The sequence below is a fragment of the Erinaceus europaeus genome, chromosome 12, assembly GCF_950295315.1.
Source record: "Erinaceus europaeus chromosome 12, mEriEur2.1, whole genome shotgun sequence".
Classification (NCBI taxonomy): domain Eukaryota; kingdom Metazoa; phylum Chordata; class Mammalia; order Eulipotyphla; family Erinaceidae; genus Erinaceus; species Erinaceus europaeus.
The window spans coordinates 10828744-10950639 of NC_080173.1; the positions used below are offsets into that span (position 1 = coordinate 10828744).

General features: G+C 48.4%; 2 protein-coding genes and 2 non-coding genes across 4 annotated transcripts; all 4 read left to right on the plus strand.

Moving 5' to 3' along the window:
• The first annotated feature begins 15285 nt into the window (after positions 1-15285).
• On the plus strand, positions 15286-15358 carry TRNAK-CUU (transfer RNA lysine (anticodon CUU)). Its single transcript has one exon. It is a non-coding gene; the product is annotated as a tRNA-Lys (tRNA).
• Positions 15359-35985: 20627 nt separating this feature from the next.
• Positions 35986-36201, plus strand: LOC132542192 (small nucleolar RNA U3). Its single transcript, XR_009553305.1, has one exon. It is a non-coding gene; the product is annotated as a small nucleolar RNA U3 (small nucleolar RNA).
• Positions 36202-53119: 16918 nt separating this feature from the next.
• On the plus strand, positions 53120-56216 carry RPL38 (ribosomal protein L38). The gene is made up of 5 exons (XM_016188788.2): positions 53120-53222; positions 53400-53427; positions 53510-53570; positions 55160-55282; positions 56146-56216. The coding sequence occupies exons 2-5, from the start codon at positions 53425-53427 to the stop codon at positions 56169-56171; spliced, it is 213 nt and encodes a 70-aa protein (XP_016044274.1). The 5' UTR covers positions 53120-53222; positions 53400-53424; the 3' UTR covers positions 56172-56216.
• Positions 56217-66499: 10283 nt separating this feature from the next.
• TTYH2 (tweety family member 2) lies at positions 66500-119861 on the plus strand. The gene is made up of 14 exons (XM_007524564.3): positions 66500-66695; positions 77786-77958; positions 87864-87975; positions 96839-97059; positions 99298-99393; positions 99906-99978; positions 105510-105579; positions 105819-105874; positions 106584-106676; positions 106976-107068; positions 107975-108117; positions 109602-109787; positions 110898-110976; positions 118806-119861. Exons 1-14 carry the CDS (start codon positions 66567-66569, stop codon positions 118887-118889), a joined length of 1608 nt encoding a protein of 535 aa, XP_007524626.1. The 5' UTR covers positions 66500-66566; the 3' UTR covers positions 118890-119861.
• The last annotated feature ends 2035 nt before the right edge of the window (positions 119862-121896 follow it).

Sequence of the window (121896 nt, forward strand, 5' to 3'; positions counted from 1 at the left end):
AGAGGAAGTGGAGAACATGAACAGGCCCATCACAGCTAATGAAATTGAAACAGTTATCAAAAATCTCCCCAAAAATAAAAGTCCTGGACCAGATGGTTTTACAAATGAATTCTACAAAACCTTCCAAGAAGAACTAATACCTCTCCTTTGAAAAGTCTTCCAGAAGATTGAAGACACTGGAATACTCCCTGCCAGCTTCTATGAAGCCAACATCACCCTGATACCTAAAGCAGACAGGGACACAACCAAAAAATAAAACTACAGACCAATATCTCTGATGAACATAGATGTGAAAATATTGAACAAAATTCAACCGGATACAGCAGTATATCAAAAAGATTGTTCATCATGACCAAGTGGGGTTTATCCCAGGCATGCAAGGTTGGTTTAATATACATAAATCAATCAATGTGATCCACCACATCAACAAAAGCAAGACCAAAAACCACAGGGTCATATCAATAGATGCAGAGAAAGCCTTTGAAAAAATACAACATCCCTTTATGATCAAAACTCTACAAAAAATGGGAATAGATGGAAAATTCCTCAAGATAGTGGAGTCTATATATAGCAAACTTACAGCCAACATCATACTCAATGGTGAAAAACTGGAAGCATTTCCACTCAGATCAGGTACTAGACAGGGCTGCCCTCTGTCACCATTACTATTCCACATAGTGTTGGAAGTTCTTACCATAGCAATCAGGCAGGAGCAAGGAATTAAAGGCATACAGATTGGAAGAGAATAAGTCAAACCCTCCTTATTTGCAGATGACATGATAGTATACATGGAAAAACCTAAGGAATCCGGCAAGAAGCTTTTGGAAATCATCAGGCAATACAGTAAGGTGTCAGGCTATAAAATTAACATTCAAAAGTCAGTAGCATTCCTCTATGCAAACACGAAGTTAGAAGAAATTGAAATCCAGAAATCAATTCCTTTTACTATAGCAACAAAAACAATAAAATATCTAGGAGTAAACCTAGCCAAAGAAGTGAAAGACTTGTATACTGAAAATTATGAGTCACTACTCAAAGAAATTGAAAAAGACACAAAGAAGTGGAAAGATATTCCATGTTCATGGGTGGGAAGAATTAACATCATCAAAATGAATATATTACCCAGAGCCATCTACAAATTTAATGCTATCCCCATCAAGATCCCAAGCACATTTTTTAGAAGAATAGAACAAATGCTACAAATGTTTATCTGGAACCAGAAAAGACCTAAAATTGCCAAAACAATCTTGAGAAAAAAGAACAGAACCGGAGGCACCACACTCCCAGATCTCAAACTGTATTATAGGGCCATTGTCATCAAAACTGCTTGGTACTGGAACATGAACAGACACACTGACCAGTGGAATAGAATTGAGAGCCCAGAAATGAGGCCCCACACCTATGGACATCTAATCTTTGACAAAGGGGCCCACACTATTACATGGGGAAAGCAGAGTCTCTTCAACAAATGGTGTTGGAAACAATGGGTTGAAACATGCAGAAGAATGAAACTGAATCACTGTATTTCACCAAATGCAAAAGTAAATTCCAAGTGGATCAAGGACTTGGATGTTAGACCACAAACTATGAGATACTTAGAGGGAAATATTGGCAGAACTCTTTTCCGCATAAATTTTAAAGACATTTTCAATGAAACGAATCCAATTACAAAGAAGACTAAGGCAAGTATAAACCTATGGGACTACATCAAATTAAAAAGCTTCTTCATAGCAAAAGAAACCACTACCCAAACCAAGAGACCCCTCACAGAATGAGAGAAGATCTTTACATGCCATACATCAGATTAGAGTTTAATAACTAAGATATATAAAGAGCTTGCCAGACTCAACAACAAGACAACAAATAACCCCATCCAAAAATGGGGGGAGGACATGGACAGAATATTCACCACAGAAGAGATCCAAAAGGCCTAGAAACACATGAAAAAATGCTCCAAGTCTCTGATTGTCAGAGAAATGCAAATCAAGACAACAATGAGATATCACTTCACTCCTGTGAGAATGTCATACATCAGAAAAGGTAACAGCAGCTAATGCTGGAGAGGGTGTGGGGTCAAAGGAACCCTCCTACACTGCTGGTGGGAATGTCAATTGGTCCAGCCTCTGTGGAGAACAGTCTGGAGAACTCTCTGAAGGCTAGAAATGGACCTACCCTATGACCCTGCAATTCCTCTCCTGGGGATATATCCTAAGGAACCCAACACACCCATCCAAAAAGATCTGTGTATACATATGTTCTTGGCAGCACAATTTGTAATAGCCAAAACCTGGAAGCAACCCAGGTGTCCAACAACAGATGAGTGGCTGAGCAAGTTGTGGTATATATACACAATGGAATACTACTCAGCTGTAAAAAATGGTGACTTCACCGTTTTCAGCCGATCTTGGATGGACCTTGAAAAAAATCATGTTGAGTGAAATAAGTCAGAAACAGAAGGATGAATATGGGATGATCTCACTCTCAGGCAGAAGTTGAAAAACAAGATCAGAAAAGAAAACACAAGTAGAACCTGAAATGGAATTGGCGTATTGAACCAAAGTAAAAGACTCTGGGGTGGGTGGGTGGGGAGAATACAGGTCCATGAAGGATGATAAATGACATAGTGGGGGTTGTATTGTTAAATGGGAAACTGAGGAATGTTATGCATGTACAAACTATTGTATTTACTGTTAAATGTAAAACATTAATTCCCCAATAAAGAAATAAATTTAAAAAAAAATACTCACTTAGCCATGATTGAGGACCTGGGTTCAAGCTCCTGGCTGCCACATGGGAGCACTGCACAAGGAGGAGGCTTCCTAAGTGGTACCTTCTCTCTCTGGCTCTAGCTCCCTTTCTGCCTCTCTGGTTCAATCTAAAAAAAAATAATTAAAAATAGAAAAAAAGGTCAGTCAGGAGCAATGGTATCACGCAGGTGCAGAGCCTATAACCCTGATGGCAAAGAAAAGTGCCGTGGGGAGGTCTGACACAGAGTCACAGGAGGGAAAACCCATGAAAACAAAGACAGAGCCTGGAGGGATGTGGCCACAAGTCAAGGGGGTGCTGGAAGCATTCAAGTGACACCTGGACTTCACTCTGACCTCCCGAGCTGTGGCAGAATCTGTCCCTGTAGTTTTAAGTCACCTGGTGTGTGGTATCACTCATTCTACCAGCAGCCAACTACAGAAATGGCCCCCCACTGATGGCGCTGGGGTAGGGGGCAGTTATGACTGCAGTCAGAACCACACACCAGGAAACACCTTCCTCTAACACATGCCCAGGGGGTGTGCACAGTGTGACACAGCAGAGAGCAAAGGGTGCTAAGGGTTGGCCATTTCAGAACTCTCAACACCACCCCACATCTGAGTAAATTAAGGCCCAGGGAAGTTAAACAACCCGCCCACATTCAGATAGCTTAAGAGTTCTGAATTGGGAGCCGGGCGGTAGTGCACCGGGTTAAGCGCAGGTGGCGCCAAGCACAAGGGCCGGCATAAGGATCCCGGTTCAAGCCCCCAGTTCCCCACCTGCAGGGGAGTCACTTCACAGGTGGTGAAGCAGGTCTGCAGGTGTCTGTCTTTGTCTCCCCCTCCTCTCTCCATTTCTCTCTGTCCTATCCAACAACGATGACATCAATAACCACAACAACTACAACAATAAAAAACAACAAGGGCAACAAAAAGGGAAAATAAATAAATATAAAAAATATTTTTAAAAGAAAAAGAGTCCTGAATAAAGAGAAGGGTCCTTCAGAAAAATGGATAAATGGTCTATTTCTTCCCTTTTCTTAATCTGATTAACTAGGGGAAACTGGAGCACGTGGTCATCACTGCTGAGAACAGTGAAACTGTCAGGAAACTAAGTGCTTCTGGGTAAGGGCTGACACTCTGGGCCACAGCTGCCATTCATCCCCAGGCTGGGGCGGTGACAGCTTCAGGAGAAGGCGCAACCCTGCTCTGTCTCCTCCTTTTTAATTGAAGCCTGTGGAGGTGAGAAAGCTTCGCTGGGGCTGCACCTTTGGACAGTTCTGCTCCAGTTTGAAATATCCATTCCCCCAAGTCTTCCTTTTCTTGCTAAGGTTTCAGACACACACACGCTGCCAGTAAGTAATCTCAACTCACTGTTGTGGTCTCCCTCCCTCCAGTTTGCTGGAAGGTTCTGTCTCTGTGGGACAACTTAAATAAGGGAAGACAACGCCCCAGGGCATAAAGAAGGGGGTTAAGCTGAGGTCAGATCCCTCCTCCCCCTTCCACACCCTCAGGAACAGAGAGGGACACTGAACTCTGCTTATCATGCAGACAGTAGCCCTCCCCCCTGCTGGCCCCAAGGTCCCCTTCTGAATGGGAATCCCCCACTTCTCCCCGCAGGACTGCTCCGAGGCCTGATTTTGGATGGTTCCCTGGACTTTGATGTGCTAACTCCAGCCTCCCTGCCAGGGAGCTGAGAGAAAGGGAAGCCCGTGGAACTGTCCTCTCTTCCCCCAGCTCACTTCTTAGCAGGGTGCAAGCTGCTTTTCAGGCAAGTTGGGGAAACACTTTGAAGCCTCTTCAAAGCCTGTGGCATTGTGTACCGTCTCTGAGTGGCTGGCAGGAAGAGCAGCCCCCCGGGGCAACCTCCTGTCACCCAGCCAGGCGAGGGAAAGGCCAGAACGCCTCTACCCAGCAAGTACAAAGCTAGGCTGCCATGAGGTCCTCTGGGCCAAAGAGAGGGCTCTGGACTCCAGAGGAGACAACATAATGGTTAAGCAAAAGATGTTCATGCCTAAGGCTCTGAGGACCCAAATTCAACCACCATAAACCAGAGTTGAGCAGTGCTCTAGTTTCAGTATCTATTTTTCTGTATTGTTCTCATTAAATAAATAGAAATAAAAAATAGTTTTAAAGAAAGGGGGCATGACTAGGGAAAGATAAAAATAGGCTGAGGGTATGAGTCAATCTGCCAATGCCCACATCTAGCAGAGAAGCAATTACAGAAGTCAGAACTCCTACCTTCTGCACACCAAAAACAACCTTGATTCATACTCCTGGTGGGGGAGAAATGACAGGAGGCAGAGGATAAGAGGGCTCTGAACTCCAGCTCCATCAGCACCCAGAGAGAAGAGGAAAAGGAGAGGGACATATGGAGGTAGTAATGTTGTCATGAGTGGCTTGGAGGGGAAGAGAGGATTGTTCAGGGAGAAGCGGGGGCAATTATGTATAAATAAGCACAAACAGTTGTAGCGATGATGGTTGACCCATGTCTACAACCTTAGGGGAACTGCAGTGGCTTGCAGTGGGGAAACTGAAGATTCAGAACTCTGGTACTGGGAATGGAGGTGAATTATACCCCTGTTGACATGTAATTTTGTAAATCAATATTAAATCACTAATAAAATTAAAAGGGGGGCAGGTGGTAGTGCACCTGGTTAAGGGCTCACATTATAACGCACAAGGATCCAAGCTCAAGCCCCTGGTCCCCACCTGCAGGGGGAAAGTTTCACAAGTAGTGAAACAGGGCTGCAGGAGTCTCTGTGTCTCTCTCCCTCTCTGTCTCCTCCTCCCCTCTCAATTTCTCTCTGACCCTATCCAATAATACATAAATAAAAATATTTAAAAAGAGAGAGAGGGGGTTCTGGGGTCACCATTTCATGGACCCTTCATCTCAAGCAACAAGTCCTACACACACACACACACACAGACATGCATACACCACCTCCAGTCACCACACCTCCAGTCACCACACCTCCAGAGCTAAGGACTCCTTCCAGATGCAAGATGGCAACTGTGACAGAATGGTCTTGTCTAACACTGCACATGCAATTCTGAACAGAATCAGAGGAGACACAGTGCTGAGGGGAAAAAAAAAAAAAAAAAACAGGCACACCTCCCCAGGAGGTCTGCGTTCTGGGCAGCCCTATGGAGGGGCCGGCCCATTGATCTCAGCCTAAGTGAGGCTCTTCAGCCCCCTCAACCCCAGATCCTTAGTTAAGAAGATGCAAATGCGTCCTCTGCATTCACAGGGTAATTTCAGCCCGCCTGCAGGGTGAGCGCCTCTGCACACACACACACCCCCTCCCCCAACAGAGTCTACCTCCCCCCACACTCCACCTCCCCACCCCCCACAGGGAAATCCAGGTGTGAGGTCGCTGGACCTGGGTGGAGAAACCCCGAGGCAACAGGAGACCCCCAGTGTCATCCGCAAGCCCACCTGCCCCTTAAGAACCCAACCCACCCCCCTACCCCCGCAACCCCCTATCCCTGGGCCTGTGGTTTCAGATCATGGGGCTGAATCTCATCAACAAGAAATCTGAAGCCATTAAAATACAATAAAAGAGAAATTAAATGTAATCGCTCTGTAAATTATAACTAATTGAAACATCAATTGTAATTTTTATGATGTGCGTTTGGAGTGAGTGAAGCTATGGAATCACAAAATAAAAGTTCAGTGACAAAGGCAGTGGAGTGCCACTCCTCCCCTGCAGACTATTTCTGGACTCGAAAGCACTATCTTCCAGAAGTTTCCCCCACAGACATGCTCCCAGTCTTGGAGGCCTTGGTCAGCTCTTGTTTGGGTGAGGAGGCCCTCAATTGAGTCTCCCAAAAGCCCCAAGAAGTGTTTCCTGTTTCAGCAAGTATCCTAGACCAGGGCAGACAGCACCCTAGGGCATAAGAAAGGGGCCCCAAGACTCCAAACCCACCCAGCACAGACCCTGTTAGCGAGCATAAATCAAACCACCATCCACTGTAAGGAAGCAAAGATGTTTATTGACGAATTGCAATCCGGGCCGAGATGGTGACTGGTGTTAGTCTACCAAGCTCGGCCCCGAACAGGGCTCAAACAATACAATTTATAGGAATTCAGACTACACTCAGGGAGGGGGAGCACATCACCTTATCAATCTACATCCAATAACAGGCTATAGCAAACACAAGATCCAATCATTTCAAACTTTAGCAAAAGCATAATCCATTCAAAGCAAAGCGCGGGCTATTTTCAAATATAGTAAGATCACACAACCAATAGAATTCAACCAGGCAGGGTCGCCACATCCCCCTGCCATCTGCTATGACCACCCATCCGGTGGGCTGCATACCACAAAGTCAGTTCAAAGGTCCTGATAAGGCTTATCCCCAGGCAGGGTCCTTCGAACAATGGGTGGCCTTACTGATTAGGTCCTGTTTATTCAAGGGGGAAGGGGCAAGGAATTTTCCACCTCATACTACAAGCAACTCATACTAAAAGCACTTAACAAACAACTGCATAAAAAGGGAATTTCAAGGCTACTGCCTTTTACATTCCCCACTTGTCTTAGCCGAGAATCAAATCTTTGATTCATCTTCATCTTTTTTTTCTTTTGGGTCAGTGGGATCAGCAACTGTCCTCTTCAAATGAATGTGATGAATCTAGTGGCACTTTCTGGCAACCTTTGCAGCAGTTGGTGTACTCAGGATCACAATATAAGGTCTTTCTCACTGGGTGTGCCTTGTGGAGCAGGCAGCAGGTGACAGGGTCCTTCCCAAAGGCTTGTAGCACAGCATTCTAATTGTCCTGCAATATAGGCTGGATATCTGTAAGAACTTGGTAACAGTTGTGGGATAGATCAGAGACAAGAGCATCACAGATCATGACAGCAGCAGTCTGCCAAAAACCATTTCAAAGGGAGACAGTTTGTTTACAATGGGAAACAGTGTACTCTCAGAAGGGCCTGAGCCAGGAGCGATACCCATCCCCTGCCAGTTTCAAGGGTTAATTAAGTCTCCTTTAAGGTCTAATTTATCTCTCTACCTGCCCAGGGATATGGGACTCGTTAGCATAATGAAATTTCCAATTTGTTCCCATTTCTCTGGCCACTAACCGAGACATATCAGCAAGTACTTATACCCAAAAGTCTCTGATTTTACTTCTGTAAAATCTATTTAGTCTCTAGTCCTAATCTCTTGCCCATCTTATTTCTCCTTACTGTATCCAGGGTCCTTTGGAAGCAGGGAGCCTAGTAGAATCAATGTCAAGGCTGGCTCTGCTTGTTGTGTAGCTGCACAAGTGGCTTCATCTGCCCTCTAGTTTCTTTTCTGATGTCCGGAACAATGGGTCACGGCTGCTTCTTGCAGGGTCCATGCGGCCTCCAGTAGGTTCTTTGTGCTGGATCATCTTCCCGGTGGGGGTAAGGAATCTTCTCTCCCCACATGCTCCATGCACACACCATGTAGCAAAGGCATACCTCTTGGCAGTCATGCATTTGTAGGGAGCCTCAGGATCCGTCTCCAACATCAGGGTGGCAGGGTTCAGGCCGGTAGCAGCACTGAATTTCACTCATGGCTGGTCTAGGAACAGAACTTGGTAGCAGGTTAGGTGGGCATTGGACTTGCCCCAGTGATGGCTTGTCTGCTTTCCTTACCAGCTGTGCCACAGGTGCTATTGTCTTCAGGCATTTTGTCCATCCAGCAGCTACAGGGTCCAATATTTGACAAATAGGCAACGGGCCTGTGTCATGGCCCAAGTTTTTGGGTCAGCACTCCCCGGCTTATGCCTTTAAGTTCATCCACCAGCAGTCTAAATGGCTTGTTGATAAAACAGCCTTTCTTCCAGTGTCCTTTTTCTTTGCAGCAACATCACTGATCTTTCTCTTCCCTTAGCCCCAATTTTCTGACTTTCCTTTTCCCTCTGGGCACTGCCCCAACTTTCTCTTTCTTTCTTTCTTCCTTCCTTCCTTCCTTTCTTTCTTTCTTTCCAAAGTCTAATGTCAAAACATTTACCAACTTCTTAAAAACCCTCTGAGCAATCTCTCAGCTTTTCTTTAAAATCTTTCTGTCTTCTGTAACTTTTTCTAACACCTGGGGCAGATTTGAGCAACAAAACGCCAAATTTAGTGTCATTCTATTTACCTTAGAGAAATTTGTGGGCCATTTTACTGCCTCTTGGAGACCCCCTAAGAGAACCTGGCAGTATGATTGAAGGGGTATCACTGCTGTACTTGTACATTTGTAACCAGTAAGACATACACAAAAACAGATTAAGAGCTTACCAAAACTGACAATCTAATGACCAGAATTTGCCTATACATCTCTATGTAATTTTAGAAGGTCTTTTTAACAAACAGATATACCAGTATAGTATATAAAGTCAATATCTAATGTGTTGACATAATAAAATGATCACCATTTTTTAGCATTATTTTAAACTGCTTGGGCAATTTAAGCACAATATCAAAACAGTTTTTGTTAAGATCTTTACTCATCACAAAGCTATCATGAATAAGTGTAGATATAAAACTCTTAATAGATTTTACCTCTTAGAACTCTAATATGGCAACTTAAAAGGCTAAAATAAACCTCATAACTTAAATATTCAAAATGATAATTTTGTTAAACCAGGATTTGCCAAAACAAATCTTCTATCAGACCAAAAATACCATTTGTCAAGAATAAATCTCTGACAGTGTCTTAAAACAAACCAGATAATTTTTAAAAGCAGAAAGATATAAAGAGGAAAACCAGAGCAAAAGCCTTAGGCTAGAAAATCATTAGTATAACCACTGTGTTACTTTTCACTCACCTAAGCCAGTTCTACTTCTTTAGTTGAGAAGGTATTTTAAAACATTTACATGTCAATAACCTTCCTGCCATTTTTCACACAAGAGATAGAGACACATCTTCAGCGTGTGATACCTAACTTGAGAGACTCTGTTTGAATTTTAAAGAGCATACATTTAAAAGTTTTTTTTTTAACCTCCTGTAGCAATTTCCATAACCAGGATCTCTAAACCAAATTCAGTTTAACTAAATTTTTCTTTAAACTTTAAACAAACTATAATTACTTAGAGAGTTAACACATACTAGTGACTTCTCAAAGCATTTTCAATGTCAGACAAATGCCAAATTTGCTGTGGACCAATATCTATAAAATAGATCATTTGCATATCAATTTGGAGAAGATGAATTGTCACATTAAATACTTTAGACTTTAAATCTTTAGCTGTCTTAGCAAATGAATTTTTACCCTTATATTACCACATAAGAACTGTATTGAGAACTCTTTTTTTAAAGAACTTTGATAAGAATGCAGCTTTAAAGTTACTTACACTTTTAACCTTAAGATTAACATTTTTAGGCCACTAAAACAAACCTAAAACACACATATAAACATGTAAGACATCTCATAGCCACCTTTTTATCATTTATATATCTGGGCTGATTGCTTAGGGGAAAAGAGCAGCTTTTAACCAGTACAGACACATCTTAGCAACATACCTGGTCAAACACAAATTTAGATCTGCACTCACACAATTTTTCAAGATGAAACATCTCACATTTATATACTAAGAATTTTCTTTTATCCAATAGCTCCTAGGACAACCTTAACTAGTCCTAAAAAAAACAAGGAGGAAGAAACAAATTCTTTCAGCTTCTCTCCACGAGGAGCCCAAGAGGACCAAGGGCAGTTTCAGACAGCTCCAGTCAGCTCTGGGGGGCATGGGTAAAGCCACACACATGCTAGCACTATCACCCATCTGCACCCATGGGCCCGTCCCAGGTCACAGCCACACCGAGGCAGGGCGGGGTGTCGCCCCTGCACTAGAGCTGCTGCCTGGCCCGGCTCCAGGCCCCTGCTGTGACCAGCTAGCCTGACTCCTGTGAGGGCAGGGTGGCACCCTCAGGGTCCTGCCTGGACTAGCCTGAGGACATGATTCTGCTACTCAGGCTTAAAAGAGAGACAAAGACAAGGCAAAATTCAGCTGGCAACTTCAGGCCGGAACCAAATCTGGTCCCGTCGCTCTGAGATGATTTCTTAATGTTGACCAAAAAGACACAGGGACACAAAATAGCACAGAAACACATCTTACATTGAAGGTGAGCCTCTCTGAGGAACAAAAAGTCATGAGTTTATATTTATGCACTCCTACCCCCAAACTATGAGTAACCAGGTCCAGTGGGGTAGATGCCACCTGGCCCATTCCTGCAAAGTGAAAGTAAGTGAACACGAAACACAGACTGACAAACAGACAAGACACACACAGACAGACAAGCGCGCTTAACAAATGTCCAGACAATACCTAACACCCCAGATTTCACGGGTTCTTTTTATACTTTTCTTACAGCCAGCTGGCACACCGTTTTCTCATTCTCACACACTTTTTCCCTATCAACCCAAAGGGTGTCCACTTGGGACCTTCTTCCCTTTTTAGGTTGCAAGTAGTTTTTATTAATGGAGACTCCAGTTTTTCTAAAATTTTTTAACCTTTAACCTCCTGTGGTACCATAACACAAAATAAGGGAAGGAGACAAACAAAAAGACAAACCGCAAATGCTGCGAGACCAACAGGGCAGATTGTAAGTGGGGAAAAAGGAACTGACATCTGACAGATGTCAGGCACACAACAATGCTCGCCTGGCCGGGCCCCTCGCGGGACCTTAAGGGGTCTTAGCTTAGGGGTGACCGTATGATCCCCGGTCTAGGTCTCAACTACATTGAGAACCCCCACTTAGCTGAAACGACTCCACGGACACGCAGGTTAGAGCCCACTCAAGCCCCGTAGCTTTTCAGGCCGTGAGGCACATAACATTCACACACACGCAGCAGACCATGCATTCAGTCAAGATTGGGCAATTACCATTCCGGCCGCCGCTACTAAGGAATATTGCCAGTTAGGCCTTCGGGAATCACCAGAGAGTAGCTCTGGCCAGACCCCCTCAGCTGCACTATCAAGCTCAGCCTTTTCGCGAATTGCCAAAGGGTGAGAGAAAGAAAAAGGACAGACAGAGAGTGGCCACACAAGACAAATCGCGGTCAGGGCGCGAACTATCTCTCAAGTCCTATTACCACCCTGCCTACCCGGGGCTGTCGGATCCTCTTGCAGATCCCTAGGGTGTCGATCCTCTTTCAGATTCGTCACCAGTCTGACCCGCCCCAACGGCCTGGAAGTCGTCACTTCTCAGCACCGCGGTCTGGGATTTTTTCCGCGGCGTCCCGCAATCCACAGACCCTCAGGCCCCGCGGGGACGTGCACCAAAAATCAGGCCTGACCTACCAGTCCTCCGGAGGCACAACACTGAAAACGGTACCGCACAAAATGTAGGCCTAACTTACCGGCGCCGGGCAGGGCTTCCAAGGCCTCCGAGGGTCCGGACCCAGGATGGGGTGTCCTCAGGAATCCCCGTCTGAGGGATCTCGCTGGAGCCTCCAAATGTTAGCGAGCATAAATCAAACCACCATCCACTGTAAGGAAGCAAAGATGTTTATTGACGAATTGCAATCCGGGCCGAGATGGTGACTGGTGTTAGTCTACCAAGCTCGGCCCCGAACAGGGCTCAAACAATACAATTTATAGGAATTCAGACTACACTCAGGGAGGGGGAGCACATCACCTTATCAATCTACATCCAATAACAGGCTATAGCAAACACAAGATCCAATCATTTCAAACTTTAGCAAAAGCATAATCCATTCAAAGCAAAGCGCGGGCTATTTTCAAATATAGTAAGATCACACAACCAATAGAATTCAACCAGGCAGGGTCGCCACATCCCCCTGCCATCTGCTATGACCACCCATCCGGTGGGCTGCATACCACAAAGTCAGTTCAAAGGTCCTGATAAGGCTTATCCCCAGGCAGGGTCCTTCGAACAATGGGTGGCCTTACTGATTAGGTCCTGTTTATTCAAGGGGGAAGGGGCAAGGAATTTTCCACCTCATACTACAAGCAACTCATACTAAAAGCACTTAACAAACAACTGCATAAAAAGGGAATTTCAAGGCTACTGCCTTTTACAGACCCAAACATGAGAGTCAGGGGGGGACACCTGGCAGCCATTGGGTATCCCAGAACATCCTTGGTGTCAGCCACAGCTTGGCAGATCCAGGAGTCTGTGAGGAATGAAGCTCATCTGGTTCCTCCCAGAATTCCCTCCAGGCTGGGCCACCCCCTACCAAGGCAGGCTGTGAGAGGGAAAATGTGGGTGACCCCCAGGGCTGTCCACTCTTTGGTTTGGTTTGGTTTGGTTTGGTTTGGTTTGGTTTGGTTTGGTTTGGTTTGGTTTGGTTTGGTTTGGTTTGGTTTGGTTTGGTTTGGTTTGGTTTGGTTTGGTTTGTTGCCACCAGGGTTATTGCTGGGGCTCAGTGCCTGCACTATGAATCCACTGCTCCTGGAGGCCATCTTTTCCCATGTTGTTGCTCTTGTGAGCAGTGAGGGAGGAGGCCTCAAACTGGGAGCCTTGTGCAGGTCCTTGCGCTTTGTACTTTGTGTGCTTAGCCCGGTGCCTCATACTCAGCCTCTCTCTAAGACCAAGTTCCTCTGTAGCCATTATCCAACCCAGAGGTCTGGAGATACTTGGTGAGAATATTTTGGGTTTGTTCTTTGTTTTTTTTAATATATTTTATTTGTTTTTAATGACAGAGAGAGAGAGGAGCCAGAATACTGGCTTATGATGGTGCTATAAATTCGGGAACCTGAACAAAAGTCACAGCACCTGGGATGCAGGAAAACGGGGTTTAATTTGGCATCAGAATCAGCTCGTGCTAAATATTTTTGGGCCCTGGTATTCAGTAAGATTTCCCTTTTATACAAAAAGAAAGATTGACAAATATTTCACAGTTATACATACAGGAACTAAGAGATGGGCAGAGGTCATAAAAGGTTAAAAAGCTGTCAGCACTTTTACAAACACCAGAAGTTAGAGGGGGTTTAGCCCTAAAGAAGTCATGTACAAGTAGTTGCCATTAATTTCTATACTCGACTTCAGTACAGGGGCTTGAATCTGGGGCTTTGAAGTCTCAGGCGTGAAAGCCTTTTGGATGGTAGCGCAGCAGGTTAAGCGCACATGGTGCAAAGCACAAGGACCCCTGTAAGGATCCCGGTTGGAGACCCCGGCTCCCCACCTGCAGGGGAGTCACTTCACAAGCAGTGAAGCAGGTCTGCAGGTGTCTGTCTTTCTCTCCTCCTCTCTATCATCCCCTCCTCAATCCATTTCTCTCTGTCCTATCCAACAACAACAACAACAATAACTACAACAATAAAACAATGGCAACAAAAGGAAATAAATAAATAATTAAAAAAAAAAAAAGAAAGCCCTTTTGGTTTTGTTTGTTCGTTTTTGGCAGAGCAATGTTCAGCTCTGGTTTATGGTGGTGCAGGGGATTAAACCTAGGACATTGTAGCCTCAGGCATGAGAGTCTTTTTGCATAATCATTAGGCTATCTCCCCAGTCCTAATTACAGCATTTTTAAAAAGATTTTTTTTCATTTTTTAAAAAAGATTTTATTTATTAATGAGGAAGATAGGAGGAAAGAGAAAGAACCAGACATCACTCTGGAACATGTGCTGCTGGAGATCGAACTCAGGACCTCATGCTTGAGAGTCCAAAGCTTTACCACTGCGCCACCTCCCAGACCACTGGGCCTATACTTCTTCTTTTTTTTTTTTGTATTTATTTCTTTATTGGGGAATTAATGTTTTACATTCAACAGTAAATACAATAGTTTGTACGTGCATAACATTCCCCAGTTTCCCATTTAACAATACAACCCCCACTATGTCATTTATTGCCCTTCATGGACCTGTATTCTACCAACCCACCCACCACCCACCCCAGAGTCTTTTACTTTGGTGCAATAAGCCAATTCCATTTCAGGTTCTACTTGTGTTTTCTTTTCTGATCTTGTTTTTCAACTTCTGCCTGAGAGTGAGATCATCCCATATTCATCCTTCTGTTTCTGACTTATTTCACTCAACATGATTTTTTTCAAAGTCACCATTTTTTACAGCTGAGTAGTATTCCATTGTGTATATATACCACAACTTGCTCAGCTACTCATCTGTTGTTGGACACCTGGGTTGCTTCCAGGTTTTGGCTATTACAAATTGTGCTACCAAGAACATATGTGTACACAGTTCTTTTTGGATGGATGTGTTGGGTTCCTTAGGATATATCCCCAGGAGAGGAATTGCAGGGTCATAGGGTAGGTCCATTTCTAGCCTTCAGAGAGTTCTCCAGACTGTTCTCCACAGAAGTTGGACCAATTGACATTCCCACCAGCAGTGTAGGAGGGTTCCTTTGACCCCACACCCTCTCCAGCATTTGCTGCTGTTACCTTTTCTGATGTATGACATTCTCACAGGAGTGAAGTGATATCTCATTGTTGTCTTGATTTGCATTTCTCTGACAATCAGAGACTTGGAGCATTTTTTCATGTGTTTCCAGGCCTTTTGGATCTCTTCTGTGGTGAATATTCTGTCCATGTCCTCCCCCCATTTTTGGATGGGGTTATTTGTTGTCTTGTTGTTGAGTCTGGTAAGCTCTTTATATATGTTGGTTAGCCCGGCTAGCTCAGTCGGTAGAGCATGAGACTCTTAATCTCAGGGTCGTGGGTTCGAGCCCCACGTTGGGCGCCAGAATGCCCCGGCCAGCAGGGCGGTGAGCAGGGGCTATCAACCCAATGAGACCTGAAATGATAGGGACAAGAGACGCGAAGAACGAGAGCAAGTCAAGTTTCTGATCAAGCTCTAAATTTTATTGTGAACACAGGCATTATAAGGCTTTGGGGAAGGAGGGGGAAGTGCTGGAGGAGGAGGAGGGGGAGCAATCTTCAAAGGGGGAATGTTCCTTGCAACATACAATGGATGAAATCATGTTTGCTACCACAACTATGTGTTGTGTCACTGTTTCTGATAAATGGTCCACCTGAGGGGAAAATGGCCTGCCCAGGGGGAAATGAAACTTGTCTCAAGGGCTTCCATTGTTTCAAAGCTAATCATCTATCAAAGCAGAGAAATGGCTCCTGGCATTAAACTCTTATCTGATGTATGGCATGTAAAGATCTTCTCCCATTCTGTGAGGGGTCTCTTGGTTTGGGTAGTGGTTTCTTTTGCTATGAAGAAGCTTTTTAATTTGATGTAGTCCCATAGGTTTATACTTGCCTTAGTCTTCTTTGTAATTGGATTCGTTTCATTGAAAATGTCTTTAAAATTTATGCGGAAAAGAGTTCTGCCAATATTTCCCTCTAAGTATCTCATAGTTTGTGGTCTAACATCCAAGTCCTTGATCCACTTGGAATTTACTTTTGCATTTGGTGAAATACAGTGATTCAGTTTCATTCTTCTGCATGTTTCAACCCATTGTTTCCAACACCATTTGTTGAAGAGACTCTGCTTTCCCCATGTAATAGTGTGGGCCCCTTTGTCAAAGATTAGATGTCCATAGGTGTGGGGCCTCATTTCTGGGCTCTCAATTCTATTCCACTGGTCAGTGTGTCTGTTCATGTTCCAGTACCAAGCAGTTTTGATGACAATGGCCCTATAATACAGTTTGAGATCTGGGAGTGTGATGCCTCCGGTTCTGTTCTCTTTTCTCAAGATTGTTTTGGCAATTTTAGGTCTTTTCTGGTTCCAGATAAACATTTGTAGCATTTGTTCTATTCTCCTAAAAAATGTGCTTGGGATCTTGATGGGGATAGCATTAAATTTGTAGATGGCTCTGGGTAATATAGTCATTTTGATGATGTTAATTCTTCCAACCCATGAACATGGAATATCTTTCCACTTCTTTGTGTCTTTTTCAATTTCTTTGAGTAGTGACTCATAATTTTCAGTATACAAGTCTTTCACTTCGTTGGCTAGGTTTACTCCTAGATATTTTATTGTTTTTGTTGCTATAGTAAAAGGAATTGATTTCTGGATTTCAATTTCTTCTAACTTAGTGTTTGCATAGAGGAATGCCACTGACTTTTGAATGTTAATTTTATAGCCTGACACCTTACTGTATTGCCTGATGATTTCCAAAAGCTTCTTGCCAGATTCCTTAGGTTTTTCCATGTATACTATCATGTCATCTGCAAATAAGGAGGGTTTGACTTCTTCTCTTCCAATCTGTATGCCTTTAATTCCTTGCTCCTGCCTGATTGCTATGGCAAGAACTTCCAACACTATGTTGAATAGTAATGGTGATAGTGGGCAGCCCTGTCTAGTACCTGATCTGAGTGGAAATGCTTCCAGTTTTTCACCATTGAGTATGATGTTGGCTGTAGGTTTGCTATATATAGACTCCACTATCTTGAGGAATTTTCCATCTATTCCCATTTTTTGTAGAGTTTTGATCATAAAGGGATGTTGTATTTTTTCAAAGGCTTTCTCTGCATCTATTGATATGACCCTGTGGTTTTTGGTCTTGCTTTTGTTGATGTGGTGGATCACATTGATTGATTTATGTATATTAAACCAACCTTGCATGCCTGGGATAAACCCCACTTGGTCATGATGAACAATCTTTTTGATATACTGCTGTATCTGGTTGAGTTTTGTTCAATATTTTCACATCTATGTTCATCAGAGATATTGGTCTGTAGTTTTATTTTTTGGTTGTGTCCCTGTCTGCTTTTGGTATCAGAGTGATGTTGGCTTCATAGAAGCAGGGAGTATTCCAGTGTCTTCAATCTTCTGGAAGACTTTTCAAAGTAGAGGTATTAGTTCTTCTTGGAAGGTTTTGTAGAATTCATTTGTAAAACCATCTGGTCCAGGACTTTTATTTTTGGAGAGATTTTTGATAACTGTTTCAGTTTCATTAGCTGTGATGGGCCTGTTCATGTTCTCCACTTCCTCTTGACTTAGTTTTGGAAGTTGGTAGGTATCTAGGAAATCATCCATTTCTTCCAGGTTCTCTAGCTTGGTGGCATATAGTTGTTCATGGAAGATTTTATTTATTAATGAGAAAGATGGGAGAAAGAACCAGATATCACTCTGGTACATGTGCTTCTAGGAATTGAACTCAGTGCCTCATGCTTGAGAGTCCAATGCTTTATCCACTGCACCAGCTCCCGGACCACCCTAGGGACAGCACTTGTGCATCGTGGAGTGGGTACCGCTTAACTCTAATGAGATGGAGCCAGGTAGTGGTGCACCTGGTTGAGCACATGTATTACAATGCACAAGGACACAGGTTCGAGCCCTATGTCCCACCTGCAGGTGGAAATCTTTACAAATAGTGAAGCAGGGCTGCAGGTGTCTCTCTCCCTCTCTATCACCCCCTCCCTTTTAATTTCTCGCTGTCTCTATCCAATAAATAAAGATAATTTAAAATTTAAAACTCTAGTGAGCACCACTGCCCCCTCGGCATTATTCTCTCTGGCTCTATGTTACTTCTGTGAAGACTCTGCTCATCAGGCATGTGGGTGGCTGTGCTGGCCATGCCTTCTAGGGCAGGGAAATAGCCGTGGTTCCTGCTCCTCCTGGATTCCTGAAAGTTCACAGTGGGAGCCTTCCCCAGCACCCAGCTAAAGTGAAAGGAGAGACAGGGTCAGGAAGGACTATTGATTCACTCCTATCCTCTGTCCCAAAATTGTTCCCCGTGGAAGTTTTGTGTTGTAGTGCTTAGGGAAGGCATGAAGTACAGGTTTATAGAGGTATCATTGTTGGGGGGGTGGGGGACAGGGTAGATAGCATAATGGTTATGCAGAGGCTCTCATGCCTGAGGCTCCAAAGTCCCAGGTTCAAACCCCCACACCACCATAAAACAGAACTGAGCCGTGCTTTGGTTAAAAGATAGATATAGATATAGATATATAGATATATAGATATATAGATATATAGATATATAGATATATAGATATATAGATATATAGAGATATATCATTGTTAGGGGAAGATAAGGGCCAGGGAGCCCTGAGCCCTAGTTCCACCAAGACTACATGAGACCATAACTATTTTTTTAATATTTTTAATTTATTTTTATCTTTATTAATTGGATAGAGATAGCCAGAAATCGAGAGGGAAGGGGGAGATAGAGAGGGAGAGAGATAGAGAGACACCTGCAGACCTGCTTTACCACTTGTGAAGCTTTCCCCGTGCAGGTGGGGACCGGGGATTTGAACCTGGGTCCTTGTGCATTGTAATGTGTGCACTCAGCCAGGTGCGACACCATCCCGCCCCTATTTTGTTTTCACTGTCTGTTTCTCCTATGAGAGAAAGATGAATTTTAAGACAACAACAGGAAGTAGTAGGAGGGGCTTTAAGAGAACAACAGGAAGAGGTAATCAAGTATACAAGGGGGTTAGAAAGGTAACCACACCTGGGAAACAAGCCCAGTAGAAAAGACAGATAATCTCAAAGGACTAGTGAAAAATGGACTCCTGGTGGGGTTAAGACTGGGAATAAATGGGGCAGGTGATGGTACACCTGATTGAGTGCAGATGTTAAAATGTGCAAGGACCATGGTTTGAACCCCTGGTCCCCACCTACAGAGGGAAGTGTTTCTCTGTTGTTTTCTCTCTCTCTCTCTCTCTCTCTCTCTCTCTCTGCCTCCCCTTCCCTCTCGATTTCCGGCTGTCTCTATCCAATAAATAAAGATGATGATAATGACGATGATGATAGACTGGGAATAAAATAGTAAAGCGAACTCAGGGAAGGGTGACACTCACTCTCCGTGACTCTCGTTAAATCTATGCACAAGCTCTGCAGACCACTAGTAAAATCCTTCCCCATGCCAAATCTGCCTCACTTCTTTTTAATTGCCACAAAGGTTATCACTGGTGGGTCGGTACTTTCACAACAAATCCACCACTCCTGGTGGCCATTTTTTCCTTTTTTTTTTTTTAATTTGATGGGAAAGAGAAATTGAGGAGGGGGAGGGAGTCAGAGAGACACCTGCAGAGTACTTCACTGTTTATGAAACTTTCCCCTGCAGGTGGGGACTAGGGGCTTGAACCCAGGTCCTTGAGCACGGCAATGTGTGTATTTAACTAAGGGCGACACTGCCCCGACCCCTTTGACCTCACTTCTTTGAAATAAAGTTTGCACACCTGATCCAAGGAGGCTTTTGTGATTTTTCTGAAGTGATGTCCATGAATGGACCAGAAACCCAAGGGAACAGACCCTTTGGCCCCCTCCCAGACCCAGGGCCAGTCTCCCACAACATTTGACACCCGGGTCTGCTGGTGTCTTTCTCCCTTTCTATCTCCTCCTCCCCTCTCAATTTCTCTCTGTCCTATCCAATAAAATGGGGGATGGCGGGGGGGATGGCTGCCAGGAGCAGTAGATTCATAGTGCTAGCACCAAGTCCCAGTGATAATCCTGGAGGAAAATAAAAAAGAAGTGATTAGTGGACTTTATAAATTTTTAACATGATTCCTATGCCAGAGAGTTATTCTTTATTGATTTATATTCTGGGGGGGGGGGAGTGTTTAGTATATTCACAAGATCACTCATCACCACTGTCTAATTGCAGAACAGTTCTAGCTTTAGCCACCAGCCTCACCAATTCCTCACCAATTCCAACCTCCCCAGTCCCTCCTTCCCACACCCTGGCCACCTCCAATCTACTTCCTGTTTCTGCAGATTTGCCTGCTGGGGAGGAGGGGGGTGATTTGGCCCAATCAGAAGCACACACCTCTGGGGACGGACTTCTTTCATTTAGTTCACTTCAGATGGAAGGCCATCCACACGGCAGCTCTTGGCGCTTCTCTGTGTGAGTGGGCTGAATGTTGTTTATCCACCCATCCATCAGCGGGTCGGCTTTTGAATGATTCCTATGCTTTGGAGACTGTGGGTAACGCTGCACTGAATATTCGTGTGCATTCAGTTCTCCTGAGCACCTCTATCCCTCATTGCTGAGGCATAGGATAACGCCATGTTTAACTTTTTTGAACTGCCAAACTATTTCCCAGAGTGGCTATTCCATGAATACTTAAAAAGAATATCAGAATGAATTATTAGGGAAGTAGAAAGTTAAGTAACTTGCAAAAAAAAAAGAAAAGAAAAGAAAGAAAAAGAATAATCATTTTTTTTTAGTACTATTAAATCAGCAGACAGAAAGTACTTCATCAGTTGCTATGGATGTTTCTAACTGAGGTCTCTCAGTTTTCTGCCCTTAACTAGCAGAGGGCAGGTAAGAAAATCCTAAGTTCACAGAAACAGATGCAGGGGCAAATGACAAAGGTGAGGGCTGCCTTTGGGGAAGGCAGTGAAGGGAAACAACATGGTAGGAGGTGTCTCTTTCTTTCTTTTTCCCCACTAGAGTTACCTCTGGGGCTCTATGCCCACATACTCCACTGCTCCTGGCAGCCTGTTTTGTTTTATTTTTTTCCTTCTCCTCCCTCTTCTCCTTCTCCTTCCTCCTCTCCTTCTTCTTCCTCTTCTCCTTCTTCCTCTTCTCCTTCTTCCTCCTCTCCTTCTTCTTCCTCTTCTCCTTCTCCCTCTTCTCCTTCTTACTCTTCTCTTTCTTCCCTCTAGACAGAGAGTGAGAGAAAAGGGTCGGATGGTGGCACACTTGGTTGAGCGCACATGTTACAATGCTCAAGGTCACAGGTTCGAGCCTCCAGTTCCCACCTGCAGAGGGAAAGCTTTGCAAGTGGTGAAGCAGAGCTGCAGGTGTCTCTCTTGTCTTTCTCCTTCTCTGTCACCCCCTTCCCTCTCAATTTCTGACTGTCTCTGTACAATACATAAATGAAGATAATAAAAAAATTGTTTAAGAGAGACAGAAATGGAGAGAAACAGGGAGAAGAAGAGACACTACAGCACCTCTCCACCACTTGCAAAGCTTCTCAGCCCCTGCACTCCCATGTGATGCCCCAGGGCTCGAACCCAGGTCCTAGAGCATGGTAATGTGCATTCTCCCAGGTGAGCCACCTGCTGCCCCCACCGCAAGTCTTCACCTTTGTACCCGCAGCAATAGATAGAGTAAGTCCTCTGTGACATTTGTGGGCCTAGGGCATGAAGTCCCCACTGTGATCACCTAGTCTCCTGGAAGCCAGAGATTATCTGGCATCTGGGGAGAGTCACCTCTACCTGCTAGAAGCTGGAAACAGGGGTGACAGCCGCAACAGCAGTGCCAAGCCGGGCGGCTTCCTAAGCACCCGGTTTATGGAGTGGCAGGGCCTCTCTGGACAGCTTTGTTGCTCCTGATTAAACGTTGGGTCTAATGGACTCACCGGGGAGAGCAGGTTTTTAGGGAGTGGTGAAATGCCTCCCCGATGCCTGTAGCCCTAATTACTTCCATGGGGCAATTCTCTTTAATGTGCTCCTGCCAGCTGGTGTACTGTGGGGGGGAGGGGAGAAGGGGGACACTCTAGCCAGAGGGACAGCTGGCCAGAGGCATATCTCTGAAAAACTGAAGTAAAGAAAGAGAGTAACCCCATCTGGGCCAACCCAGGAGCATTCTAGAATGACAATAGTCTGGAGTTCCAGGGCTGGGACAGCCAGGGCAGAGAGGCCCTGCTAAGTGTGAATTCTTCAAGTTAGATTATTTATTTAGGCAACTAGCCTTCAGGAAGCAGATAATCAAGGGCACCAGGCACTGGACTCAGCAAACACTTTATAGGCATGACTGCAAAAATAGCTGAAAGCCTGGGCAGCAGATCTTATTATCATCCTATTATAAGTCAAGAAACTGCAGCTCAGAAGGTGAGAGAACTCCAGCTGGAAGATAAAGAGGAGGGGGCGGGGGAGGGGCACACCAGGTTAAGTGCACACAGTACAAAGCACAAGGACCCATGCTAGGATCTGCCTCCGAGTCCCTGTTCCGCACCTGCGGGGGGGGGGGGATGCTTTACCAGTAGTAAAGCAGGTCTGCAGGTGTCTCTCTCTTCCTCTCTATCTCCCCCTCCTCTCTCAGTTTCTCTGTCCTACCCAACAAGATGGAAAAATGGCCACGGGAGTGGTGGATTCATAGTGCTGGTACCAGGCCCCAGTGATAACCCGGGGAGGGGGCAGATAAAGAGGACACAGGGAACAAATTGTTTGGCTTCATATGTTAACTCTCTTTTCAATCACCAGGTTCCAGATGCCACCAGGATGCTGGCTAGGCTTCCCTGGATTGAAGACCCCACCAATGTGTCCTGGAGCTCAGCTTCCCCAGAGTCACACCCTACTAGGGAAAGAGAGAGGCAGACTGGGGGTATGGACCAACCAGTCAACGCCCATGTTCAGCGGGGAAGCAATTACAGAAGCCAGACCTTCTACCTTCTGCATCCCTCAACGACCCTGAGTCCATGCTCCCAGAGGGATAGAGAATGGGAAAGCTATCAGGGGAGGGGGTGGGTTATGGGGATTGGGTGTTGGGAATTGTGTGGAGTTGTACCCCTCCTACCTTATGCTTTTGTTCACTAATCCTTTCTTAAATAAAAAATTAAAAAAAAAAAAAAAAAAAAAAAGAGGACACAGGGGGTGAGAAAGACCCGGAATCTAGCTGATGAGGTCATGGTCAATGACAGAGCATGCTAGACCACACAGAAGCCAGATTTTTTTCAGATCTACCTTTAATGAAATTGCAGGATGCACCTAGAAAATGTACAAATCTAAATAGTCAGTTTCAGCACAGCGTATTTTCCCAAAGACTTGGATTGCCCCATAGGACACCTCCCCCCATGTCCTTTCCCATCACTGCCCTCCCCAACAGCAGCCTCACCTTTGTCATCTAGTAGTTTAGTGAGTGACAGTCAAGCTGTCCAGGCAGCTGGATCTACTGTAACGAAGTCCTGGCTTATAGGTTCTGGGGCATGTAGCCTGTAGATGAAGGAAACTGGGAGGTGAGGTCTAACCCAGGTTTTGAGGAACGGGGAGAAGAGAACAGCAGAAGTGGAGAGAGGGGAGTGTACGTGTGGTCGGTCATCTGTTGGTTTCCAGTCTCTCAACACTGGCGTCTGCTCTGTTCTACAAAAAGAAATGAACTCAAGGATTTAGGTTAGCTCAGGGTTTATCAATCACCACACTAGTTTTAAAGTTTTTTGTTTAAAGATTTACTTATGTATTTATTTTATATATAGACAGAAAGGCAAAAAGACAGTGAGAGAGAGAGAGAGAGACTGTCACCTGGTTGAGTGCACACAAGATAGTACACAGGGCCCTGGCTCAAGCTCCCAGTCTCCACCTGCAGAGGACAATCTTCACAAGTGGTGAAGCAGTGCTGCAGGTGTCTCTCCTTTTCTCTCTCTTTCTCTACGTCTCTCTCTCTTCCCCTCCGCCTTCCCTCTCAGCTTCTATCTCTATCCAAAATTAATTAATTAAAGGGGGCAGAGGCCATAGCACAAAAGCTTCCTTCAGTGCAATGGGAGCTGGGCTTGAACCTAGATCACACACAGAGCAAGACAGAACACTATCCAAGTAAGCTATTTCGTTGGCCCTAGATTTCTTTGTTTACAGGAGAGAGAGACAGAGGGACAGAGAACAGCAGAGTGTCACTCTGCCACATGCAGTGCTGGGGATGGAACTCAGGGCTTCATGCCACAAATCCCATGCTGTAGCCACTGTGCTGTCTCCTGGGCCATTTCACACTTTTTTTTTTCTTTTTAACCAGAGCACTGCTCAGCTTTGGCTCATGGTGGTGCTGGGGGATTGAACCTGGGACTTTGGAGCCTCAGGCATGAGAGTCTCTTTGCATAACCATTATGCTATCGACTCCCACCCCACACTATTTTTTTCTTTTACCAGAACACTGATCAGCTCTGGCTCATGGTAGTGCGGGGGGATTGAACCTGGGACTTTGGAGCCTCAAGCATGAGACTGTTTGGATAACCATTATGCTATCTAGCCCCACCACTGTATTTTTTTAAAAGGTGAATTTACTTATTTTTACGAGGGACAGGTAGAAATCCAAGCACCAGTTAACTCTGGCATATGGCGCTGATGAGGATCGAACCTGTGCCTTCAGGCATGGAAGGTCTGTGCTCTAATGCACTGAGCCATCTCCCAGCCCTCAACCTCCACGTGATGTACTGGCATTTGGGTGGGATCATGCTTTGTGGGGGCAGGAGGCTGGCATCCCATGCACTGGGATGCCAGCCTCCTGGTGTCTATTCACCAGATGCCAGCAGAAACCCTCCCCCCAAATTGCAAAGTCCAAAAATGTCCCCAGTCTTTGCCCAGTGTCCTGAGGGAAGGAATAGCCTAGGGTACCCCATTTCCTGGCTGAGAACTTCCAGGAGCAAGGAGGGGGGTGGCAGCACCAGGTAGTGTTTCCCAACAGCCAGTGGCATTCTGGGAAACCATGGGGAGCCCCAAGGCCACGATTTGCTCCCTGCTCCTGGTTGATGAGAGAAGATGCCACTCAGAGGAGGCTTCTTGCTGCTGGGATTGGCTTTCAATTAACATGATTAGCACCTTTGACTTTGACTCCACAACTGCACACAATCCACTGGGCTTTCTTCTGAGTTTAAAGACATCAAGCAGGGGCATGGATGGGGGAGGGGAAGGGGAGAGAGTGAGGGGAGGGGGGACGGCAGGGCCGCCCAAGTCAGAGAAGTGCTCCTGTAATGATGAGACTGAAGAAGAAAGACCCACAGAGGAGACCAATAATAATCTAAGTGCCACTGTTTGGTGAGATTACAGTTGGACTCAATCTTGGGTTTGTTTTTTTTAATATTTATTTATTTATTCCCTTTTGTTGCCCTTTTTGTTTTATGGTTGTCGTTATTATTGTTGTTATTGACGTCGTCATTGTTGGATAGGACAGAGAGAAATGGAGAGAGGAGGGGAAGACAGAGAGGGGGAAGAGAAAGAAAGACACCTGAAGACCTGCTTCACCGCCTGCGAAGCGACTCCCCTGCAGGTGGAGAGACGGGGGTTCCAACCGGGATCCTTATGCTGGTCCTTGAGCTTTGTGCCACGTGTGCTTAACCCACTGCGCTACCGCCCAATTCCCAATTGTTTTAATTGTCCTCTCTTATTGTGACTTTGCCTCAAATAAGGACCCCAGCCCCATCCCCCAGCTAGGAAAGAAAAGCAGGTCCTGAGCTGCAGGGAAGCAGGCTGCACTAAAGCGTGGGGAGGTGTCTGCTCCAGTTCTTACCTGATTACACTTGAGGTGATCCATTGCTATACGGGAGAGAGAGAGACCAGAGCAGTGCCCAGAGTTGGTGGGGATCAAACCTGTAAAAAAAAAAAAAAAAAAAAGATGGCCTCCAGGAGCAAGCAGTTGACTCATAGTGCAGGTACCGAGCCCCTGTGATAACTCTGGAAGCAATAAATAAATTCAGTAAGTAAGTAAGTAAGTGATTTTTAAAAAACAAAGTTAATTTAAAAAAATGAGGTCACAAGTTTAAGCCCCAGGATCACATGTGCCAGAGTGATGTTCTGGTTCTCTCTCCCTCTCTCTGGATCTACGTGTGTGTGTGTGTGGGGGGGGAGCCAGAGATGACCCGAACTGCCCCTGCGGCTCCAGACAGACTATGACCCACATAGTCAACGACTGCCGCCTCTCCAGATTCAAAGGAGGTCTCGAAACTTTACATCAGGCTCAACCTGATGCTGTTGACTGGCTACGGAAGAAGGGCAAACGCTAGAAGAAGAAGAATAAATGAGTACAGGTTGTGGTCCAGGAGGTGGCACAGTGACAGGGCCTTGGACTCTCAAGCATGAGGTCCCCGGCAGCACATGTGCCCCAGTGGTTCTTTTTCTCTCCTCCTATCTTTCTCATAAATAAATAAAATATTTAAAAAATAAATAAATAAATGAGTACAGGCAGGGGTAGATAGCATAATGGTTATGCAAAGCGACTCTCATGCCTCAGGCTCCGAAGTCCCAGGTTCAATCCCTTGCACCACCATAAGCCAGAGCTGAACAGTGCTCTGGTAAAAAAAAATAAAAATAAAATAAATGAGTAGCTGTTTTCTAAAAATAAGTAAAAGAACTTAAGTTGGGGGCCGGGTGGTGGCACACCTGGTTGAGAGCATATATTACAATGTGCAAGGACCAAGGTTCAAGACCCTGGTCCCCACCTGCAGGAGGAAAGCTTTGCAAGTGGTGAAGTAGTGCTACAGGTGTCTCTCTGGCTCTCTCCTTATCACCCTTTTGATTTCTGGCTATCTCTATCCAATAAGTAAAGATAATAATAAAAAAAAGAACTTTGGTTGGGGGCCGGGCAGTAGCACAGTGGGTTAAGCGCGCAGCTGGTTAAGCGCAAGGACAGGCATAAGGATCCTGGTTCAAGCCCCCTGCTCCCCACCTGCAGGGGAGTCGCTTCACAAGCGGTGAAACAGGTCTGCAGATGTCTGTCTTTCTCTCCCCCTCTCTGTCTTCCCCTCCTCTCTCCACTTCTCTCTGTCCTATCCAACAACGACAACATCAATAACAACAACAATAATAACTACTACAACAATAAAAAAGCAATAAGGGCAACAAAAGGGAAAACAAATAAATATAAAAAAGTAAAAAATAGAAAGCAAAAGAACTTAGGTCAGGGGTAATCGATTTCTCTCATTACAGTCTGTATGTTAGTAGCTCAGGAATGGTCTAGAAACTTTGATCTGAACCATCCTCCAAAGATCCACCCTTCCTCTGTCATGTTGCCCCAAGATGACTGACTGGCTTCTCAGTCTAAGAGGACTGCTCCAGCTCCAGCCATCAACTCCCCAGTTCTAGAAAAGAAAAGGAAAGAGCATACCCACTCAGCTTATACCACTTTCCCTTAAGCTCCACTGGCTGTTAAGTTTGTCACATAGCCAAAGAGAATGCAAGAAATGCCACAACAAGGAGTTTTCATTCTGCCTGCATCATGGAAGAATGGAGAACAGAGAGCTGGGGAGACTGCATGATACTTATGCAAAGACTTCCTTGCCTGGTGCTCTGAGGTTCCAGGTTCAGTCCCCAGCATCACCATAAACAGAGCAGTGGCTGGTTAAAAAATAAATTAATAAAATAAAATCAGTTTAATTTTTTTAAATATTTATTTATTTAATATTTATGTATTCCCTTTTGTTGCCCTAGTTGTTTTATTGTTGTAGTTATTATTGTTATCGTCATTGTTAGATAGGACAGAGAGAAATGGAGAGAGGAGGGGAAGACAGAGAGGGGGAGAGAAAGATAGACACCTACAGACCTGCTTCACCGCCTGAGAAGCGATGCCCCTGACTCCCAAAATCATTTTAATTTAAAGAGAAAGAAATGGGGGGACAGGTGGTGGTGCACCTGGTTAAGTGCACACATTACCGTGTGCAAGGGCCCAGGTTCAAGCCCCTGGTCCCCTCCTGTAGGAGGAAAGCTTCAGGAGTGGAAGCAAGGTTTCAGGTGTCTCTCTCTGTCTCTCTCTCTTTTTTCCTCTCCCCTCTCAACTTCTCTCTCTGTGTCCAATAATAAATAAGTAAATAATACTTTTTTTTAAAAAAATTTATATTTATTTATTTTCCCTTTTGTTGCCCTTGTTTTATTGTTGTTGTAGCTATTGTTGTTGCTATTGATGTCATCATTGTTACATAGGACAGAGAGGAATGGAGAGAGGAGGGGAAGACAGAGAGAGGGAGAGAAAGACAGACACCTGCAGACCTGCTTCACCACTTGTGAAGCAATTTCCCTGAAGGTGGGGAGCCGAGGGCTCGAACCCAGATACTTACGCTGGTCCTTGCACTTCACGCCACCTGCGCTTAACCCACTGTGCTACCGTCCAACTCCCTTAAATAGTATTTTTAAAAGTGAGAAATAGGGAGTCGGACGGTAGCACAGCAGGTTAAGCGCAGGTGGTGTGAAGCTCAAGGACTGGAGTAAGGATCCTGATTCAAGTCCCGGCTCCCCACCTGCAGGGGAGTCGCTTCACAGGTGATGAAGCAGGTCTGCAGGTGTCTGTCTGTCTCTCCTCTTCTCTGTCTTCCCCTCCTCTCTCCATTTCTCTCTGTCCTATCCAACAACAACAACAACAATAATAACTACAACAATAAAACAACAAGGGCAACAAAAGGGAAAATAAATAAATATAAAAAAAAATTTAAAACAAAAGTGAGAAATAGGGAGTTGGGCAATAGCGCAGCAGGTTAAATGCACATGGCATGGGTGCAAGGACCAGAGTAAAGATCCCGGTTCGAGCCCCCGGCTCCCTACCTGCAGGGGGCTCTCTTCACAAGAGGTGAAGCAGGTCTGCAGGTGTCTGTCTTTCCTCTTCTCTGTCTTCCCCTCCTCTCGAGATTTCTCTCTGTCCTGTCCAACAATGACGATATCAATAACAACAATGGCAATAACAAGTGCAACAAAATGGAAAAAATGGCCTCGAGGAGCAGTGGATTCATAGAGAAGGCTCCCGAGCCCCCTCAATAACCCTAGAGGCAAAAAAAGATAGATAGAAAGAAAGAAAGAAAGAAAGAAAGAAAGAAAGAAAGAAAGAAAGAAATGAAAATGTGGGCTATGTGAATTGTGGGACTCCAGGTTCTAGGTCTAACTCCCCAGTCTGTCTTGTGGACACAATCTAAGGGGCGGGGCCTTTCTCCTGGGTCCAAATCCTTACACACCCTTTCAATAGTCTAGGTCTTGCTCTGATCACCTCATCAACCACACTACTCATATGCACTCTCCCCTCATATTGCCAGCTACTCATTTATTCACTGGTTCATTAGCTCACTTCTTAAAAAAAAGTTTTATTTCACAAGTCAAAGAGGAAAAAGAAAAAAGAGAGAAAGACTGAGAAAAGCCTAAGCCTTGTTCCAGCATGTGCAATGCCAGGGATCAAGCCAGGGGCCTCACATATGCAAGACCTAGACTCTACCACTGAGCCACTTCTCTGGCCACTCGCTTGCTCATTCATTCATTTCTTTAAGTGATTTGCAAGATTATAAAATGAAAGGAAAGGACCAGGTGGTGTCACACCTGGTTGTGCACACACGTTACCATGCACAGGACCCAGGTTCGAGCCCCAGGTCTCCTCTCTGCAGGGTGAAAGCTTTGCAATTGCTGAAGCAGTGCTGCAGGTGTCTCTTTGTCATTCTCCCCCTTGCCTCTTGATTTCTGACTGTCTCTATCTGATAAACAAATAAATATAATAAACAAATTTTAATGCTTTCTTAAAAAGACAATATGAGGAAATCGGGCGGTAGCTCAGCATAAGCGCAGGTGGCGCAAAGCGCAAGGGCCGGCATAAGGATCCTGGTTCAAGCCCCCGGCTCCCCACCTGCAGGGAAGTCGCTTCACAGGTGGTGAAGCAGGTCTACAGGTGTCTATATTTCTCTCCCCCATCTCTGTCTTCCCCTCCTCTCTCCATTTCTCTCTGTCCTATCCAACAACGACAACATTAATAGCTACAACAATAAAACAAGGGCAACAAAAAGAAATAGATAAATATTAGAAACATCTAAAAAAATTTTAAAAAGACAATATGAGCATAATTCCACACAATTTCCACTGCCAAAGTTCTGTACTCCTAAAACGTGTGGAATATTTTTAATAGGCATTAATTATGATAGAGACAGAGAAAAGTTCAGAGGGAATGGAGAAGATGGAGAGAGAGAGAGAAGGAGAGAGAGAGAGAGACCTGCAGCACTGTTTCACCTATCATGAAGCTTCTCCCATGCAGTGGGGATGGGGGGGTTGAACCTGGGTCCTTGTGCACTGTAATATGTGCGTTCAATCAGCCCAGCCCTTTCATCCATTTCTCAGCAGTTTCTTTCTCTAAGCCTCGCACACGTGGTCAGCACCAGAAAGGATAACACAGATGCTGCCGTTACTTACATGCTATTTGTATAACAGCCAGGAAAACCGCATATTAACACCTTGATCTAGGTGCTAGGAGACCGTGCAGGGGCTGATATACAGATTCCCTGCCCCATCCGGGCCTTTGCACAAGGTTTCCAAGGGGAACCGGCATCATGAGCCTTGAAAAACAAACTTCAGCAGGGAGCAAATGGAACAGAAAAGACATTCCCAGTGAGCGTCCCCGGAACACAGCTGTCCTCAGCACTAACCAACCAGACCCTGAGCCCCTTTGGGTGGTGAAGTCAGGACACACCCTGTCCCCACCTCACTCACTCTGAGAGGACAGGTGGGGTCACAGCAGTGTGGCACTCAGCCACATGCTTCATTTTCATAACGACCTTCTCAGTCTCGTTTGTCGGTGTGTGACCATTAGATTCCTCATTAGCAAATGAGATTCGGATGGGTTCATTAAGATGAGGGATGGCCCAGGAGCACAGCTGGCTGGAGGTGGGTTGAAACTCCCTCTCCCTCTTTATTAGAAAGGAGTGCACCTCTCATTCTGGGCTGCCATCTCCTGGTTCAGACAGAACCCCTTAGCATTTGCAGGGCCAGTGTAAGGGGAGACCAGACCACAGTGCACAGCTGCTGGTCTGTGCTTACACACACACACACACACACACTGGCCCAGTCAGTGCTTCCTGCCTGTCCTCCCCGCCCCACCTTGTGCCTTCTCCTCCTGTCCCCTTCAAAGTCCTCTGCACTTAGCAATGGCACAAGACCAGGTGGTGGCCTGCTGGGACTGGCTCTACCCTGCTCACCAGAGCAGCTTGTCACATGTTGAAAGGTTGATGTCACCGCGGCAGCTCAAAGTCACCTACCGCAGGAGTTTTGATGCCACAGGAGTCGACAAATGCTAGGAATTAATTTTCTTTTTTATCATCCCGTGGGGGAGGTTAATGGTTGACAGGACACTTGTTGGCACGTGGGTTCAGGTTCTCATGTTCCCTTGATGGGACTCTGTAGAATGCTCACCTTCAATTCAAGTTCTTTCCAACATGCACCGGACACCAAAGCCCTCTCCACCCACCCTCCCTCCCCTCCTTCCCCCAGAGTCCTTTGCTTTGGTGAAATACACCAAATAAGAAAAAAAAAAAAAGGGGGGAGCTGGGTGGTGGCGCACCTGGTTGAATGCACATATTACAATGTGCAAGGACCCGGGTTCAAGCCCCCAGTTCCCACCTGCAGGGGGAAAGCTTTGCAAGTGGTGAAGCAGAGCTGCAAGTGTTTCTCTGTCTCCCTCTCCCTCTATCTCCCCCTACCCTCTCAATTTCTGACTGTCTCTATTCAATAAATAAAGATAATTTTAAGAAATAACATAAAAAGATTTTTAGAATTTAATTTTTGTATTATCATCTTCATTTATGTAAAAAAAAAAAAAAAAAAAAGCAAGCAAGAGAGAAAGAAAGGACTTTCACGCCTGAGGCAGCAAAGGTCCCAGGTTCAATCCCCAGGTGTACCATAAGGCAGAGCTGAGCAATGCTTTGTGGAAATAAAAGTCTTTGTTCATCTCCAGATCGCCAACAGCAGCACAGAGTCTTGCTTAGCAAATAGTTGAGAATTCAGTGAGCCACCCCAAGGAATTCTTTTTTCTTTCTTTCTTTCTTTTTTGCCACTAGGGTTATTGCTTGGGGCTCAGTGCTGACACAACAAACCTACTGCTCCCAGGAGCCATTTCTCTCTTCTTTATTTCTTTTTTTTTTTTTCTTTATTGGGGAATTAATGCTTTACATTCAACAGTAAATACAATAGTTTGTACATGCATAACATTTCCCAGTTTCCCATTTAACAATACAACCCCCACTATGTCATTTATCATCCTTCATGGACCTGTATTCTCCCCACCCACCCACCCCAGTCTTTTACTTTGGTGCAATACTCCAATTCCATTTCAGGTTCTACTTGTTCATCTTCTTTATTTCTTTCTCTTTTCTTCTCCTTCTTTCTATTTCATTTGAAAGGGCAGAAAGAAATTAAAAGGGGAGGAGGAGTCAGAGAGACACCTGCAGACCTGTTTCACGGCTTGTGAAGCTTCCCTCCTGCATGTGGAGAGCAGGGGCAGAAACCTGGACCCTTGTGCATGGTGGCATATGCACTCAGCTTGGCGCATCGTTGCCCACACCCCACCTCCAGGATTTGTTTTATTATTATTGGATAGAGACAGAGAGAAAAATTTAGAGGGGAGGGAGAGATAGAGAAGGAAAGAGATGGAGAAACACCTGCTTCACGACTCCTGAAGCTTTCTCCCCGCAGGTGAAGACCAGGGGCTGAACCTGGCCCTTGTGCGCTTTGTGCACTGTAGTGTGTGTGCTTAGCAGGTGAGCCACCACCTGGCCCCTGGGATTTGTTTTTATATTATAGCTCAAGGGAATGAATCCAGAGCCTTGTGTATGCACAGCGCCATGCTGAGTAGGTGAAGCACACACATTGCAGTGCACAAGGACCTGTGTTCAAACCCCTGGTCCCCACCTACAGGAGGGGAAGCTTCACCTGTGTTGAAACAGTGCTGCAGGTCTCTCTCTCTCTCTCTCTCTCTCTCTTTCTCTCTTTCTTAACAAGAGCACTGCTCAGCTCTGGTTTATGGTGGCACAGGGGATTGAACCTGGGACTTTGGAGTCTCAGGCATGAGAGTCTCTTTGCATAACAAGTATGCTATCTAACTCCGCCCCTGTCTCTCCCTTTCTATCTCCCTCTCTCAATTTCTCTCTGTCTCTATCCAATCACTTTTTTTTAATTTTTAAAAAGTGTTTAAGGTATTCAATAAGTACACACCCTGAGCCCAAGTAAAAAGGTCCCTTTTCCTCCGGTTACTGGCTGTGTGACCTCGGCCACATTGCTTTGTGGGGTGGGCATCTGTAAGATGCGAGTGTCATCTCGCCTGGTTTAAGATTGAGGTAAATGTTACCAGATAACCAGAGATGGTCATGGCACAGCAGAGCATATAGAAGGCACCCAGGACAGGTAGCCTTTGTCCTCACTGTCACCCAGAAGCCACAAGCAGGTGTTCGTGGGCAGTCTCCTTGGTGACTTCTGCTTCAGGTCCCATGTGACTCCTGGCAGTTTTCCTTTCTTTCTTTTCTTTTTAATTTATTTATTTTATATGAGAGAAAGACACAGAGAGATAGAGACAGTACTGCTCAGCTCTGGCTTGTGGTGGTGCAGGGGGTTGAAGCAGGGACCTTAGAGGCTCAGGTGTGAAAGTCTGTTTGCATAACCATTATGCTGCCTCCCTAGCCCCTGGCAGCTCTTCTGATCCCACCCAGTCCCTCCTCTCAGAGGGTTCAATCCCAGGCTAGGCTCTGTCCCCTGCAGCTACTCTGCTCTGCTCTGCTCTCCCAGGAGGCCGGGCTGAATGCTGTCTCTGCTGTAATTAACAAACCAGCTGCATCTGTCTTGTTCCATTTATAGCAGATTGGCCCATCAGGCAAGGGCTAAGGGTGGTTCTGTACAGAGTGGGGTAGGAGGAAGGAACTGGGCCAGAACAGGAAAGGGAACTGGGCAGGGCCAGCCTCCCCCTAACACACACACACACACACACACACACACACACACCTCCACCACCTCCTGTCACTTCCTGTCCCCAACCCCTAAGACTGGCTCTTTGCAAGAAGTCACAAGTGACATCTACAGGAAAGGATGGCAGAGCAAAGGTGACAGCAGTCAGGTCACATTCCCAGGGCCTCCAGGGACGCCCAAACTGTGGCCCCTTGAGAGAACCCCCTTCCCCTTGGCTCAGGCAGGAAGGAAGCTGGAGGGGGGCACTGCCTTCATCCCTACTCCCTCAAAGATGCTGTGACTCCCACCTGGTGAAAGCAGCTGGTGTGGACCAGGAGGTGGCACAGTGGATAGAGCATAGGACTCTCATGCATGAGGTCCCGAGTTCAATGCAGCATGTGTAACACAGTGATGTCTGGTTCTTTCTCTCTCTCCTCCTATCATTCTCATGAATAAATAAATAAATTCTTAAAAAGAGGGAGTCGGGCGGTAGCACAGTGGGTTAAGCGCAGGTGGCTCAAAGCTCAAAGACCAGGGTAAGGATCCCGGTTGGAGCCCCTGGCTCTCCACCTGCAGGGGAGTCTCTTCACGGGCGGTGAAGCAGGTCTGCAGGTGTCTATCTTTCTCTCCCCCTGTCTGTCTTCCCCTCCTCTCTCCATTTCTCTCTGTCCTATCCAACAACAATGACATCAATAACAACAATAATAACTACAACAATAAAACAAGGGCAACAAAAGGGAAGGAATAAATATTTAATAATGATGATGATGATGATAATAATAATAAAGACAGAGCTGAACAGTGCTCTGGTTTAAAAAAAAATTGCAGGCTTGTGCCAAGCAGTGGTGCACCTGGCTGAGTGCACACATCACAGTGCGAAAGACCTGGGTTCAAGCCCCTGGTCCCCACCTGCAGGGAGAGGAGCATCATGAGCTGTGAGACAGGTCTACCTGTATCTCTCTGTCTTTCTCCCTCTCTATCTTCCCCGTCCCTCTTGATTTCTCTCTGCTTCTACCAAATAAAAATAAAATATTTTTTAAAAATTCAAATAAAGTCCAGTTTAATATATATATATATGGTATGGATCAACTTTCCAACATCCAAGTTCAGTGGAGAAGCCAGAACTCCCACCTTCTGCATCCCATAAAGAAGTTTGGCCCAAGGACATAGGATAGATAGCCTAATGCTTATGCAAATGGACTTTCATGCCTGAGGCTCCAAAATCCCAGGTTCAATCCCACACATGACCATAGGCCAGAGCTGAGCAGTTCTCTAGTATCAACAACAATTTTTTTTTTTTGGTCCATATACCCAGAAGCGTATATGTTAGAGGAAGATGACCAGAGGGCTCTGGACTCCAATTCCTGGAGACAGAAGGGGGATAAAAGAGAAATAAAAAGAAAAAGAAGAAAAGGAAGGACACTCAGAAATAGTTGGTGTAGGATGGGGGAGACAGCATAATGCTTATGCAAACAGACTTTCATGCCTGAGGCTCCTAAGTCCCAGGTTCAATCCCCCACACCACCATAAGCCAGAGCTGAGCAGTGCTTTGCTGTATCTCCCTCTCTCTTTCTCTCTCTGCATCTCTCTCAAAAATAAAATTAATTTAAAAAAATTTAAAAAAAATAGTTGGTGTAGGTCAGAGGTAGATAGCATAATGGTTATACAAAGAGACTCTCATGCCTGAGGTTCCAAAGTCCCAGGTTCAATCCCCTGTACCACCATAAGCCAGAGCTGAGCAGTGCTCTGGCAACAAAAACAAAAAAAAAGAAGAAGAAGAAGAAGAAAAGGAAGAAGAAAGAAAGGAAGGAAAGAAGGAAGGAAGGAAGGAAGGAAGGAAGAAAAGAAATAGTAGGTGTGACTTAGAAAGGAAGAGAAGGCAGGACCATAGAGAAAAATGGGTGAGTCTATACATAAACATAGATGCAGGGGAGGGGCAGAGCATAATTATGCAAAGAGACTTTCATGCCTGAGGCTCTCAATTCCCAAATTCAATCCCCCATACTGCCATAAGCCAGAGCTGAGCAGTGCTCTGGTTAAAAAAATAAATATAAATAAATAATAAATATAGATAGATAATTATAGAAATAATAAATACTATACTTTCAGGGATCATTTCTATAGTTTCTTACTAGAGAAGTTCCTCTGAATGTGTAGGGCACCCGAACCCACGAGGAGGAGATATAGCATTCTCTTCTGAGCGTGAAGTTGGCTCTAGGTATTGCTTCTCGCAACTGCCTTTTGCTATTGATGATCGTTCTGCTCCCCTTATATGGAGGGCTAGAGGGAGAGAATGCCTTCTGAGTGGAAAAAAAAAAAAAAAAAAGAAATAATAGTCAACCCATATCTGTGACCTTGGGAGAACTACTGCAGGTTCCAATGGATAGAATGGGGACTCAGAACTCTGGTGGTGGGAAAGGTGTGGAATTATACCCCAGGTCCCTTATAATTTTGAAAGTCAACATTAAGTCCCTAACAGAAATCAGGGGCCATGTGGTGGCACACCTGGTTAAGCACACACATTACAGTTCAAGCCCCCAGTACCCACATGCAAGGGGAAAGCTTTACGGGGGGATGAAGCAGGGATGCAGGTGTCTCTCTATCTCTTTCTCTATCTCCTCCACTCTTAATGCCTCTCTGTCTCTATCCTATAATTAATAAATAAAGCATTAAAAATAATATAATGAGGGACTTCCAGAGGCGGAGCTACGAGCAGCAGATCACTTTCTCTCCTCTCCTCTCCTCTCCCAGATCAACTAGGAATACCAAAGGAGACCACCCGGGACCGAAACAAGACAGGACTAGAATGACCACAGGAACCCAGTAAATCACCAGTGAGTACAAACACGTGTGGCTGGTGACAGAGAGGAGAGAGGGGCCTAAGGAGAAATTAAGTGACTGCTAACAGTTCAGCAGTTTATCAGTTGAGACACCACCTCCAGTCTGCTCCACCAACAAGGGAACAGCTTAAGGGAGGAGAGGAATCCCCAGAGACTCACGAAGTGCAACTCTGAGTCTCCATTGCTACTGCCCTCAGAATATGGAGCAGTGGCAGGGAGGGACACCAGGGGACAGAGATCTAACCAGGAAACTCAGGAGAAGACCTATACCTCAGTGGCATAGCTGAGGGGCTGTGAAAGTCTCTTTGCATAACCACTGAATTATCTCTGCCACACCCTGCTTTATCTCTTGGTCAGGAGTCAGTGATTAAGCTAAGAAGCCTATTGATAGTTTAAAAGCCCTCAGGCTCCCATGGCCTACAGGGAAGAAAAAAAAAAGAGGCTTTTAAACCACTGAGCTCCAACTCAGGGATTGAAAAAACTGTTAACTTCCACCACTGTAAACCCTTTGATTAACTTACTTAGACACAAGTCAATACAGGCAATAGTGATCAATAATTTGAAAAGTACTGATACAGGGAACTCATAACATAATATATAAAATGGTTAAAACAACAAGAAAAAATATTGGAGACTCGAACCAGGACAAGAGTCCAGCTAAAAGTCCTCCAAGGGTGAAGCACAAAACAACGAGTTCAACATCCAAACATTAGCTAAGGAAATAATAACAGGAGTGAGTAAAGAATTTGAAAAAAATTGTAATCAGAAATGCAGGAACAACAAATGAGAATATGGAAGAAAATTCTAATTATCTCATGGTTACTAGAGAGCTGAAAACTGAAATTGCTGAGCTAAGAATGCAACTAGCTGAACAAGCTAAAACAGTATCAGAGAAGGGTAACAAAACAGATTAACTCCAGAAAGCAGTAGAGGGCAGAGAGAATAGAATCTATGAGGCTGAAGACAGAATTAACAAGATTGAGGATGAATTAGAGACAACTATAAAAGAAGTAAGAGATCTCAAAAACAGATTAAGAGATGCTGAAAACAACAACAGAGTCCTATGGGATGACTTCAAAAGAAACAATATACGCATTATTGGCTTACCAGAGAAAGAAACAGAAGGAGAGGAAGAAAGCATTCTCCAGGCCATAATAGCTGAAAATTTCTATAGTCTAGACAACATCAAAGACATAAAGATTCAAGAAGCCCAGAGGGTCCCAAACAGACCTAAAGACACCAAGACATGTCATACCTAGAATGGAAAGGAATAAGGATAAAGAAAGGATCCTCAAGGCTGCAAGAGAAAAACAAAGAGTCACCTACAAAGGAAAACCCATAAGATTAGCAGCAGACTTCTCCATACAAACACTACAGGACAGAAGAGAATGGCAAGATATCTATCGAGTGCTCAATGAGAAAGGCTTTCAGCCAAGAATACTATATCCTGCTAGACTGTCATTCAGACTAGATGGAAGCATCAAAACCTTCTCAGAAAAGCAACAGTTGAAGGAAGCAACCATCACCAAGCCTGCCCTGAAAGAAGTTCTGAAAGAAGTCTCCTATAAACAATCAGACCACCACAATTAGGACATATATCAAAACACTCTAAAACTCTACAAGAATGGCGTTAAAATATCTTCAATCTTTGATATCAATAAATCAGTGGCCTGAATTCACCTGTTAAAAGACACAGAGTAGGAAGATGGATCAGAAAACACAACCCAACAATATGCTGTCTACAGGAAACCCACCTAACTCAACAAGACAAACACAGACTTAAAGTGAAAGGATAGAAAACTATCATACAAGCCAATGGCCCACAAAAAAGGGCAGGAACAGCTATTATCATATCTGACATGACAGATTTTAAAATAGATAAGATTAAAAAAGATAGGAATGGACACTACTTAATGCTCAGAGGATCAGTCAATCAAGAGGACTTAACAATTATTAACATCAATGCACCCAATGAGAAGCCATCTAAATACATCAAACTTCTACTGAAAGAGCTACAGCAATATATTAACAGTAACACAATCATAGTAGGGGACTTCAACACCCCACTCTCTCAACTTGACAGATCATCCAAGCAGAAAATCAATAAAGACATAAGGGAGCTAAATGAAGAGATAGATAAACTAGAACTATTGGACATTTTCAGTCATTCATCCCAAGAAACTGGAATACACATTTTACTCAAATCCACATGGGTCATTCTCAAGGACAGACCATATGTTAGGCCACAAAGACAGCATCAGCCAATTCAAGACCACTGAAACCATCCCAAGCATCTTCTCAGACCACAGTGGAATTAAACTAACACTTAACAATCAACAAAAGATTAGTAACAGTGCCAAAATGTGGAAGCTCAACAGTACACTTCTTAACAACTTCTGGGTCAAAGAGGAAATCAAGGAAGAAATCAAAATGTTTCGAGAGTTCAATGAAAATGAAGACACAAGCTATCAAAATATTTGGGACACAGCTAAAGCAGTCCTAAGAGGGAAGTTCATAGCTATACAAGCACACATTAGGAAACAAGAAAAGGCACAAATAAACAGCCTGATTGCACATCTTAAAGACCTAGAAGAAGAACAACAAAGGAATCCTAAAGCAACCAGGACAGAAATCACTAAAGTTAGGGCAGAAATAAATAACATTGAGAATAGGAAAACCATACAAAAGATCAATGAAAGTAAATGTTGGTTCTTCGAAAGAGTAAACAAAATCGACAAGCCTTTAGCCAGACTCACAAAACAAAAAAGAGAGAAAACCCAAATAAATCGGATAGTAAATGAAAGAGGAGATATCACAACAGACACTGCAGAAATTCAACATATCATGCGAGGCCTCTATGAACAACTATATGCCACCAAGCTAGAGAACCTGGAAGAAATGAATGATTTCCTATATACCTACCAACTTCCAAAACTAAGTAAAGAGGAAGTGGATAACATGAACAGGCCCATCACAGCTAATGAAATTGAAACAGTTATCAAAAATCTCCCCAAAAATAAAAGTCCTGGACCAGATGGTTTTACAAATGAATTCTACAAAACTTTCAAAGAAGAACTAATACCTCTACTTTGAAAAGTCTTGCAGAATATTGAAGACACTGGAATACTCCCTGCTTCTATGAAGCCAACATCACCCTGATACCAAAAGCAGACAGGGACACAACCAAAAAAGAAAACTACAGACCAGTATCTCTGATGAACATAGATGCAAAAATATTGAACAAAATTCTAGCCAACCGGATACAGCAGTATATCAAAAAGATTGTTCATCATGACCAAGTGGGGTTTATCCCAGGCATGCAAGGTTGATTTAATATACGTAAATCAATCAATGTGATCCACCACATCAACAAAAGCAAGACCAAAAACCACAGGGTCATATCAATAGATGCAGAGAAAGCCTTTGAAAAAATACAACATCCCTTTATGATCAAAACTCTACAAAAAATGGGAATAGATGGAAAATTCCTCAAGATAGTGGAGTCTATATATAGCAAACCTACAGCCAACATAATACTCAATGGTGAAAAACTGGAAGCATTTCCACTCAGATCAGGTACTAGACAGGGCTGCCCTCTGTCACCATTACTGTTCAACATAGTGTTGGAAGTTCTTGCCATAGCAATCAGGCAGGAGCAAGGAATTAAAGGCATACAGATTGGAAGAGAAGAAGTCAAACTCTCCTTATTTGCAGATGACATGATAGTATACATGGAAAAACCTAAGGAATCCAGCAAGAAGCTTTTGGAAATCATCAGGCAATACAGTAAGGTGTCAGGCTATAAAATTAACATTCAAAAGTCAGTGGCATTCCTCTATGCAAACACGAAGTTAGAAGAAATTGAAATCCAGAAATCAATTCCTTTTACTATAGCAACAAAAACAATAAAATATCTAGGAGTAAACCTAGCCAAAGAAGTGAAAGACTTGTATACTGAAAATTATGAGTCACTACTCAAAGAAATTGAAAAAGACACAAAGAAGTGGAAAGATATTCCATGTTCATGGGTTGGAAGAATTAACATCATCAAAATGAATATATTACCCAGAGCCATCTACAAATTTAATGCTATCCCCATCAAGATCACAAGCACATTTTTTAGAAGAATAGAATAAATGCTACAAATGCTTATCTGGAACCAGAAAAGACCTAGAATTGCCAAAACAATCTTGAGAAAAAAGAACAGAACCGGAGGCATCACACTCCCAGATCTCAAACTGTATTATAGGGCCATTGTCATCAAAACTGCTTGGTACTGGAACATGAACAGACACACTGACCAGTGGAATAGAATTGAGAGCCCAGAAATGAGGCCCCACACCTATGGACATCTAATCTTTGACAAAGGGGCCCACACTATTACATGGGGAAAGCAGAGTCTCTTCAACAAATGGTGTTGGAAACAATGGGTTGAAACATGCAGAAGAATGAAACTGAATCACTGTATTTCACCAAATACAAAAGTCAATTCCAAGTGGATCAAGGACTTGGATGTTAGACCACAAACTATCAAATACTTAGAGGAAAATATTGGTAGAACTCTTTTCCGCATAAATTTTAAAGACATTTTCAATGAAATGAATCCAATTACAAAGAAGACGAAGGCAAGTATAAACCTATGGGACTACATCAAATTAAAAAGCTTCTTCACAGCAAAAGAAACCACTACCCAAACCAAGAGACCCCTCACAGAATGGGTGAAGATCTTTACATGCCATACACCAGATAAGAGTTTAATAACCAACATATATAAAGAGCTTGCCAGACTCAATAACAAGACAACAAATAGGGAGTCGGGCTGTAGCGCAGCGGGTTAAGCGCAGGTGGCGCAAAGCACAAGGACTGGCATAAGGATCCCGGTTCGAACCCCGGTTCCCCACCTGCAGGGTAGTCGCTTCACAGGTCGTAAAGCAGGTCTGCAGGTGTCTATCTTTCTCTCCTCCTCTCTGTCTTCCCCTCCTCTCTCCATTTCTCTCTGTCCTATCCAACAATGACAACTACAACAATAAAACAACAAGGGCAACAAAAGGGAATAAATAAATAAAATAAAATATTAAAAAAAAAAAAAAGACAACAAATAACCCCATCCAAAAATGGGGGGAGGACATGGACAGAATATTCACCACAGAAGAGATCCAAAAGGCTGAGAAATACATGAAAAAATGCTCCAAGTCTCTGATTGTCAGAGAAATGCAAATCAAGACAACAACGAGATACCACTTCACTCCTGTGAGAATGTCATACATCAGAAAAGGTAACAGCAGCAAATGCTGGAGAGGGTGTGGGGTCAAAGGAACCCTCCTACACTGCTGGTGGGAATGTCAGTTGGTCCAACCTCTGTGGAGAACAGTCTGGAGAACTCTCAGAAGGCTAGAAATGGACCTACCCTATGACCCTGCAATTCCTCTCCTGGGGATATATCTTAAGGAACCCAACACATCCATCCAAAAAGATCTGTGTACACATATGTTCTTGGCAGCACAATTTGTAATAGCCAAAACCTGGAAGCAACCCAGGTGTCCAACAACACATGAGTGGCTGAGCAAGTTGTGGTCTAGATACACAATGGAATAGTACTCAGCTGTAAAAAATGATGACTTCACCATTTTCAGCCGATCTTGGATGGACCTTGAAAAAATCATGTTGAGTGAAATAAGTCAGAAACAGAAGGATGAATATGGGATGATCTCACTCTCAGGCAGAAGTTGAAAAACAAGATTAGAAAAGAAAACACAAGTAGAACCTGTAATGGAATTGGCGTATTGCACCAAAGTAAAAGACTCTGGGGTGGGTGGGTTGGTAGAATACAGGTCCATGAAGGGCAATAAATGACATAGTGGGGGTTGTATTGTTAAATGGGAATCTGGGGAATGTTATGCATGTACAAACTGTTGTATTTACTGTTGAATGTAAAACATTAATTCCCCAATAAAGAAATAAATTATAAAAAATAATAATAATAATAATATAATGAAAAAAATTTTAAAGGAGGCATAAAAAGATGCAGCAGGCTCTCCTGTATGTACGATGTGTGTCATCTTGTACATATTAAATGTCCCGATCAGATCTCCGCACCTGCTGACACGTACAGAAATCTGAAGCCGTGGCCTAGACTGGGGACTAGCAGACGGAGCAGACTGAGCCCTGGGGATGTCCGCAGCCCCAGAGCCAGGAAGGAGACAGTGGCAGCCACACTGACTGACTTATGAGGCCGTGTGTGTGTGTGTGTGTGTGTGTGTGTGTGTGTGTGTGTGTGGTGGGGGAATGAACGTTTGGAAGCGTCTAACACAGTCCCTGCAGCAGCCCTAACTCCTCTCTGCTCTGTGTCCCAAGGGTGACCACCAGGGTTCTCTGGGCTCAGCCCCTACAGGGACCTGGAGAGACTGACAGCCTCAGCCCCCCTCAGTCAGGCCGCCCTCCAGATAGCCCAGCTGCCTGGGGTCACTCACTGGGAGGGCACCTGTTTTGTCATGAACACAACCAACCCAAGCTCAAGGCAGGCCCCTGTCCCACTGGAGGAAGCCTTGGTGCTGTGATATCCTCTTTTTAATTTAATGAGAGAGATACAAAGAGAGAGAGAGATAAAATCCAGAGCCCAGCTCAGCTCTAGCTCATGATGATGCTAGTGTCTGAACCTGGGACCTCAGAGCCTCAGGCATGAGAGTCTTCTACAGAAACATTTCGCTGTCTGCCCAGCCCCAGTGCTGTGATATCTCTCCCTCTCTCCTTCTTCTTCTTCTTCTTCTTCTTCTTCTTCTTCTTCTTCTTCTTCTTCTTCTTCTTCTTCTTCTTCTTCTTCTTTTGCCTCCAGGTTGTTGCTGGTGCTCAGTGCCTACACTATGAATCCACTGCTCCTGGAGACTATTTTTCTCATTGTGCTGCCCTTGTTGTGCTTGTTGTAGTTGTTATTGTTGTCCTAGATGTTGTTGTTGTTGGATAGGACAGAGAGAAATCAAGAGAGGAGGGGAAGACAGAGAGGGGGAGAGAAAGACACCTGCAGACCTGCTTCACCGCCTGTGAAGCGACTCCCCTGCAGGTGGGGAGCCGGGGGCTCGAACTGGGATCCTTACGCCGGTCCATGCGCTTTGCACGTGTGTTTAACCCGCTGTGCTACTGCCCAGATTTCTCCCTCTCTCCTTCTATCTCTGTCACTTCCTTCCTGAATATAAAAGTCTACCTGGAGTGGTGAAGCCCCAGTGACAACAAAAAAAAGAGAAAGAGAGAGAAAAGAAGAGAAGGGAAGGGAAGGGAAGGGAAGGGAAGGGAAGGGAAGGGAAGGGAAGGGAAGGGAAGGGAAGGGAAGGGAAGGGAAGGGAAGGGAAGGGAAGGGAATGGAAGAGGTCCAGGAGGTGGCACAGTGGATAAAGCACTGGACTCTCAAGCATGAGGTCCTGAGTTCAGTTTCCAGCAGCACATACACCGGAGTGATGTCTGGTTCTTTCTCGCTCTCTTCCTATCTTTCTCATTAATAAATAAATAAATGAATGGGGTGTCATCCCTCCGGCACATGTGATACAGGGCTTTGAACTGGAGACTTCATGTGTGAAAGTCCAGCACTCTGCCCCCTGCACCGCCTCCCTGGGCATTATCACCTTTAACATAAGAGACCTGCCCACACTCTGCCCTCCTGACCCCCAGAGGGGATCCTCTGAGACCCAAGCCCCCACCGTTGATGACGGAGGCTGCTGTCACTCACACCCAGGACACTCTCAAGCCCTGTGATTTATGGGCTTTCATTTCCCCAGCCCCACGGTCCTGCCCCCCTCCCACTCTGCTCTGTCAGGGTGTTTATCTCCTCCACCAGCCACGGCCCCTCGCCCCCCTCCCCGGTTTTTAATTTGAAGCATCCGTCTGGAGTCGCCTGAGCTGGGGCGTGTGGGTCGGGAATGTATGGCCATCCTGACAGCTTATCGATTTCCTCTCCGGCTGCATAATGCGAGATGCAGAGGAGTCCACAGGCTGGGCCCCTGTCCCTGGCACCAGGGCTGGCGTCCCTTCCTCTCTCGCTCCAGCCTCCCCTGGCCCGGGGCACATGCTGATATATGGGACCCTGCCCGGCCCTTCTTCTGCTCGAGATGGATCCTCTGCACACCCCAGTCCCGTCCCACCCCCCTCAGTTTTATTTTTCCCCACATCGAGGGTGGGGGTGTGTCGCCTCTCTGTCCTTTTCGCTCTCTGTCCTTAGCTGCAGCTCCCCAAGAGAGGAGATGGTGGGGGGAGGCGGGGGTGGGGTTCAGAGGCGTCATCTGTCAACACTGGTTCATCTACTGGAGAACACTGGGGGGAGAGGGGCTGCTCTCCACCACGGTCAGGCTCAGTAGTAGGCCTGGGCTTTGCCTCTCCCTCTTCTCTAGATTCTCCCAGGCAGGTCCGCAGGCTCTGCATCAGTGCCCCCACTGCCTTCACACAGACTGAGCCTCCAAGATGCCAGTTACACTTGTTCAAGATCTCCTGGGGCCAAGACGAGATTTGAACTCAACAACACCCATCTCCAGGGATGGCTTTCTTCCAACATGACTATTAGCTCGTCCAGGAAGTCCTCCTGGATTGGCACCACTGAGTCTGATGGCTCCTTTGTTTCAGCACCCCTGGAGGGAATGGTTGGGCTGTGACCAGCTTGGACGGCTAATTGGGTTCCCTGGCCTGAGCTCTTAGAGGTGCCCCCTGAGCCCACCCGGGCCCTGGATCAGTGCCACAGCCTCAGTAAGAGATGCCTGAGGCCTCGCCGCAGTCCCCGGCAGGTAGAGGAGTCAGGGAGAGGGACACAGGGGACCTGACCTCTGTCTCACGGAGATGCTATGAGTGCTGCTGTGACAGGTTGCTCAGTACATGGCCCACAGAAGGGGTGCTCTCAAAACGAGGTGAGCCCACTACAGCACCCAGGACCTGCGTGCAGGAGAGGGCCTCTGAGGAGGGTGAGGGGGGCCACTGAGGGACCCTTCTTCCTCCCCGCCCCCCAAAGGCATTCCAACCTGCCTGGCAGTGTTCCTCAGGGCTCTGAACATCCCTGCCCCATCCCTCCACCACCAGCCAGCAGAGCCCCAAGCAGAACAGGAGGGAGGGCACTAGACCCACGGACAACCTGGGAAAAAAGGTGCCTGGATCTGTGCCCATGATTAGTGTGAGATTTGATGGCAGTGGTACAGACTCTGAATGAGCCTGGCCACAGGCACAGAGCAGGCTCCAGAGATCCTGTCGGATTTGTCCTGCTAACCCAGCAGCAGTCAACCAGAAGCAATGTGGGCGGGTGAGACAGCATAATGGCTCTGCAGAAAGGCTTTCTTGCCAGAAGCTCTGAGGTCTCAGGTTCAATCCCCAGCACCACCATAAACCAAAGTTGAACAGTGCTCCAGTTAAAATTTTTTTTAATTAAAAAATAGTAAAATAAATAAAGAAAAAGATAAGGAGTAATGAAGTGGGTGAGGGAGAGATAGTTATGCAAAAGACTCCCCTGCCGGAGGCTCCAAGGTCCCAGAGGACATCTGGAGTGTGCCCCTCACCCCAGGGGAAATGCTTGGTGAGGGTTCAGCACCTGGTGGGAGGAGGCCAGGGCCCTGGTCCCTGAGAAAAGAAGCTGCTCCCAAGACCACCAGCTTGGGAAGCTCAGTCCCTGGCTGGCTGCTCAGCTGAGGAGGTGCTAATCCTCCGGTCCCTTTGGGGGCACTGGACCACTGATAGGCTCATTGGGGGCTGGAGGAGGGGACTCCCCATGGGACCAGCCCCCCAACCCCCCCACCCCGCCAGCACCTACCCTGGCCAGCATCCTGCCTCCTTCTGGGTGTGCCCCCAGAGTCGGCGCTGGTTTAAAGACCAGAGGACCAGTTTTGGGGATGCGGGGGTAGATAGCACAATGGTTATACAAAAAGACTCTCATGCCTGAGGCTCCAAAGTCCCAGGTTCAATCCCCCACACCACCATAAACTGGAGTTGAACAGTGCTCTGGTTAAAAAAAAAAAAAAAAAAAAATTCAGCCAACAGCCAAACAGCCAGAGGCACTGGACTCTTCAGGGGACCTCGTGGAAATTAAATGAGACTTAGAGTAGCTCATCAGGGAGGGAATGCTGTACAAATATTAATTGCAATTTGTCTAAGTCCTCTCAGCCTGAGCTCTCAGATTCTGGGGCTGAAAGGAGCTGCAGTCACAGCCCTGGCGCCCCCTTGTGGTCACTGAAGAATATTCCCCTCAAATTCCAGGAGTCCGCAGAGAAATTGAAAGGGCAGAGAAACACCTGCAGACTTGCTTCACTACTTGTGAAGTGTCCCTCCTGCAGGTGGGGAGCAGGGGCTCGAACCTGGGTCCTGGAGCCTTGTAATGTGTGTGCTTAACCGTCCAGTCCCTTGCATGTTTGTTCCCAGAGCACTGTTCAGCTCTCGTGTGGGGGATTGAACCGGGACTTTGGAGCCTCAGGCATGAGGGTCTCTTTGAAAAACCACTACACGATCAACCCCATGCCCCCTTTTGTTTGTTTTTTACCAGAGCGCTGTACAGGGGATTGAACCATTAGGGTCTCTTTGCATAATCATTATGTTTTCCTGTCCGTGTTCCACCCACCCCCTTGTTTGTTTTTTCCCATAGCTCTGCTCAGCTCTGGTTTATGGGAGGAGGGGAAGATTGAACTGGGAAACCTCAAAGTCTCAGTCATGAGAGTCTCTTTGAAAACCTGTTACGCCGTCTACCCCCACCTGAGAAAGAATACTTCTTTGAACTTTCCCCTCCCTCCCAATCATGGTGAAACCCAGGCTGAGCATCTTTCTGGGAGGTGGTGTGTGTGTGTGTGTGTCTGTCTGTCCTTGAGACTCAGCCTCAAGTGAGAGGACTTCAGGAAGGAGCAGGAGCTGCCCTGGCCAAGGGGCTGGGGCAGAGTGTGTAAGAATGGGCGTCAAGCAAAACACACAGGAGAGAATTAACCAACATCTCTTGTCCTGGGAGTCGGGGAGTCTCACAAAATCCTCTCATTGCACAAGAGAGCACTTTACAAGGAGGAGCCTTACGCTACTTCTGTAAGCACAGACACACCTGGGTGTGCACAGAGGGAAAGTTTATTGACTTGACGTGAAGGTCTGCAGGGTGGGGTGTAGTAGGGAACCCCAACTGCCTGAGCCCTGAGGATAGAGGCCAGCTCTAAAGCTCTTCCTTTTTTTTTATTTTTAAATTCTTTTTTATATTTATTTATTTATTTGCTTTTTGTTCCCTTGTTTTTATTATTGTTGCAGTTGTTGTTATTGATGTCATCATTGTTGAATAGGACAGAGAGAAATGGAGAGAGGAGGGGAAGACAGAGAGGGGGAGAGAAAGACAGACACCTGCAGACCTGCTTCACCTCCTGTGAAGTGACTCCCCTGCAGATGGGGAGCCAGGGGCTCGAACTGGAATCCTAACCCCGGTCCTTGCGCTTTGTGCCACGTGCGCTTAACCTCTGCGCTACCACCCGACTCCCTATTTTTAAATTCTTTACTTATTTGATAGAGACAGCTAGAAATTGAGAGGGAAGGGGAGATAGAGTGGGAGAGGGAGGGCCAGGCAGTGGTGCATCTGGTTAAGCGCACACACTACAGTGTGCAAGGACTCGGCTTCAAGCTCCTGGTCCCCACCTGCAGGGGGAAACTTTCATGAGTGGTGAAGTAGGGCTGCAGGTGTCTCTCTGTCTCTCTCCCTCTCTATCTCCTCCACCTCTCTCAATTTCTCTCTGTCTCTATAATAAATAAATAAATAATGTTAAAGAGTGGGGGGTGGGCGGTAGTACAGTGTGTTAAGTGCACATGGTACAAAGCCTAAGGACCCCTGTTCGAGCCCCGGGCTTCCTACCTGAAGGGGGGTCGCTTCCCAAGCAGTGAAGCAGGTCTGCAGGTGTCTGTCTTTCTCTTCCCCTCTCTGTCTTCCCTTCCTTTCTTAAGGAAAGGAAGGGAAGACATCCTATCCAACAACAAGGGCAACAAAATGGGAAAAAAATGGCATCCAGCATCAGTGGATTCATAGTGCAGGCACCAAGCCCCAGCAATAACCCTGGAGGCAATAAATAAATAAATTTTAAAAGAGAGAGTAGTCCAGGAGGTAGTACAGTGGCTAAGGCACTAGACTCTCAGGCATGAGGTCCTGAGTTCAATCCCCAACAGTACATGTACCAGAGTGATGCCTGGTTCTTTCTCTCTCTCATCTTTCTCATTAATAAATAAATAAAATCTTTAAAAAATGAGAGGGGTGGGAGAGGAAGGGGAGAGGGGCAGGGGTAGATAGCATAATAATTATGCAAACAAGACTCTCATGTCTGAGGCTCCAAAGTCCCAGGTTCAATCCCCTACCACCACCACCATAAGCGAGAGCTGAGTAGTGCTCTGGTAAAAAAAAAAAAAAGAAAAGAAAAGAAAAAAAGTATTGTTTCTCTTTCAGGTAGATGCTGTGTGATAATCTGCTGTACATCCTGTAGTGCACTTATTCCATTTGAGGGGAACAACTATAATAAAATTTAGCGGGAGTCGGGCTGTAGCGCAGGTGGCGCAAAGCACAAGGACCGGCATAAGGATCCCGGTTCGAACCCCGGCTCCTCACCTGCAGGGGAGTTGCTTCATAAGTGGTGAAGCAGGTCTGCAAGTGTCTGTCTTTCTCTCCCCTCTCTGTCTTCCCCTCCTCTCTCCATTTCTCTCTGTCCTATCCAACAACGACAACAATGATAATAACTACAAGAATAAAACAACAAGGGCAACAAAAGGGAATAAATAAATATAAAAAAAAATTTTTTTAAATAAAAAATAAAATGTAGCATTGGTAGAAAGGTTAAAGATAAAACTTAAGTGGAGAATCAGAGTGCGATCAATCAACACCAGCTTCCCGGAGCCAGCCTGAAAGGAGTAAACTCAGCTGAGAATATGACAAGTACAGGACCCAAAACAGGAGGGAGCAAAGGGGCCAGGGGCGTGTTGCCTTCCTGGGGCTGTTCTGGGCTGCAGCTTCCTGGAAAAGGTCTAGGGTCCTGGACGGGGTGACCGGCCACAGCTCTGAACCGCAGACGCTGCTTATCCCCACTGGTGAGAGTGGGCTAAGAGTCAGAACTTCTGCCTCAGCTTTGCCTGGTGACCACAGAGGTGGCTGGGTGAAGCCATTAGCGCAGGGACCAAGTAAATGTCAGTAATGAAAATATTAACTTGGGGGCCGGTGGTAGCACAGCAGGTTAAGCACACAGGGCGCAAAGCACAAGGACCAGCGTATAAATCCCAGTTTGAGCCCCCGGCCTCCCCACCTGCAGGGGAGTCACTTCACAGGCGGTGAAGCAGGTCTGCAGGTGTCTATCTTTCTCTCCCCCTCTCTGTCTTCCCCTCCTCTCTCCATTTCTCTCTGTCCTATCCAACACCAATGACAGTAATAACAATAATAATAATAATAACAACAACAAGCCAGGGCAACAAAGGGGAAAAAATAACCACCAGGAGCAGTGGATTTGCACCAGAAATAACCCTGGAGACAAAAAAAAAAAAAAGAAAGAAAGAAAGAAAGAAAAGAAAAAGAAAATATTAACTTGCTTTAATAAAAAAAATTATGAGAGAGGAGGTAGGGCCTAGTGGTGTCGCACCTGATTAAGCACACATGTTACAAGGCACAAGGACACAAGTTCAAGCCCCTGTTCCCTCCTGCAGGGGGAAGCTCCAGGAGTCCTGAAGCAGGGCTGCAGGTGTCTCTCTGTTCCTCTTCCTTTCTATCTCCCTCTTCTATCTTGGTTTCCGCTGTCTCTATCCAATAAATAAAAAAGATAACTGGTCCAGGAAGTGGCACAGTGGATAAAGCATTAGACTCTCAAGCATGAGGTCCCGAGTTCAATCCCCAGCAGCGCATGTACCAGAGTGATGCCTGGTTCTTTCTCTCTCTCCTCCTATTTTCTCATTAATAAAATAAATAAAGTATTTAAAATAAATAAATGTAATAAGATTAAGAGAGAGAAAAGAGGAGGAGAGAGAGAGTCAGAGCATCACTGTAACACATGCAATGCCAGGGATCAAAGTTGGACTCCAGGCTTCAGAGTCTACCACATCCCCCAAACCACATACTAACTTGCTTTTATTCACATCAATCCTTAAAGGAAATAAAAGCAGCAAGTGGGAGAACCCCACTAACTGGAAGGAGGAGAGCAGGAGGGCGCTGCCCACAACAGATCAGACTTTGGTGGGAAAGCAGCCCAGGAGGAAACGGGAGGTGCCGCTGGAGACAGGTTCTTAAACCTACAAGGGGACTAGGCAGTGGTGCGTCTGACTGAGTGCACACTTGCAGGGGGTGGGGGCAGGGGGTCTGCAGGAGTGCTGCAGGTCTCTCTCTCTCTCTCTCTCTCTCCATATATATATATATATATATATATGGAGAGAGAGAGAATTGATTGACCTTACTTTTTTAATTATCTTTATTTATTGGATAGAGACTATCAGAAATTGAGAGGGAAGGAGGAGATAGAGAGGGAGAGAGACAGAGAGACACCTGCAGCCCTGCTTCACCATTTGCAAAGCTTCCCCTCTGTGAGTGGGGACCAGGGTCTTGCCCATTGTTATATGTGTGTTTGACCAGGTGCACCACCATCCACCTAACCCCCCCCGTGTGTGTGTGTGTGTGTGTGTGTGTGTGTGTGTGTGTGTGTGTGTGTGTGTGTGCGCGTGTGTATCTAACCCTTGGTTTAAAAACAAAGTATATATTATGAACCCTTTCTGTTAAATGAGCTAAGTCTGCATAGTCTATTCTAGTGCACAGGTCTAATGAAGGCAATGAGTGTGCAGTCTTTAATATTTTATTTATTTACTGGATAGAGAAAGTGAAAAATTGAGAGTGGAGAGGAAGAGAGACAGAGGGCCAACAGTGGCTAACCTGGGTTAGCACACATAGTACCGTGTGCAAGGACCTGGTTAGAGACCCTCCCCACCCACAGGGAGATGCTTCATGAGTAGCGGAGCAGGTGTCTGTCTTTAGCTCTCCCTCACCAGCTCTCCCTCCTTTCTCAATTTCTCTCTGTCCTACCCAGTAAAATGGGGAAAAAATGGCCTCCAGGAGCAGTGGATTCATAGTGCTGGCACCAAGTCTCAGCAATAACCCTGGAGACAGACAGAGAGAGAGAGAGAGAGAGAGAGAGGAAGGATAGCATAATGGTGATACAAAAAGACTCTCATGTCCAAGGCTCCAAATTCCCAGGTTCAGTCCCCGGCACCTCCATAAACCAGAGCTGACCAATGCTCTGGTTAAAAACAAAAAAACAAATAAGACATATACATACATATATATACATACATACATATATATATATATATATATATATATATATATATATATATATATATGGAGAGTGAGGAGAGAGAGACCTGCAACACTGCTTCAACAGCTTGCAAAGCTTTCCTCCTGGGGGGTGTTTGAACCCGGCTTCTTGAACACTGTAACATATGTGCTTAACAGATGAGCTCAACCGCCTGTCCCCTGTTCAGTTTTTTGTTTTTTTTGTTCTTTTTTTTAACCAGAGAACTGTTCAGCTCTGGCTTACGGTGGTGTGGGGGACTGAACCTGGGATTTTGGAGCCTCAGGCATGAGTCTGTTTGCATAACCATTATGCTATTGTTGTTGCTGTTGTTTTATTTATTTTCCCTTTTGTTGCCCTTGCTGTTTTATTGTTGCAGTTATTGTTGTTGATATTGATGTCGTTGTTGTTGGATAGGACAGAGAGAAATGGAGAGAGGAGGGGAAGACAGAGAGGGGGAGAGAAAGACAGACACCTGCAGACCTGCTTCACCGCCTGTGAAGCGACTCCCCTGCAGGTGGGACCCTTACGAAGGTCCCTGCGCTTTGCGCCACGTGTGCTTATTAACCCGCTGCGCTACCGGTTGCTGTTTTCATCAGCTCTGGCTTATGGTGGTGTGGGGGATTGAACCTGGGACTTGGGAGCCTCGGGCATAAGACTCCGTTTGCATAACCATTATTCTATCTATCCCCGCCCCCCCCCAGTTCAGTCTTTTTTAAATTTTTTTAAAGATTTTATTCATTTATTAATGAGAAACACAGGAGGAGCGAGAAACAACCAGGCATCACCCTGGTACATGTGCTGCCGGGGATTGAACTCAGGACCTCATGCTTGAGAATCCAATGCTTTATCCACTGCGCCACCTCCCGGACCACCTAGTTCAGTCTTTAAACTGGATCTGAACTTAAACCAGCAAAAAAAAACCACCTGGGACCGGCAGGCAGGGAGGAGGGGGCAAGCCTTGTACAGAAAGGGTGGATCAGGACGGTAGGAGTTCCAACACTTTGACGGAGCTGCACTACCAACCGGGGTCACCAGGGGGCAGAGACGCTCCATTGAACACGGCGAGCGCAACACATCCTTTTTGAGCCTTTGCAGGCACCGTCTTCCTCTTCCGCCGCGGAAAGGTTTAACCGCCCAGAACCGGAAGCGCCGTCCTTTTCCGCTTTCCGTGTTGCTCGCGGCTTCCTGAGAGCGTCTCTCTGCCTGTAGGTAAGGAACAGATGGCGGGGTGCAATCCGATGTAATCCACTGTCAGGTGCAACCTGGGGGGTCCCGGCACTGGGTTGAGGGTGCGAGGGACGAGGATGGGGTGCGATGGGCGAGTTATTGGGGCGGGAAGTGGGGTCCCCGCACCCCGCTGACACGCGGATCTGTGTTGTCCCGTAGGTGCCGGCGGCCGCACCTGGTCACCATGGTGAGTCCGGTCCCCGCCTGGGGGTGGCGGGGGGAGGCGGGTTGCCCGGCGGCCGCCGCTCACGGCGCCCCTTGTGTCGCAGCCCCGCAAGATCGAGGAGATCAAGGACTTTCTGCTGACGGCGCGGCGCAAGGACGCCAAGTGTGAGTGGCGGGGCGGCGCGGGGGCTTGAACCTGGGAGCCGGGAGCCGCGCGACCGTGCCGCTGCCTGCCCGCGCCGGGGCCCGTGTAGGATGAGTTTCATCTGCGGCTGGGGACCCGGGGCTTGAACCCGGGGCCTTGCGCGCTCATCCGGGGGCGGCGGCTTTTTTTTAAATTTTTTTTCTTCTTATTTATTTTTTTTTTACCAGAACGCTGTTCAGTTCTGGCTTATGGTGGTGCGGGGGATTGAACCTGGGGCTTTGGGGCTTCAGGCAGGAGCGTCTCTTCAGCTTTTTTCTTTTTTATTCTTTTGTTGCCCTTGTTGTTTTATTGTCGTAGGCGTCGTTGCTATTGATGTTGTGGTTGTTGGAGGGGGAGAGAAAGACAGACCCCTGCAGACCCGCTTCACCGCCTGTGAAGCGACCCCGCCCCCCCCCCCTGCAAATGGGGAGCTGGGGGCTCGAACCCGGGATCCTCACTTTAACAGTGGTTCCCGGCCGGGCTCGAACCCGGGACCCCGGCGCCTCGGGCAGGACGGTGTCCCCGGCCTCCGAGTCTCTCCCGTGGCAGATTCTCTGCCGCCCACCCGGGTTTTCTCCTCTCGGTTTGTTGTCGGAGAGGAGGGAGGGGGGGGCAGCTGCCTTTGGTCCCGGGCCTGGTGTGTGTCTGTCTGTCTGTCTGTCTGTCTGGGCAGGGGCTGCAGGTCTCGTTCTCTCTCCATAAAGGGTGGATCGGCCTTACTATTATCTCTTTGTTTGGGAGAGACCCACCCGCGGCCCTGCGTCAGCACTCGCCAAGCTTTCCCCCTGCAGGTGGGGGCCGGGGTCTCGAACCCGGGTCCTTGCCCGGTGTGCTGTGTGTGCTCGGGCCGGAGAGGCTGTCGGTGTGGCCGGCGAGCGGAGGTGGCGCTGCCGGGGCTGCTGCGGGTGGGCTGGGCAGGGCGCAGCCCCCACACGACATTCTCTGTGAGCTGTGGCCCTCAGCAGCAGTCGGGTCAGAAACCAGCCCAGGGCCCGTGCCGTCTGGAATAGTGGTGTCTTCCTTCCAGCCCTGATCCGCTGAGATGTTACAGGGGAGGTGGACGGCAGAATGGCGAACAAACAGGCTCTTGGAGGCCCCAGGTCCGGTTCCCCCACCCCACTGGTCAGCTCTGAATTGTGGCGGTGCTGAGGGTTGAACCTGGGACCTCAGCCATGAAAAACCTTTGTGTAATCATCATGCTGTCTCCCCACTGCCCGTAATGCTAATATTGAGGTTACAGGACAAAGTTTTTCTTAATATTTATTTCCTTTTGTTGCCCTTGTTTTATTGTTGTTGTTGGATAGGACAGGCAGAAATGGAGAAGGGAGGGGAGACAGAGGGGGAGAGACAGACAGACACCTGCAGACCTGCTTCACCGCCTGTGAAGTGACTCCCCTGCAGGTGGGGAGCCGGGGGCTCGAACCAGGATCTTTGTGCTTTGGGCCACCTGCGCTTAACCCGCTGTGCTACCACCCGACTCCCAGGACAGAAACTTTTATTTCAGCAAAATGACACGAGCAGACGGTTTGTCAGTGAGATCACACGCATGTTTGGCGCTCTGGTTCCACAGCTGTCAAGATCAAGAAGAACAAAGATAATGTGAAGTTCAAGGTGCGGTGCAGCAGATACCTTTACACGCTGGTCATCACGGACAAGGAGAAGGCGGAGAAACTGAAGCAGTCCCTGCCCCCAGGTAAGGGGGCCGGAGTGGGTCTGGATGTGGGTGGGTGTGCCTGACCATCTGGTATCTCCGTGTGTGCCCGGGTTTGGGGGGTGAGTCTTGCCCCTCCGCGCTTTGCTTTCTAGTCTGAACGAGCCATTTCTTGCCACAGCCTTAGAGATGGGTGCTTGTGCCGACCCGGTTCGTTACTTTGGATAGAGACAGAAATTGAGAAGGGAGACCGAGAAGAGCAGAGAGAGACAGCTGCAGCACTGCTAAACCACTTGTGAAGCCCCCCCCCCCCCCCCCCGTGCGGATGGGGCTGGGGGCTTCAGCCTGGGTCCTTGACCATTAGAACCGGTGTGTCTTACCGGGTACGTGGCCGAGTCCCTGTCTCACGGACACGGAAATTGATCAGACACCAGGTTAAGCAAAAGGACAGGAGCCTCTGGGAGTTGAGTCCTGGCGCGCAAGGTGGATCTGAAAGCTGCGGGGCTCCTGAGAGCCCACTGCTCTGAAAACAGCAGCTGGGAGGCGGCTCACAGGCAGGCCTTTATGTGGCTTCAGTGGCTGTGGCTCCCAGTTTGGTCCCGGTGCCTTGTCCCAGAGTGGTGCTCTGGTTTCTTTCTCTGCCTCGTCTGAAATGTCATAAATAAGAAAAGTGGATTTTCAGAGATTTCAAATCAAGCAACTGGGAGATGTTTCTAGCAGATCTGACTCGCATCCCAGTGCAGGTGTGCAGTGACGGTGCTGTGGGCCAGAAGGGGGAGTTGGGTGCTGGACTCTGGCGCCTGAGGCCCCGAGTGTGGACGCTGCCTGTGCCAGGGTGGCTCTCAGAGACCACACAGGGTGTTTCCTGGATGACTCACTTGTGTCTTTTTTTTTTTTTTTTCCAGGTTTGGCAGTAAAAGAGCTGAAATGAAGCAGGAGTGCTGATTTAAACTGTATTAAAATTATTTTAAAATAATTAGACTGTCCTTTGTCTTTGTGGGAAGGGAAAGGGAATTTCACTTGTAGTGACTGGTGTGTGAGAGCAGGGTGGGGTTTCTGATCCAGCCCAAGTAAATGAGTGAGTGGGTCTACTCACAGATTGGAAGTCCACTTCAGTAAACTGACATTCCTGATAATGGAGATACTTTGGTGTTGGTCTGTCTTGTCAAAGACACAGGTTAAAACATCCACAGGACTCCCTATGTGGCGCAGTGATAAAATGGGGGGGGGGTGTCAGTAGTTTGCTGGGTTAAATGCAGGGTCAGGCGCCAGGCCTGGCACCAGGATTCCAGTCAGCCTCTGGCTCTTCACTGGCTGGAGCGGGAGAATCACCGCAGGTGGCACAGAGCTCAAGGACGCGCATAATGATCCTGGTTCGAGTGTCTTACCCTCTCTCCATTTCTCTGTCCTATCTGACAATGACTACAGCATGTTTACCAGTTGGAGCCCTCGGCTCCCCCCCTGCAGGGGAGTCACTTCAGTCAGTGAAGCAGGTGTCTTCCCGTATCCATTTCTGTCCTATCCAACAATGATAGCAGTAACTACAACAGTAAAACAAGGGAATACAAAGTTTTAAATACATATTTAATAAATGAAAGTGGCTTAGTTCTGTTTTAAAAATAAGGTCACCTTTATGTTTTTAATTCATTCACTAAAAAAATACTTGTTTGCTGTGAGAGGATAGAGATAAAAAATGAGGGGAAGTAGGGCGGTAGGGCAGCGGGTTAAGCGCACATGGCACCGAAGTGCAAGGGTCCTGGTTTGAGCCCCAGGCTCCCCACCTGCAGGTGTCCTCTGTCTTTCCCTCCTCTCCATTTCTTTCTGTCCTATCCATCAACAGCTATGACAATTAACAACTACAAGGGCAACAAAATAGCCTCCAGGAGCAGTGGGTTCATAGTGCAGCCACTGAGCCCCAGCAATAACCCTGGAGGCAGAAAAAGTGGCTTGCCAGTCCGTGGAGAAGATGCTGAGGGTCAAGGGTTATTCATGGGCTCCTTAGCTCATCTGGGTGTCTTCAGCCTAAAAGACCCTTAACTAGGGTTGCCAGAGCAATTTGGCAGTGGAAGATGCTCACTTTTCACGTTTATAGGAAGTAGATGTAATTAAGGGTTAAGTTCTAGGTTTAGAAGCTTTCCTAGCATCTGTCAGAATTCACGTGTGGTGTGAAGTCAGAGTGGGCCACAAGATGGCGCCACAAGATTTGCTTAATGGTTTGCTTATAACCACTAAGCAAAGCGTGAAAAAAAGTCATTTCCGTGATAACCTAGCCCTAAGGTTAATTGACATGTTCTGTAAGAAGTACTAGGCTAGGGTGCCGGTAGATAGCATAATGGTTATGCAGACTGCCATGCCTGAGGCTCCGGAGTCCCAGGTTCAAGCCCCTGCCCCACCATACGCCACAGCTGATAAGTGCTCTGGTAAATATGTACGAGGGTAGGGACCGGGCGCATGTTAACCACACAGAGACACCTGGGTTCAAACATCCAATCCCTCGGGACACAGGCAGTGAAGCAGTGCTGTAGGTGTCTTACCTTCCTCCCCTATCAAGCAAGAAAACAAGCCTGGCAATGGCTCACCCAGTTCAGTTCCCATGAGCAGGGACCTGGATTCAAGCTCCCACCACCCACCTGTGGGAAGGGAGCTTCATGAACAGTGAAAAGCAGAGTTGCAGATACCTACCCACTCCCAGTTTTCTGTCCTGTCAATTTTCTTTTTTTGATCTAGGAGTCGGGCAGTAGTGCAGCGGGTTAAGCGCAGGTGACGCAAAGCGCAAGGACCGGCGTAAGGTTCCCAGTTCGAGCCCCTGGCTCCCCACTTGCAGGGGAGTCGCTTCACAAGTGGTGAAGTGGGTCTGCAGGTGTCTTTATCTTTCTCTCCCCATCTGTCTTCCCCTCCTCACTCCGTTTCTCTCTGTCCTATCTAACAATGATGATATCAATAACAATAATTACAACAATTAAAAGGCCAACAAAATGGGAAAAATAAATATAAAAAAATAATCTTAGGGTGGTGGCCAGCGGATAAGGCGTTTGGTTTTCAATCCTGAGTTTTCAAGTTCCATCCTTCGCAATGTGTGTAGCAAGAGTGATGCTCTGGGGGGGCCAGGCGGTGGCACACCTGGTTAAGCACACACGTCACAGTGCACAAGGATCGGGGTTCGAGCTCCTGGTCCCCACCTGCAGGCGAAAGCTGCACGAGTGGTGAAGTTGGCTGCACTTGTCTCTTTACCTTCTCTATCCCCCCCCCTCTAAATTTCTATCTCTATCCAATAATGCAGAAATAAGAATTTTAAATGATTTTTTTAATTGGATAGGACAGAAATTGAGGAGTTGGGAAGGCAGGAAGAGACATTGAAGACCTGCTTCACCACTCATGAAGTGTTGCCGCTTCAGGTGGAGAGCAGGGACTTGAACCCTGGACCTTGCACGGTAGTAACAGCTGCAATTCAATTGGGTGCACCACTGTGCAGCCCCCCCATTTTTAATTTATTCCCTTTTTGTTGCCCTTGTTTTATTGTTGTAGTTATTGTTGTTATTGATGTCGTCATTGTTAGATAGGACAGAGAGAAATAGAGAGAGGAGGAGAAGATGGGGAGAGAAAGACAGACACCTGCAGACCTGCTTCACCGCCTGTGAAGCGACTCCCCTGCAGGTGGGGAGCCGGGGGCTCAAACCGGGATCCTTATACCAGTCCTTGTGCTTTGTGCCACCTGCGCTTAACCTGCTGTGCTACCGCCCGACTCCCCCAGTTTTTTTAAAGCTTTTGGGTATAAGGTAGGCTTTGAATCCGGTTACGCAGCATGTGGGCTTTGTCCTGCAGGAGAGGAGTCCACAGGAACCCACTGATCGTCCCAGATGGGGCACCCTGTGTGGCTCCAGTCACCCCATTCAGCAGTTGGGGTTCCCAGGGAGAGGGAGGGCTGGCCATCTGAGCTAACTTTGTTCCCAGCACATTGCTCAGAGTCCAGCCCCAGCTCCTAGGAGACAAGTCCTCCGGGCGTCTGTCTAGAAAAGGCCTCCTTTCATGCTTTGCTTGTGTATCCTAGTCCTCTGGGGCACTTTTTAAGAATTTGTGGGAGCTACTCTCTGGCCTAATCCGGCTTTCTAGTCCTATTTACAACTCTGACACCATCTTCCCAGAAAATACTTTTAGCCCACCTACGTGCTAGTTATAGGGCTCAGGCAAAAATTACTAAAGTCATGGACTTCCTACCTTCTCCCCACACCAAGACCCTTAATTCCATCTGCTCTATTCTTACCTTTAGGTTCCTGATTATTAAGCAATTTGATCAGCTAGGGTTTTTTTTTTTTGTTTGTTTGTTTGTTTGTTTGTTTTTACCAGAGCCCTGTTCAGCTCTGGTTTATGGTAGTGCAGGGGTTGAACCTGGGACTTTGGAGCATCAGGCATCAAAGACTGTTTGCATAACCATTATGTTATACCTACCCCTACCTGATTATTAAGCAATTTGTCCCGCTTTATATCTTACCTTTCAGCCTTTCAGCCACCAAGTTGCAGATGCTACCATAATGCCATTCTTACTTCCCTGGGCAGATGACCTCCTGGAACCTCACCTCTCCACAGCCTTATCCCACTAGGGAAAGACAGAAACAGTCTGGGGATAGAGGGGCTCTGGGGTCCTGGGGCATGATAGTGGAAGAGAACTTAGACTGGGGGAGAGAGTGTCTTGCAGTCACCTATCCTGGGAAGATAAGAGGTGGTGCCTATATGCCAACAAACTACTGAGAACGATGTTTTTAAAATATTTTTTTCTTTTCTTTTTTCTTTTTTCATTTTTTAATTTATTTTTTTATTATTGGATAGAGACAGAGAGAAATTGAGAGGAGAGGAAAAGGAACAGAGAGACACCTGCAGCCCTGCTTCACTCATGAAGCTTTCCCCCTGCAGGTGGGGACCAGGGGCTTGAACCTGGGTCCTTGTGCACTTTAATGTGTGCGCTTAGCCAGGTGCACCATCTCCTGCCCCCCCCCTTTTTAAAAAATATTTTAATGAGAAAGATACAGAGAAAAAGACCCAAGCACTGCTCAGCTCTGGCTTATGGTGGTGCTGGGGATTGAACCTGGGATCTTGAAGCCTCAGGCATGAGAGTTTTTTTGCATAACCACTATGCTGTCTCCCCAACCCAGGCATCTTGTCCAGAGATCTTCAAACTTTATTTATTTATTTATTATTTATTTCATCAGAGCACTGCTAAGCTCTGGCTTATGGGGTTTATGGTGGTGCAGGGGATTGAACCTCGGACTTTGGAGCCTCAGACATGAGTCTCTTTGCATAACCATTATGCTATCTACCCTCTGCCCATGGTTAACCCCCAATAAAGGAGGGGAGGTTGTGGCCAGTGCTAATTCCAGAGGTTCTGAATAAGTAAATTCAAGACACATATATGCAGCTAATCCTTCCTATGGCCAGGCCGAACCATTGCCTTGTTGAGGTCGACTCAGGTGAACCCATTCGGCTGTCAGGGCCACCGTGACTGGTTTGGAAGGAGCAGAATCATACTCATTTAGCAATTCCCCAGGAGGACTCTGGCTCCTGTCCTTCTCACCCATGAGCAGCCATCTAGGTCAGTGGGCCTCTGGGGAAGCAGCTAGAATGCTCACTGTCCAGCGGGATGCAGACATCCCGAGCAGTTTGGGTGCTCAAGGGTTCCCTACTGCTATGGCAATGGCTCTGAGGGTGAGCGTTCCCCTTCCACCTGCCCTCCACCCCCCTCTGAGTTCAGCCCCAACCTGGTCAAGGTTCTCCTGCACCAGGTTCCAGCTGAATACCAGGGGCCCGGTTCCACCGTACCACCCAGGAGGCAGACCCCTTTACTTGACTTCCTTAGGCACTTAGCATTCTGCAGTGGTAGCTCTTATCTTTTCAGAAGAAGCCGAATCCTCAGAGCTCCAGTCATGGGGCCTGTGCAAACAGCTGGAGCCTGAGCCCTTGATGTGTTGGAGAGGGAGCTAGGTGACCTATTTACATGGCACCAGGCAGTGCCAGGGGGAGGATCTGGGGCTTCTCAGCCTGCAGTGCCCCTGACAGTTGTTTCAGTCATCTTTCTCAGCAACCGGCCACCAGTGCTAAATCAGAACCTTCCAGAGCCTGGAGCTGAGTGTGATTCCACCCTTGCCCAACTCGTGTGTGTCCCAAAGACAGAACACAGTGTTACTGTGTTCCATCTCTAATCCTTCTTTTTCCCCAATATAGATGACTTAATGAGAGAGAAAAAAAAAAATCACTCTGGTCCTGTGAGGAGCAAATTCAGGACTTTCTACTGAAGGATCTAATGTTTTATTATCATTTATTTTTTATTATCTTTATTTATTTATTGGATAGAGACAGCCAGAAATTGAGAGGGAAGGGGATGACAGAGAGGAAGAGAGACAGAGAGACACCTGCAGCACCACCACTTCACCACTCGCAAAGATTCCCCCTGCAGGTGAAGACGCGGCACCTTGAATGTGGGTCCTTGTGCATTGTGACATGCGCGCTCAACCAGGTGCGCCACCACCTGGCTTCTAGCATCTAATGCTTTATCCATTGTGATGCTACCTTCTTTGCTGCTCAGCTTATTTTATGTTATTTTATTTTTAGATATCTAAGGGTTAGGGAGGTAGACACTAGAGTATCTGCCTTGCATGCATGAGGCCATGGGTTCAAACCTCAGTCTCACAAAAGAGCAACAAAGACAAAATGAATAGAATCCCTAGGATGTACACTGCTGGTGGGAATATCAATTGGTCCAACCTCTGTGGAGAACAGTCTGGAGAACTCTCAGAAGGCTAGAAATGGACCTACCCTATGACCCTGCAATTCCCCTCCTGGGGATATATCCTAAGGAACCCAACACACCCATCCAAAAAGATCTGTGTATACATATGTTCTTGGCAGCACAATTTGTAATAGCCAAAACCTGGAAGCAACCCAGGTGTCCAACAACAGATGAGTGGCTGAGCAAGTTGTGGTCTATATACACAATGGAATACTACTCAGCTATAAAAAATGATGACTTCACCGTTTTCAGCCGATCTAGGATGGACCTTGAAAAATTCATGTTGAGTGAAATAAGTCAGAAACAGAAGGATGAATATGGGATGATCTCACTCTCAGACAGAAGTTGAAAAACAAGATAGGAAAAGAAAACACAAGTAGAACCTAAACTGGAATTGGCGTATCGCACCAAGGTAAAAGACTCTGGGGTGGGTGGGTGGGTAGAATACAGGTCCATGAAGGATGATAAATGACATAGTGGGGGTTGTATTGTTATATGGGAAACTGGGGAATGTTATGCATGTACAAACTATTGTATTTACTGTCGAATGTAAAACATTAATTCCCCAATAAAGAAATAATAAAAAAAGAATCCCTAGGATGGTAGAGCAGTGCTGTGTATGCTCACATTTTCATAAACATCAGTGTAAAAATGGGGCCAGGGATGCAGCTGGGGGAAATGGCTCAGCTAGTAGGAGCGCACTGCTTCTGTGCTTAGAGCTCCCGGTTGGTTCAGTTCCTGGCACTGCATGTGACACAGTGGTGCTCTGGCTTCTCTTTCTTTCCTGGTGTGAAGCTCTTTCTTTCCTTTTTTTTAAAAATATATATATATTTATTTTCCCTTTTGTTGCCCTTGTTTAACATTGTTGTGGTTATTGATGTCGTTGTTATGGGATAGGACAGAGAGAAATGGAGAGAGGAGGGGAAGACAGAGGGGGAGAGAAAGACAGACACCTGCAGACCTGCTTCACCACCCATGAATCGACTCCCCTACAGGTGGGGAGCCGGGGGCTCGAGCCGGGATCCTTACGAAGGTCCTTGTGCTTTGCGCCATGTGCACTTAACCCGCTGAGCCACCGCCCGACTCGCTTAAGTATTTTTATTTATTTATTGTTGGCTAGAAACAGAAATTGGGGGGGGGAGAAAAGAGAGAGGGAAAGAGACAGAGAGACACCTGCAGCCCTGCTTCACCATTTGTGAAGTTTCCTCAAAGCAGGTGGGGACCAAGAGCTTGAACCCGGGTCCTTGTGCACTGTAATGTGTGCGCTCAACCAGGTGTGCCACCGCCTGGTCCCTCTTTCTTTCCTTTTTTATGTATTGTTTATATTTGTTTATGTTAAGTCATTTTTATTATGGATAGAGACAGAGAGGAGTTGAGACAGGAGGGAGAGATAGATAGAGAGAGACAAAGAGACACCGGCAGCCCTGCTTCACCATTTGTGAAGCTTCCTCCCCACAGGTGGGGACCGGAAGCTTGAATCTGGGTCCTTGAACCTTTGTAGCATTGTGTGCTTTCCTGTAGGTGTGCCACAGACTAGTCCTCCTGTTTATGTATTTCAGGGAGAGAAATACAGATGGAAGGGCCACTGTCAGACTCCAGGATCTGTATCCCAGACCCAGACCGTGATGACCACAGGGCAGCATTCCCTTTCCTAACCCCTGGGTTCTGCCAGGCCATGGGGTCTGGCCTGAAGTCTGATCCCCACAGGGCACTCGCAATGAGTACCCAGACAGCAGCAGTGCATCTCATCTAGGTCCCTAAATCTGAAGCTAGGCATCCCCTCTCGGGTCTTCTTGCTCAAAAGTTTCTCTGGACCCACCCCTATCAGTGCAGACTGGTCTGAGACTCAAGCCTCATCCTGTCAGGACCCTTCCACAGCCAGTGTCTAATCACATCTCTATGTCACCAGCCTCCTGTCACCTTGTCACTCTTATATCCTGTAGCCAGCCTGGGCTGAATCACTTTATTATCTTGGTTTTTGTTTGTTTTTTAAATCTTAGGTCTTCATCAATCCTAAACCCTGTCAATGATCTACTTTCATCGAATAGATTTCGCTTTGCTTTTTAACTGTTTATAGCTTCTTTTTTTTTTTTTTTTCACCATCTTATGTTTTCTCCCTCGACTACTTCTCACTTCAATTCTACCTTCCAAGCTTCCAAGCATGTTCTGCCCTCACTGCTTGGTTCCTTATCCATTTCCTCACACCCTTTTCTCAGCATTCCTTCCTAACTAACTCTCTATTTGAATTTTTTTTTTTTTTTTGTCTCCAGGGTTATTGATGGAGCTCAGTGCCTGCAATATGAATCTACTGCTCCTGGAGGCCATTTTTTTCTATTTTTATTGGATAGGACAGAGAAAATTTGAAAGGGGAGGGGAAGATAGAGGAGAGAGAAAGAGAGACACCTGCAAACTGGCTTCACCGCTTGTGAAGCGGCCCCCCTGTAGGTGGGAATTTGGGGGCTCAAACCAGGATCCTTGCATTTCGTACTATGTACACTTAACCCAGTGAGCTCTCCTCAGCCCCTAGCTGAATCACTTTGTAGAGCTGTGAGATCTTTTCCTGACGGAGGCTCCTTTGCTTGCTGGAAGCTCTCAAAGGCCCCTTTGGCCTCATCTAAGACTCCCAGTCCTCCAAGTCCCTGACTCTGTTCTGCTTTTACTATACTTTTCCCCCTCCAGAACTCTTTGGCGCAATTACCTCTATAAAATCAATGCCTAGCCATTTCTCTATTTTTTTCTATTCTCTATTTTTTAATATTTGTTTATTTATTTTCCCTTTTGTTGCCCTTGTTGTTTTATTGTAGTTATTATTATTGTTGTTATTGATGTCGTCGTTGTTGGATAGGACAGAGAGAAATGGAGAGAGAAGGAGGAAGACAGAGAGGGGGAGAGAAAGACAGACACCTGCAGACCTGCTTCACCGCCTGTGAAGTGACTCCCCTGCAGGTGGGGAGCCAGGGGCTTGAACCGGGATCCTTGAGCTGGTCCTTGTGCTTTGTGGCACATGCGCTTAGCCCACTGCGCTACCGCCGGACTCCCTGTTCTTTGTTCTTTATTTTTTATTTAATTTTATCTATTAATTGTTGGATAGAGACAGAGAGAATTTGAGAGACAGAGAGACACTTGCAACTCTACCACTTGTGAAGCTTTCCCCCTGCAGGTGTGGGGGGACCAGGGGCTTGAACCCGGGTCCTTGAGTACTGTAGAGTACTCTCTAACAGAACAGTGCATGTAGTAGGTGTTCAAGTCAAATGAGTGATTGACATGCTTACTGCCTTTTCAGCAGTCAGTCCCTTGTGGCCTCCTCTCCCCCCAACCCTGTGAGCCTCTCCCTGGATAACTCAGAGGCCCCTTCCTCCAGAAGGTTCAACTGGGCTGACTGCCAGGAAGAACCACCCAGCTTCTCCGGCTCCATGGTACTTTCCAGGCATCCTCAGTTAGTGGTTGGGGCAGACGGGCTGGGTGCCTGGAGGCCAAGACCACATTGAGAGATTTCTTTTTTGGGCCATGGTGATTTACAGGATAGAAGCTCCTTAAGGATGTGGGGACCCATTTGCTGCCTCCCACTCACCAAGATCTGTCAGTTGCTCCCCCTGGAAGCCGGTGGCCTGCCAGCCTTACCTCTCTACTGTGGAGACTGTGAGCTGCACTCACTGACACGTTATGTTCTTGATTTAATAAGTCATGACTAAGTGCCCCAGAAATGTGTGGTTGCCATTAAGAAGCAGATGGGGATGAGGGGAAGAGATACCATAATGGTTATGCAAAGAGACTCTCCAACCAGAAACTCCAAAGTCATAGGTTCAATAGGCGCCCCACCTCCCCAACATAAACCAGAGCTGAGTTGTGCTCTGGTGTAAAGAAGGAAAAAAAAAAAGAAAAAGAAAAAAAAAGAAAGAAAGAAAGCAGATTCAGGAGCTGTTTTCTTTCTTTTTTTTTTTTTTCAACCAGAGCACTGCTCAACTCTGACTTATTGTGCGGGGAATTATTTGAATCTGGGACTTTGGAGCCTCGGGCATGAGAGTCTCTGCGTAACCATTATGCTATCTGGCCCTGCCCTCCCTTTTTTTTTCTTTACACCTGAGCATTGATCAGCTCTGACCTATGGTATTGCGGGGCACTCTGAACCTGGGACTTCGGAGTCCCAGGCACGAGAGTCTCTTTGCATACCGTTATGCTATCTACCCTCACCTACTATTTTCATTTCTCCTTTTATGTCTTTCACCCGTGAGGCCAGCACAGACCCCAGACCAGAAAAAAGGGTTGCAGGGTTTAGGGCACTGCCCACTGTAGTCCCAAGGAGGATTGGGGTAAGGAGTTGCGAATATTTGAGCAGGGCGGGGCGTGGCCTGGCCCGTGGTGGGCGGGGCCCAAATCTGCCCCTGGGGGTGTGGTCGGTAGAGTGGGCGGGATCTGACCCAGGAAGGCGGGGCCCGGTAGAGTGGGCGGGACCTGTCCCGGGTGGGCGGGGCCCTGGCGGGGCGGGGCGGAGCAGAGAGGGCCGGGTGGCGGCGGCGGCAGCGGTGGGCAGCTGCTCTCCCCGGAGCCATGCCGGCTGCGCGCCTGGAGTACGTCGCGCCCTGGTGGGTGGTGTGGCTGCACAGCGTCCCGCACTTGGACCTGCGCCTGCAGCCCGTGGACAGCACCTTCAGGCCCCGCGATGAGAGTTACCGAGAGGTGAGTCTGCGTCCCTGCCCGCTCCACTCGGGTCCCTCGCCACACACGCAGCCCCTGTGCACCCCGGGACCCTTGGCCCGCGGCCCCTCTGTCTGGGACCCTTAGGACCGAGACTTCTGGGAAGCTGGCGGTGGACGGGCGGCGGGGAAGGGGGGCAGGTCGGGGCTGCCTGCGCGGCGCAGGGGCGGGGCGGGGGGGGGCTTGCGACTGAACCCGGATAATTCCCGGGCGCCTGCAGCGGGGGCGCAAGGGCCGTCCCCCAGTTGTCGCCCTTCCGCGGGGCCAGGACGGGCGCTCTTTCCGGGCTTGGGTGGCCTGGGAGAAGTTTGGGTAGAAACTGGAGTTTGACTTCCTCTCCACTTTAATTTTTCAGTTTTTAATTCACTCCAAACTACCCTTTTAAAAAAAAAAGTTTATTTTAATGAAAGAAACCAGAGCACTATTCAGCTCTGGCTTATGGTGGGGCTGAGGATTGAACCTGAGACCTCAGAGCCTCAGGCGTGAGTCTTTTTGCAGAACCATCATGCTATGTCTTTAGCCCTCCAAACGGCCCTTCCTACCCAGCCGCGACCCCCCTGCCTCTGGGCCCATCTGGGAAGGTTGCAGGACTACTCCCTCCCCCACTATCTCCATCTGACCTAACCAGCAGCCACCCCCCTAACCTTTGTTACACTTTTTTTTTTTTTTTTACCAGATGTGGTGTGGGGGATTGAACCTCTCCTGGACCACAAAAATTTTGTTTTTATTTTATTTTTTAACCAGAGCACTGTTCAGTTCTGGCTTATGGTGGTGTGGGAGGATTGAACCTGGGACTTTGAAACCTCAGGCATGAGAGTCTGTTTGCATAACCATTATGCTATCTCACCTCCTGAACCTGGGACTTCAGAAACTGAGGCTTGAGAGTCTCTTTGCATAACCATTATGGTATCTGCCCCCCCCCCCTCCCCACACTTTAAAAAAAATATATTTATGTATTTATTTATTTTCTCTTTTGTTGCCCTTGTTTTATTGTTGTTAGTGATGTCGTCATTGTTGGATAGGACAGAGAGAAATGGAGAGAGGAGGGGAAGATAGAGAGGGGGAGAGAAACACAGACACCTCCAGACCTGCTTCACTGCCTGTGAAGCGACTCCCCTGCAGGTGGGGAGCCGGGGGCTCGAACCCGGAATCCTTATGCCACCTGTCCTTGCGCTTTGCCCCACCTGCGCTTAACCCGCTGTGCTACCGCCCACACTTCTTTTTTTTAAGCCTTGAATTTCTGGCGTTTTGGCTTCTAGTCCAACCACGCCCCTCCCCCAACTCCAACTTCGTTCTCTGTTGGCCCTCTGCAGATTCTGTACCCCAAAAAAAGGAGGAGAGGGTCCCAAACATTGTTGCAGTCTCCCAGCCTTCTTAGGTCTGGCCAAGCTCACGCCCAGCCCCCTGCAATCTCCGTGAGTCATTTCGTTGTTGGCTTAGAAATCAACCTGCCTGTCCCAGGTCCCAGGATTCTGACCAGCGACCTGTGTCAGGCTCTAAGCTGCGGGGCTGGACGGGGTGAAGTGGGGACTGGCTGTGCTTGCGAGTTTTCGAGTTTTCTGCTTTTCTCGCCAGGTCTTTCTGCCTCAGGCACCAGGGATCCTGATCCTGCAGGGTGTAGGGTACACTGCTGACACGGAGTCTAATAATAACCCCCAATGTCCCTGTCACTCTCAGGCCACATCCACATGGCGCTGCCTTTGCAGAAGGGAGATTCGGGACCCCTTGTTAAACAGACACCCTCAGGGATGGGGAGGTTGTACTCCCAGCCTCCTGGTTTGTCCCAACCCTCCCTCTCTTCCGGTCTGTGAAAGTCCTGTTCCCAGAGCCTGTAACTGCCTGGGGAGAGAAAGAAACAGACATCACTCTGGTCCATGTGCTACTGGGGATTGAACTCGGGACCTCATGCTTTTGAAAGTCCAGTGCTTTATCCACTGTGCCACCTCCCGGACCACCCTCCAGGGAATCTTCTGCTCCCAGTGAATCATGAAAAGAGGCAGCTATGATTTCAGAGGCAGGTGTGTGTATGTGTCCCAATTCCTGTGCCCAGATCAGGCAGCCTGGTTGAGTCTCTCACCAGAGTTTTCTCCACTCTTGTTGGGAGAAGGCTGAAGTCCTGACCGTGTCCAGAAGACCTCCTGGTGCAGGGGTTGTAGGAGTGAAGGCCACACCTCCCTGGGCCCCAGGCTGCATCTTGTCTGACATCAGTTGTGATGGGGGGTGGAGGTGAGGGAGAGTGGGAACAGAGTCCCCTCCCTTCTCAGTGCTGTGGAGAGATGGTGTCTGAGCCAGTGAGACCCACCCACTGCCCCACCCTGCTCCTCCCAGGCTTTGGGTCCTGGCATGTGTTCCAGGCGCCAGATGATCCCAGAGGGCATCCCTCCCTATGGACCACTCCCCTGGGCAGCTGGACACCCAGCCCTGCCCCCACCCTCCCTGCCACCCTGAGGTGGTGGGCCAGGCTGAGGAATCTGCCTCCAGGATTCTGGTTAAAGCCACGTGTGTTACCTCTCCTGTTGTCTGACCAGGGGTCTTGTCTTGCCAAGGTCAGTTAGTGCTGTGGACAGGGTACCTGCTGCCAGGTATCTGGGTATTCAAGCAAACTTGAATAGGGACAGCACTGGGCCAGATGTGGGCTAATGTGAGAACCAAGGTAGCCAGGAACATCTGGGCTCAGCAGCTGAGAAGCTCTGTCTTTGGGCTGTCCGGATCAGAACCCCAGTTTGATCACTTAACTGTGTGACCCTGGCAGGAGTCTTTCTGAGCTTCACCTCCCTCATCTGCAAGTAGTAAAGGGGGTAGGTGCTCTCTGCCAGGTGCTGAGTACACAGAGGAGTACCTGGTAATCTGGACAGGCATTGATCAGGGGAGACTGAATAGAAACGTGAAGCAAGGGCTTCTGCTCACTCGCGGCCCTGATGTACCAAGGAATAGAGCAGGCTCGTGGGGCCGTGGTGTGTGTGTGTGTGTGTGTGTGTGTGTGTGTGTGTGTGTGTGTGTAGTGCACACACACCAAAGACTCTGGGAATGGAAACCAGCAGGTGTAGGCCTCCAGGGCCACCCAGGGGAGGGAACAGCTGTGCAGAAGGGGTCTTGGTGGGTGTGACTGGGATATCCTGATGGAGTTCATTCTCAGCACTTCCCAGAGGGAGCAGGGGGTGTCTTGGAAGGCACTGGGAGGTGGTCCAGGAGGTGCATGTAGATAAGGCATCGGACTCTCAGAGCATGAAGTCTCCAGTTCAGTTCTCAGCATCACATGTGACGCTCTGATTCTCTCACTCATTAGTAAATAATAAATAGACAAATAAGAGAAAACATTGCACCAAAGTAAAGGATCCTGGGGGGTGTGGGGGGGTTGGGGAGAAGTGTTCAGGCCTAGAACATGATGGCGGAGGAGGACCTGGGAGGGGGGTTACAGTGTTATGTAGAAAACTGAGAAATGTGGGGGTCGGGGGGTGGCACGCTGGGTTAAGCACACATAGTATAAAGTGCAAGGATCCCGGAGGCTGGGCGGTAGCGCAGCGGGTTAAGCACAGATGGCACAAAGCACAAGGACCGGCGTAAGGATCCTGGTTGGAGCCCCCAGCTCCCCACCTGCAGGGGAGTCGCTTCACAGGTGGTGAAGCAGGTCTGCAGGTGTCTGTCTATCTTTCTCTCCCCCTTCAGTCTTCCCCTCCTCTCTCCATTTCTCTATGTCCTATCCAACAACAGCGACAGCAATAACAACAGTAATATCAACCACAATGATAAACAACAAAGGCAACAAAAGGGGAAAAAATAGCCTCCAGGAGCAGTGGATTCCTAGTGCAGGCTGGGACCCAGCCCAGCAGTAACCCTGGAGGCAAAACAAACAAACAAACAAACAAAAAACCGAGAAATGTTGCACATGGACAAACTACTGTATTTTACTGTGGACTGTAAACCATTAATCTCCCCAGTAAAAGAAATAAAGAAAAATAAGAGAAAACAGACAGTGGAAACCCTCTTATGGTTGCTTTTTCCAACTAACCCATCCTCACTCCCCAATCCAGAGAAACTTGAACCCGAGTCCTCCTCACTCAGATCTCCCCACAGCATCTCTGCCAGGTTGCTGGGGAAGTGGCTTTGGGGTTGACAGGGGCTGTGGAGGTGAGTCCCAGGGTGAGGAGGGAGCCTGGTCCTGCTGGACACCCAGCAGGCTGTACGCTGTGACTGTGACTATGGTTGGAGTCACTGTGGCTTTGACTGGCTGGTGTGGCTGTGGCTGTGGCTGGGGGCGGGGAAGCAGGAGTGGAGATGAGCTGAGTCTTCCTTCATAGTGACGCCCAAATGGACAGAACACACGACCAGCATCGGGCACTGCAAAAATTAGGGCGGTGGGTAGATAGCATAATGGTTATGCAAAGAGACTCTCATGACTGAGGCTCCAAAGTCCCCAGGTTCAGTCCTCCTGCACTACCATAAGCCAGAGCTGAGTAGTGCTCTGGTAAATAAATAAATAAATAAATAAATAAATAAATAAATAAATAAAATAAATCAAAATGTCACCGTTACTGCTTGGGAAAGAGGGTGCCCAGCTGACCAAAGTTGGGGCCATTCATTGTCCCCCTGGCTTGAATACCCTACACACCGAGGGGCACTAGACACTGAGAAGCTAACATCCCTATGGTGTCTTAGTAAGCCCCCCCCCACCCCCCTCCATGCAGGGTTAGTCCTGTCATATACAAGAGGCAGTATTCATGACTTTCGTATCCAGGTATGCATGTCCACATTAACTTGGGGTGTTTGAGTTTATCCAGTCCCCACCCCCCAGTCCCAGTGTGTATCCTCAGGCTAGGAGAAGGGAGAGTGGGAACTGGACCCAGACTATGGGACTCCCCTATTCTCACACGTCCCATGCCTGACTAGGGGGCAGGGAGCCTACGCTGGGATTTAAGAAGAGCCCGGAGTGCTGATGAGGAAAGTCCATTCAGCCCTCTGGAGATTGAGTCATGGTCATCGGACAATCAGCTGCCCCCCTGCCTGGGGGTGGGGTGGGGTGCAGGGGGGGGGGCTGTTTACCCCTCCTGATCTCTGGGAAGGAGCCTCTCCCAGTGATCTTGACTCCTCCTCCCAGGCTGGCTCAGGGTCTCAATGTCTCCTGGCCTTGTGCTGAAGGCCACTCAGCTTGCCAGAAGCTCCTTGGGGTCCAGCTGCAGCCTTGGCAGTTCTCCAGGAGCGAACAAGTCCTGGAGTGTGGACTGGATTGAAGTCACTTTGATGAGGCGAGAGCCTGGAGCCTGAAGCCCTAGGCCCTGGTGTTGGGGCTGTGGGTGTTGCATTGTGGTGGAGTGAGGCCATTGAGGCTGGACTGAGACTGATTGGTGGTGGTGGCTGCAGGGCTGTGGGGCAAAATGTCCTCTCAGTGTTCCCTCTGTCTGCACTGGTGGCCCATGGCAGGACTCCTGGCTTCCCCTGGACCAGAGCCCCTCACTCCCTTTCCCTCCCCCATTCCCGCCATGCACAGGGACTTAAGTGTTATTTAAGAGCAGGGAAATAATTGTCTGTTAGAGATGATGGGCAGCTCCTAGGTGGGTGGGAGAAGGAATTGCAATCTTTTTTTTTTTTAATTTTTTTTAAAATTTAATTTATTTATTCCCTTTTGTTGCCCTTGTTATTTTATTGTTGTAGTTATTATTGATGTCGTTGTTGTTGGATAGGACAGAGAGAAATGGAGAGAGGAGGGGAAGACAGAGAGGGAGAGAAAGACAGTCACCTGCAGACCTGCTTCACCGCCTGTGAAGGGACCTGCCTGCAGGTGGGGAGCTGGGGGCTTGAACCGGGATCCTGACGCTGGTCCTTGAGCTTAGCGCCACCTGCGCTTAACCCGCTGTGCTACAGCCCGACTCCCCGGAATTGCAATCATTTAAAAAAAAATTTTACTATCCTTATTTATTTATTGGATAGAGACAGTTAGAAATTGAGAGGGAAGGGGAGATAGGGAAAGAGACAGAGAGACACCTGCAGCCCTGCTTCAGCACTTGCAAAGCTTTCTCTCCACAGGTGGGGACTGGGGGCTCGAACCTGGGTCCTTAGGCATTGTAACATGTGTGCTCAAACAGGTGTGTCACCACCTGGCCCACCCAATCATTTTTTTTTTTTTTTAAGTAGAGCACTGCTCAGCTCTGGTTTATGGTAGTGCAGGAGGACTGAACCTGGGGACTTTGGAGCCTCAATCATGGGAGTCTCTTTGCATAACCATTATGCTATCTACCCTCCGCCCCTGCAATCACTGTCCATCTCTTTCAGTCTCTCTTCTTCATCCCCTTCTTCTCCACCCACTTTCCCTTCCTCTTTTAGATTTTATTTATGAGCAAGATAGGTGGAAAGAGAAAGAACCAGACATCACTCTGGCACATGTGCTGCCAGGGATCGAACTTGGAACCACATGCTTGAGAGTCCAAAGCTTTATCACTGTGCCACCTCCCGGACCACTAAAATTTAAAAAAATATGTATTTATTTATTCATTCCCGTTTGTTGCCCTTGTTGTAGTTATTTATTGTTGTTGTTATTGATGTCATTGTTATTGGATAGGACAGACAAATGGAGAGAGGAGGGGAAGACAGAAAGGGAGAGAGAAAGACATCTGCAGACCTGCTTCACCACTTGTGAAGCGACTCCCCTGCAGGTGGGGAGCCGGGGGCTCTAACCGGGATCCTTATGCCGGTCCTTGCGCTTTGCACCACCTGCGATTAAACTGCTGCGCTACTGCCCGACTCCCTTTCCCTTCCTCTTTATTAAAGTATTTCCAGAGACAGAGACCAGAGCCCTGCTCAACTCTGGCTTATGGTGGTGCTATGGATTGAACCTGGGATCCCAGAACCTTAGGCATGAAAATCTTTTGCAAAACCATTATGCTGTTTACCCCAGACCCTCTTTATTATTTTTTTTCCACTCTGTTCCTCGCCTCTTCCCTACCACTTCCTCCTCTCCCCAAATCTCTGCTCCTGTCCCTGTCCTCCCAGTGCCTGGGAGAGTTCTAGAAGAGGAAAACATCTAACCAAGGGCCCCAGGGCTTGGGTTCCCTGGTCCTGGCCTCTGAGGCTGCACCTCACAGTTACTAGCCTATCTAGAGGGGCTGGGCTGCAGACCCCAGGCCCTGCCCACAGGCCCCCTCACAGGTCAGCAGGTGGGGGTGTAAAATGGGGGTCCCAGCTGCAGGGATGAAGGGTGTGGGGGCCACATTTTGCAGTTTGGAGAGATCAAAATGGCACCAGTCACATCTTGACTACTTCACAGGGGTTCAGTGGGCATTTGTTGGGGGTGGGTGTGTGTGGCCAGGAGTCTGGAGATTGCTGTCCGGGGCCTGGGTTTGAACCAGGCTCTAGTCTGTTCAGAAGCGTGTGTGTTTGCTTTTAGATAGAGACAGGCAGAGAGTAGAAGAGACCACAGCACCCAGGCTTCCTTCAGTGGCCCCTGGGTCACGCACAGGGCGGAGCCGTGCTCCATCCAGTTGAGTTCTTTTGCTGGTCCTGTCTGGGTTCTTGTTGACTTTTGTTTTCATTGGAAGTAGCTTACAGAATATTCCAGAACAGCCACCGCAGCCCTCCCGGTTGACACTCTCTCATGGTGGCAATGATTTCTTTTCATTGTTTTGAGTTAGAAGTCAGGGCCTCATTCATGCACATGGCCGCTGAAGCATAATGCCAGCCTGCCTCTTCTTTTTTCTTTTTCTTTTTCTTTCTTTCTTTTTTTTTTTTTTTTAAGACTTTACTTACTTATTAATGAGAAAAATGGGAGGAGAGAGAAACTACCAGACATTACTCATTACTCTGGTACATGCGCTGCCAGCAATTGAACTTGGGAACCTTGTGCTTAATTAAGAGTCTTATGCTGTGGTCAGGGAGGTGGCACAGTGGATAAAGCATTGGATTCTCAAGTAGGAGGTCCTGAGTTCAATCCCCAGCAGCACATGTGCCAAGTGATGTTTGGTTCTTTCTCTCTCTCCTGTCTTTCTCCTAAGTAATTTTTTAAAAAAATATTTAATAAATTAATTACTTAAAAAAATAAAATAAAAAGAGTCTAATGCTTTATCTACTGCATCACCTCCTGGACCACTCAGCCCAATTTTTCTCTTTCTCTTCATTTATTTTTTATTTTATTTACCAAAGCACTGTTCTGCTCTGGTTTATGGTGGTGTGGAGGATTGAACCTGGGACTTTGGAGACTTAGGCATGAGAGTCTGTTTGCATAACCATTATGCTAGCTACCCTCCACCTTTCTCTTTTAAAAAAATGTTTTTCCCCCTTAGGCAGGGTGTGAGATAGTGTAATGGTCGCCTGCAGGTGAGGGTGGGGGTCTTGAACCCAGGTCCTGATGTACTGTAGCATATGCACTCTACTAGGTGCACCACCACTTGGACCCTCTGGCTCGTCTCTTTAGCTCATCAGGAAGGGCATACATTGCTATACCCGCCACCCAGGACTGAACCCCAGAGTCACAGGGAAGGTGCTGTGACGTCTCTTCTTTTCTCTCTAGATAGATAGATGGATAGATAAATCTGAATAAAAAAAAAAAATGGCCCAGTGAAATTGTGCATGTGTGAGGGCATGGCTTCACCAGTCACAAATAACAGCAACAACAAAATACATTTAAAAATAAACACATGGGGGGGGGGTCGGGCGGTAGCACAGCGGGTTAAGCGCACATGGCACAAAGTGTAAGGACCCAGTTCGAGCCCCTGCGGGGGGGGGGGGGTGTCACTTTACAAGCAGTGAAGCAGGTCTGCAGGTGTCTGTCTTCCCTCTCTCTGTCTTCCCCTCCTCTCACGATTTCTCTCTGTCCTATCCCACAACAACAGCAGCAATGACAACAATGATAATAATGACAACAACAAGGGTAATAGCGAGGGTAACAAAGAGAGTGGTGGAGTCGGGGAGAGTGAGTGCACCATTCGTAGCACTGCTCTGGCTGGTCCCATGTGGAGCTGGGAATCAAACCCACAACCTCATGCTTGCAAAGCAGTCGATCTACCACTAAGCTACCTCCTTGGCCCCCTGCTCTTATTCACAATAGAGCTTTGTTTCTTGGACTCTGAGCTTTATGCTCACAATGTTGTGAGCCTGACTTTCTTTTTAATATATTTTATTTTATTTATTATTTTTTTAAAAAATATTTATTTATTCCCTTTTGTTGCCCTTGTTTTATTGTTGTAGTTGGATAATGTTGGATAGGACAGAGAGAAATGGAGAGAGGAGGGAAAGACAGAGAGGGGGAGAGAAAGATAGACACCTGCAGATCTGCTTCAACACTTGTGAAGTGACTCCCCTGCAGGTGGGGAGCCGGGGGCTCAAACCAGGATCCTTACAGGTCCTTGTGCTTTGTGCCACCTGTGCTTAACCCGCTGTGCTACCACCCAAGTCCCTATTTTATTTTATTTTTTACCTGAGCACAGCTCAGCTCTGGCTTATGGTGGTGCAGGGGATTGAACCTGGGACTTTGGAGCCTCAGGCATGAGCGTCTGTTTGCATAACCATTATGCTATCTACCCATGCCCCACTATATTTTATTTTAATGAAAGAGAAATACAGAGAGAAAGATAGATAGACCAGAGCACTGCTCAGCTCTGGTTTATGGTGATATGAGGGATTGATCCTGGAGCCTGGGAGCCTTCAGACATGAGTCTGTTTGCATAACCATTAACTCAGGACCTCATGCTTGAGAGTCTAGGCTTTATTCTCTGTGACGCCTTATTGAAGTCTTGCCTCCAGTCGGACGGACGGGACTGGGCACTTCCCTGGAGGGGATGCATGTAGGAAGCCAGGCAAGGCTGCTCAGAGTTCTGACCCGGAGCCAGGTTCAGGCTGGGCCTGCCGTCCAGCAATTCTATTACCATCTGGTGCCCATCTGGCTGAATCAGGAGATTAGGGGCGTGGCAGAGGGGCCCCTGGTCCATCCAACAGAGAGCTCCCTTTGGGGAACCCTGAGGAGCACCATTTCTTCCATTCAGAATCCCGAGAGAACGCTGGTAGCTGGAAGTCACCTTTTGGGATGCAGGGAAAAGGGGCTTCTCCCTCGCCCCTGCCCAGGGCATGTCCTGACTTCTCCCCCAGCCTCCAGCACAGAGCTGGCTCCTCATTTCCGCACGGACCCCAACACTTAGAGTCCCACTCCTCCCCACTCAGATACCAGGCGACTTCGGCTCTCTGACCTGTGTCCTCGAGTCACCCACAGCCCTCACTGGCGGTTGCTGGTTCTTGTCATGTCTTCTGAGAGGCCCAGAATATGTCACTGAGCTAGTTGTCTTTCATGTCTTCCTGCAGGGGTGCAGACTACCAGTCTGGGGGCTGCCCCTGAGCGGCTCCTTCTCCCTTACCTCCACCTCTGCAGGCCGCAGCTCATTACTTGTTCGCAGGAGTCACAGGAGGAGGGAAGAGACACAGCTGAGTCCTAGGTCCTGTACCCACAAGCTGGCTGTGCTCAGGAGGACCCCAGGGCTGGACACTTGATTTTATTTGTTTTCAAAATCTTTTTTTTTAATTTTGATTCTAATTTTTAATATTTATTTATTCCCTTTTATTGCTCTTTTTTATTGTTGTAGTTATTATTGTTGTTATTGATGTCGTTGTTGTTGGATAGGACAGAGAGAAATGGAGAGAGGAGGGGAAGACAGGTTGGGGGAGAGACTTGTGAAGCGACTCCCCTGCAGGTGGAGAGCCGGGGGCTCGAACTGGGATCCTTACTCTAGTCCTTGGGCTTTGTGCCATGTGCGCTTAACCTGCTGTGCTACCGCCTGACTCCCTAAATTTTTATTTTATCAATGCACTGCTCAGTTCTGGTTTATGGTGGTCTGGGTGATTGAACATGAGTCTTTGGAACCTCAGGCAAGAGAGTCTCTCTATATAACCATTATGCTATCTACCCCCCTTTTTTTAACCAGAGCACTGCTCAGCTCTGGCTTATGGTGGTGCCAGGGATTGAACCTGGGACCCTCAAGTGCTTCAGGCCTGAAAGACTTCTGCATAACCACTATGCTGTCTCCCTGGCCCGGATGGGCACTTCTTGGATCCCAGCCTGCAGGGCCCAGTGCTGATGCCCACCTCTCTCCCTCCAGTCGCTGCTGTTCCTGGGACTGGTGGCCGCCGTGGGCCTGGGCCTGAATCTGGTCTTCCTGGTGGTTCGAGTGATCTGCGTGTGCTGCTGTGGGCGACGCCAGGTGGTGCAGACAAAGCGGCGAGACTCATGCTGCGTCACCTGGACGGCCGTGGTTGCTGGGCTGGTCTGCTGGTGAGTGCCCCCCGCCCCCTCCCCGCACTGGGCACAAGGTGGGTAAGGGATGCACTTCTGTGGGCCTGATGTCTGGGTTTTGCCAGTGGGTAGCCTCATGGCCCGTGACCGGGAAATTCTTTCTTGCTCCTCTGCCAGCAGCACCCCATCACTCCAAAGAGACACATCAGCTGTCTGGACAGATTCTCCTTTTTCTTTTCTTTTCTTTTCTTTTCTTTTCTTTTCTTTTCTTTCTTGCTATTATCTTTATTTATTGGATAGAGACAGTCAGAAATCGAGAGAGGGGAGTCCGTCCTTAGAGCAGCAGGTTAAGCGCAGGTGGCGCAAGGAGCAAGGACCGTTGTAAGGATCCCTGTTGGAGCTGCAGGCTTCCCACCTGCAGGGGAGTCGCTTCACAGGCGGTGAAGCAGGTCTGCAGGTGTCTGTCTTTCTCTCCCCCTCTCTGTCTTCCCCTCCTCTCTCTATTTCTCTCTGTCCTATCCAACAACGACATCAAGAACAATAACTACGACAATGAAACAAGAAGGGCAACAAAAAGGAAATAAATAAATATAAAACAAAATAAATTGAGAGAGAAGAGGAAGACGGAGAAGAAGAGAGATGGAGAGAGAGACCCCTGCAGCACTGCTCCCCCACTTGCAAAGCTTTCCCCCTGCAGGTAGGGATTGTGAGTTCGAACCCACGTCCTTGTGCATTGTAACGTGTGCTCAACCCGGTGCACCACCACCTGGCCCGAAACAGATTCTTCTGGTGGAGCTCTAGTGGGAGAGCCTTCCCAGGGAGGATTGTGGTCCTTTTCTCACCAGGCGCTGAGACTCAGATGCCTGGGGTGCTCTCCCTAGGGCTGCCTCACCCCTGTCCTGGGGTGGGCCCATTCAGCCTGGCAGAGACTTGCCTGGCAGCCCCCCTCCCCAACACTCTACTTTGTTGGACAGAGGGCACATCATCTCTCTGCATCCCTATCTCCTCCCGGATGCCACTTGGTTCCTCCAGTTCAGAGAGAGCCTGGCTCCAGCCCCAATCGATTTAATCTTCTAGCCAGATCAATAACTCGTAGCGGCTTTGCTTCTGATGGCAGAGAGGAGCTTCCTAACTCTGATCTGGAGCTGTGGCCACCCAGCCTGCAGGACCGGGCAGGGTATCCACTCACCAGCTCTGTATTCATATCCTCAGAGGTTTTCCCAGAGTCTTGTTTCTGGTGACCTTTTTTTCCTTTTCATTTGATGAGATAGAAATTGAGAGAGGAGGGGGAGATAGAAAGAAGGAGAGAATTGTCCCATCCCGCGGGACCTTCAACGTGGGTTAACCTAGGAGAGGGAGTGAGGACAAGGAAAGAAGGGAGAGGGAAGGGGACAAGACACACGAGAGAAATGAGATAAGTCAAGATTCTGATCAAGTCTGTTATTAGCACCAAAGATGCTGTTTTTAAGGCCAGGGCAAGGGGGGAGTTAGCAGCTGGGGACTGTTGATTGAAGTGGTGTGTTGTCATGGTAATCAGCCTCAGCCGGAAGTGTCATGGTAATCAATCTGGAAGGTCCTGGGTGATTCATGGGGAGGTGGAATTGGGAGACAGGAACTTATCTGTGAACAAAGACTGTAAGGTGTAAAGAAGCAGGAACTTCACTTTTAAGCAAGGCCGTCTGTGAACAAGGACTCTATGGTCATGCCAATAGCAACCGTGAGGGCACATGTGGCTCCCCACAGAGAATGATAGATACCTGCAGACCTGCCTCACTGCTCTTGCAGTGTTCCCACCTGTAAGTGTGGTGTCGGGGCTTGAACCCTGGTTCTTGTGCATGTCCTCGTGAGTAGTATTCCTTGCACTTAAGTGGGTGCACCACCTCCTGCTCCCACCCCCACCTGTCTCCCCCTACCCTTTTGATTTCTTCCTTTTTTTTTTAACCTTAGCTTTCCTCCCCCCCCACCCAGAGTCTTTTGCTTTGGTGCAATACGCCAAACCCAGTCCAAGTTCTGCTTTGTGTTTCTTATTTTTCAACTTCTTTTTCATTATTTCATTATTGTTTCATTAGTGATTCAATTATGATTGACAAGATTGTGGGATAACAGAGGTACAGTTCCTACAATTCCCACCACCAGAGTTCCACATCCCATCCCCTCCACTGGAAGTGTCCCCATTCTTTATCCCTCTGGGAGTATGGACCAGATTATACATATATTCCCTTTTGTTGCCCTTGTTGTTTTATTGTTGTAGTCATTATTGATGTCATTGTCAGATAAGACAGAGAGAAATGGAGAGAGGAGGGGAAGACAGAGAGGGGGAGAGAAAGACAGACACCTGCAGAACTGCTTCACTACTTGTGAAGTGACTCCCCTGCAGGTGGGGAGCCGGCGGCTCCATCCGGGATCCTTACAACACCCAGACCAGAATTCTTTATGAGGTACAGAAGGTGGGAGGTCAGGCTTCTGTAATTGCTTCTCTGCTGGACATGGGTGTGGACAGGTGGATCCACACCCCCAGCCTGTCTCTGTCTTTCCCTAGTGGAGCAGGGCTCTGTGGAGGCGGGGTTCACATTGGTGAAGTCGTCTACCCAGGGAAGTCAGGTTGGCGTCATGGTGGTATTTTTCAATTCTGTCTACGAGTGAGATCATCCCTCTTGATTTCTGGCTGTCTCTATCCAATAAATAAAAATAGTAAAAATTTGGGAGTCGGGCGGTAGCGCAGCAGGTTAAGCACAGGTGGCACAAAGCACAAAGACCGGCATAAGGGTCCAGGTTCGAGCCCCTGGCTCCCCACCTGTAGGGGAGTCGCTTTACAGGCGGTGAAGTAGGTCTGTACGTGTTAATCTTTCTCTCCCCCCCTGTCTTCCCCTCTCTCTATTTCTCTCTGTCCTATCCACAATGATGACGTTAATAACAACAACAATAAAACAATAAGGGCAACAAAAGGGAATAAATAAATATTAAAAAATAATAATAATAAAAATTAAAAGAAAGTGGTCCGGGAGGTGGTGCAGTGATAAAAGCTTTGGACTCTCAAGCATGAGGTCCTGAGTTCAATCCCCGGCAGCCCATGTGCCAGAGTGATGTCTGGTTCATTCTCTCTCCTTCTATCTTCCTCATTAATAAATAAATAAAATCTTAAAAAAAATTAAAAGAAAAAAGGGGGAGCCATTTAGTGTGCATTGATGACAAGAATGGTAAGGATAAGAGAGCTTGTGTCCAGGGGAGCCGGGCTGTAGCTCAGCGGGTTAAGCGCAGGTGGAGCAAAGCACAAGGTCGGCATAAGGATCCTGGTTCGAACCCCCCGGCTCCCCACCTGTGTCCAGAGTTTGTGTCCAGAGTTTGTGTCCAGAGTCCAGGCAGGACTGGCTAGATCACTCACGTGGCACGGGGCCTGGTGGCTTAGGTTTGAGCCCAGCTTCCCACCTCTCCGCCCCCAGCCCCTACGCTGGAGGAAGTTTTCATACGGTGGTGTTGTCCTTTGTCTTTACTCCTTCCTTCCTAAGTAGGACAAAGAGTGCCAAGAAAGGCAAAGGGGGTTTGGGGAGAGGTCTTTTTGCTCTGCTGGGGTGGGCACGGGCAGTGACTTCCTATTTGGGAAGCATTGCAGTTGTCAGGCCAAGAGGGGCCAGAACTCCAGTTCTGTATTTTCCCTCAAGCAGCACAACACCAGGAGGGGGCCCAGGAGTCCTCCCTTACATGGCTAGGGGGAGCCTGGGATTGGGAGAAGAGCCCACAGGCCGGGAGGAGGCACCATGCTTGAACACCCCCTCTCAGGGGTGAAGAAGCCTTATTAGAAAGGAAACACACTCCCAAGCACCGGATCCTGACGGGAGACCAGAAGAGAAGACAAGCTCCGGCAGCAGACAAAAGGCATTTGGAGCATACCCGGAGCTCTTTTCATCAAGAAGATTGTGGAAATACAATACGCTTAATGGATGAATGTTTCAGTGGGGTGTTTGTTCACTTTTCTCACAGTTTCCCGTGAGGGCTGCGGGGAAATACAGACTGGGTGGGGTGTGGTGTGGTTAAGAGCATCCTGACCAAGGGCGCTAGCACAGTGGTTTATGGAACAGACTTGCATGAAACCTGAGGTAGAAAGGACCCAGGTTCTATCCCCAGCACCACCTTAGAAGAACTATTAAAGGGGGTCAGGTGGTAGTGCAGCAGGTTAAGCGCACGTGGCGCAAAGTACAAGGATCGGTGTAAGGATCCCAGTTCAAGCTCCTGGCTCCCCATCTGCAGGGGGGAGGCCGCTTTACGGGTGGTGAAGCAGGTCTGCAGGTGTCTGTCTTTCCCCACTCTTTGTCTCTCCTCCTCTCTCGATTTCTCTCTGTCCTATCCAACAACACCAACAGCAGTGACAACAATAATAATAATGACAACAACAAGGGCAACAAAATGGGAAAAATGGCCTCTAGGAGCAAGTGGATTTGTAGTGCAGGCACCCAGCCCCAGCAATAACCCTGAAGGCAAAAAAAAAATAAAAGGAACTATTAAAAAAGGAAACTGGATTGGAAGTGGACCCTCAGGCTGGCTTGCTTTTAGCCTGTCTATCTGTAGATTTATTTATTTATTTTTAATATTTATTTATTCCTTTTTGTTGCCTTGTTGTTTTAGTGTTGTAATTATTATTGTTGGTATTGATGTCATCGTTGTTGGATAGGACAGAGAGAAATGGAGAGAGGGGGAGAGAAAGAGTGACACCTGCAGACCTGCTTCACCGCTAGCGAAGCGACTTCCCTGCAGGTGGGGAGCCGGGGGCTCGAACCCGTATCCTTACGCCACCTGTCCTTGCGCTTTGTGCCACCTGCGCTTAACCTGCTGCGCTACTGCCTGACTCCCAGATTTATTATTTTATTTTTATAACAGAGACAGAGAAATTGGGTGAAAGGGAGAGAGGAAGAGAGACAACTACTTCACCACTCGTGAGGTTTCTCCTATGCAGGTGGACTGGGCCCTTGAACCCAGGTCTTTGCTCATGCTAACTTGTGTGCTTCACTGATTGTGCCCACTCCTACCTCCAACCTTTCTATGACAATTTCCCAAGAAATTGATTCCTTCTCAGGTCCTGTCCTATGGTTTTTTTGTTGTTGTTGTTGTTACTTTGTTATCTCAGGGACTTCACTGCTGCAGGCCAACTTCTTCAGATAGAAGGAGAGAGAGAGACAGTGGTCCAGGTAGTGGCACAGTGGTGGATAGGGCACTGGACACTGAACCACGAAGACCGGAGTTTGCTCCCTGACATCACGTGTACCAGAGTGATGCTGTGGTTCTCTCTCCTTCTCCGCTCTCTCCTATAAATAAATAAAGCTAAAAGAAAAGAAAAGTGGTCCGGAGGGTGGTGCAGTGACTAAGGCATTGGACTCTCAAGCATGAGGTCCTGAGTTCAATCCCCGGCAGCACACGTACCAGAGTGATATCTGGTTCTTTTTCTCTCTCTCTCTCCTATCTTTCTCATTAATAAATAAATAAAATCTTTAAAAAAAAAAGAAAAGAAAAGAGGGTGTGGAAGACAGTACATTGATTATGCAAAAGATTTCCAATGGACCTATGGCTTCAAAGTCCCAGATTTAATCCCCAGCATGACCATAAGCCAGAGCTGAGCACGGAAAGGAAGAGGGAGAGGGAGAGAGAGAGAGAGAGAGAAAGGGAGAGAAAAGTCTCCACTTTCCACCTCAATTTCTCTGTCTCTACTCAGTAAATAAAATATATTTAAGTGGGGGAGACAGAAGGAGAGAGAGAGAGAGGAAAAGAAACACCAGAACACTGAAGCTGCCCTCCCCTGCACTGGGGCTGTGCGCCTCTCATTTGACAAAGCAGCCGCCTTTGCTCGCCTCTGTTCTGTCCTGCTTTTTGAGTATATGCACATGTGGGTTCATCTTCCCTGCCCCCCCTCCCCCAAATCAATGTTTCGGTCGAAGACCTGGGAGGCTGCTCACTGACTGTGCAGATGTTTCCCCAGATGCTGGCCCCATAGAGCAAGATGGATGAGAGGGCCGGGCTTAGGGATGAGCTGTTCTAACTGGAATGTTGGACTAAAACCAACTAGATGAAACTTCACTGGATGGATTGAAAGTTCTGGTTTTGGTTAGGATAAAACAATTCATTTCAGCACTATAGGAAGGAGGCTGGCCTTTGCTGTAGTTCCTGTGAAGAAAGTCAGGACTGTTTGTAGACTCCCAGACCTGGGGAAGGGAACTCCTGGGTCCTCTGGAGCTCCCTGCACTCAGAGCTGGAGGACTGGGGGCCTGTTTAAGGCTGGTGTTGACCAGCTTTAAAGGTTGGAGGGAGGTGTTATATATGGCAGATAATGTCTGACCCGGGGGCTGGCGGAAAGGGGTGGTCTGGAGCTGCATTCAGATGTCTGGTGGGCTGTCTTGCAGAATTTGAGGCTTCAGTTAGAGACAGCTCTGCAGTAGAAGGAACGTGGAGGATTTGCAGGGGTGAGGCGCTGGTTCTATTCTTGGTACCACATGTGCTCTGGTCTCAGTGTCTCACTTACTCTTTCTCTAATAAGAAAAGTGAGGGAGTCGGGCTGTAGCACAGCGGGTTAAGCGCAGGTGGCGCAAAACACAAGGACCGCATAAGGATCCCAGTTCAAGCCCCGGCTCCCCACCTGCAGGGGAGTCGCTTCACAGGCGGTGAAGCAGGTCTGCAGGTGTCTATCTTTCTCTCCTCCTCTCTGTCTTCCCCTCCTCTCTCCATTTCTCTCTGTCCTATCCAACAATGACAACAACAATAATAACTACAACAATAAAACAACAAGGGCAACAAAGGGAATAAATAAATAAAATAAATAAAAAAAATTAAAAAAAAAAATTAAAAAAAAAAAAAAGAAAAAGAAAAGTGAAATAAATAAAAATTAGAGGCTATTCTGAGCTTCCCCAGAAGGAGTAAGGTTCAGCTCAATATAAGAAGAAACTTTTAATTTACATTTATTTATGAACTTATTTACTTATGTTTGTTTTCCCAGAGCACAGCTCAGCTCTGGCTTGTAGTGGTTTGGGGGATTAAACCTGGGATTTTGGAGCCTCAGGCATGAAAGTCCTTTTGTGTAACCATTTATGCTATCTCTCCTGACCCCAAGAAAAAGCTTTTTAAAAATTTTTAAAACATACTTATTTATTTATTTTTGTTGACCTTTTTTATTGTTGAAGTAATTATTGTTGTTGTTGGATAGGACAGAGAGAAATGGAGAGAGGAGGGGAAGACAGAGAGGCTGAGAGAAAGATAAGACACCTGCAGACCTGCTTCACCACTTATGAAGTGACTCCCCTGCAGGTGGGGAGCCGGGGGGGGGGGGGGGGGCGGGGTCTAGAACCAGGATCCTAATGCCGGTCCTTTTGCTTTGTGCCACCTGCGCTTAACCCGCTGTGCTACCGCCCGACTCCCTAGAAGAAACTGTTTTTTGTGCTTCAGGAGGTAGTGTAGTGGCTGGAGTGTTGGACTTAAAAGCATGAGGTTGTGAGTTTAATCCCTGACATCACATATGCCAGAATGAGGCTCTGGTTCTTGTTCTTTCTCTCTTGTTCATAAATAAATATATCTTAAAAAAAACAATAGTAGGGGGCCTGGTGGTCGCGCACCTGGTTAAGTGCACACATTACAGTGTGCAAGGACCCAGGTTCAATCCCCTGGTCCCCACCTGCAGGGGGAAAACTTTATGGGTGGTAAAGCAGGGCTGCAAGTATCTCTCTTTCTTTCTCTGTCTCTCTTTCCCACTCTCCTCTCAATTTATCTTTCTATCCAGTAATAAATAAATAATACATATTTTAAAAGAGTGTGTATGTTTGACTGGTGGTATTGTAAATAGTGTCCAATTAAAAAAATAATAAAGGAAACTGTGTATAGGCTGGGACTTTTCAGTAGTGGATTGCCTTGTGAGAACTGTGAGAAAGGGTGAAAATGGAGGGGTCTCCAGCTGCTACAGGCTTTGGGGGGGGGGGCGGGACTAAGTTTGGTCTCCTGAGACCTTGGTGGTAACATACAGGCTGACTGCACTAGAATCCCCAGGGCTGGGCCAGCTGGCGGCCACCTGTGGAGACACCGATGTAGAGGCTGGTAGTGGTCTCCTGTGACCTAAGTGAATTATGCAGGGTAGGGATAGACTGTCTCTGAATGCCACCCCTCCCCCTGTCACACATGTGTCCCCTCCCCCCAGAGTAGAATTCCCCAGCTCAAGTCCAAAGTGTGCTCTCTACGGTGGGTTCTAGTGGTCTTCTGCTTAATTCATAAGATCTTCAAGCAGCCAGTGGACCCTTCAGTAGGTAAATAGATAAAAATAAAGCCCAGCCTGTCCCGACAGTGGTCTGCTTATCACTCGGGCACTGAAATAGGGTGAGCTATGAAGCTGTCAAGAGACAGGGAAGAAGCCTGAGTGAAAGAAGAGAACCAGAAAAACCAGCAACAGGGTGATCCTAGTTCTGTGGCATTCTGGAAAAGGCAAAATATGGAGACCTCAGAAGATGACGGGTCACTAGGGGTTGGCGGGTGGAGCAGTGAGCCCAGAGGGCTTCTCGGACAGTGAAATGAATCTGAGCTCTTTGGGTGAACACCTGCCATACACCTGTCTCAATCAAGGGCACCTACCAGGTGACCCCTAGTGTAAACTCCATTTTGGATAGAGGTGCTCTGTCCTCAGGGGTTCATCTATTCTGACAAATGTCTCCTCTGGTGTGTGTATGGGGGGGCGGTGATCACAGTGGGGAAGACTGGGAGGGGGCAGTGGGGTACATGGATCTCCCAGCCCTCTGTTCACTTTTGCTGTGGAGCTTAAAACTGCTCTGAAAAAAATGAGTACATAAAAAAATGGTTCTTGGGTGCTGGGCGGGTAGCACACTGGGTTAAGTACACATAGTGCAAAATTCGAGGACCGGCTCAGGATCCTGATTCCAGGCCCCAGCACCCCACCTGCAGAGGGGTCACTTTACAAGCAGTGAAGCAGATCTGCAGGCGTCTTTCTGTCTCTCTCCACCTCTCTCTCTCCCCTCTCAATTTCTCTCGGTCCTATCTAATAATAATAAGAAAGAAAAATAAAAGGAGAAATGGCCATCAGGAGTGGTGGATTCATCATGTAGATACCAGCTATAACCCTGGTGGCAATAAAAAACAAAACAACAAAAACAGTTTTCCTGGAGCTGGGGTACACCCAGTTGAGCACACATTGCTCTATGTGCAAGGGTCCAGGTTCAAAGATCCAGGTTCAAGTCCCTAGTCCCCACCTTTGGGGACAAAGGGGAGTTTCACAAGTGGTGAAGCACGTCTGTAGGTGTCTCTCTCCCCCTCTCTTTTAATTTTTTGTCATTATTATCTTTATTTACTGGATAGAGACAGCCAGAAATTGAGAGGGGGGTGGATAGGGAGAGATACCTGCAGCCCTGCGTCACCATTCATGAAGCTTTCCTTCTACAGGTGGGGACCAGGGGCTAGAACCTGGGTCCTTGCTCATTATATAATGTGTGCACTTAACAAGGAACACCACTACCAGGCCCTTCTCTCTCCCTTTGTAGCTTCCTTTTCCTTCTCAATACCTTTCTGTCCTAGCAAAATAAACACATGCATAAATAAATCTTTTTTTTAAAAAGGGGAGTCGGGCGGTAGCACAGCAGGTTAAGTGCACGTGGTACAAAGTGCAAGGACCAGTGTAAGGATCCCGGTTCGAGCCCCCGGCTCCCCACCTGCAGGGAAGTTGCTTCACAAGTGGTGAAGCAGGTCTTCAGGTGTCTGTCTTTCTCTCCCCCTCTCTGTCTTCCTCTCCTCTCTCCATTTCTCTCTGTTCTATCTAACGATGACATCAGTAACAACAATAATAACTACAACCGCAGTGATAACAAGGACAACAAAAAGGGAAAATAAATATTAAAAAATTATTTAAAAAGAAAGAAAGAAAACAGGTCTCCTCTGGACGTCCCCTCTGACTTTGTTTGGGTCTTGTCCTGTAGTGCCGCAGTGGGCGTCGGTTTCTATGGAAACAGCGAGACCAGTGATGGGGTGTACCAGCTGATCTACTCCCTGGACAACGCCAACCACACCTTCTCTGGGATCGATGAGCTGGTAAGGCTCGTGGGCAGCCGGCTAGAACAAGGGCCCCAGTCACACTGCAGGCCTGGACTCCCCTTGGGCTGCTCTTGGCCCTGTCGGAAGCAGGCTGGAAATTTCTGCTCCCCAGGCTGGTGCAGGAGTGGCCACACAGTCAGATTCCATTCATGTTAGGGGGAGCGATGCTTCTACCCACTGCTCTGAGGAGGCCCTGGAGGCTGAAAATCAGACTCACTGGGTATCTTTTCTTTTTGAAATTGTACTTATTTATTTTTATTATTTTGTTTATTTAATGGATAGAGAGAGAAATCAAGAGGGAAGAGAGAGAGTGGTCGGGAGGTGGCGCAGTGGATAAAGTGTTTGACTTTCAAGCATGAGGTCAGTCCCCAACAGCGCATGTGCCAGAGTGATGTTCTGTTCTTTATCTCTTCCCTCCTATCCCTCTTATTAATTAATAACTGAAATACTAAGAGAGGCAGAGAAACACCTGTGAAACAGTGCTGCTTCACAGCTTGTGAACTTTTCCTCACACAAGTGGGGACCAGGGGCTTGAACCCCGGTACCTATTGCATTGGTAACAGGTGTGTCATCACTTGGCCCCTGTTTATTTATTTTGTATTTTATTTGTTTATTTATTGGATAGAGGCAGCCAGAAATAGAGAGGGTGGGGGAGATAGAGAAGGGGAGAGACAGAGAGACACCTGCAACACTGCTTCACCACTCACAAAGCTTTCCCCCTGCAGACTGGGGACGTAAACCCGAATCCTTGCCCTTTGTAAGGTGTGCACTCAACCAGGTGTGCCACCACCCGGCCCATTTATTTATTTATTTACAACATGGGGGGGGGGACCAGGCATCACTCCAGTCAATACATTGCCAAGGACTTGAACCCGGGTCCTAGCACATGTGTGTCCTGTGTGCTGGCAGTGAGCCACCACTGCCCCGCTAGGCTTTCTGTGGTTACCTGATTGCTACTTTCAGAGTATTGTGGGGTTCCCACCCTACCTTGGTCCCCACATTGAGGCAGCAGGTCTTTGGGGCTGGTTGTCCAGGCAACCCCAGGCAGCCCAATGTCCCCAGCTGAGAGGGAGCTCAGCAAAGGACCCACCCTGCTGGCACAGGCTCAAACCCTATTGTCCTTCCTTTTCCTTTAAGCTTCTCAAAGGCCTTAATCCCTCAGCTGCTCCAGGCCCTGCCCCCTCCCCCCCAGGGCTCTCCTTAAAGAGACAGCTGCTCCCTGGTGCCCAGGGTGGTTGGGTGCAGTGGGCATCTCTGGCCTCAGAGGGAAAGTGAGAGTCAGATGCCAAATCAGGGGACCCACTCGCCTGTAGGACTCATTCTTATTGTGTCCATTAACACTCAGTCCTGAGGGTTGAGAGCAGCCCTACAGGCCCGGGCAGGAAGGGGTTGCTGGGGCTGTTGGACTGGACACTGCCTGATGGAGGCATGGGTGTGACTGGGGGTGGTGGTGGTAGGGGGTGGTGGTGTCCTACCCTCAGAGTACCCCCAGGTTCCCCTCTGCCCTTCAGGTCCAACACCAGAACCCCAGGACGAGGAACTTGATCCTAAAGGAGAAATCCCCAGCCTGAGAAAGCCCCAGAGCTGTGGCCTTCACCCACTGACTTGTGACCAGGGGCAGGGAGTGCCTTCCAGGGGGACTGAGAAGAGGAACTCCCGTAGCCATTCTGAGGGAAAAGTGTAGAGGAAAGTTTTTCTTTTATATTATTTTTACCCCAAACAGTATTTTTTAATATTTTTAATATTATCTTTATTTACTGGATAGAGACAGCCAGAAATGGAGAAGGAAAGGAGAGATAGAGAGGGAGAGAGACAGAGAGACATCTGCAGCACTGCTTCAACACTTGTGAAGCTTTCCCTCTGTAGGTGGGGACCAGAGGTTCGAACCCAGGTCCTTAGGCACTGTAAAGTGTGTGCAGTTAACCAGGTGCACCACCACTTGGCCTCAGGTTTTTCTTTTTCTCCCCAAAGATTTATTGATTTACCTATGACGAAGAGAAGGAAAGAACCAGAGCATCTGGCATATGCAATGCCTGGGATCAAACTCTGGACTTCATGCTCACAAATCCAGTGTTCTGGCCACTGTACCTCCTCCCACGCCATACAAACTAAAGTTTTTGTTTGCTTGTTTTTAATCACATAGGGTGAGAGTTGTGTGGCCAGGTGAGCTGTGAGCATGACCTTTATTTTTAATGAAGGGGGGCGGACAGGCAGGCAGACACACCAGAGCACTGCTCAGCTCTGACTTATGGTAATGCTGGGGGTTGAACCTGGAACTTCAGAACTTTCAGGCATGAAAGTCTGTTGCATAGCCATTATATTGTCTTTCTAGTGCCCCTACTCCCATTTTTTAAACCAGGGCACTGCTCAGCTTTGGCATATGGTGGTGCTGGGGTTTGAACCGGGGACCTTTACATGCCTCAGACATGAGAGTCTTTCTGCCCAACCACTATGCTATCCTACAGCCTCAAGCCCCATGTTCTTAAGGGAAAGGAGAGTCCTTGGAGGCCCACCCTCCTTGCTGGCTCCATCGTTTCTGAGCAGTGGAGGCAGCAGTCACAGGCTCCCCAGGAAGGAACCCCATCATCCTCTGGTCTCTTCTGGGTGAGCTCAGCCGTGGGTGGTTTTTCTCCAGTGGGAGAGACAGGTTTGCCCATAGGTGGGCCACACTCCCAGTCCCCAGGGCTCCTTGACAGGCAGCAGATCTTAACAGGCTCCCCAGATCTAAGGGGATGAAAGTCAAGTAGTGAGACAGTCAGTAGGAGTGCCCGGTGATCTACAGAACCCCCTCAAGAGGGCTGTGATCATGAGCGCCATTATTCTAATTGCTGTAATTGCACCTATTACTGTAATCACTGTGGAGGAGAGAGGAGGCTTGAGATTTGGTGGGCAAGTCAGGCAACTCAGGTCTAAGCCAGAGCCAGGTGTCCCCTCTCAGGTCCTCCTTCCCTGGGCCTTCTAGAAGCCTCAAGACTGCCTGCCTGCCTGTGTGTGTGTGGGGGGGGAAGCAGGTGCTTCTAAGGCTGGATCTGTTAGGGGGTCAGAAAAATCATTTGGGAGAACCATGTGGGTTCTTTCTCTAGGAAATCACCCAGGGCACCAGTCACCCTTCTGGTCCCTTGGGGTCTAGGCTGAAAATAAGGACCTCGGGCTGGGCTGTACAGCAGCTGTGAGTTTGGTGGGTTTTGATTGGAGCCAAGAGTTCCAGAGGCCCCTTCCTCATAGGAGCTGGCCTAGGGGTAGGCTTTGGAAGGGGTACTAGCCTTCTGGTCTTAGCTTCCCTGCTGGGGTCCTCCCCCTGCTATCTGCCAAGATTCCACCCCTTCGGGCTCCTCCCCTCTCTCCCCTTCTAGAAAACCTCATGAAGTGGAGAAGCTGCGTCCTTTTCACTCTCCAGTTTGTGTCAGAAGCCATTCTAGGGCTTGATACACAGAAATTGGCTGAGCCCCACCTCAGAGCTTCAGATTCTGGGGTGGGGCTGGGAATGTGCCTTTGCAGTGGGTTCCCAGCTGAGCAGCTGATGCTCTGGTCCTGGGGTCACAGCTGGAGAAGCTCTGCTCCAGCCCAGGGACATAACCGCTGCCTCTTCTTGCTCTGCTCCCAGGCTCCCAGACTGGGGCTCATCTCCGGGGCTCCTCGCTGGTCTCCCTGTGGGGAACTCTGAACCCCTACCCTCTAAGGAATTGGGGGAGGGGACTGACAGATGTTTACTGTCTTGCCTTCCCCCCCAAGGAAGAATTTAAGAAATAAAAATGTTAAAATGTAAAGTTATGAAAGGAGAGGGAAAGGGCCTAACTTAGAGCAGGAAAAGTTACAGTAAACTTATTTTTTAAACTTCCTAGAGCACTGTTCAGCTCTGGTTTATAGCGGTGCAGGGGATTGAACCTGGGACCTTGGAGCCTCAGACCTGAGAGTCACTTTGCATAACCATTATGCTATCTACCCCTGATTTTTTTTTTTTTCAATCTATTCATTAATGAAGAAAAAACCAAAGCATTATTCTAGCACATGCTGTGCTGGGGATGGGTCTCCAGGCCTCCTACTTTTAATCCCAAAGCACTACCCACTGCATCACTTCTCTGTCCGCTACAGACACCTTTGAACAGCTGTTGCTCTCTGATAGGTTATGGAGATTTAAAAACCTCACAGGACCTGCTTCTCTCATTATCATTTAATAGTAGTGGTTTTTTTTTAAAGATTTTATTTATTTATTCATGAGAAAGATAGGAGGAGAGAAAGAACCAGACATCACTCTGGTACTTGTGCTGCCGGGGATTGAACTCAGGACCTCATGCTTGAGAGTCCGATGATTTATTCACCGCGCCACCTCCCAGACCACAGTAGCGTTTTTTAAAAAATATTTATTTATTTATTTTATTTTGTTGCCCTTGTTGTTTTATTGTTGTAGTTATTATTATTGATGTCATTGTTGTTGGATAGGACAGAGAGAAATGGAGAGAGGAAGGGAAGACAGAGAGGGGGAGAGAAAGACAGACACCTGCAGACCTGCTTCAGCGACTCCAGGGGCTCGAACTGGGATCCTTACGCCGGTCCTTGCGCTTTGCGCCACATGCGCTTAACCCACTGCGCTACCGCCCGACTTCTGCTTTTGTTTGTTTTGTCAGTGTACTACTCAGCTCTGATTGATGGTGCAGGGTATTGAATCTGTGAACTTTGGTGCCTCTGGCATCGAAATCTTTCTGTATATTTCCCTAAAAGTGCTTTTAATTTTACCTATTAGTTTTGAGTAGAAATGAGAGAAATTGAGAGGAAGGCAGAGATAGGCACTTGTAACACTGCTTCACTACTTGCGAAGCTTCCCCTCTTGCAAGAGGGAACCTGGGGTTTGAACGTGGGTCCTTGTACATTTTAACATGTGCACTCTACTGGGTGTGCCACCACCCTGCCCCCTGGATTTACTTTTGCCTGTCCTGTTCATCCCCTCTACTCCCCCACCATATGAAGTTACAAACTTCCTAATCTGCAGGGAGTGGATGTTTCTAGTCTGGTATCTCTAGCCCTTGATCAGCTTGTAAGAAACAATGCCAGAAGCCCCGCTGCTGAGACTGAAACAATAGAAGAAGACAAAGCAAAGAGCCGGAACTCTGAGCTCTGTGCAGATGTGTGATGGCTGGTTGCTGTCTGTGCGCTACCCCCCACCCTCCAGGAGGGAACCTGGGCTGTTACCTCATCTAGCACCTGGTGACTGAGCTGTCACTGCCCCGTTCTGGCCCGCATGTATCTTCCTCCCAGAGCTGAAGGCTGAGGCCTGTCCAGAGGATGCACGCACACCCTTTCAGCCATCATGTTTGCTGACTCAGCAGGACACCGCAGGCCACTCAGAAGGCTCAGAGGGCTGCACCTGAGTCTCCCAGCCTCCCTGGCTGCATCCTGGGCCTGACAGGAGCCTTGAGCTGGGCTGTTGGAAAACACCTTCCCAGCACCAAGCTCTGCTTGTACTCTTTTTTTGAAAACCAGAGGACAATCACTATTATTGTCCATCCCTTTATCTTACTTATTTTAAGTTGATTATTTATTTGAGACAGAGAGAGACACCAGAGCACTGCTCAGCTCTGGTTTTCTAGTGGTGCTAGAGATTGAATTTGGTACTTCAGAGCCTCAGGGGTGAAAGTCTTTGCATAACCATTATGCTATCTCCCCGTCCTTATTTTATTGTTATTATTTTAAGATTTATCGGGCATGCAAAATAGCTTACTTGAATAGGGTGTTGCTTTTCTTTTCTAAAATGCATTTATTTATTATTGGACAGAGAGAAATTGGGGGCAGAGGGGGAAATAGAGAGGGAGAGAGACAGAGAAACGTGCAGCTCTGCTTCACCCCTCATAAAACTTTCCCCCTGCAGGTGGGGACCAGTGGCTTGAACCTGGGCCCTTGTGCACTGTAATGTGAGAGCTTAATCAGCTGCACCACCGCCTGGCCCCAGTAGTGTGTTGCTTTGCTATGTGTGCGGCCCAGGTTCGATGCTGGCCTCCACCATACTGAAGGAAGCTTCAGTGCTGTGGTCTCTTATCTCCTCTCTGTCTCTCTCTCTCTCTGTCTGTCTAAAGTAACAGCACTTGCTTCTTGTTAGTGAGAGGGAAGAGAGGTGAGGAGAGAGAGAACCAGAGCATCACTCCAGCACATGGGGTGACAGGGACACGGTCGTGCAGGACCTCAGGCTTCAGAGTCCAGCACCTTACTGACTGCACTATCTCTTAGGCTGCACCTCTATTTTTGAATAAGAAGTTGCTTCGTTTCAGGGATTACTCAACTCTAGGCCCTTAAGGCCCACCCAGGAGCTGGGAAAGTCCCTCCACTGTCAGGACAGACATTCCCCGAGCTTGTTTCCTTCTCTGCATCTCCCGGAGGGAGGTAGGATCAGTCTGGGTGTTATTCAGTCCCATTGTTTCCCTCGGGTTCAGGATGCTCTGAGCTGTTGCAACAGCCAGCAACAAAGCCTTTCTGTCTTAGAGCACTGAGGAAGCCTTTGTGGGGACACCGAGCCAGGAGCCAGGTGTCAACAGCAGAAGCTTCCGGTTAACCTTTGTAGTCCTCCCTCTAAAAGCAACAGATTGATGATTCAAACGGGTCTCAAGTGTTTGTTTTGGTTTGTGTTAGTACTCATTTATTATTAACAGAGAGGAAGAGGAACCAGAGAGAACCAGAGCTTATAGGATGCTGGAACCAAACTTGGGATCTCAAGCCTGAGAATCTAGTGTTTCATCCACCTTACCACCTCCTGGGGTGCCTCAAGTTTTAAGCAGGTCTGTCTTTCCAGTAGGTGCTGGATCTTGGAGCTGGATCTTCAGGCCGGGCTGAGGTTTGCCCCTTTGGCGGGGCATGAGGCTGCTGAGATGGGGGCGGGTGGGGTGAGGGTCTGTCTTCTCTTCTCCCTTGGGGCAGCCTCATGAGCCATTCGGGGTTGGGGACAGTGTGGTGCCTGGCGCCTGCAGAGCCACTGTCTTGTGCAGCTGGTATATTCTGCCCGAGTTAGAATCAGAAGCATTATATATCTGTCTTTCTTTTTTATTAGACAGGACAGAGAGAAACTGAGAGAGGGGGCTGGGTGATGGCTCACCCAGTTAAATGCACATAGTACTATGTGCAGGGGCCCGAGCAAGGATCTGGGTTCAAGCCTCTGCACCCCCACCTGCAGGAGGGACACTTCAAAAGTGGTGAAGCAGGTACCTGTTTTCCCATCTCTCTCTCTTCTTCTTCTTCTTTTTAATATTTATTTATTTATTCCCTTTTGTTGCCCTTGTTTTTATTGTTATAGTTATTATTGAGGTTTTACCGATGTCATTGTTGGACAGGACAGAAAGAAATGGAGAGAGGAGGGAAAGACAGAGAGGGGGAGAGAAAGATAGACACCTGCAGACCTGCTTCACCACCTGTGAAGCGACTCCCCTGCAGGTGGGGAGCCGGGGGCTCGAACTGGAATCCTTATGCCGGTCCCTGCACTTTGCGCCACGTGCGCTTAACCCGCTGCGCTACCGCCCGACTCCCTCTCTCTTCTATTCGATAGAGACAGAGAGAAATTGAGAGGGAGAGGGAGATAAAGGAGAGAGGACCCTGCAACACTGCCCCACCACTTATGAAGCTTTCCCTCTGCAGATGGGGACCAGGGACTCAAACCCAGGTCGTTGTACACTATAGTGTGTGCTTAACAAGTTGCACCACTGCCTGGCCCCCACTTGTCTGTCTTTCTCCCTCCCTCTCTATCTTGCTCTCCCCGTTTAGTTTCTCTTCTCTGTCCTATTGAACAAAGTAAAAAAAAAAGGAAGAAATGGTCTCCAGGAGCGGTGGATTCATGGTGCAGGCACCGAGCCCCTGGATAACCCTGGAGGCCAAACAAAAACAAACATACAAAAGTTGAGAGGAGAGGGAGAGAGGCAGAGAAAGACACTTGCAATGCTGCTTCACTGCTCATGAAACGTTTAATATTTATTTATTTTATTTATTTTTTTGCCACCAGGACTCTCGGTCCTCAGTGCCTGCACAACTCCACAGCTCCCAGTGACTGCTTCCTCCTTCTTCTCTTTTTTTGATAGAAGGTGAGAAAGATAAAGACAGCATCACTCCATGGTTTATAAAGCTTTCCCTCCTGCAAGCGCTCCCATGTGGTGGCCAGGGGCTTGAACCCTAGCCCTCATGCATGGTCACATGTGCTCTACTGAGTGAGCCCCTTATTTTATTTTATTTTATTTTATTTTATTTTATTTTATTTTATTTTATTTTATTTTCTGCCTGGGGTCTTACACATGTGCCACTGAACCACCTCTCCAGCCCAACTGTTTTTAAAGTATACGAGAGAGAGAGAGAGAGAGAGAGAGAGATCAAATACCACTCTATGGGGGCCAGGTGGTAGCGCAGTGGGATGAGCACACATGGCACCAAACGCGGGGACTGGCATAAGGATCCTGGTTCGAGCCCCCAGCTCCCCACCTGCAGGCGGGCTGCTTCACAGGCAGTGAAGAAGGTCTGTGAGTGTCTGTCTTTCTCCCCCCCCATCTGTCTTCCCCTCCTCTCTCAGTTTCTGTCTGTCCTATGCAACAACAACAGCAGTGGCAATAACAACAACAAGGGCAACAAAATGGGAAAAATGACCTCTGGGAGCAGTAGATTCATAGTGCAGCAGGCACAGAACCCTAGCAATAATCCTGGAGAAAAAAAAAATACCACTTTATCACCACAGAGTTCTTGCTTCTCCTGTGCAGAGCCAGGGCCTGAACCCAGGGCCCTACACATGGAGGTGGGTGCTCTGTCACTGAGCACCTCCCTAGCTCCACAATCAGGGCCCTTTTCCACTTGGCTGCCTCCCACCCGGAGGCCCCACTCACAAGCGGGCCCTTCTCCACAGGTGTTGGGAACCACCGAGAAGATGCAGGTGGACCTGGAACAGCATCTGGCCCGGCTCGGCGAGGTCTTTGCAGCGCGGGGCGACTACATCCAATCGCTGAAGCTCGTGCAGCAGATGGCAGGCAGCATCATGGCCCAGCTGTCCGTTGTGCCTAAGTGGAGGGAGGTCAGCGCAGAGCTGACCGAGCTAGCCAAGCAGACCAGCTATGTGGAGTATTTCAGGTGAGGGGCTGGTGGCCCCGGGGGCTCTCCTGAGTCAAACTTCCACCGTGGAGACCACGCCGAAGACACCAGAGAACTCTGCAGCATGTGGGGACTGAGGGGTGGATGTGGACATGCGGGCCAGTTCCCAGCACCTAGCAGAGAGCTGGGGTTCTGGGAGACAGTACAGAGCCTCCTTCCAAGGTGATTTCTCAGCAGACCCAGAATCCTCCAGCACCCCCCGCCCACCCCAGTAGTTATCAACAGATGTACAAACTCATGCCTGTGTGCTCTGCGTGTTCCTCCCCTGCCTCCCTACTCCCCAAACTCTGCCATGTATACATATATGTGTGTGTGGATATATATATACTTTTATTTTAAACATTATTATTATTGATGTTTTAAAATTTGTATTATCTTTATTTATTGGATAGAGACAGCCGGAAATTCAGAGGGAAGGGGAGATAGACAGGGAGAGAGACAGAGAGACACCTGTAGCCCTGCTTCACCACTCATGAAGCTTTCCCCCTGCAGTTGGGGACCAGGGACTTGAACCTGGGTCCTTGTGCATTATAACATGTGCTCAACCAGGTGTACCACCACCCAACCTTTTAAAATATTATTTACTTATTATTGGATAGAGACAAGAGAGATAGGAGGTAGGAGAGAGAAAGGGAGAGAGAGACCTGCAGCCCTGCTTCACTACTTATGAAGCTTTCCCCCTGCAGGTGGGGGCCAGGGGCTTGAGCCTGGTTAAGCACACATATTACAGTGTGCAAGGACCCAGGCTCAAGACTGCCACCTGGCTCCTTTTTCCGTCTCTGTGTGTATTTCTCCTTTTATCTGAAAAAGGCTACCAGGAGTGGTGAAGTCCCAGAGATAACAAGGGGAAGGTGCGAGGAAGGGGGAGATAGAGAGCAGCATCCACAGTGGGGGATCACCAGCATCTGCCATCAGAGCCCTGCGACCCCCACCCCGCAGCACCACAGACAGGGGCTCACCTATGCCATTCTCTCTGGACTCAGTCTTAGCTCAGCTTGGAGTGGGGTGTTCTTCTAAAGGGGAAATGGGTCCAGAAAACTTAAGTCACTTGTGCAATGTTGGGGTAATCGTTCTCCCCATCCTGTGCTAGCGGCTAGAAGAGGAACCAACTGGAGGGACAGGAGTTGGGGGTGGGGGGGTGACTAAGAACTGATTCCTGTCCTGCACAGCTAACTTGCCCACTCCACAGGGCCTCCTCTGTGCCTGGCACTGTGTGCACAAGAGTAAGCACAGTGTCCTCCCAGGTGCCTATGCACCTGTCTGTCTTTCCCTCTCTGTCTCCCTCTCCCCTCTCACTTTCTCTCTGTCTCTATCCAATAATCCCATAATAAATAAATAAGAAAAAGATTTAACAAAAGAAAATCCAAATTTAAAACAAAGGGGGGGGGGTGTCGGGCAGTGGCACACCCAGTTAAGCACACATAGTATTAAGTGGAAGAAAACACACAAGATTCTGGGTTTGAGCCCCCAGCTCCCACTCAGCAGGGGGGAGGTGCTTCATAGGTAGTGAAACAGGCCTACAGATGCCTTTCTTTCTCTCTCCCTCTCTCTCCCCCTTTCCTCTTAATTTTTCTCTGTCCTACCCCCCTGAAAATGGGAGGATAAATGGCAGGAGCCGTGGATTCGTAGTGTAGGCACTGAGCCCCAGTGATAACCCTGGAGATGAGAGAGAGAGAGAGAGACTTCACAGCACTGAAGCTAGCTTCCTCCAGTGTGGTGGGGACTGGGCTTGAAGCTGGGCGGCGTGCACAGCAAACAGCACACTTTCCAAGCCAGCTGTTTTGCTGGTCCTGCTCTCCATTTCTTAGACGCTTTTTGGGGATGTCACAGATACTCTGAGTTGACAGAGACTTCTTCCAGCCTCCCACCAGGTGGTTGCTCACCTGCACAAATGTCTCCTAAGTAACAGAGAGAGTTACTGACTCTAAGGAGTGACTGACCATGGCCTGTCACCCCAGACAGTGGCATCTGATCACATTTGAGGGCCATTCATTGTCTGGGTCTTTGAAGTTTTTGTGTCATGGGGCTTGGGCTAGTGGTGGGTGGGAGACAGTGCCTGTCTGTTTTGACGTATTCCTATACCCTCTATGTACCTCGGGCTCATCCAGTTGGGGACAGCTAGTCTTGCTTAGCCCATGGTTCTGGAAAATTTGTTGTCAGGAAGACTCGAGCATTCCTGCCCGGCTCCCCCCTTGACTGTCCCTGTCCCCACCCCAGATGGTTCTCCTACCTCCTGTTCTTCATCATGGACCTGGTCATCTGCTTCCTGACCTGCCTGGGCCTGGCCAAGCGCTCCAGATGTCTCCTGGTCTCGTGAGTAGGCCTCTCCTGGGGCAGATAGTGGGGGTGACCAAGTCCTGTCGAGGTCAGAGGGCATGTGGAGCTAGAATCTGAGGTCGCCTGCCACGTCCTCCTTGGCAACCAGATGGAGGAGATACCAGCCCCTACTCAACCCCCAGACACCAAATAAGCACTAAGCTTCCATCCACATGTCCGCTCTGTTGTTCAAAGCCAACTTGCTGGGCAACTGAAGGACTGACCTGAGCACTGGTACCTCCAGCCTGACTGACCACAGCCTCTGCTAAAGCTGTGTCTCTGGGGGGCACCTCCACTCTGGGGTTCCATGTCTCTCTCAACACCAGAGGACCGTCATTCCATCATTAGGGCAGAGGGCCAGGCAGCCTTCAGGGCTATTGCAGGCATCTCAGGGGCCAGGAAGCAGGGTTGTGACTGGGAGTAAGGACACTGGAAGTCTGAGGTGACTGCTGTCCAGCCCTGACCTGGAAGCCCCCTCTCACCCTGCCCTCTGTTTGCCTGTCTCCTAGGATGCTGTGCTGTGGGGTGCTGACCCTGCTCCTCTGCTGGGCCTCGCTGGCCGTGGACACCGCAGCAGCAGTGGTGAGTGGGGTGAGACTGTCTGACCAGCGCTGTGTGCAGGCAGGGCCAGCCTCTGGGCACAGTCCCTAACACAGGCTCCTGGAATCTCAGCACTGAGGGGCTTGGGTATTCCACCCCCTCCCCCCCATCCTTCACATGGGGACCTGGGCCAGAGGAAGGGAGGGACTTATCCAAGGTCACAGTAAAGCACCTGATGTCATATTCCTTTGCCTCCTGCTCGGCCTGCTCCCAGCCACTGCCTGGAAGGATGACCCTGGAGGAGCAGGTGGTGTGAGGTGACTTCTATCCATGGGTGTGGAGGGACTCTCCCCAGCTGGCTCTGGGCTGCAGGCAGCACCCTTCAGCTGGCTTCCCACAATGCTCTTGGACTCACCTAATCAGTCTGAAACTTAGTGGTGTGTGTGTCTAGTTTTGGTACCCTTAAATGCTTTGAAAAAGAAGAATCAGGGATGGAGGGAGGCTGGGTCATGATGCACCTGGCTGAGTGCACACATTGCCAGGTGCAGGGACTCGGATTCAAGCCCCCGCTCCCCACCTGAGGGCACTTCATGAGCAGTGAAGTAGGTCTGCAGGTGTCTTCCTCTATCTCCCTTACCTCCCTTCTCAGTGTCTATCCTATCAAGTAAAATAGAAAAAAAAAAAAAAAACAAATCAGGAATCATAATAATACATAAGTTGGGAATCGGGCAGTAGTGCAGCGGGTTAAGCGCACATGGCGCAAAGCACAAGGACCAGCGTGAGGATCCCGGTTCGAGCCCCTGGCTCCCCACCTGCAGGGGAGTCGCTTCACAAGCGATGAAGCAGGTCTGAAGGTGTCTATCTTTCTCTTCCCGTCTTCCCTTCCTCTCTCTATTTCTCTCTGTCTTACCCGACGACATCAATAACAAGAACAATAATAACTATATCAACAATAAAAACAAAAGGGACAACAAAAGGGAAATAAATAAATATTTTTTAAAATCTTTTTTAAAATAATACACAAGTAAATAAATAAAACAGAAAAAATGGCCACCAGGAGTTGTCGATTCAGAGTGCTGTGATAAGCCCCAGTGATAACCCTGGTAACAATTAAAAAAAGAGGTAGGGAACAAGGGTAGGGTTCCTACAGAGGGATGCTTGGTCTTTTTATTTATTTATTTGTTTATTTTGCATAATGATTATACTGTCTCCCCAGCCAATAACAGCTAACTTTTTAAAATTTATTTATTCCCTTTTGTTGCCATTGTTGTATTTATTGATGTATTTATTGATGTCGTCGTTGTTGGATAGGACAGAGAGAAATGGAGAGAGAAGGGAAAGACAGAGAGGGAGAGAAAGACACCTGCAGACCTGCTTCACCGCCTGTGAAGCAACTCCCCTGCAGGTGGGGAGCCGGGAGCTCGAACCAGGATCTTTACGCAGGTCTTTATGCTTTGCGCGACCTGCGTTTAACCAGCTGTGCTACCGCCTGACTCCCCAGTCTTTTTTTTTTTTTAACTTTATTTAATTTGTTAGGGCTGAGAGAAACTGAGAGGAAATGGGGATGAGGATGGAGAAGGAGAGAGACACCTACAACACTGCTTCATCACCTACAAGTAGGGACCAGGGGCTTGAACCCGGGTCCTTGTGCATGTTAATACATGCACTTAACCGGGGTGCACCACCTAGCCCCAGGATGCTTGGTGTTTAAAAGACCTCACCCTTGAGAGTCGGGCGGTAGTGCAGCGGGTTAAGTGTAGGTTGCGCAAAGCGCAAGGACTGGCTCAAGGATCCCAGTTCGAGCCCCTGGCTCCCCACCTGCAGAGGAGTCGCTTCACAAGCGGTGAAGCAAGTCTGTGGGTGTCTATCTTTCTCTCCCCCTCTCTGTCTTCCCCTCCTCTCTCCATTTCTCTCTGTCCTATCCCAACAAAGATGACATCAATAACAACAACAATAATAACTACAACAATAAAACAAGGGCAACAAAAGGGAATGAATGAATGAATAAATAAATAAATAAAATCTCACCCTTGCGTTGAGTAGGGACCTCTCCATGCATTCAGCAAGTGTTTGTGACTCAGGCACTGAACAGGTCTGGGTGCTTCAGGGTACAGAGCCCAGGAGCTGGGGGAGCTCTGCTCCTGATGGAGTTGCCTCTTGCAGAAGAAAGATCACTGAAGCCTATTGCACCATGTGTATGTGTGTGTTTTGCAGAGGGGGTAGCCCTTAACCAGGGTTTTTGGGGGAACTTCTTGCTGATTCACAGTCCACAAAGTAATGCTGTAACCCGAATCTGTATTGCCATACCACCTGGGGATACAAGTGTGCCCCCCACCTTGCTGCAAGCCCTCTCCCTCTCATAACCCGGGGAGGTGGGGCTGGCCAGTAGCCCCGGCCTTGGACCATCGAATGGACAGACTCTGAGGAGGAGCACTTGGCAAAGCCCATCCGGAAGGAAGAGGAGGCGGAATGTCCTGTTTTGCTTCCTCCCCCGCCACCACATCTTGTCTGCTTGGAGCAGGAAGGACAAGTGAATGGGCACAGGGTGCCTTTAGCTACAGCCAGTCAGAGGTGGCGGGTCCAGGCCATTCTCCGTGCAACCCTGTTTCACCAGAAGCTTCCCAGAGCAGCGTGCTCGCTGCCGGCCCACAGCCTCTCTTCCAGGATAAATGAAGACACAGGGCAGCCTGCACACGGGGTGCTCCCAGAGGCTCTGCCTTCTGGAAGCTGCCGTGGTCCCAGCTTGCCACCATGAGCTCTTTCCCCTCCTGGGGACTTCTCTCTGTCCCACCAGGCCTCTGTGTTGAGGGAAAGCAGAGGCATTCGGACCTCCCAGCTGGGCACCCTGGAATGCCACTGGGCAGAGGAGAAAGGATGCTTCCCCATTTGGTTGAGTCAGACTTTGTGTGAGAGAGGGACTATGTGAAAGGGCCTTTGATGGCGGGGATGGTGCTGCATGTTGATAGGGAAGGGGTGAGGAGGAGCTGGGAGGCAGGGCACAGGCTGGCCAAGGCTGCTGTGGGAGCTTTTGTGTGGATGCCGCCCCTCAGACAGTTGTTTTTTTTTTTTTTTCAAACAAATCATTAATTTATTTATTTGCCTCCAGGGTTATTGCTGGGGCTCAGTGCCTGTCCTGTGAACCCACTGCTCCTGGAGGCCATTTTCCCCATTTTTGTTGCCCTTGTTGTTGTTATTGTTATTGCTATTGTTGTTATTGATGTTGGATAGGACAGAGAGAAATTGAAAGAGAGGGGAAGACAGAGAGAGGGAGAGAAAGAGAGACACCTACAGACCTGTTTCACTGCTTGTGAGGAATCTCCCCTGCAGGTGGGGATCCGGGGGCTCAAACTTGGATCCTTACACCAGTCCTTAGACTTCGCACTATGTGTGCTTAACCCACTGTGCTACCGCCTGCCCCCCCCCCCATTTATTTATTTATTTATTTTAACCATTGCATTGCTCAGCTCTGGCTTATGGAGGTATGGGGGATTAAACCTGGGATCTGAGAACCTCAGGCATGAGAGTCTGTGGCATAACCATTATGCTCTCTCCGCTGCCCAATATCTTACTTATTTATTGTTTATTGGGCAAAGACAGAAGTCGAGAGGGAGGAGGAAGAGATGAAGAGGAAGAGAGAGAGACACCTGCAGCATTACTTCATACTCACGTAGCTTTCCCCCTGCAGCTGAGGACTAAGGGCTTGAACCTTGGTCCTTGGGCATTGTAACAAGTGCACTCAACCAGGTTCGCCACCACTTGGCCTCTCCCAAGCCATCTTTTATTTTAGAGTTGTGGAGGCAGAGGATGGCACTGAGGGCCCTCCCACTCTTCCTTATACCCCAGAAAGGACCTCCAGGAGGAAGCGTCTCTGTCCCCCGAGAATCTGCTCCAGGGTGATGGAAAGGGACAGAGAGTTTGGAGGGCTGAGCTCTTACCCTGAGCCTCCTGTAGCCACAGCCTGCTTATTCACCACCACCCTCAGGGTCTCCCCCACAGTGGTTTAGTGTCTGAGGAGAAAGGGCTCTGGGAGAGAAAGGCTCCTTGGGGACCCAGCCAGCAAGGGGTGAGGAACTTGGACCAGCCTCTCTGAGTCACGAGTGCCCCCGGAACCCCCTGCCCGGGTCCACAGCCCCACTATGTCCCTTCCCGGCAAGGACCCAAGCCCTGCACAGTAACTGGTCCTCCTGCCTCACTCTCGGGTGAGTGGAGACCATCATGGCTCCCTTCTGGTGGGGCTGCTGCTCTGCGTGCACTGGGGGTGGAGCAACGGTCCTACTTTCTGTGCACGGTGCATGAGGCCCTGATTCAGTCCCTGGCTCCTCCTAGAAACAAGAAATAGAGGTGATCTGGGAGGTGGTGTAGTGGATAAAGTCTTGGACTCTCAAGCATGAGGTCCCGAGTTCAGTCTGTAGCATGGCATGTGCCAGGGTGATGCTCTAATTCTCTTTCTCGCTTTCCCTGATCTGTCATTATTAAACACATACAGTGGGGGCCAGGTGGTGGCACACCTGGTTAAGAGCACACCATACAGTGCACAAGGACCAGGTTCAAGCCCCTGGTCCCCACCTGCCAGGGAAAGCGTTACAAGTAGTGAAGCAGGGCTGCAGGTGTCTTTCTGTCTCTCTTCCTCTCTACCTGTCCCTCCCCTGTCAATTTCTTTCTTTCATTCCTCTTCTTCCTCCTCCTCCTTTTTAAATATTTTATTTATTTATTTATTTATTTATTTATTTATTTATGAGACAGACAGGAAGAGAGAGTAAGAACCAGACATCACTCTGGTACATGTGCTGCCAAGAATTGAACTTGAGACCTCATGCTTGAGGGCCCAGTGCTTTATCTACTGCACCACCTCCCAGACCACGCAGTTTCTCTCTGTCTGTATCCAATAATAAATAAGTAAATAAATAAATTAAATAAAAATACGCATACAACTTTTTATGTTTATTTTACTTATTATTGGATAGAGACAGGCAGAAATCCAGAGAGGAGGGGGACATAAAGAGGGAGAGAGAGAGAGAGAGAGACATCTGCAGCCCTGCTTCACCACTTGTGAAGCTTCCCTCCTGCAGGTAGGGACCAGGGGCTTGAACCTGGGTCCTTGTGCACTGTAACATGAGCGCTTAGCCAGGTGTGCCACTGCCTGGCTCCCAACACATAACTTTTGAAAATACAAGAAGTAGAACACAGTATATATCAGAGCAGCGCTCTCTCACTCTCACTCATGAAACAACAGAGGTGAATAAAGGTGGCCCTGTAGCAAGTGAGTCCTGATGCTTCCCCTGCACGAACCCCTCCCCCCCCAGATGCATTCAGCAACAGCAGCCGTATAGACATGCAGGCAGTGCCCGCTCACTTCCGGCCACCTTTCTCAGCGCCCTATGCCAGTTCACACAGCAGATAGTGAGTTTCTCCCCAGGTTACAGGTGAGGCTGAGAACGAGTGGCTGGTGCTGGGTTACAGAGCCAGGACGCCACCCCAGGCTGGCTGGCTTCTCACTGAGCTGAGGGCCCCAGTGGCTGGGCAGCTCCTCAGTGGTCCTGAGTCTTAACTCCCACCCCATCTCCCTGGCTCAGGGCACCAGTGACTTCTGCACGGCACCTGACACCTTCATCCTGAATGTCACCGAGGGCCACGTCAGCACAGGTAATGCACTCTCGGGGCCCTGCCATCCAAGCTGCTTTGGATGCTCAGCCAGCGGCCAGCCAGACTGTGCCTCTACTTACTCTTATAGCCCTGCTGCCACCCTAACCCCTGGTTTCTGGTCCAGCTGGACCTCTGAGCCACTTCATAGAGCCTGCCTGCTTTGGGGGCTTGGGGACGGGGATGGCCTGGCCTCAGCCCTGCAGGTCGAGGCTGCCTGACACCATATCTTTGCCTTGCAGAGGTGGCCCGATACTACTTGTACTGCAGTCAGAGCTCCAGCAGCCCCTTCCAGCAGGTATAGCCCAGCTGATCCAGCTTCTGCCCAAGGGCCATAGGGAGAAGGCACCAGGAAGGTGGAGGAGGGGGCTGGGTGTTCCTGTGTCCTGTGGTCCTCTTAAAGGGGCAGTGCTGTTAGCCAGTGTCTCTAAGGCCAACCTGTCTGCCCTTCACTAGGGGTCTGGAGCACACAGAAGCTGTGTTAGGGTTAGAGTTAGGGTTAGGCCTGTGGTGGGGCCCGAGAATCTGCATTACTCACAAGCACCCAGACCATGCAGATGCTGCTGGTCTGAGGTCCATATAGCTGTTGAGCATCCAGGGGCTGGGGGCTGGGTGGTGGTGTACCCAGTTAAGCACACAGAGTACTAGGCGCAAGGACCCACTCAAGGATCTGGGTTTCAGCCCTCGACTCCCCACCTGCAGGGAGTGTCACTTCACAAGTGCTGAAGCCTTGTCTGCAGGTGTCTCTCTTTCTCTCCCTCTCTATCTCCCCCTCCTCTCTTAATTTCTCTCTGTCCTATCCAATAAAATAAAACAACAACAAAAAAAAAGCCTCCAGGAGCAGTGAATTCATAGCTGAGTCCCAGTGATAACCCTCGAGGTATAAAAAAAAAAGTCCAAGGGATGAGGAGGAGATATCTCTAACCAGTTAGAGGCACTGCTGCTGCAGCCCTGAGCTGGGCTGGGGTGGGGCATCCCCAGGCTGACTGCAGTGTCTCCTGGCCCAGGTCCTCACCACTTTCCAGCGCTCTCTGACCAGCATGCAGACCCAGGTGGCGGGACTGCTGCAGTTCGCCCTGCCCCACTTCCCCACAGCAGAGGTAAGGTACCCCCTCAGCCCCAGCCAGCAGACGGGAGGTGCGGCTCCCCGGCAGGTGCTCCTCAAACCCCCCTCCCCTGCCATATCACCTGCCTAGAGCTCCTGGAGTTCCCGACTCATCTTTCCTGCCGTGAAACATCCTCCCCCAGAATGTAACCCCTTCCTTTGGCTTCAGAGGTCTCTCTGCACCAGCTGAGTGGCTGCTGGTGGTGCTTTAATAAACCCAGGCCCTCTCCTAGCACTCATTCACTCACTCTCTCTCTCTGCCCCTCTGCTTTTGCCGGCTTCTTCCTGCTTCAGAAAGACCTGCTTGAAATCCAGCTCCTGTTGAACTCATCAGAGTCCAGCCTCCACCAGCTGACGGCCATGCTGGATTGCAGAGGGCTCCACAAGGTGCTGGAGGGCCCCCCAAGGGGGTCGGGCGCATGGAGGAGGATGGTGGGGCACCCAGCCAGTAGAGGCTAGAACGGTGCTTGCCGAGACTCCTTTCTGGCTGGGAACTGACTGCATGACAGGAAGTGGAAGAGGTGCCTGCCTTCCTGATTCTTCCCGGTACCTGAGGCAGGAGACTCAGTGGTTAGCTCGAGGGAGGCTGCTTCTGAGTTTCCAGACACCCAGCCATCTGGTCAGCCTGTCCTTCTCTCCAAGTTGGGAGTGGACACCTCAGTCTCACCGCCAGGATCATCTCTCTGGGAGCTGGGACTGTGAGATGACAGTAGGGCGGGAAGCACACTGGGGTGTGTGGCGTCTCCCCCAGCGCAGCCAGGCAGTGTGTGTCAACAGGTTATGTTTTTTCCCCCTTTTGTCGTCCTTGTTGTTTATTGTTGTTGTCGTCGTTGTTGTTATTGATGCTGTCGTTGTTGAATAGGACAGAGAGAAATGGAGAGCGGAGGGAAAGGCAGAGAGGGGGAGAGAAAGACAGACACCTGCAGACCTCCTTCACCGCCTGTGAAGCGACTCCCCTGCAGGTGGGGAGCCGGGGGCTCAAACTGGGATCCTTATGCCGGTCCTTGCACTTCACGCCATATGTGCTTAACCCGCTGCGCTACTGCCTGACCCCGTTTCACTTTTTATACTGTGAAGTACATGTTGTTTTATGGAGAATTTTATAGATAAAGAAAGGTGTGTGTGTGTGTGTTAACTAGATGATATAAGGGTGGATGAGTTTGTATGTGTGTGGGGGCTACTAGGGGCACAAGGTGCATGACAGGAAGGGACAGGAGGTCCACACTCACCTTCAGGGATGAACTGAGACCCCAGGCTATGCCCCAGCCCCCTCACATGCGCCCTCTCCTCCAGGACTACGTGGACGGTCTCTCCGGCATCTGCTACGATGGTGTTGAGGGCCTGCTCTACCTCAGCCTCTTCTCCCTTTTGGCTGCCCTGGCCTTCTCCACTCTCGTCTGCACTGGACCCAGAGCCTGGAAGATCTTTACCACCAGGTGGGCTGCCCAGTGGGGAGGGCGTTCCTGCTACCTGCAGAGAGAAGACGCTGCCCTGGGAAGAGAGAGTAGCCACCGCTGGGCTGGGCCTTTGGCTCCAGCAGACTGGCTGGATGTCTTTAGAAGCCTCCCCAAGAGTTTAGACAGGACCCCCTCTCTTTACCCCTGGCCCCAGCAGGAGATTGCAGGGAGCCCAGAGCAGGGGTGAGGGTGAGGGAGGGTGGTGGCAGCCCTCAAGCCCAGACTGGCATCCCCTGTCCTCTGTCCATGAGGCGAGGAGCAGAACCTTCAGGGCCAGGGAATGCCAGAAAGAATGAGTGGTGGCACTGTCTCATCGAGAGATGGGTGTTTCTGTGTCCCCAGAACAGATCCCACAAGAAGGGGGAGGGAGACATGCAGGAATAGCTTATGTGTATAGTGCACTGCTTTGTCATTTGTGCAGCCCAGGTTCGAGCCTGGCTCTCGCTGTATTGAAGGAACCTTTGGTATTGTGTGTGTATGTTTATTTATTTATTTGATAGAGATAGCCAGAAATCAAGAGGGAAGGGTGATAGAGAAGAAGAGAGACAGAGAGCCGCCTGCAGCCCGTCCTGCTTCTCCACTCATGAAGCTTTCCCCCTGCAGGTCGGGACTGGGGGCTCGAACCTGGATTCTTGCACATTGTGACATGTGCACTCAACCAGGTGCACCACTGCCCGGCCCCCTGGTCTTTAAAAAAAATTATTATTATTTATATTTTATTTATTTATTCCCTTTTGTTGCCCTTATTATTTTATTGTTGTTGTTGTTATTGATGTTGTCATTGTTGGATAGGACAGAGAGAAATGGAGAGAGGAGGGGATGGACAGAGGGGGAGAGAGAAAGACAGACACCTGCAGACCTGCTTCACCACCTGTGAAGTGACTCCCCTGCAGGTGGGGAGCTGGGGGCTCAAACCGGGATCCTTATACCGTCATTGCGCTTTGCGCAACGTGCGCTTAACCCACTGCACTACCGCCCGACTCTCTATTTTTAATTATTTTTATTTATTGGATAGAGACAGCCAAAATCAAGAGGGTACAAGGTGATAGAGAGGGGGAGAGAGAGAGACCTGCAGCATGGCTTCACCACTCGCAAAGCTTTCCCTTTGCAGGTGGGGATGGGCGCTCAGACCCAGGTCCTTATGCACTGTAGCATAAGCACTCGACCAGGTGTGCCACCACACAACCCCTGGTCTCTGTCTCTTTGTCTCTCTCTGTCTCTGTCTGAAGAAGAAGCAGAAGCAGGGAAAGGGGTTTCTGTGGTTTGGATTCAGCATAGGGGGCTGCATGGAGGAGCCAGAGCAATCTGTATGCAAGAAGGCTGAGGACCAGGTTTGGGAGGAAGACACAGCTGAACAGAGGGAGGTTGGGTTCTGAGATGCAAGACTGGGCCACAGGCCTGGCCTCTGCTGCCCCCTGCCTCCCTCCAGCCTCACAGGGGCGGTCTCCTATATGTCGTTCTAGGGACAGAGACTACGATGACATCGACGAAGACGACCCCTTTAACCCCCAGGCCCGGCGCATTGCCACCCACAACACCCCTCGGGGCCCTCTTCACAGCTTCTGCAGCTACAGCAGTGGCCTGGGCAGTCAGATCAGCCTGCAGCCGCCCACTCAGACCATCTCCAATGCACCCGTGTCGGAGTACATGTAAGACTGAGCCCCTGCCCTCTGGGCTCCCCAACACCTCCTGGTGCTAGAGGTAGGGGGCCTGGCTCTATGGACAGTGTCTTTGGGTGCAGGGATTTGGGGGGCGGTGATATAATTCAGTCATACCTCCCCCCAGCCCCATGCAATCACAATGTCTGGCAGGAAGGTCCTGGAGACACCTTGGCAGCTTCTACTCCCCAGTGTGTGCCCCAGAGAGCCTTCAGACACTAGGCCTCATGCCTCAAGCCTAAGGCAGGCTCTGTTTCTTTTCTCTCTCTCTCTTTTTCACTTGTTGGACAGAGACAGATAGAAATCAAGGTGAGGGGGTGGGTGGTGGCACACCTGGATAACAGCACTTAGTACCAAGTATGTGGACCACGAAAGTATCCTGGATCGAGCCCCGCACTCCCCACCTGCAGGGGTTGAAGCAGGTCTACAGGTGTCTTTCTTACCCTATCTCCCCTTCCTCTCTCAATTCTCTCTGTCCTATCCAATAAAATGGAAAAAATGGCTGCGGGCAGGGTTAGATAGCATAATGGTTATGCAAAGAGACTGTCATGCCTAAGGCTCCATCGTCCAAGGTTCAGTCTCCTGGACCACCACCATAGACCAGAGCTGAGCAGTGCTCCGGTAAAAATACAAAATAAATAATAATAATAATTAAACTTAAAAAAAAATGGCTGCCAGGAGCAATGGATTCATAAGGCGCTTACCAAGCCCCAGTGATAACCCTGGAAGCAAAAAGAAGAAAAGAAAGGAAGGAATCAGGAGGGAAGGGGAGAGGAGATAGGGAGAGAGAAAGAGAGACGCTTACAGCACTGCCTCATCATGAAGCTCCCCACCTGCAAGGTGGGGCCCGGGGGCTTGAAAGCAGGTCTTTGAGCGCACTAACCCACATACTCCAGCACACTGGACCACCCTTGCTTCTCTCTGCCCTGCCCCAGGACTATCCTAACCCCCACTTCCCAGACATTCTGACATGCACTTCCACTCCCCGTCCCCCCAATTCCATGCAATCAGTCTCCTATAGAAATCTGAGCCCCCCCGCCCCCCCCCCTTGATAACCTCTTTCACATCTGAGCTCTCCTCTCGCCCCTCCCTCCCCCCCAGGAACCAAGCTGCACTTTTTGGAGGGAATCCACGCTACGAGAACGTGCCACTCATTGGAAGAGGCTCCCCCCCTCCCACGGTAACCTGGATCTCCCGGGCCAAGTCGTGGCTCCTGCCCTTGACGGGGAGATAACTGGAGAGTCAGCCCCTACCTTCCCCTGTCGCCAGGGCAAGAGTGTGAAAACACTGTGTTCTTGAATAAGCATCAGACCAGACTGCAGGGTTCGGTGCAGACAGTCCACAGAGAACCTGCCAGGCTGGCTGAGAAGCTGGCCCTCTGCGTGCCAGGCAGGGCACCCCACTGGGTACTTGTCGTCAGGGAGAACGTTCCACAGCCTGCGTGTCACACGATTCTACCTGAAGTCCACCTGGTTGTGGTGGTGGCATCTGTGCTGGTTACTTGCTGCAGAGAAGGGGGTGATCTTTCCTGACCACATTCAGAGAGAACGAGAGCTCCCGGCCCGTTCAGGAAATCTTCCTGGGTGCTGAGACTGTTGGAGTTTGAAAAGCTTTATACATGTCTCAAAGAGACAGAATAACTGCCAAGGCTGACTTTTCTGGGGAAAAACACTGAGGGGGACATCTCTTTTTGTTCTTCTTCCTTTCTTTCCTTTTCCTTCCTTCCTCCTTCCCTCTCTCCCTTTTTCTCCTTTCTTTTCCTTCCTGCCTTCCTCTTCCTTCCTCTTCCTTCCTTCCTCTTCCTTCCTCTTCCTTCCTTCCTTCCTCTTCCTTCCTTCCTTCCTTCCCCTTCCTTCCTTCCTTCCTTCCTCTTCCTTCCTTCCTTCCTTCCTTCCTTCCTCTTCCTTCCTTCCTCTTCCTTCCTTCCTTCCTCTTCCTTCCTTCCTCTTCCTTCCTTCCTTCCTCTTCCTTCCTTCCTTCCTTCCTTCCTCTTCCTTCCTTCCTTCCTTCCTTCCTCTTCCTTCCTCTTCCTTCCTTCCTTCCTCTTCCTTCCTTCCTTCCTCTTCCTTCCTTCCTTCCTTCCTTCCTTCCTTCCTCTTCCTTCCTTCCTTCCTTCCTCTTCCTTCCTTCCTTCCTTCCTTCCTTCCTCTTCCTTCCTTCCTTCCTTCCTCTTCCTTCCTTCCCCTTCCTTCCTTCCTTCCTTCCTTCCTTCCTTCCTTCCTTCCTTCCTTTCCGTTTTCCCTTTCTCTCTTCCTTTCTCTGTTTCTTTCTCCTCCCCTTGTGTGTCCCCCCCCTTCTTTCTTTTAGAGCACTGATCAGCTCTGGCTTATAGTGGGGGGGAGAGGATTGAACCTGGTGCTTTGGAGCCTCAGGCATGAGTGTCTCTTTGCATAACCATTATGCTGTCTACCACCCTACCCCCCACCCCTACTTTCTTTTTCTTTCTTTCTTTCTTCCTTCCTTTCTTCTCTCTCTCTCTCTCTCTCGTTCTCTCCTTTGTCTCTGTCTCTCTCTCTTTTTCCTTTTCTCTCCAGGGTTTCACCATTCCCAGCTTAGCTTTTTCAGACAGAGACAGAAGAAAGGGAGGAGGGTCATTGCCACACCAGAGCTTCCCCCAGTGTGGGGGGGGCCAGGTTATATATTTTTTCTTTCCTTTTTTGGTTTAAATTTTTTTTTAAAAAAATTGATTTAATAATGACCAACAGGACATTTGGATAAGAGGAGTACAATTCCACACAATTCCCACCACCAGAGTTCCGAATCCTGTCCCCGCCATTGGAGTTTTTTCTTTTTTTTATCCCTCTGGCAGCATGGACCCAGGATCATTATGGGGTGCAGAAGATGAGAGTTCTGGCTTCTGTAATTGTTTCTCTGCTGGACATGGGTGTTGGCAAGTTGATCCATACTCCCAGCCTGTCTCTATTTTTCCCTAGTGGAGCAGGACTCTGGAGAGGTGAGGTTCCAGGACATATTGGTGAGGCTGTCTGCCCAGGGAAGTCAGATTGCCATTATGGTAGCATCTGCAACTTGGTGGCTAAAAAGCATTAAGATATAAAGCAGAGCAAATTGTTTAATAATCAGAAACCTATAGGTAAGCCTATAGCAGATGAGATTTGGGGTCTCCACTTTGGAAAAAGCTAGGAATAGGAAGTCTGTTTTAGTTGTGTTCCAAGGGGCCATGACTTTGCTAATTTTTGCCTGAGCCTGACAGCTAACATGCAAATAGGTTAAAGGTATTGTCTGGGGAGATGTTGTCAGAGTTGGAAATAAGACTAGAAAGCTGGATCAGGGCAGAGAGCTATCCCAAATATGGGAAGACTATATAAATACCATTAACTGTAAATCCTGTTGATCTGATCTGGGTTCCATATTAAGCACAGGAGCTCATGTAACCTCTGCATCCCTTTGAGTCTGAGCTTACAGTCCATGGTCATAGCCGGGAACATTCTATGCTATGCTCGTTTCAGGACCAGTCTTCCTTCAGTGGCAGAGTATTTTGACCAAGTCTCCCTTCAGAGAGTGGGGCAGTCCCCACCATTGATGTTCTAGTTTGAGGGCAAGGTCAATGTGAGAGGGGTAAAATACACTGAATGTCTCAGTTTTTTTTTTTTTTTTCAACCAGATCACTGCTCAGCTCTGGCTTATAAGGTGGCGCGGGGGATTGAACCTAGAGCTTTGGATACTCAGGCATGAGAATCTCTTTGCATAACCATTATACTATCTATCCGTACCCAATGTCTCGAAATTTTTTATGCATAGACCCCAGTTCTGAGTATAAGGTTTCAAATTGGTAACCTGATTGAATTTTAAATTGGGCTTAAATTATTAATACATTTATAATAATTTTTTTTCTTTTTTTTCATTTCTTTATTGCTTTTTCTTTGATATATTAAATCACCTATAATCTTAGACTAGGGAGACCAGAAGCAACTGGTCTTGTCAGTATATAAGCTACAGTTATTTGTAAATAGCATTAAATGAAATTATTATTATTATTATTTTACCAAAGCATTGCTCAGCTCTGGTTTATAGTGGTGCAGGGATTGAACCTGACACGTTAGAGCCTCAGACCTGAAAGTCTCTTTGCAGAACCATTATGCTATCTACACCCATCCCTCAATTTTTTTTAACTTTATTTATTTGATAGAACAGAGATAAATTGAGACGAAAGCGGGCTAGAGAGGGAGAGTGGTCTGGGAGGTGGCTCAGTGGATAAAGCATTGTTTTCTCAAGTATAAGTTCAATCCCCGGCAGCACATGTACCAGAGTGGTGTCTGGTTCTCTCTCTCTGTCTCTCTCCTCCTATCTTTCTCATTAATAAATTAATAAATTAAATCATTATAAATAAATTAATAATTAATAAATAAAATCTTAGAGAGTTGGGCGGTAGTGCAGCAGGTTAAGCGCACATGGTGCAAAGCTCAAGGACCGGAGTAAAGATCCCAGTTCCAGCCCCGGCTCTCCACCTGCAGGGAAGTCGCTTCACAAGTGGTGAAGCAGGTCTGCAGGTGTCTGTCTTTCTCTCCCCCTCTCTGTCTTCCCCTCCTCTCTCCATTTCTCTCTGTCCTATCCAACAACAACGACATCAATAACAACAATAAAACAAGGACAACAAAAGGGAATAAATAAATAAAATCTCTAAAGAGAGAGAACCAGAGAGATACCTGTAGCCCTGCTTCACCACTTGTGAAGCTTCCCCCTGCAGGTAGGACATTTTTTCTTTTTCAATCTGTGTTTACCCTTCACCCTGGGGCAAGGCGGTGGAGTGAGGCACTGTCATGGCATGTCAAGGAGCGCTCTCCCTAAGGCTGTTGCTCCTTCCCAAACCTCTCCCTCCAGTGGGGAACCTGAACACAGCAACAGAGCAGGAGCCTCCCTTGTGTGTGTGTGTGTGTAGGGGGGTAGGTGAAGAAGAAAGATGCCACAGAGCCACAGGAGTGCTGGCTGAGGCACAGAGACTGCCAGCACACAGTAGGTGGTCAGGAACGGTGATGTCTGTGCCAGCCATCTTGGTTCAAATCCCGGCTCCTGGCCCGTGAGCTCTGTGATCCATCCGGGATGAGTACTTCCCCTCTCTGGGCCTCTATGTGCATTTGTGGAATGGGCGTGGCCATAGCACGAACCTTGCAGGACATCCTGGACCTTGGCTACGGTGGTGGTTGGAAAAGCCTGGTTGTTGCAGCACCAGAAATGCTGTCGGAGTGAGCTGCCCAGCTTGGCTGGTTGGTTTGACGCCCCCTCCTTTCCTCATCCTGCATGTCCCTCTTCTCCATGGAGGGGGCGCATGCATAAGGAAATGTGGGGGTATCTGCAACAGGGGGAGGCAGAGAACACTATCAGGGCAAGAGGCCCTGCCCGCACCTGGCTGGGCCTGTCACCTGCTCCATTTTGGTTGGTCCAACTGGTCAGCTGGGAGCCCTGGAGAGTCAGAGACATGGGAGTGATGAATGAGCCTGGGCCTGAAGGCCTAGATGCTCACAGCAAGTGCCATCATGGCAGAAGAGGGGTGGAGAGTAGTCGTTTCCAGGAAGTGGTCAGTCTGCAGGAGTGGGGCTGGGCTGAGTCGTTACTGGGTGTCAGCCTGGGCTTTGGGGTCTGAGCAACTGTGTTCTTTATTACTGCTGCTACTACTATGATTATTATTATTTACAGAGTTTGTTGTTTTAAAATTTATTTATTTTTCCTTTTGTTGCCCTTATTATTTTTTTTTTAATTGTTGTAGTTATTGTTGTTGTTATTGATGTCATCGTTGTTAGATAGGACAGAGAGGATGGGAAGACAGAGAGGGGAAGAGAAAGATAGACACCTGCAGACCTGCTTCACCACCTGTGAAGCGACTGCCCTACAGGTGGGGAGCCGGGGGCTCGAACCAGGATCCTTATGCCGGTCCTTGCACTTGGTGCCATTTGCACTTAACCCGCTGTGCTACCGCCCGATTCCTTATTGTTATTATTATTATCTTTACTTATTTATTGGCTAGAGACAGCCAGACATTGAGAGGGAAGGGGTGATAGAGAGGGAGAGAGACAGACACCTGCAGCCCTGCTTTCACCCTGCATGCAGGTGGTGACTGGGGGCTCGAACCCAGGTCCTTGTACATTATAACATGTGCACTCAACCTCGTGCAACACCACCTGGCCCTTGCAACTCCTTGGGGTGGGTAATATCGGAGCCACACCTCAGAGCAGGGGTTCTCAGCCAGGGGTAGTTTTGTCCCCCAGAAACATTCCATTCTGTCTTCAGGCATGTGGAGTGTCCCAGTTGGAGAGTAAGTGTCTCTGGCTCCAGTGGGTGAGGGCCAGGGATGCAGGCAGGCTTCCTGCAGCACACAGGGCAACACCCCGGCATGACCCACATGTAGGAGCAGAGTGCCAGCCCTGTGCTTGTCCCCACCATGGCCCCAACACCACACCTTCTGTCCTCTTTTGTTGTTGTCACTAGGATTATGACTGGGGCTTAGTGCCTTCTCTGCTCCGCTATTCCTGGAGGCCATTTTTCTCCCCTTTTATTTTTTTAAATATTTTATTTTATTTATTTATTCCCTTTTGTTGCCCTTGTTGTTTTATTGTTGTAGTTATTATTTGTTGTTGTTGGATAGGACAGAGAGAAACGGAGAGAGGAGGGGAAGACAGAGAGGGGGAAAGAAAGATAGACACCTGCAGACCTGCTTCACCGCCTGTGAAGCGACTCCCCTGCAGGTGGGGAGCCGGGGTTCGAACCGGGATCCTTATGCCGGCCCTTGTGCTTTGCCCCACCTGCGCTTAACCCGCTGCGCTACAGCCCGACTCCCCCTTTTCTCCCCTTTTCTTTCTTTTGGCTAAAGGGTGAGGAATAGAGATAGAGTCAGAGAGACAGAAGAAAGAAGAGACGCCTGAAGCACTGACCCACACACTGCTTATGAAGCTTCGCCCCTGCAGGTGGGACGGAGGCTTGAACCTGGGTCTTGTGTGCACTTGAACAGCTGCACCACTGCTGGGACCCACTGCTGTCCTCTTTTACAAACAGCACTAGCCCCAGCCCAGCCTCTCTCTCTCTCTCTCTCTCTCTCTCCTCACCGCCTGTCCCTCCCAGGAGTATCAATGAGGGAGACAGGGAGTGGAAGTTCACACCTAAAGGTTCTTTCTTTTTTCTTTCTTGTTTTGAGAGAGTAAGAGTCCACACACCAAAACTTCCTTTAGTGCAGTGGGGGCCAGGCTTGGACCCGAGTTGTGCCCATGACAGAGCAGCTAATTTTCTGGCCCAAAAGGCAGGGTACCTTCGAAATCATAGCCTGACTCCTCCTCTTAAGCCTGATACCTCCTAGGTTCTGTGTTCCTCTGCCAGCTGCTGGGGATTTAGAATGCGTGGATTTTAACATTAATCAGAGCAAAGCACAGGTGGGGAAAGCTTGCTGTTGTGGGGAAAAGAGAAAGAAAAAGAATGGCCCAGAGCCCTGTGATGATGACAAGTTACCTTCTGCTTTGAAAGAGCCAGTCACGGTCCTTGCTGTCAGCAGAGAGAATCAGGAACTGACCTTAAACTTGCAAGGCTCTCGGATTGACTACAGCTGCCCCCAAGAATGCAGACTCACCCAGAAGCCCTCACTGCCTTGGCAGTGTTGATTGACCAGCTAGGTCTGCCCTCCCACCCTCTGCCCTGCAAAGGCTGATGATCAAGGACCCCCCTCTCCCAGCATGGAGTGTGAAGCTGTGCACCCCGATAAAGACACCCCACCTCCAACCCTCCACCTGGGACTGCTCTCCAACTGTCAGCCCACGTGACTAGTGGGTGAATCTCCCTTCTCTGGAACAGACGGGGATGTCACTGTGGTCGGGGACGTGGGAAAAGGCAAGGTTCAGTCTGTCCCTTGGCTGCAAGTGTCCCCCCACCCCAGCTCTGCTTTCAGAGAACCCCTCCTCTCCTGAGTCCGTTTGGTGGATTCATAACCCAGGAAGTCTCTGAGAATACCAACGGATGGGTTTCCCTCCAGACTCACTGAAACTCGGGTCTGCAGGGAAGGCACCACCTGGGAGACCTAAGTGTGTGGGGCCCCAGGGGGTGCTTGAGGTCTGGCGGATATGGTGGCTGGGGCAAGGCTTCATGTACGAGCAAGCCTCAGAGTTGCTGGAGGCTGCTGCCCCACTGCACTGTTTCTGGTTCAAAGAATTGGAGGTGTGACCCCAGATTTGCACTTCTCACCTCTTTGCAGTCAAACTGCTGGTTCCTCAAGCACAGCTGGAGTATTTGCCTCTCCCAAACCCCCAACATTTTATTTTGAGTCTGTTATAGTTTGTCCTGTATATGGGGGGGTGTTTAGTCACATCTCCAGCTGTCTCCCACTTGTGCAGGGTGACCCCCGCCCCACCCATGTGACAACCCAAAGTGCTTCCAGACATGGCCAAATGCCCCTGGGCTTAAGAGCCTCTGGCTCCCCCAAGTCCTCCCCTTAGCTGGTTGTGTTCAGTCCCTCTCTGCTGGGAAGGAGCCTGGGTCATTCCCCAGGGGAGGAAGCAGTGTGCTGTGATGTGAGGGGTGGGGGCCTATAGAGTGCTCTCAGGTCCACTTTGCAGGTGGGGAAACTGAGGCTAGAAGGAGAAGGTTGGAGAAGCTTGGCCAAGGTTGTAGGGCGAATCAGCTGCACGGCTAGAACGGGAATCTGGGTGTCTGATCGTCTGATCTCCGGGGGCTGTACCTTGGGCACGCTCACTGGGTGGGTTCCTGTGTGCTGGGTTGCACCCTGGTGCTGACGCATGCGTTGCAGTAGGTGTGGAGGGCGGCCGGCAGGTCTGTATGCCCTGCGTTAGAGGCTGGGACTCAGATGTCCTGATGCCGGAGCTGGAAGCATCCCCTGTCACAAACCCCGCCCTGGCCACTCCAGGATCCTGTTCCCACAGCTGTCTAGTGATGAAAGCCCAGTGCCTGGCCCAGCTCCCACTCCCCAGGAAGTCCCTGGCACTGTTGTCAGAGCAGCATCTGCTTTATCTGGGATGCCCCCGCTCTGACTGTCCCTTCCCTCTCTCCTCTCTGCAGTACTCTCCCAGCATGAGGGCCACCTACCTGTCTGTGGCTGAGGAACAGCACCTGAGGCACTATGGGAACGAGTTTCCAGCCTAAGGCGCCGAGGCGGGGGCTTCCTGCCACCTTTGTCCTTTTAGATCGCATCACGGACAAATGCAAGTGCGTTTCCTTCATAGAAACCCAGAGCATCTGGACATCGCGTGGCAGGATGAAGGCTCCCACTGCGGCAGAAGAGCGGCAGAGACTCAGGGAGGAGCTGACAGGCTGGCTGACATTCCTGACCAAAGCCCCAGGCAGAACAAGACTCTCAGGCTTTTGCCTCTCCTTCTGCCTTCCTCTCTACACAGGGATCCCCCAGGTGCCAGCCCTCCTGGAGCCCAGGGGCCTGGTGTGATTTGCTCCTATGTCCCTTACCCAGTGGGGAGTGGCAGTGAGGAGGGTCGGGGCCAGGCTGGAGGTCACCACAACCAGGATCGAAGCCCAGGTGACCAGCCTGTCTGAGCTATGGTTGCACCGGCTGCACCGTGGGCAGTGTTTTTCAGCAAGGAAAGATGGGAGGGCTGATCAGAGAGGGAGATAGTGTCCTGGATGAGACCAGGTCCTGTGCTCACTGGTCTTCTGCAGCTGGGTGGACTTTTCCAAGGTCCCTAAGCGGAAGTGCTGGGGAGCTCTGCCTGGGAAGCTGGCGACTGCGAACTGAGAGACCAGACTCATCCCTGACAGGCTTCTGCAGTAGGAACGTCGGCAAAAACTACGTCCTACTTTTCTCCCCGTGCCCTTCTGTCTGTCCCCTCTCCTTCCCAGCCTCAATGCTGTGAGTTTGTCAGCTGCAGCTAGGGATGCTCTCAGGTATTAACAGACAAGTTGAAAGCAACTTTAGCTTTTTTTTTTTTTTTTTTCCTTCACCAGAGCACTGCTCAGCTCTAGCTTATAGTGGTGCGAGGGATTGAATCTGGGACTTTGGAATCTCAGACTTGAGAGTCTCTTTGCAGACTTTAACTCTTTATTCCCCAGTGTGTTAAATAACCTGATCCAAAGAATGGAAATACATAGCACATCTGACTTTTAGTCTGCCGACTCAGGCCAATTTTTTTTTTTTTTTTTTTTGCTTCCAGGGTTCTCAGTGTAGGCTCTATGAATCCACTTCTCCTGGATGCCATTTTTTTCCCATTTTATTGGATAGAACAGAGAGAAATTGAGAGGGGAGGGGGAGATAAAGAGGGGAAGAGAAAGATGGACACCTGCAGGCCTGCTTCACCATTTGTGAAGCGTCCCCCCACAGGTAAGGAGCGGGGGCCTTGTGATTTATACTATGTGTTTTTAACTGGGTGTGCCACCGCCTGGCCCCGGGCCAATTTCTTATGCTTGGGAAGAATGTACTGTTACTCTGTAAATGTTGCTGCCACGTGCCAGCCTTTCAGGATTTGGGGGCAGGGGATAAAGAAAAGACCAAGAGAGATCCTGCTCCAAGTCATGGTTTGATGGGACATGGGTTCAACCCACACTGGGCCTTTTAATAGAGGAAAGGATCTGGGAAGACCCGCTGGACAGAGTCCACTGTCCTTGGAGGAATGGCTGAACTTGGAGGTCAACTTTCCCTCCCTTTTGTCTCCAAGCAAGTGTGTCCTAAAGGATTTTAGCAAAGTGGAATGATTGTGTCTTGGACACAGAGACAGGTTTCTTCCTATGACCACCCATCACTCAGTCCCCATCCTGCTGGTCCCTGGCTTGCCCTGTGGAGGGGGAAGCTGTTGTGCAGGAGGGAATAATGATCCTCTCTCCTGCTCATGGAGGATTCCAAGGTGAGGGTCTGGTGCTTCCTACCTCCTGCCGACTGCACAGTTCTAAAGCCCTCCACAGCCTGCGCGTCCAGGGCTCTTGATTCTGTTTTGGAAAAGACTCTTTCAGAATAGTTCTCACCTCCTAACAGTGCCCCAGGATGGGGCAGCCAGGATGCTGTGTCCCTCTTGTACATACTGTTGTGTACCCCAAACACCCCTAGGTGTGGCTACCTTGAGTGTAGCTAGGAGCTCTGCCACACAGAGGTGTTGCTTCTTAACATTTCAGCCTTGGTGACTAGAGCTGTTTTTCGTGCATGTAAATGAAACTAGGATCCCTTGGGTGAAGCTGATGGGTTTGCCTCTGGGTCAGCTGCACCCTCACCCCAGGGAGAAATAAACCATTTGTACTAAGATGTGCCGAATTTCAGTCTCTAACTTGCTCAGCTTTGGGGACTCAGAGGATGCTGGCTGGTGTGCTGGGAAGGCTTCAGATCAGATTTCACTTCCAGGATTGAAGGGTGGGCTAGTAAATGGGGGATGGGGGAGTAGAGGAGGTTGGCGTGGTTCATACGGCCTCTAGCTACTCCTCAGAACAAGAACAAGCCTTATTTCTCTCTCTTATGAGAGTACCTCTCAGCTCAGGTTTATGTTAGGGTGAGGGGACTGAATTTGGGACTTTGGAACCTCAGGCATGAGAGTCTCTGCATAACTATTATGCTGTCTACACTCCCCCACCCAACATGCTTTACCTCTGCCCTGGTCTTTCTCCTGAGTTCCCCTCAAGGTCATTGCTCCCGATGTGGCTAACTGTATATGGTATTTACTGGATACCTTCTGTGTGCCATGAACCATTGAGAGCACTGAAGATGTTCACTGCGATTCCAACTTCAGTCATTCCTTTGCAAACATTGCAGTCATTCCTTTGCATCAACAGAGATGCAGAGAGAGTCAGAGTCAGGACCTGATTGGAAAGAGTGACAGAGTCCAAAGTATCTTACTCAGGTTGGCCACTGATGCACCATGCAATGCTGGGGGCGCGGTCCGTACAGACACACACACACACACACACCTACACCTGTCTTCAGGCAGGTTCTGAGGAGAGGCCTTGCTGTACTGTCTTCCCAAACTCTTTAATCTTTATTTATTTATTATTGGATAGAGAAAGAAACTGAGAAGGGAGGAGAAGGAAAGAGACTCCTGTAGCCCTGCTTCATCACTTGTGTAGCTTCCCCCTGCAGGTGGGAACCAGGGGCTTGAACCCAGTTCCTCGCACACCGTAATGTGCGCGCTTAATCGGGTGTGCCACCACCAGGCCCCATCTT

Excerpts from the sequence above, each read along its gene's own strand:
- RPL38 (XM_016188788.2), top strand. Across the intron at positions 53,571-55,159 it reads GCGGCGCAAGGACGCCAAGT|CTGTCAAGATCAAGAAGAAC; the intron begins GTGAGTGGCGGG and ends CTGGTTCCACAG. Across the intron at positions 55,283-56,145 it reads GAAGCAGTCCCTGCCCCCAG|GTTTGGCAGTAAAAGAGCTG; the intron begins GTAAGGGGGCCG and ends TTTTTTTTCCAG.
- TTYH2 (XM_007524564.3), top strand. The coding sequence starts at position 66,567 with ATGCCGGCTGCGCGCCTGGAGTACGTCGCGCCCTGGTGGGTGGTGTGG. Across the intron at positions 109,788-110,897 it reads GCACCCGTGTCGGAGTACAT|GAACCAAGCTGCACTTTTTG; the intron begins GTAAGACTGAGC and ends CCTCCCCCCCAG. Across the intron at positions 110,977-118,805 it reads GAGGCTCCCCCCCTCCCACG|TACTCTCCCAGCATGAGGGC; the intron begins GTAACCTGGATC and ends TCCTCTCTGCAG.